The following is a 144,179-nucleotide window of genomic DNA, read 5'->3' on the forward strand; positions in this document are numbered from 1 at the left end:
TGATCCCAAATTCATTCAAAATGTCATCAGCTGACAATGCATTAAACAGTAGGTAGGAGGCTATACAATCTCTGCTGACTAGTGAAACTGCCCCCTTAGATTATAGATAGATAGAGTTAACAACCTTGCTGTGCAATTATGTTTTCAGAGGAGCATACCTGCAGACCTAATGTTACCTACGATGGATAATATAGAGCAAGGTTTAAATGTTCCAAAACGAATTGAGACACTGTCTGTCACCGTCTTTTTTTCTGGTTGTTTTTTTATGGTTGGAAATGTGCATTTTCAAGATGAATATGATATGTTTTAGAGGGATACTTTGCCGATTTTCAACCAGCTTTGTATCAAAACAATGTGGGTAGTATGTGTAAACAAACTGTAGTCGACCTCTTTCTAACCAATGCCTAGATATCCAAAAGTTTCACCATGAGGGCTGACCTTTTTTAAACAAAGTTTAAAAAATGAAATTACATTTGTCCTTGATCCTGCTACGTCGTTATAGTTGATTTGATTAAAATCAGCAGATACTATGAAAATTCCATCCAGTTGTTGGGCATGTTGCTGCTGATGGCATCATACAGTTTCTGCAGTGCATTTTTTGAATTTGCATCAGAGTTTTGTGTTCTGTCTGCTCTGAACAAAGTCCGTCCATCCAGTAAAACAGCTTCATCCAGGATGTTAGGGGTTAACCATGTCTCTGTGAAGATGTGTGCAGAGCAGTCCCTGATTTCCCGTTGCTGAGTGAGCCTCAATTACATCGCATCCACTCTATTCTCCTGTGACCAGACATTAGCCAGAAGAAGGCTTGGTAGAGGAACAGCTCTTGGTCCAAGCGGGACAGTCTTCAGCCTGATGCCGGCTCTCCTCTCTGTCTTTGTCCGGTGCTTTTGGTTTTGTTTCTCCCCTCTGGTCTGACTGGCCACACATCGGTGGCGATCCTCTTGCTGTCTGCTGCATTCAGTCCAAACCCGAAAAAGTTTCCCAGTGTAGATAAGTGTTTTGCTATCATGGAAAAGTTGTGTTTCAGCAGAAGGGGCCAGGAATTGAAAAACATAGAAAAATATAGCAAAAAATGTGGCAAAGGTTTGAGGAGCTGCTCTCTGCTGCATCTACATGCGCTGCCATCATCATAGCAATATGATGCTCTCTTGCAAAAATTTAGCCTAAATTTGGAGCACTATTTAGTTCCCTTACTAACAAGCTATGCTGACATGGACAAAGGGATGCCTTAGGTTGTTTCGTTTCACAAGATACCAATACCTCCACGCTACCATGAAAAATGAGTTGATGAGAACAGAGACTGTGATCCTCAAATCCAAAACCAAAAGCTAAATTAGGCTAAAATGTTTGGTTAAGCTGAGGAGAGCTTTTGTGTCAGGTCATTCTCTTTGGATTTGCCACTACAAGCTTTCACATTACATAGTCAAATAATACATCACAGTAAAACAAATTAGATTTATGCAGTTTTAGGGATCAAATGTTATCATATTTGTAAATCAGCCTCTTGAAACACAAAAAGAAAGATTGGCCCAACAGAATCTTTATCACAGTAAACAAAGTAGCCTTCAGAGCTAAGTGAGCCAGCTTGGTTTTATATGTTTGCTCATGACCAACATGGGAGACACTGAGGTCTAAATACTTAAGATCTTTATAAGGCTTTTCAGAGTAACAAGGGAGATTAAGACAGAATAAGTGGCCAGAGTTTAAAGACTGCGGCGACTCCTTTCTTCTGTTCTTCTGTCGCTATAAACGGTGCATTAAAGTAAACACAGCTTTCCTCAACAAGAGCCCCGGGCTGAAGAGGTCATAAATGTAAATACTGAACACAATGGCATGCAAGAGCCTTTCGATTCTGCACTGACAGTTTTTCCTCTGTGAAACTCCACTCAGACTTGGCGCTGTGTCCTGGTTCGCACCACACTGTTGCCCTATAAAACCACTGACAGGAGCTTATTTCTGCACATTCAGTACACATTAGGAGCTAGCGAGGAACGCTACCACTCAGGTTCAATGCCAGTTAACGTTGCCAGAGTGTTTTTCTCACCACTGTACAGTCAACACAACATCATTTTTCCATTAGGGCATATGTTTTACTGTGTGTGTTTGTATTCTTGGACATTGTTTCCTGTCCATGTATCTTATTCACCAGAAAAAACTGTTCGCATTGTAAGTTTCTTCAAACCATATGTACCAGTTGTATTTTAGTATATATGCTGAAACTTCACATTTAAACAACTCTGTGATTGATGTTTGGTTATTTTTAGGCACAAAATCAATTGGTTATGATTAGAAAAAGATCATATTTTGGCTTAAAACACCCACTTTTGGTGGCAAAATTGCTGCCTGAAACGTAGCTGATGTAAAAAAACAAACAAACAAAAAAACATCCAACTAGTATTTGTTGTTAGTTGGTCTTGAGTGGTGGTCTTCAGCTTGGCTGTCGTCACCCTTTGGAGTCACAAAATTCATCATGCCCACCACCTCCAGATGACAAAGTCAGCTCATATTTATAATGTATATTATAGATCAGCGAGTGGCAGGTCATAAGGCAGTATCAAAGGATATGATATTGTAACTCTAGTTCTATTAGCGCAGGCAGAGCCCTCTTTTGGACTCTTTGGGTAATACTCCATAGTGTGGGAAAGTGAGCTTGGGATTAGAGCAGTATTAGATGGCAAATGGTGAATGGACCTGCACTTACATAGCATTTTTTTAGTCATTCAGCCACTCCAAGGGCTTTGACACTACAAGTCACATCCACTCATTTACACATACACATTAATGCAATGTTGGCCGAGGCTGCTGTACAAGGCACCACCTGCTACTCAGTTTTTAATCATTCATACACACACTTCTGGAGAACTTTGGGGTTCAGTACCTTGTCCAAGGATACTTCCAACTTGTTATCAATCCGAACTTGTCAAATAGCGTCGCTCTGTCAGTGCTTTTGGTGTACAAGTGTGACATCAAAAGTTACACTCTGCGTCCACATGCAACGTGCATGGACGTGTCACATGATAACATGGTCAGACAGAACCACCACGTGCTTTTGTTGACATCACTGTAAGGGCATCCCGGAGCGTAAACAGCTGAGCACAAGGATGCCTAAAACATCATAGGTTGACGTGGAAGGACTTGACAGAGTGGCCCCATGTGTCGAGAATAGAGTGAGAACCTGCTGATATGCAGACATGAGGAGCCGATGATTGAAACGCCAACCTTCGCACCAGAGGATGATCTGTCCTACCACCTGATCAAGATATCCAAAAAAACTCATAGAAGTTGAAACTCTTCAACTACAATACTAAAAACCATACTGCTGTATGGATCGAAAACCTGGAGGACCACCACTAACCTCAACAAGCTGCAGACATTTAGAAATAAGGCCAAACACTATCATTCATTAAGCTGTTGGAATGCGCCAAACAAGAGGCAATAAAAGTGCAGCTGAAAAGGAGAAAGTGGAGCTGAATTGGTCACACACTGAGAAAAAGCAGAACAGCAATATCCAAGCAGACACTAACATGGTATCCACAGGGCAAACAAGGGAGAGGAAGACCCAAAAAATACCTGGAGAAGGAGTGCAGAGCAAGAGTCCAAAAAGAGGGGACTGACATAGCAACAGCTGGAGAGGATGGCACAGGACAGATGTAGGTGGAAAAAAATTAATCAATGGCCTGTGTTGCAAAAGGACTACAAAGGCCAAAGTAAGTAAGGCCTTGCATTGTCAGTTAACTCCATAACTTTATTTTGAGCCAAAACCTAGTACATATCACTCATGGCACTTTATTTTTTTTAATAAACCCTACTTTTACATTTTCATTCTAGCAGGGCAGCTGCCCCAGGTATGTTGGCAGCGAGATTTGCTTCTGCAGCAGCCCTCCCTAGTTCCCCCAGCACTTATAGCCATTAATTTCTATCTAACTGGAAATCATTTTACATTCTACAGTCATTCTTCTATCAAAGGTATGATGATATGATGGTATGATTTGATCCTTTTTCGAAAGGTGTATGACAGACAGCATATCCTCTATAGTGCCCCTCAGCTAAATTACATGCCTTTGCCCTTTATAACAGCTGTAATCTAATGGTGCATTAAAACAGAATGTGAACTAAATTTTACCTTCAGAATTTGACCTCTGGATTGTTTTTGCAGTCACATCATAAAGAGCGAATGTTCACTCATGCAGACACATGTTTTTGCCTCAACTTGCACCACCTTGAGCAAACCTACGTCTCTAAAAGTCTTTTTCTCTTTGTTTCATTGTTTTGTTTTCAAAATGAATTGGTAGAAATTGAGTCACTGGCGTCAGACCTGACTTTACTCATCACAAGACAGTGACCTTAACAATCTGACTTAAGTGTTTGAGCTCAAAAGTTCATTCTTGACTTTAAGGTCCTGTCCAGCAGCATTATTTACAAGTTTGGAATGTATATTGTATATAGCCTATATTGGCTGTGTGTAATCAGGAACAGGTGAACTGAGTGGCCTTGTTGAAGTGGGCGTGACTGATGCTGAGAATCTGGGTGACTGAGCAGGTGGAAGTGAGCAGGTGACCAGTGATACAGAACAGTGTCATGAAAGGTCCAAAAACCAAGGGACTGAGAATATCATGACTACAAGACATACAAGACTAATGTGTGTTTTGACCGAGTGTGTTTGTAAGTCTGAAAATCTGTTTCCCCAAACCAGAGATCATCTTGAAACGTGATCTGCTCAGATGCCTTAGAACTGATCACACCCCGAACAGTCAGACTACAGACAAAACAGGAGCCCTCATGCTGTGATCTGTGCCAGTTTGTATCCTTGTTATTTGAGGAATACAGTAGCACAAGGTGGAGGATGAATAATACATTGTGTTTTGAATGTCTCTCTTCACTCATCTTCAGTGCCCTGTATAATGCGAGTGCAGCGATTGAAATCTCCACACCTGATATTCACTTACAAGTCGAAGGTTGGCTTTTATCCCCCGCTGTTCTTTTCAACAGCTTTGAGAGATGTTACTGTAAAAAGTAATGAGATTATTTAACTCAGTCTGCGGTGTTATTCATTGTTTTGTAATGATCCACAGAAAAAAGGCACACTGAAACACATTCAAACGCTAAGCTTGCCTTTGTGTGCGCGGGATCGAGATTTTTCCTCGAGCACTTGAATTCTTCCCGCTGACAGAAATATGTGACAATTCTTCCCAGGGGTTTGTAGAGAAAGAGAAAGGAGAAGTGAGGATGAGGGGATGAAGTCATGCTCCGATTTCGAGTGCTGGTGTTTACTTTTCATCTTTGGTCCACAGGCTGGCATTGGTTCAGACCTCAGCCTGAAACAACAAGGGGAGAACAATAGCACAAAAATCCAGAGTGCTGAAGCCAGAGTGAATTAAGCACATCTTGCATGGCACCTCCCTGAAATATCTTAACTGTTACATTAATTGCTATGACGTATTGTAGTGACTTTCATGGTCCACAGAGTATAAACTTTAATTGAGGTTGGTGATTCTTTGATTTTTTATTGAGTGCCACTAGCAGGTCGACATTTTATTGATGGATTGATACAAAAGTTATCAACATTCATGGTCCCCAGATGATCGACCTACCCATGGCCTAACATTGGGTTAGTGTTTTACTTGCTCTATAGGCAAACTGACTTGACTAAAATTGAAAATTTCGGCCTATAAAATAAAATCAACAGGGATAGTACTTTGCCAGTTTAAGGTGGTTGCAGAGATTTATTGTTTTTATGCCTCTGCATCAGCAGTAGTCATAGCCAGAGTACAGATAATAACTGTTCCATTAGTCACTGAAGTAAATATTTGACCCATTTGTCACAACCTCCAAGCCCTCTAAACATTCTGGCACTGAAATGGCATTTTTTCCCAGACAGACAATTCAGGAAAAATGTAACTTTTTTGAGACACGTCTCTGTTTTTGAAACATACTCTCTTGAGATTTGGCAACAACTGACATCGACTGATATCAGAAATTAAGCTAGCAGATAAAAGCAAGTGGCAATAAGGAACAAACATTAAATTTGTACTTTATATGATGTTGTATTGTTTTGTATCATATTTCATCCATCCACACATTATTTACTACACTTCCAAACGAGACTGGGTATGCAGGGGGAGAAAGGACCATGCCCACCTAAGAAACTGGAAGTGAATACCATTTTGTAACACTGGCGCAGCTTACAATGAGGTTTCTACTTTTGTAGAATCTATTTGGCATTATCAGCGGTAATGACTGAGTGAGCAGTACTGATAGCTGGCTAGCTCCTTCAACACCCAGGTGGAGTGGAGGTAGTAAAGTAAAAAAAAAAAGAAAAAAAAAATTTGACCAGCTTAAGATAATTTTTGAACAATTTTGGTTGGTTGGATGGTTTAGCCAGTATTACCAGTTTGTGATGGTCACTCTAGCTGATTTATCCATTGAAATTTCTGTAAAACTGAAACCAAATCATTGTTCTTGACTATGGAGAAATAAGAGAGTCATGAAAGGGAAGTATGAAAAGCAAAGGGCATAAATCAGTTAAGTCTACTGTCAGGGCAAATGCAAAAAAGATAAATGTGCACACCTTGACGGGGTGGCCACACCAGCATGTCCGGCTGTCCAGCTAAACCATCAAAGACCAGCAGTAACTGGTCAAGATCATCTGAGATCATCTGAGATCAGCTAAAACCAACAAAAACTAGCTCCCAGTATAAGCTGGGTTTTAGATGTTTTATTTTTTTGTTTGTTTGTTTTTCAGCAGGTAGCAACATTAACCTATGGACTGGCATGTGTAACTGATTAAAAAATATTCTTGTGATCAACTGATTAATGGTTAACCATTGACATCCTAGCCAGTACTCATTGCCTTTGATGGTTGGATTGGTTTAGGTAAGAGGGGTAAGATTGGTTAGGGTTAGAGTAAGAGTGTCAGGGTACACCAATCAGAGGAAGAGCAATGCAAAGTAAGGCGGGACATTTCTTTGCTATCCTAGGCAATGCCGATATGCTTCCAGAGGGACACAGTGCCCTAAGCAGACGCTTAATTGGTTTATGCTTCAGGCTTTCTAGGTCTTTCTGGCTCTGGTTAAGAACAAACCTGGAGATGTAGGTAAATGAGAGTTCATGTTATGTTTCATCCCATATGTATCATAGTCGTGCTGGGCCCCCCCCCCCCGAAGGTTAATACCAGTATAATACCTTCCTTCAACACCTCTGATCTAACACAGCCACTGTGGATTATGCTTTTCTTACCTTGTCTTCTATCCTCTTTGCCTCCTCACTCATTCACAAATGATTTATATCCCATCTTACCAAAGGATATGTACAGCTTACTCATACAACTTTCTCCTTGCTGCCCTAAGGTGGCTTTCTTTCATCTGGAGAGCAATAGAAAAATGCTTTACAGTAAATAACAGTGCATTGCGTGTTTGCGAGCAGAACATAGCAGATAGTTTCCTGTGATTTTATTGATGTTTAATAATGCCATGAATCACAGCTGATGCATCTCTTTGACATTGAAAACACAGCTGAGGTTAACAGTAGTCCCAGTGCCAAAATAAAAGTCTGATATTGCATTAAGTGCACAGCAGAGGGTGAAGGAAATGAAGGGATACTGTGATGAGACTTCAGGGACTCATCACACTAATTACATTTTGCACGCTGACTGGAGGTTGGAGAGCTGCATTCCCAGATGACCCCCAATTTTTGCAGCTTTTAGTTTATGCAGATCTAGCTTATGTTGAATTATGTTAACTCTTTTAACCCGAGAGCCTTCAAGGAAAAACATAATACATATTATTATAACTTTCTTAGTTTAAGCCATCATTTCTAGCTGTAATAGTAATCTTGGAACCCAAGATTACTGAAAGCCATGGGGCCCACTGTGGGTCTTATGGTTAAATTGAAGCTGAAATCTGAGCAAATAGACTGATAAACAATGCAGACAAACTAATTTGCTAAAGGGAAAAATACTTGCTTAATCGAGGTGCATTCATGTAATTATGAGACCTGCAATAGCAATGTATCCTCTTAAAAAGGCTCATATGATATATGAATAAATGAAATTATGTCCTTAACATAAAGTTACATAATGACTGTTACAAAGGCTAGGTTTGGGCAAGTGAAGTTACTCAGCATGTTTTCATTGTAACTTAGTGCAAAATTTAAGTGATATTTGCAAAATGTTGATAAAACACAATGGTTAGATGTTTCCACTGAGTGATGTTATGTGTCTTCTCCTCTGGCGATAACATTCCAAGAAGCATAGCAATGCATTTTCAAAACATGAGCAGATTTATTTCTATTGCAGCCACTGCACTAGCTGTCATTATTTCCAATCAAAGGCAATGTAGTCGTGTTATGCGAGCGGTAATGGAAAGGAAAGCCCCTTATATGTGGGAGTGGCCACGAATGAGGGAGGTGATAGTCGATGATTTCACAGAAGAATTGTGGATTAAAAATTTCCGGATGATCAGTAAATGGGAGGTTTTTTTTCAAAATTGACAAGTTTCCATGGGACATATTTTATATTCACAATATCAGTTAGCACATGTTGAGGATTATTTGAAACGTGCCTGCTGTTGTTAGGATTAGGAAAAGACAGATTTTGAGGACATACCTTAAAGTGAATCAAAATTCACACATGAGCACCAATCTCTCAGGGAAAGTCCTGTGTTTTGTGACCCATTAAACATCCAATCTGGCCTCCTAACTAGATCACTCAGCACCAATTCCCTCACAACCTGCCTTGGTCATGTGATCGCAGAACTTCCAAAATACTTGGATACACAAATTAGTGGCTCTTGATTATGCGGAGAATGTACAGATTTTGGTGCATTACTCTTTGTAAGAAAATGTTCAAATAGTGCATGACAACAGCCTGCCAATACAGACTTATTATCATTCTTTTGTGTAGATATAGGATCTAAATGCAGACCCAGAAGCAGGTATGAAGAAGTTAACAAAAAGCGATTTATAATTCGGCAAGTGGTAAACAAGAAAAGTAATCCATAAAACGTACAAATAAAATCAGAGAACCCAACCAAAGTCCAAACTCACTTAAAGTTTCAAAATGCAAAAACCCAAAGCAACTGATGAACTCAGAAATTAACAGACAAAAGAAACAAACCTTGACCAAGAGGAATCCACATGAGAACAGAGAAAACACGGACGGAGAAATAGAAGAAGCAACGACTGAACACAGGGGATACACCGACGACGAACTGACGCAATACACAAAGAGCAAATGAATGACAAGACAAGAGTGAGTTAACAAGACACAGATGAGGCACATAAGGAAGAGGCCAGTGATCAAAGCCAAAGGAAAACTGAACAAAGGGAAGAAGTAAGAATAGCACAGACACAAGAGGAAACCCTGCAGATACAACAGGACCCTTCAAAATAAAACAGGAAATTCAACTATAGAACTAAACAAAACTAAGGTGGATCCATGACACCTATGACTTTCAGAAAGAAAGTGTAGTGACTTAGATATTATTGACATAATTTTAGTTGATAGTTGTACGCTGTGAATGAAGAAAAGCTCAGATTAATAATAAGTAGCAGAAAATTGCTGAGGTTCTTTTCACTGCACAGAGCAGGGACGGTTTTTGCTATGGGCAATGTGGGCGACCGCCCAGGGCGCAATCTATTTGAGGGCGCACGAGCACCCGCAAAATAAATAAATAAATAAATAAAAATCGCAAGTTTTCTACCGCTCATTTCCACGTCAAAAATTGCCAGTTTTCTAGACTAATAACGCGCATTTCCACATCACGTTAGTGGAGTAGGTGCTGGGGCGTCCCTACTATCATGTCGACTTGCTGCTGAGAGTCATGTATACAGGTTGTGTGTGTCAGAAGAAAAGGGGGGGAGACGGAGGGGGATCAACTCGCAGCTGCAGAGGTTGAGAACAGGTTGAGTCTCACTCTCAGAGGAAAAGTAAGGAGGGGGGCGAGGGATAGACTGACCTGTTATGATCCCAGGCCACACAACACAAACTTCTGCTCCCAAATACATTGTATTTCATTCATAAAATTAACATAGATATTATTAAATTTATTGGTTTTTGTGAAAATGTTAAAAAAAAAAAAAAAAAAAAGCCAGCACGAATCTGTGCCTGCATCAACGTGAATTTGTTTACATCACGTCAATCTTGACTCTGGGGGTTTGACGGACGGAGAAGTTGATAATGTTAAGTCGAGTCAAGGGGACATGGACAAAAGACCGAAGAAACCATCAGGTGCACAGTTTAGAAAGAGAAGGAAAGAAGAAGAGGAGAAACGGGCAAAAGATAAAGGTATGCAGGTCTCTATGAGTGACGTTAATTGTGCATGTAATGAAACAGTAGCCTATACGCTATTTATTATCCTCTTGCTAATATGGCTGCTACTTAGCCATAGAAGACGACTGTATTTGGTTTTTAGCTTTGAAATTTGAGGCACGAAGTTATGCAGTTAATTTCACCAATAGGCTAGTTTGTGTTTGCAACACAAGTGCAAGTACACCTGGGCCTATTAGTCTGGGAATTTGGTAAACAATAGTACGTCGTGACTGTGAGGAATTTTTCATGCTATAGGTGGGTCTATGCTAACTTAAATAACTTGTATAACATTCATGTCAATATACACTGACATGATATTTTGTAAGCTTTATGTGATATAGCTTTTGAATAATTTGTAGTAATAACGTAAATAAATGAAACTTTCATTTATTTACGTTATTGTGTTATCTATATTCTTGTAAACGTTTGTATTCAATAATATTGTTAATAAAGTAACATAAATGATATATTCTGTTGTTTGTATTGGGGGGGGGCACCGACAGGGTGGTTCGCCCAGGGCGCAAAACTAGCCAGGACCGCCAATGGCAATGGCAATGTGGCAAATGGACTATCTCTGTGCCACAGAGATAGTCCATTTGCCACTCTATTATCTAGTCAGTCAGTCATTTTCTATAACCGCTTGTCCTCGTAAGGGTCGCGGGGGGGCTGGAGCCAATCTCAGCTGTCATGGGGCGGAAGGCGGGGTACACCCTGGATAGGTCGCCAGACTATCGCAGGGCCGACACATATAGACAGACAACCATACACACTCACAGTCACACCTAAGGGCAATTTAGAGTCTTCTATTATCTAGAAAATTTTAAAAAGTAAAATTTCAAAATTTAAAAAATGTCAAGGCATACTTTTATGTGATGATAGAGTATCGACCAGTGGATATGTTTAAGGATAAATGTTTAACAGTGGAAAACATCAGTATAGCTACAGCTATGCTAACAGCTCTGTGGGTCTGTACTTCAGTACAGCGGTTCTTTGAGCTCAGTGCATCAGTGTGTTAATGCTAACATGCTGATTTAAAAGGAACTGTACCATGGTTAATATGCTGTGACCTGCTTGTTTTTATTTTACTGAATACAGCACGTAGAATATTACACCACCAGTTATTTGACATGATTTAGATGTATGGCATTTAAATGCTGAGCAGGGAGATCTGAGTGCTGGTGTTTACCACAGTTCTTTCACACAAACCACCCACAGTGAATTGAAAATCTGCAAATTGTTCCTTTAAACTTCCTTTAAATCATCATAATTGTGCTCTTACATACTGAATGACTGAGGGAGCCCTGATAAAGTTTGTCAATCCAAATGTTGATAGGTAATGGTTATTGCAGACCAGGATTTGAAATAATTTATGGAAGAAAAAATAAATAATTAATAATAATTTAGGTTTATTTTGAAAGCTGAAGAAAAGCTGAGAAATTTTAAATTACAAGCAGTGTAGCAAATTACTGCTGACATGGAGTAATAGGCAAAGCAATTTTACTTTCGAAAGAGTAATGAGTTATCATGGCTCATAGAGTACCAATGGGAACTATACCATAGTAAAATACAGTGGAATTCTCCTTTAACAGTTAACTTGCTCTGAACAATATTTTTATACCAGCTTGGCCAAAGCTAGGTAAGACCCAGCTCCTAATAAACCAGAACAATCTTTTTAAAAATTAGAATATTGGCTTAATTTCTTTCAAAATTATAGGAAAAAAGTAATGAGCAATCATAGACAAAAATACCTAAAAAAGCAAGAAATTAGTAAAAAGTATTTAAAAAATAGCTTGACCGAGGACCTGAAAAGGAGAAAAAAAAGAAAAAAAAAAAATTAGTTTAGTTTAAAAACAAAAAGGTAGGAGGCAAACAAGACTTGGAAAACGTGCTTAGAAATTAAAATAAATCTCTAATATAAATTTTAAAATGTAATTATGTCAATGAAATGTATAATTTTCCGCTAGATTTCTTTTTATTTTTCAAATAATTATTTATTACTGTTTGCAGAGAGTAAAGTAATAATATTACATTTAAAAGAGTAATGAGTAATAAATAACATTTTAGTGTATTGAGCCCAACACTGCTCATTTTCCTGAATATCTACACCAGTGGTGGCAAAGTAAGCATGACTCATACAGTAAAAATGGGAAATACACCTAGTTAAAATACACTGTAATTCTGCTTTAACAGTCAACTCACTGAGAACAATATTTTTAAACACCCAGCTCCTAATAATCCAGAACAATCTTTTAACAAATGGTGAAATCAGCCAGCACAACTGGGGGTGATGACATTCACGTACCTGGCAACACCATCTCTGCAGCCATTTTTAGCGTTGGAGGCTCTCGGGGAGTTGAACCTCAGAGGCTGGCAGCGTTCGACTGGGATTCTGATAGTTGCACAGTTAAATGACGTTCAGCAGCCAAGGTTGTCATCACACAAAACAGTCGGTTTCATTTGACCCAGATATGCTGTTCCCAGCTTGATAGAGAGGAACAGCATGTATATGTGACTCTAGGGCATGTTTTGTGGATATGGCAGCATGCTTTTAGCCACAGTTTTATTATCAAATCCAAATTGTTCTGTGTCTTGAGTTACCTTTATATGGTCATCTAGGATCTAACTACGCATTGTTGGCTTTTTAATCTTGTGCTGCCTCTTAATAAAACCTTGTGCCACTTCATTTTACCACAGATTCTTACTTAACATTTATTGTAGCATGTCATATTTGTTGAAAACGGTAATGATCAAATACATACACATCACTTCATAAATATAATTACAAAGAATGGACTGCTGAGGCCGCAGAGTGCAATTAGCACAATAGAAATATGCACATTTTCTTTCCTCACCTTTGATTTTCTGGCTCAGTGGAGGCTATAAAGTCATGACAAAAACCTGCTGCATGCTTAGTATTATCACATGGGAGTCGCTGGCTTGAGGTCTCCATTGACATTGCACATTGAATATGATTATAGCAAGGATAATGGCAAAATGTTAATGACTATGTTACATTGCACATTATGTTGTACTCATTGTCTGTAAAGCCATGCCCCTCTTGGAAAATATGAGTCACTAATGTTATTTCCCTGCACCAACACACATACCTACATATATTTCACACTTCCATTCACCATAAAGTGTAATTAGTCAATAATTACAGAGTGGTAAATACACTTGAGAGGAAACCCAGGGTCGTTTCGCAGTGAGAACGCTTCTGAAGAGACCTCCCGCCGCCACTTGCCTGCGCACGCAAAAATACACACAGACTTGCACACAGTAATGGAAACAAACAACAGACACACACCTACACGGTGTAGTGATTTATTCATACAAATGCGCCCCTATTACAAACATAATCACAAACCCAAACATATCATCTGCATGCACACCCCATTCTCCAGGGTCTGGATTCATTTATTTTGCTATCCCTGCACTAAATTTCCCTGAAGAAACAAATGCTGCAGTGGCAGTGGCTCAGGCTAATGCTTGGGTTTACAAGAGGTTACAATAAGTTCCTTGAAGACCAAAAGTCTGAGTTTTGTGCATCCTGCATTAAAGGGTAACTGTAGGATTTTTCAGTCTGGACCCTGTTTCCCCATGATTTTGCATTGCAGCTAGTAGTCCCAAATCAGGCTTCAATTTAGCCACATGGGGCATTTGTGCGCTGTCAGTTTACATCCACTGAGGTGCTCCTTTTTTTTCACTGCAAGCTCAAACATTATGGAAATAATCTCAACAGAGATAGACCTATCTGTAATAGAGAAATATCCTTTTTGTTTAACAAAAAACAGCTGTGTAATTGCTATCACCAAACCCAGCAAACTCCATCAAAATAAATAGTCATTTTTACCTGGTTGCAAAAAAGTCATTTTGAAGTCAGTTTTGAACATCTGTCTCCATGCTTCTTGGAATATTATCATGAGAGGAGAGGTGCATAACATCAATCAGTGGAAACACAGTCATCTCATAATTTAATAATTAATTTAAAAATTTATCGACATTTCAAAAATATAGCTAATTTTTGTGCAAATTTGTAATTGAAACCTGCCTAATGTTATCATATGAGCACAGATTTTTTTCTAAATCTGCAATGTATTTATTTATTATTTTTTTTTTTAAAGCAAAAGAAAAATCTTCTCCATTTTAAATAGGGCTGTTCTCATCTAGACATGGTCAAAATGCACTGAAGCATAGGAAGCTCAGTTTTTACACACAGACACTCTCTTCCTGTGCCCTGCATTGGAATCAGATTTAAACATACTTAAACATATGCACTCATGCCTCACCTTACCGAGGAGCAAACCACAACACAGACCCGAACACTATCCCCTCCCTCTCTGCTTTCTCATTTATCTGCAGGTATCACTCAGTCTATCACCACCTTCCATCCGACTTTACCCAACAGGCCGGGCCCTCTCACGCTCCGTGTTAAACACACACGTGTTATCCTCATCAGGCTGTGTGTTATAAACCAGAGTAATCTCACATCTCTGGCTGCTCTTGCACCTTTTCAATTTCCTGGTAACCTAATCCTTTCTGTTTCTCCATACCTCATCATAGCCTGGGAGAAAGACAGAGGGGAGGAGGGGGCGCGCAGGGAGAGAAGGGATAATAAATTGTGCCTTTTGATATAAGTTGGATTAGGGAAATGGCATACCCATGTGTATGCTGATGGGGCAGGGGTTGTGCGTGAGGCTTTAATCCATCATAAAGGCGAGTCAGTGGTGGATTGGTGCTAAAATAAACATCACACAATGCTGTTACTGTAGTTTACTTAGTACCTTCTTAAAATTGAACACATTCATTTTTTTTCTTGCTACTTGATACAATACAATATTTTTAATCTTGTTTTCTTTCTTGATTTAAAGAAAATGCATATAATCCCAAGAGCATTTCATTTTAATGCTTGGGATTAATGCAGCCAACATTCATGTGGATTATTAGACATAGGCATACATATTGTTCTGTTGTCTAACTGAAGGATGTCTGACAATTAGTAAAAAAAGTTTAGCAGCCTCTATATTGTGTTCTGTGATCCATGAAGTTGCTCAGTGACCTCGCACATCCTTTCTTTTTATCCCTTTATAATCTACTAATCTTTATATCTGCATATATAGTCTGTAAAGAAGAAACAGCATGTTTGTATCGTAAGCATTCTGGTTTCTATTTGTAGTCTGTTTATAATGAGTTGTATTGAGATGTTCTCATCCTAAATCATCAAATGTTGCCGCTTTGCAGTGGACTTCTGAGTCTACATATTACGCTTGAGGTATCCTTCTGCATCTGCTTTTGACGGTCTGGGATGGCGCTACTGTGATGTCAACAAATGTAGATGGTAGGGTGACGCTGCATGTGACCTTGTTTAACACCACACTGCAAACAAAGCTGGGATGTCAACAAACGCACATGCTGGCAAAGATGGTTAGGATTATGCAAATAAGGCACATGGTAAAGTGTAGAAAAAAAAAAAAACCATCACATTCAGACAGGAAGCAATCACCGCAAACCTGAAAGTCGGGGTTTTGTTCGATCAGCTCGTTCTCACTTGGAACTCTTCAAAAGCCACCTTTCGCGTCCAACCTGAATGCAGCTGGACGGGATCAGGTGAGAATGGGCTCAGACAGAACCGTTAGCATTGTTATTATTCGGTGGTGGACGGCCGTACAGCATCGGGCACGTTCACAGGCAACACGCACGGGCGGTGTCACTTGAGAATGCAGCCGGTTGAAACCAGTTGTGTGCACATGAAACGCTGAGGCACAGCGTCAGTTAATAACACTACTGGTAACCATGAAATATGAGGTGTGCTTGTAGGGTGGCAGGGTCCATCACAAATCTGACTTTTGTGCGGGAGTCCAGAGTTCCCTTCCCGTGTGGATGTGTGTGGGTTTTTTTCTCCACCTTACCATGTGCCTCTTTTGCCTAAACCTAAACATCTGTGACTTTATTGCCCAATCCTAACCATCTCGATAGTCCATGCTGCTGTGTAAACATATGGCCATGCTCTCAACTGACGCTGCTTGTTCGCATAACATGCTCTCATGACAGGAGTCGTCCAGCAGCATACAGGAAACACTGAGAACAGTTCTGTCCGGGCGCATGCTCAGTCTGAGCTGTCTGGTGGCAGATTATACAGCAGTGAAAGATGACTTCGGTTTCGGGATCTCATGCTGAAGTCATTGCAAAAGCGTCTGTTTTTGACGACTTCAGAATGAGTGCAGGCCAATGACGTTTGCTGCACAAATTGCAAAGCCCCTTGAGGCGAATTTGTGATCGCTGATAAAAGCCTATATACTGTATATGAAATGAACTTGTTTAACTTCTTCGGATGTGCAGGTTTGTGTGTATGAGGATACTTTTATGTGTGTTTCCACAGGAATAACAGCAGGAATAGCCCGAGGTCTTTGCTCCCATTTATCCCCACTGAGTTCCCCGCAGGTCTGCTTGCCGAAATCCTATTGATTTGTTTGTTAAATGGTGACACAGGTCAGAGCACAGCCACAACAAGGATAACTTGTGTTAGTATCTTTGCCTTTGAGGATAACTGAGGACAAGTTTATCCTCAGATATTTTGGCACACCTTAGATTTCTATATTGTGTGTTGTGTTATAACTTCAGCCCAGAGCAGCTGACTCAGGGGCTTTTAGATTAAGAAAAGCTGCCTCCATCAATCATTAACCCTTTGAAACATGAACAAAATAGCTTGATTTTTTTCAAAAACAGAGAATGCAATGAGCAACAAAAAAGATGACCCCCAAATTAGCAAGAAATTAATAAAACATATATATATATATATATAATCAATATATAATATTGATTAGGAAAAAAAAGACAAAGAGTAAAATAAATAAATAAAGGTGTTCAGCTCATAAATATTTAGAATAATAATTCTGTAACCTCATTTCAGATAAGTAACCATGAAATTTATATCTATGGAATTTATTTTTTCAGTAAATATTTTTATTTCCAGGCTTTTTAAAAAATAATTTTCTAAATGTACATTTACACTATTAATTAATACATAATAAGAAGAAGAAGAAGAAGAGGAAGAAGAAGAAGAAGAACTGCACCTTTATGCTTAAGGTTCAAAGGATGAAATACATATGAAAGGCTTCTAAAAGCAATTCTAAAAAAGTGATGTCGCTCCAGGTTTCAAAGGGTTAAAACAAAACAAACATATAAAGGTTATTTTTCATGGGCTTTCGATTGAAATTGAAGCCAGAGATTTTTTTATGACATGCCTTTATGGTCTGTGTCTATTTTTGTAACCTTTGTCAGTGGAGATATCCCGATCCTGGTTTGCAGTTGGTCATAGCACTCTTTTACAGCACAGTTTATCACATATTACGATGGAAAGCAAGATATTTCCATTTGGAGACGATTAGAGAGAATGAAAGCTTTAAGCCACGGCTGCCAGTCTGGCTTAGATTCTATTACAGTGCAGCGTGGGATATATTGTAAATGATTTTAAGGATGCCCTGTCTGCCCTAAAGAAGGCTTTTGGAAAGGCGATCCCTGTCCCTCTCACTTACGGCACTCCCTGAATAACCACTTCAAAACGCTCGTAAAGCAGCTAGCACGGACGGATCTGGGATCGATTGGAAACACATTGGCTCATAATCTGTGCCCCTCATAATATGAACGGATCCCACATCAGTTTCAAGGTCAAACACCAATAAAATCAAAGACGGCAATTTGTCATGAGTCTGAAGTGATTCCGTGCGCGGGCCCTGACATCATCTGCAGTCCGTCCGAAAACACGAGCGTCTACCGAGCCCAGGAATGCCGCTTGAAGCTCAGATGTAATTTTTCGTCATGCCAGATGTAAATCAAAGATATTTCCTGTCACAGATTAGCTTCTGATGTAGCTGAAGCTGCACATCCGGATGATTCCCGATCTGTCATCTTTGTGACGTGAACCGGTTACGAACGCGCATCATGGGAACCTGTCTCTCGCTGAGGGGGAACGTCCCTGGAAATAATGATTTGTTTAAAAGGGGGTATTCATCGAGGGGGCTGGGCAGGCAGGCATCTGTCAATGAGCATTCACAAGCACCCAATGCACGCACCCAATCCTCATTAACAGAGTGCTGCATGAGAGTGTGCTGATTTCATGGTGAAGTTATTGTAGTGAGGAGGAGTTCTTTTGGCTGCGCCGTGCCTCCAGGTGGCTTTCTCTGGCTTCCCGGGGGCTTGAGCTGAATTCCTGGGCCTGCTGCCTGAAAGCCTTTGTGCACTCTATCAGGTGCAAAGCGGGAGCTCGCCTTTCTTCTTGACGGGTTTGATGATGCCCAGCAACTGTCATCTGTCAGCAACATCTGTGGGAAGCAGCTTGTTTTCAATGACTGTGGATTTTCTGGCCGTACCTGTCAGTCTGACTCACAGAGGCTCATAACAGATGCTGTCTTACTTTTAAACTCATTAGCTGCCTCCCACACTGTGTTGCGGTTGCCTTTCATTCCGAGTGACGTTCAGGGGTTCTTGGTTAAATGTGGATGAATTAGATCCAACATTGTAAAATCTTACAAGTTGATCTTTCTTAAAATAATCTTGTTAACAGATTGCCTTGAAAAGGGAAAGTTAATAAACAATTAATCTCAGTTTATGTTTACTGTTTATCGACAGATATACAGCAGAGTAAACTTATTGAAGTTACTAAAACTTTGATTTAATCAAGTTTGTTATTAAGTTCTAACAACTTCACAAAATTAAGTAAATATCACTAAACTTTAACTAAACTTATCAATTGGAGATAATGTGCACATAAATTAAGACAAATAATTACATTTATTTACATTTTTTCAAGGCAATTGGTTGCCTAGATTTTCTTTTAGATTTTTTTTTAATAGTAAAATGAACTTGTCAGACTTTACAGTGGCAACAGATTCCCATGAAAAAGGAAATATAACTTTTCATAACAATATATGTTTACTTTATATGTAATTGTAAAGGAGATCTGCAAGTTCTGTTCTGTTAACATGTTTGGGAATATACAAATATGATTGACTAATTTGCAGCCATGAATAAAAATAGCACAGTAAACTTGCTTTACTGAAATTGCTAAAACTTGGACAGTTTGATTTAATCAAATTTGTTATATTAATGTTGCAACAACTTCACAAAATTAAGTAAATATAACTAAACTTAAGGTAAACTTACCAATTAGATATAAAGTTAACATGAATTAACATTTAACATTTTTTTTCAAGGAAATTGGTTTCTTAGATTTTTTTTTTTTAAGTAAAATGAACGTCAGATTTTACAGTGTGTGCGAGTTGTAAGAAATCATTCAGTGGACAGACATTTGTGCACTGGATTATCAAAACCTGCCGAATCAATGTTGTCAGTTTGGATTTCTACTTTAATAAACTATTTGACAAGTGAATTACTTAGATTTCAATTGGAGTAGCTTACATGGTCAATATTTGCAGTAGTGCTGCTGCCTCCAGTTAATCTACACAAAGTCAACAGCGGTGCCAAGCCGAATAGAACTCCATCTCAAATATTCATCCAAGGAAATCTTCACTGATTGCAAAAAAATATCCAAACCTCTCAAGGAGTTGGAATAGTTTCATGTTTAGCTTATGAATAAGTAGAGGCAGCTCATTCCAAATCCGGCAGAAAGGGATGATAGATATACATGATAAGTGTGTGTGACTCCCATACCAATAACTCGTGAGACGTGGAACAACCCCTGCAGACCTGTGTAATCCCTTTGACGAATGGCTACAGTGCAAATCTTAACTGCAGCCATTCCAGATCCAACGGCCCCGTTCCAGGACCAATTGGCAGGGGCCATTAGGGGCGTTCACATACATTTAAATGATCCCTCTGTTTGCATTACCCAGGCACAGATAATCTGTGTATACAGTTGGAAATTAGGGCAGAGCAGCCCTAGGCACTGTAGAAAGAGACCTCCACATGTTCACTTCAAAGAGGCTGCGGCTGAGTGGAAGCAGGTGTGTCTTGTCCGGAGTCAGGCTCAGGGTGGGCCAGGCTGGGTGGAGGAAGGAAGGCGGGATCCCTGCAGGCCAGTCTGTGTGTGGTGTAAAAGGGAGTCATTGAATGTGCGTCTGCAGGGTGAAAACAGGCCATCTTAACAGATCATTTGATTTAAAGTCAGTTATGATGCGGTCATGTGCAAATATGTTTCCATACTGTTTCACAGATACAACGTACTGTGGAGTGGACCTGATGTATTTGTGCTAGAAAAAGTCCTCTGGTTTCCATTAACCTTCAAACTGCGTGAATTGAAATTGTGAATACAAAATATGCCTAATGAAACAGGTCAATTTAGAGAAAAAAACTCCTGTCCATCACAAAAAGGTTTGTACAATCGCATGAGATGGTATTTCAGGTGATTCAAAAAAGCCACATTTTGCAAAACTGCAATGGAAATCTATTTTTTTGGCTTTTATAGATTGTATGATGTGCAACAGTGGGTGGAGGTAATGCAACTTTATGAATGCCACTTCTTAAAGTGGCATTCATAAAGTTGCCACTAAACCTAAAGAAGAAGAAAAAGTCCAACAAAGTCACATGACAATCTACAAAACATGATGCAGTATGTGTGGACAGAGAAAAAGAGTGAGATCTTCTTAACCCTTACAGGAGACAAAGAAATAATTATATTGTTATATTGTTTTTATCGAGAGGCTGCAATAGAAATAAACCTGCCAATGTTTTGAACATCCATCGCCGTGCTTCTTGGAATGTTATCGTGAGAGGAAAGTCGTGTAACATCGTGAGAGAAGTCGCGTAATATCACTCAATGGAAACACACTCACCTCGCAATTGTGTTTAATCAAATTTTTTAAATAGTGCAAGTTTTGTGCAAATCTGGAAACCTAGCTATTGTCAGAAGGCCATTTGAAGGGGGAAGCCATCCCCTTGTCACCCTGACATCCCTCTCCATTGCCCAGCGTCTGCACCCAGACACCATCCTATCCGAACCCAGACCTCTAACTGATTCGGAATTACAATGTTGACTATTGTATCAAGTGTTATGTTTTGAATGAGCTGACCAGGAAACTCACAGACCAACAGCAGCATACAATCATCTCATGTGATGCACTTCAGTCCATCATATGTGTGCTTATGACTTATTTGAGCGACAACTTGTTCTCTTGCAGCTCTGTTGGTACACTTTTATGTCTACATATATATGTATGTTACGTCTACATATCATATACGTTAGGTGTCCTTCTGCATTTGTTGTTGACCTCTACCTTGATGTCAACAAATACATATGGTGGCATGATGTGGCACGTGGTTATGTTTTGGCAACAACAACAGGGATGGGTAGGTTTAAGGTAAAGAGGCACATGGCTAAGTGTAGAAAGAAATATCACACTCAAACTGAAAGCGAACAGACGGCTCCTGCAGTTTTGTGGAAGCAGTCCACCTTCCGTGTATGTTCATATATCCCAACACAGAAAATAAGAAGACAGTGTGAAAATACAGGAGTGAGTGCAAGAGTCTCTACAGATAAATACGCTCCCTCACACTGAGAGTGTGTCATCAGTGATGTTTTAGATGAATTACTTTTGTTTGAGTCTTTACATTGTCTCTTTTGGCACCCTCATGCTCCTTGTATTAAGTTGTTGCCGGCAGTGTTTCATGTGTGCGAGACAGGTTCCATTCGGCCACATTCTCAATTAACAATGCCCGTGCACATTTTGGGTGGATGCAGCAGGTGCCATCCAGCTGTCCACCGGCACATGATAACACAGCGTTCTCACCTGACGCTCCATCCAATGCACGTGAAAGGTGACTTTTGGCATTGTGCATTTACACCAACAGCACTGACAGAGCGGAGCTATTTAACGAGTTCAAAATGAGAACAGGTTGGAGTGAGAAACACACAGAAGACGAGACAAAAGCCAACACTTGAACAAATAGAGAGTCAGAGAAGTATTTTCACATAGCATGTTTTATAGAAACAAGAGGAACAAGAAAAACAGAGCTTTTGATCAAGGCTAGTCGGACTCTTACATGCTATTTTCTTTCCAGTTGGGCAGTTTGAAACCACTATGTCCTATCATATGTTCTGACACGGTGGGATTTATTACTTGAGCAAACAAACCCACCCAAATCTGAAACAAGGGCACAAATAACAAGATAATTATATGGAACTAAATAAGGCTGGGTATCTGTACTCAATACCTACAAGATATCGATCAAAATGATCCAGTGCCAAGAAGTATCAAACTTCTCCAGTCAAACAATACCTCCTTCCCTTCCTGCACTGACCTCATGCAGGGCTTTTTTCTGCCCTGTGGTCCCTTGTGTGACTGCATTGTCTTCTGGGACCAGTAGATGTATGTTTATGCCACAGGTGCAGTATCAAACTGCTCCAGTCAAACAATACCTGCAGTTGATCTTTTTTGCAGAGTTCAGCTGTTTTATTCAGATGCCACCAAAATATTGGAAAGTATGGCTGTACAACATGACTGTGGGGTTTACACAACTAAATACATCAATTCACATTATGGGTATCAAATGAAGTACTATATTGGTATTAGTATCACTTTAAGGCTGCTGGTATTGGTACTGGTATTAGAATGAGTATTGTAATACAAGTTAGACATCATACATGGGGAACAAACACATCCTAACCCCAAGTCATCACATATTGCCGCTTTGTCAATGGACTCTACATAATATGTTGCAGGTATCCACCAGCGTCTGATGTTGATGTTCTAGGATGCTGCTACCAACACTGGGATGTCAACAAAATCACATGTTTAGGTTTAGGCAACAGAAGCATGCGGTTAGGTTTGGGGAAAACAACATCATGGTTTGGCTTTACATTCATACAGGAAGCACCAGGCTCCCAGATGAGAGTCGGGGGTTAGATCCTTATATTACATTGTGACCGGCAGCGTTTTAACTTTATGCTGTCTAGAGGCGTATCCTATAGCCACATCAGGTTCCGTCTGGCCTCGTTATCATCTGACGGCACCTGTCAGCGTATGGCCAACAAGCTGTGTTTCACATTGCCACGAAAGGTAGCTTTTGACATTGGTATCTCATACCAAAATCACTGACAAAGTGGCAGTACATGAAGACTTAAGAATGAGAACAAGCTGGGGGTACATATGCAATGTGTCATGTAGGCGGGGTGGAGCAGGGTTTTTCTTAGCTTGTGGTTGCTGCCAGCTTCGCTGTGTGCGTAATTATTTTTGCCAAGTGATAATGCATTTGGTTATGCAGGGTTTAGAAGCGAGGGCTATAACTGATCCTGACTTAATTAACTTAATTGTTTTAGCTACTGGATGCATTGATATGGTTTAATTTTATGTGAAATTTAGAATTGGCCACAAGATTGTTCTTCTGCTCTTGCCACTAATACAGCGAGGTATTTATTTTAAACACTGCTTGATATTATTACTTATTTTTTTACTCAGCCCTATACAGATTTTACCTATTGGAGGGCCATGTAGAGAAACAAATAAAAAGATCCCATTAAATATTAAAAATAACAGCCTACTGGTAACTGAAAATGCTTTAGGCTGCAGTAACTGCAATATGTTTAGGACAGCCAAAATAAGTGCTAGCAATAATAAACAATGTGTCTTACAATGTACAGTATTTAAATATACAACTCACTTGTGTAGGAAACATAATTGCTGCCTGAATTTTGTCTGCTGGCTTTTTTTTTCAACTCAGGAGCACATCCTAATTGTACACCACAGAGAAGTCAGATTTCCTGTCAGAGAATTAAAGGGAGTCGAAGAGTCCCACATCAGCCACACAGTTTGAGTGACATCTCATCTTTCCAACATATAAAGACACCCTGATAAATATCACTTAGGAGGAGACAAAGGCCCAGTGAAAAAATAAATCTGTTTAGCAAAAAACATCCACTTGGACTAAAGGTAGAACTGAGTAGATTTTGGTGGTCAAAGGTCAAGGTCACTGTGACATCATCTGTCTCATTCTCATGAAAGCCATATCTCAAGAAGGTCTTAAGGGGGGCTCTTCAAATTTGGCACAAACGTCCACTTGGACTCAAATATGAACTACTGGAATTTGGTTGTCGAAGGCCAAGGTTACTATGACCTTGCATCTGTCTCATTCTTGGTAATGCAATATCTCAAGAAGGACTTAAGAGGGTTTCCTCAAATTTGGCTCAAAATTTCAAGAATTTAGTGGTTGGAGATCAAAGGTCAAGGTCAATATGATCACACAAAACACATTTTTGGCCATAACTCTAAAGTTCATGAGATAATTATAATATTTTCTCACAAATGTGTAATAGGATATATGGATGAAGTGCTGATGTGTTATATGCAAAAGGTCAAAGGTTAACTTTGCTTCAATCCACCATGCCTTATACCTCGAGATATCAACTGATGCATTAGAAAGGCAAGAGATTTAATATTATAATGTATAGCAGCTCTGCTTTGTGAGATAAGACATAAAAATCTGCCATTCTGCTGCTGTGACACACCCTTAAAATTTTAAGATGCAGTACATGTCTAAATGGCCTCTTTGGAGGGATTTTTTTTGGTTTTGTGTGTGTGTGTGTGTGTTGTGTAGAATCTTGGACAGCGGTGTGTGCGTGTGTGTGTGTGTGTGTGTGTGTGTGTGTGTGTGTGTGCGTGTGTGCGTGAGTGTGTGTGTGTGTATGTGGCCAGACTTAAACACGCCACCTGTATTTGTGCAGGCCTGTGTGTGTTTGTGTGTTTTCCTTGAGGTCAAATGCTTTGTTTCCCCTCTAATGGCTCCCTCGTTTGGTCCAGCGGAAGAAGGGGAGAAGGGGTTATTGTGCGAGCGATTTGTCACTGCCTGTCTGAGTTGCTGGGTCCTCGCTGACACCATAAATACTTGATAATAGTTCATCTGGAGAAAAGCTGTTCCTCATACTCCTTCCCTTCCTGCACTGACCTCATGCAGGGCTTTTTTCTGCCCTGTGGTCCCTTGTGCGACTGCATTGTCTTCTGGGACCAGTAAATGTATGTTTATGCCACAACTGCAGCTGGGATCGGCATGTTGAGATATAGTGCTTAATATTTGAGCATTGCTTATGGGGATTTTGTACACAATGTTACTGGTATGGTCTTAACAGCTGATCTTGTTTTTTGTTATTTTTCCCTCTGCCTTCTTGAAACATATATGTTTTTTACAATATGTTTATCAAAGGAAACTGTATGTATATTTTTATTCAAACTTAGTGCATCTCTGAAGCAAATTTCTGGAAATTCTTCACAATAACATGTGATTTGTGTGTTTTCAAATACTGCTCAAAAAATGTGATTACATAATTAATGGATCATCAGTTGCTCTCATCCATCCATTTATAATAATACAGTATATTCAAAGTCCATCACAAATATTCAAGTTTTATTCAGTATAATCAAAGGTTATTACATATATTCAGTTTCTTTCTATGTAACCTCAAATTATATTTTATTCTATATACTCAAAATCAATCCAATGTATTCTAGTTTTATTCTATACAATCCTACTTTCAATTGATATATTTAAGGTTTATTTAATATATATTTAAATTTCATTCCATATTTTCATGTTTCATTCCATGTTGTCAAATTAAATTTCATATATTTAAAGTTGTATTCTATATATTCCAGCTTCCATTCTATATGTTCAAAATTCATTCCATATATTCATTCATTTATTTGGATACTCAAGTTTGATCCAATATATAAAAGTTTGATTCTATATATTCTGATTTTCATTCTATATGCTCAAGTTTTAATTTAAATATTCATTTTTTAATATATATATTCCGACTTTTACTTTTTTCTACAAATTCAAGTTTCATTATACATGTTTAAAATGTATTCTATATACTCAAGTTTCATTTCATTCTTTATATTCAGACTTTAATTCTACATATTCAAATTTAATTCTATATATTAAAAGTTCATTCCATAAACTCAAACTTCCCATTGTGTGTGTGTGTGTGTTGCAACCTTTTACTTATTAATTTAATAGGCAACAGATATTCAGAAATGATTACACGTAAGAAAGGTGCAAATGTAACATATCCTTGTTTTGCAAAAAAAAAACATGCCATGGCAACATTTTCTTCAAACTGTGCTGAGAAAAAGCTGCTGTGTGCTGCACTTTATCAGTCGTTAAAAAGTGAACTAAAAGTACAGTACATTTGCAAAACAAACCAGCTAGTCTAGGCATATCCTTAAGTCTTTTTTCTTGTGAAAACAAAAAAATACTTCTTTTTACAGTTATGATCAGGCACAAACCTCACCTTTATGTCTTTTGTAAAATTTTAGAACAATCATTACAACTGCAGTTCTCAGTAACCTTCACTGACCAGTGGATGTTCTCCGGCATCCGAGGATAGTAATGAGCTCATTACAGCTTAACGCACGCCATATTTGAGATCTTAGTTCGACACACTGGTGAGATCAGTGATTCTCCTTGAAATCTATTCTATTATTTTTTTTTCCTTTTAAACAAATTCATTTTTTTTAAATAATTAATTTGTGTCTTCATATTCATATGTACTATGTGGACTCTATGAGCCACTATGGTTATCAAGAGACATGTAACAGTGAGTGGCAGCATGACATGAATGTTTTATTTACTGTAGAAGAAGCAGTAGCAGCAACTGCAACATTAATGTGTTAAAAATCTCACACAGCCTGTATCTCAGCTTCTTTTTTCAAATTTCAAACTTTTCCACTGCAGCTGAGTACTGTAACTTTCTTTGCATTCTGAAACAGTTGTTTTAATGCAAACATAATGCACATTGATTGATGAGCTTCATGTAAAGGCTGCTGGATCCCCAATGGTTTTCATGTGTCTGCAAACAGGTGCTTCTTGCATTTGCAAACACATGCACGAAAGAGTACGCATTCATAATGCAGGACGAAAATGTTCACACACATTCCCTCATTGTCTCTTCTGTCAACAGAGCGGTGCAACTCTGAGCTGACGGCTTTCTGATTAGCAGGTGACCTTTTTACCAAGTGCTTGCAGAGGATGTTCACAATTTTGGGATAATATTGAGTTTCTTTGAGAGGCACGCAAACAAGACAGTTCTGCATCCAATGTTTTCTAAGACATTGCACGCAAAAAAACACACACTCTTTAAATACAAAGTATTAGTCTGCTGCAAAAACAGACCAGACAGGACCAAGCATGTTGTTATTGTACATCGCTGGGCAGCACATTTTGCGTGTACTTGATATCCCACAGCCTGTTGCTTCATCATGTGACCTATAAAAACTGGGAAATTGTATCCATGGCAGTTTTGCAGAATGACTTTCTCGAATCACCTGAAATACTGCCTCATAAAACTACAGAAAAAAAACTGCGATAAATGGGAGGAGTTTTTTTTTTTCATTCATGTGTTTCAATTAGGCTTATTCTATATTTGTAATTTCAATTTGTGCAATTTTAGGGTTAATGGAAACCTGTCTTATGTCATAAAATAACTGAAAACTGCTTGAGTCTGTGTTTATAGTGGTTTTAATCACCTGGTTTGTTTGTTTTGTAGAGGAAGAGACCTCTGTGGATAATTTGGCTCCTTTTTAAAACCTGAATAATTAAAACTTAAGGAGCTCTCACCAGAGGAAGCTTTAGATGGTTGCAATCAACAATTCAAGGCTACACGCCACCAAATCCCTCTAAATCTTATGTGCTTCACCTTTAAGGTTCTGTATAGAGCATTTCCACAACACTTGCCATAAAAAACTCCAGTCTTTCCTTATTGCTGTATGTCATGACCAATATTTGAAACTGTGGTGTTTCCACAAACCTCAGAGCTCTAAAAATATTCGGCTGCCAAACCTTTGTCTCATTTAATCACGTTTAGATTAAAGACACTCTGGTCTCCGCAGCTAACCTTGGTCAGTGGGTACCATTATCACACATCTGTGGAGACATATTGGGGCTTTTTTGAAGAGCAAAAACCACCTCTGTTCTAGCCGCCCTCTGGCTTGTCTGATAATCACAGCTAGAGCATCAAGAAACATGTTTTTTTATGGTCTGACAAAAGCTATAATATATATCCCTGTTGCGCTCTCTGCTCGCAAGGTTTGAACCCAGGGGCACTAAAGTACGGGGAAATATTTATATTCTCGTCAGCAGAGGGGCTGTAACTTACAGCGGGGAAGCTAATTTCACATGCTGAAAGTCCATTCTGAGCCCGGCCCGATCTCCCCACTGCCTCCCTGGCAGATTTCTCATTCCCTCCTCTGCCTCAGTAAGGGCAGCGCTCTCACTCAGGGGGTTGGGGTTATATATGCAAACTTTAATCATTTTTTTCAGCTGAGTGTGACATCCATGTTCTCTCCCTGTGACATGATTTAAGTCACCGCAGCCATTTTTTGCCCTTTTTTTCTGTTTGTGGATGAGTGTGAATGCATTATTCTGTTTCTGCATGTTTTTGTGCTTGAGTGTAGAGCCACTAGCCTGGTTCCACATCCCCTGTTTTATTTTTGGGGGGGGGGGTTTCCTTGGTTGTAAAAAGAAAACAACAGCAACTGAGCCAACAACACGATAACGCTGCATAATTTCCTTTTTTTCTTTAAACTGTGTACTTATTAAATTTTCAATTAACAAATCCTACACATAAAAGGGGATGCTGCTGCATTCAGTTTACAGCTTTTGATACATCAACTTCAGACCAGCTTACTGAACATCACCTCTTTTCTATTATAGTCTGTGCATTTATTCCAGTGTTATGCATGTGCTTTATGAGACTGACTGACATTTACTTGCCCACAATGTCTTCAGCAGTGTTTCTTGGCAATTTATATGTATTTTATATATGGTGTAATAAAAAAAAAATGGAATCTTCTATTTCCATTTTGTTTTACTTAATCCATTAAGTCTGACATTGTGTTCACGTAATGTGTTTGTTAGTGATCTTATTTATTTTTTATTTTACCTTATCTAAAAGCTTATGTTTGCAAGTGACTGATCCACCCTGCCGACATCCTTTTTAAGGAAGACTTGAGCCTGCAATAAAAGGCCCAGCTAGCAACAAATGTCACCCAGGAATGTATTATCAAGTGGCCACATGTGATAGACCAACTGACACAACAGGTTGTCAGTCAACAAAGCATTACTTTAATCTAGAATTATCACTTTGCATTTGTATGCCCCTGCAAACCAGACAAGTTGCACTTGTAGTTTACACCAATGTGTGTGAAAACATGGATGCTTCACACACATCACACAATCAGCACAGTTTCAAAATTAGTGTCACTAATTCAGTATCTGACCAAATGTCTCCCCTCCTATTCCTGAGATATGAGATTGAGTAATGTCCAGAAAAGTGTTTTTGAAGAACATGATGTCACAGTGAAATTGATCTTTGACCTTTTGGATATAAAATGTCAGCACTTTTGAATATTTGTGTGAAATCAAGTCAAAATTATCATTATTGAGTTATGGTTAAAAACATGTTTTGTGACGTCACAGGGACCTTCACTTTTGACTTTTGACCACCAAATTGCAATCAGTCCAAGTGAATGTTTGTGCCAAAAAAATTTCCATGAGGTGTTCTTAAGATCATACATACATTATATCACATTTGCAAGAATGTAACAGACACAAGGTCACGAGGACCTTGAACTTTGACCATCAAAATCTGACCAGTTCATTGTTGAGTCCCAGTGGACAATAAAAAGAAAGTGGCAGACTGGCAACAAATTGGTGGTACATTCAAAAAATGTTCTTTTAAAAAAAGTTTTAACATACAAACAAATCAAAACAAAATCAAAAAACAAATGAACAAATAAATGAGGAAATTAACTGGAAAGAGTGCTTAAAAATTATAAAAACTCTTTAGTTATGATAATTATAGATACAGTTTCCCTACTTTTAAAAACAATAATTTTCTCTACTAATTTCTTGCAATTTGTGCAACATTTCTTACCAAGGTGCTTGTTGCCTTTTTCCCTATGTTTTTTTGTTTGTTTTTGTTTAAATTTTTATTTATTTATTTATTTTAAATCACACCAATATGCTCAGGGTTCAAAGGTTTAAATACTTGTGAAAGGTGTCTCAAACCAGCACAGGAAAAGTGATGTTGCTCCAGATTTCAAAGGGTTAAGTTGCCGCCAGCAGCTTCTGTGCTTATTGAAAATAGCACTGATGGGATGGACTCATCAGGAACCACGAGGAAGCTCAGTTTATTAATCGTAGGATTGTTGGTTTTATCCCCGGCCCCTCCTGTCCAAGTATCACAGTGTCCTTCAGCAAGACATTAAACCCCAAATTGCTCCCAATGTATGTGTGTGAGAGAAAATGTAAGTCCCTTTAGACGGTGTCTGCCAAGTCTATGGAAAATAACCTCGCTTCCAAACCGAAATCAGCTAACACGAACACGATGTCAGACAGAATAATGGAGTGAGAAACAAAATCTGATTACCAGGCTTTGCAGCCACAGAGCACAGAGCAGAATATGTCACTGTGCATTTAACAGCTTTCCTGCATATATACTTCTGTAAACTGATGAAAAATTCAGGAGACAAAGGTAGGTCATCGTGTCACTGGGTGTCAAGGTAGATTCTGCGGTGCCTTCCGGGTGAACTACCTAGATGATTTGATGAGCAGAGGGAGCTCGCAGCCCCAGATGGGAGGGCTTTACCACATCTTTAAACCTGATTTTATTCAGTGTCACTACGATCGCAGCAAAAAATAGACTTTTAAATATCCTGATATTTGCACAACACAACCATTTGTTACTCAGAAGACATTAAATAGTTGAGTATTGTGTGCACGTAGCATTTGACCCCGGTCTGCAAGATAGATTTCTATGGCACCTGATGGAAAAGGCTGATCTTTATAAACTCCCCTGCTACACTGTGGCATTTACTCAGCATCAACACTTGATCTTCATAATGTGTCCATGATGAGGTCACAGCAACCTCTGGCAGATGTGTGTCTGCGCCGGCGCACACTGGGAGCTGAAGACGCCTGCTTGTCACAGCACATTGGAGTCTGAGACTGAACACAGTGTTGCTCTGCATTAATACATGACAGCTAAGGCCCCCTGACACAGCCCTGTACTCGACATAAACATGTGAATGTCCATAATCTGAAGTGACCTGCAAGCTCCTGTCCTCAGACTGTCTGCAGGATTTTTTAGATACAATAAATCTGGAGCAGTTTTCACTCAGGTGAAGTGTATAGAAAACTGTTATCTAACCTTTATTTTATCAGGTGGGTCTGTGGAGAATAAGAGTCTCTCATCCAGGGAGCAAAGTAAAATAGAGTTCACAGCTTTTTCTATGATGACAGATAGCAGGAACCACAGAGAATTAAAGAGTGGCTCTGTTTTGCTGTGTTTCCTGTTCTAATCATCTCTGATGGCATCAGATTATCAGACTCCTTGTAACTTTTTTGGCTAAAAGGCAATGAGCAACCTGGCAAGTAATGTCCCACAAAAAATGTGTAAGTTTTAGGGTTTTTTTAATGTTAGAGAAAAGTGTCCACAAAACTATATTTCTATTAATGTTGTTATTATAAACCACCGGATGGACGCAAGGCACCTGAGAGCATGGCATGATATGCAACAGAACATCGTCAGGTCAAAACGTTGCCAGTAATGAGGTAATATAAAGAGCATGAGGTTGCCTTTATGTAGTCTGAGAGCAGCGGTGGATAAATCCAACAGACCCTGGACTTGTGGGAGTCAATAGGCCTATGTGACAACTTGAGGTTAGAACATGTTGATCATACTCTGGCTTTATGTCACTTTATGCTATGCTTTATGCAAAAAAGTTATTGAGATGGTGCATTTGCTGGCAGTTACTTTAAATTCAACAGATCTGATTGCAGTGCATGGCATTGCAGTGCATTTTTAATTACTATTGACCCATATAACCAAACAGATGCCCACATGAGGAGTTATATAGTTATTAACAGTTATATCAATTAACACTCTTATCTTCTTACGACCATGTGACAATGCCTTATATACGCGCATCAATCTCCAAGGCTTAAAAAGTAATGTCAATGTGGAAGTGCCAAAAAATGCAGTTCCTCCAATGGCCACTTGAGGCTGGCTCCAAAACAGAATCAGTCCCCATAGGCCCTCATGCTGAAATTTCCAACTTTAAAACTCACCTGTTTAATTATTATTAAGCTTAAAGTTATGTACAGCTGAGGGTGAGGAACTTTGAGTGACAGGTGGATGCCTTCAGTTGACAAGTCGCTTCCACAATGTCAAAATTTGTTTGTAGCATAACTGTTGCATAAGCCAGGATTCAAAAGTTGTAGCTGTAGCTTTTATCAGTAAGTTTTCAGTTCATGAAAGGTAATTGTACCATTTTGGTCACCTAGTAAAGCCTTGCTTAGTATTTGGTTGTACTATAATAGCCTTGTCTGTTCAGTTTTTCCACTGAATACATTAAATTTAAATGGTTTTCAGTCTGTTTTCAAAAATTAATACTGCAATGTGCTAACCAAGCTAGCATTAGGGTTATTCCCACCCGCTTGTCCAAATCACCTCTGGCTCCAAAAATCCAAGATGGCGACGGAGGAGTTCACAAACTAATGGGTGACATCACAGTGGTTACACTGATTATTTTATACATTTTTAAGATATTTTTTTTCTTGTAATAAAAAGGAGCTGTGTTGTCTGAAAGTAAAGATCATTAGGTTATTTGTTATTGAAATATGGTCTAATCCAATACAGTGTACATTCAGGATGATAAATGTGAATATGGAACAGAGATCTGTGTTAGATCTAATTTCTCTAAGAAGTGAAGATGATTGGGTGCCCAGTTGAGATCTGGTATTTTTTATCAGTCAGGACAAAAGGTAGTGAGAAAATGACATGCGTATGTTCACTGCGGTTTTCAGTGACTTGCAGCAGAAATCTGCACATGTTCAGCGACTGATTTACTAAGACAGCAGCTCATTACGCAGTCAGCTCCTGCACTGCGGCTGGTACTGAACCTCCAGATGCACTGTGCCAGTGAAGCAGAGCTCATAAACCAAGTTCAGAGGTGGGCTTTCTGTGAGATCACTAACCTCAGAGAGAGGGAGAGGCGAGGGGGTGAGGGGTGGCAGCAGGTTCAGCACATCTGAGCGGAGCAGGTGGAGGTGGAGTATTGTGGAGCATGTTGATATGATGTTAATACTCAACTAAATGCAGCCAAACACACTGTTGCAGTCTGGAGTGATTTTACAGTTAACATTCAGGTCTGATGAACACAAACCACAATTCCCTTTCCACTGTTTGTTTGCATAACAGTAATCACAAGTTGTGTTCATTATAAAATGCGTAATTGCTTCTTGTTTCTAATTATCACTTTAAGTTATAAACAAGCCTATTTAACACACATTTCTCCTCCCTACAACCTTTCTATGGCTCATTGAACCTGGAGTTTTCCCTGTCAAACTGTCCCTGTGTGGTCAAACTCGACTATTTATTTCAGAAGAAAAGTTGATTCACATGTCTTTCGGCTTTCTCTGCTGTCTTTGTCCTTTTTACTTGGAACCACATGTTGATTAAAAAGATTAAATATTAAAAAAAAAAAGATTAAAAAGATTTAAAAAAAAAAAAAGAAATAGAGTTTTTTTGTGTGTGGCAGCTTGGTCAGTGGCTCTACATTTCAAACTGTGACGCATTGCCTACCCTCTAGCATCAGTTTAGGACATATCAGTTTCCGTGTCAAAATTAGCTCCTTACATGCCACAGGATCTTTAAAAAATGAGTTTGTGTTTCCACAGGAAACAAGTTTTGCTACCACAGCTACTTTAGGTTCAGGCAACAAAACTACTTGGTTATGTTTAGAAAAACAAATCTGGTTTGATTTAAATTAAATAGATGGATTTGAATTTGGGAGTTTAGCCAGAGGTGACAGTCAAGGGTTATGCAAGGTCATTTCAGTTTTTTATTTTTTGCTTTAATTATGGATTTATTCTATTATTATATTTGTTTAAACTGTCTTTGAGAATATAAAGAGCTGTGTTGTTAAATTTCAATAATAATCACAAATTTCAATGAAAATCTACTGAAAAAAAAACTGTATTTGCTTGTGTTACACAAGCAAACAAACGTAAATGTGAGCTGTTTTAAGACATTATAAGATGATTTAGAATTAGGCTGTGTTCATCTAACTGGCAGAACCTGTACATTTTCTGTGAAAACAGAAGTGCATTTTAAAAAGACTCAATTTATTTAACACGTGTAAACTGACAAGGGACATCAACAAATGCAGAAGGTGATACCTCACGTCACATATGTAGATGTTGAGCAGCAAGCTGCAATACTTGATGAGTTGTGATGAGAATGTGTGTTCAAATGTCCCGACACAGAAAATAAGAAGACAGTAGGATAATGCGGGCAGAGTGTAGAGTCTTTTTGGATAAATACGCCCCCACACACTGAGAGTGGGTCATCAGTAATGATTTAGATGTATTACTTTTGTTTCAGTATGCCTTTAACGTGATAATGGTGGAAACACCAGGAAAAATAATTGTATAGATACCAAATTAAAGCCATAAAATTCACACAATACTTCACAAAATCATGAGGAATAACAGCATCGGACTTTGCCAACTCCATTACGGCTCACTAAGAGGTGCATAAATAACAACAGATTGAGCTGCGTTTATGATTGCAATGATTGTTTATTCACACAACAAAACATCAAGACTTGAAAACCTCTCAACAGCTTTTGACCTACATGTAGTGTATTTCCCAGCCACTGGGATGAGGGGTAATTATTATATACTAATTAAACTACGCCAAAATATTGTCCTGAGTGAGCTCAAGTGCTGTTTGGAACGTGATGAGACTCAGAGTAAAAGGATAAACATGTTTTAGCTTTCCAAGGCTGCCCACAGGGCTGTAGTCCCAGTACGCACAACACACTCCTCAACTCTCCAAAAATTCTCACGACACATCTGCTTCCAAAGGAGGGTGTCTGTCATCTCTGGGGCTGAGGTTGCCGAGGTGGTCAAAAAGCTCCTCGGTGGCAGGGCCCTGGGGGTGGATGAGGTCCGCCCGGAGTTCCTTAGGGCCCTGGATGTTGTGGGGCTGTCATGGTTGACACGACTCTGCAACATTGCATGGACATGGGGGGCAGTGTCTCTGGACTGGTAGCCCAGGGTGGTGGTCCCTCTTTTTAAGAGGGGGGATCGGAGGGTGTGTTCCAACTATAGGGGGATCACACTCTTCAGCCTCCCTGATAAGGTCTATTCAGGGGTACTGGAGAGGAGGGTCCGCCGGACAGTCATACCCCGGATTCAGGAGGAGCATTGCCGTTTTCGTCCTGGTCGTGGAACTGTGGACCAGCTCTGGACCCTTGGCAGGATCCTTGAGGGTGCATGGGAGTTTGCCCAACCAGTCCACATGTGCTCTGTGGACTTGGAGATAGCATTCAACCGTGTCCCTCGGGAAGTCCTGTGGGGGGTACTCCGGGAATATGGGGTATTAGACCCCCTGATACGGGCTGTCCGTTCCCTGTATGACCGGTGCCGGAGCTTGGTCCGCATTGCCGGCAGTAAGTCAGAATCGTTTCCGGTGAGGGTTGGACTCCGCCAGTGCTGCCCTTTGTCACCGATTCTGTTCAAAACTTTTATGGACAGAATTTCTAGGCACAGCCAGAGTGTTGAGGGTGTCCGGTTTGGTGACCTCAGGATTAGGTCTCTGCTTTTTGCAGATGATGTGGTCCTGTTGGCTTCATCAGGCCGTGACCTCCAGCTCTCACTGGATCGGTTCGCAGCAGAGTTTGAAGCGGCCGGGATGAGAATCAGCACCTCCAAATCCAAGGCCATGGTTCTCAGCCAGAAAAGAGTGGAGGAGTTTACGTACCTCGGGGTCTTGCTCACGAGTGAGGGAAGAATGGAGCTTGAGATCAACAGGCGGATCGGTGCAGCGTCTGCAGTTATGCGGACTCTGCACCGATTTGTCGTGGTGAAGAGGAAGCTGAGCCGAATGTAAAGCTCTTGATTTACCGGTCGATCTTCGTTCCTACTCTCACAGAGTAGCTTTGGGTAATGACCGAAAGAACAAGATCGCGGGTACAAGCGGCTGAAATGAGCTTCCTCCGTAGGGTGGCTGGGCTCTTCCTTAGAGACAGGGTGTGAAGCTCGGTCATCCGGGAGGAGCTTGGAGTAGAGCCGCTGCTCCTCCACGTTGAGAAGAGCCAGATGAGGCGGCCTGAGCATTTCATTAGGATGCCTCCCGGACGCCTCCCTGGTGAGGTGTTCAGGGCACTTCCCCCCGGTAGGAGGCCCCATGGAAGACACAGGACATGATGGACATGTGTCTCAGCTGGCCTGGGAACGCCTCGGGATCCCCCGGGAAGAGCTGGACGAAGTGGCCGGGGAGAGGGAAGTCTGGGCTTCCCTACTTAGGCTGCCGACCCCACGACCCGACTCCAGATAAGAGGAAGAAAATGGATGGATGGGTTTAAAGTACATTATTTTTGGAGAAAACAAGTTATAAATCATATTTATTTTGTTATATGTCATATTTAACTCAGCAAACATTAGCAGCTGTGAATTAGGTGTAAACTCTCTGATTTCGTATTGTCCTTGAACGTGTCCTGCACTGTTTGTAGTTGTTAACAGGAGTAGACAGGTGTCAATCAAAAGGGAAAGTCCGTCACTCCATGTTCCTACCTATTGGTGGTTGCAGGGAGGGACAAGAGATAAATGGGAGAGAAGGAGGAGGCATGTGAACTGTTTTGGAGAGTTAACAGAGAGAGAGACTTGTTTTGAGCTACTACAAAGTGTGTTTTATCTGGTTTATGCTCCAGCTGGTAGTTTGCCTATCGTCACGCTCTGTTTAGCGTGTGTTTGGGACTGTTTTCTGCCGATGGAGCGGGTGTTTTCCAACTGAAGCAGGAGCTAGCTGGGTTTGCAAGGCCGCTGCCATTGTGGAAGAGACGTGGTCTGCCGACCCGCTTCCTGCACGGACAACAGAGGGCGGGCGCGGGGAGCTGCTGGACACCAGGGGTTGCAGAGACAGATGCCAAGAACGTTGTCTCTCCAGGTGTGTGTGTGTGTGGACCCAGCCGGTCATCTTTGCTGTGCTGCTTTGGACAGAGGAACACAGGAGGTATCCCTGCTCAGGAAGAGTTGTTTCCATTCAGCTTAAAGGAGGTACAGTGTATCTTCTCTGCTTCTTCTTTTGAGCTCCAACAAGCATGCCAACATTGGTACCAACAAACTAAACTATGGAATCTTGGGTATTATTATTATTTATCAAATATGAGTAAAAGGGTCAAACTTGATTTCTGTTGAAATATTCACTCATTGAATAAATGAGTTGTTATAAATGTTGAACTGTGTGATTTCATATTTGATGTATGTTTATTATGAATGAGGGGTTAAAGCGTGTTTAAGTGCTTGGGAGTTTCCGTGCCCACATTTACAGTTTAGCTAAATAGTCTGCTAACTGGGCCTCTCTCCACCTTAGGAAGAGTTAGTCTTCATTTGTCGCACTTATGCATTTATGCACTTTCCAAATATCAGTAGACTTCTTACCAACTCACCTCCCATGCTAAGCTATTTTACAGAGTCATCAGAGGTATTAGTACTTTGTAACCTAACTGAGAGTTGTGTACGCTACATCTATAACTGATTAAGTGGTGGTATTTGACATCTTAGGGATGAGAACAGGCTGGGAATTTAGGGGCCGTTTACTCTGGGGCCGTTTACTCTGCAGCAGTTCTCGCATGAAACAATAAACCTTTGTTGTAGTTTGGCCTTTTATTCACATGACAATTGCATTTTGGGGGGCTAAAGATGCAACCTTTTGAAATCTGATTCAAGAGTCCAATCTTTTGAAAATGCAGCCCCTTCTGTCACTGAGTGAACTGGCAATGATCTTGTCAGAACAATGATGTCACGGCCGCACTTTGCACATGTGCGTGGTGTTCTTCTGTTGTGTCTCATTACAAAGTAACACCGCCAACCAGTGTCCTGGTATGCATATTATAGCATTTTTTGTTGTTTTGGGAGATCTGTGTACATGATAATCATTTTCACAATGTTATCATATGAACGTGTTTTTTTTTTTTAAAATGCAAAGTAAAGACTTATTCAGTAGGGTCATTCTTGTTTAAATATGGCCTGAGTGTTATGTTGTGTTACATTACTACAACTTGTTTTTTGCATCTTATGCAAGTAGCCAACCCAGAATGATAAATGTAAATCATTTAATAATCAACCATAAAATGAATGCAGGTAAATTATTTATTTTTTATGGAGTTTTTATTGCCAACTGGATTGGCCACAGTGCTCACTTCCTGCGATAGCACACTTCCCTTATTTCTGTAGCCAAGCAAAGAAACTACAGCTGACAAAACATGTAAAGGTTTCGCTCATGCAGAATATATCAAAAACATGGTAAATTTATTTAAATTTTGTCACAATAACAGACAGAATAGTTTTATTTGTGCACACAGGGTGAATCTGTGGGCTTAATTAGCCTGGTTTTTATTTCTCTGTCTGTGTCCAACAATCTGTTCCTTCAGCCCAAAAGGTGAACAGATTGACTTTTTCACAGCCAGTAGTGATCATGTGGAGAGTGGGTGGTTAGAGCTCAGGCCTCGCTGTTCTGTTTCCTGGACTGTAAGGTCTATCCTCCTGTCTGGGCTGTGATGGCTAAATGACCCGTCTCTCCTCCTCTGTCTCTCCTCCTCTGCCTGTTTCTTTGTGAGGTCAGCAGTATCTGAAAGGTCAAAGAACAGACTTGTAACAACTGACAGTCAAAGCATAACAGCTGTCACATAACTATAGTTTCAAAAAAATGTTATTGTTTAAAAAATGTAGTGACAGATGATATTTTCAACAATAATAATATTACCTAAACATCTATTACCTCAAATGTTTCCTTTAAATGTTTGACATATTATTCCTCTGTTTGGAGTTTTCAAAATAAAATTGAGAGCAGCGTTTTCAAGCTGCAGGTTGCCTCAGGGTTCATACACAGCCAAACACACTGATGGCAGAGCCATTGGGAGCAATTTGGGGTTTAATATCTTGACCAAGAACACTTTGACATGTACACTACAGGGGCCAGAGCCGAACCACCAACAACTGCCCTACCTCCTGACCCACAAAATAAAAAAAAAGATGCATCTATGTTACTTTGGGCTAATGACAAATCACAAATACAAGGTTTGAATCTAAAAAAATGAAAACAGAAATATTGATGGGGTACAAAGGAGTTATTACACTTAACAATATTCAGTTTTATCCTCATGATGAATGAATAGGTGACATTTATTCACATAAAAAAGTTGCAGAATATTAAAAACCTGCATGTTTTCCTGCCTTCAGGATATCTCATCTTCCACCTCTTTGTGTTTTCTCTCGTCTGTTGTGCAGACGTCTCTTTTCGGCAGGGCAGCGTGAGCCCCAGCATCTGCCCTGCACGTGCCTGATTGTCTCATTGTCTTTACAAGAGATCTGAGTCTCATCTCCAGACAGGGCGGAGTGGAGACTGAGAGGTTTGTTCTGGCAGAAAAATGAGGGGTTGTGGGTTTGCGTGAGAGATGTCAGTAGGATATGCTGTACGTGTACACACCATACCACAGAAATGATACATTACATTTACTCTCGCTATAACAAAGCATTTTGTTTGTCTGTAATTCTTATTTCTTAGCATTTGTTTTTAACTTGTTCAGGTCCCAGTTATGTTCAAAACACACACAAACACACACACACATGCACACACACAAACACACACACACACACACACACACAAAACACAGTAATGATGGATTTAATCTCTAAATTAATCTCTAAATGCTTTTTTTAGGATACTTTTTAACGTGTCTTTCATTTGTTAGTTTTTGTTTTCCTGTCCATTCCAATGGACAGAGAATCTTAATGCAGAATACTTAAAAGTGAATATGACAGTAAATGGTCTTAACAGAACGTTTTTGGACAAAAAAGTGTTAGATTATTTCTTTCTCATGAATAATCAACTCATATCAATGCATAAGTGATGGTTTGAAAAGAGATCAGTAGAGATTTTCATATTTGTCATTGTGACTCAATATATTCTTAATCCCTGAAGTATCTCCTAAAAATAGTTTATGCAAAACCTCCAGAGATGAATATTCGGTAAACATAATTTATATGATGCAGTGAAAGCTTTGTTATATATTTTAACAACATGATTTATGGACTGAAACGTGCTTTGTGCTTCCTCCTTTCCTCACGGTAGACTAAAAAGGGGCGTGGCTCCACTACAGTCCACTTTAGATGAGGCGGAACACTGTGATTATCTTATAGACATCATAAAATAAGCATTTGGCTGGAGGCTAGAGTAATTGTGGATCTAGATATCCTAGAAAAGTTGTCCATTGTAAATGACAGGGGATCTGAACAGATTCAGTGTTGAAACTAAAATTATTTCCATCACTGGTATCACCATTAATGATAACAGATAACCATCTGGACAGTAAGCTCAGTTGTTTTAAGTACCCTAGCATATATTGTGACCCTCAACACAGTGCATTGTGATACCAACAACCTCTAAGAGTTCTCAAACTGCAGTATGTAAATTTCCACCTTTCTGTAGCAAAACCCTACACAGGAAATTTACAGGTTTTTGGCAGCGTCTAAATGCTAATCCTAAATGCCATAAGTGTCAGACAATGCTCTGACTGATAGAATGGGCCTGATTGTGAACAGTATGAGTCTGATTGCACAAGTAAACAGTCATGGGATCCCCCACCAGCAATTTCAGCGAGTCGAGCCCCAATGTGATGTTTCCAGCCCAAATTACCATGTGAATAGTCTGTAATGGTGATCTATTTTGTTTCATGACTAATACCAAACTCAATTGCTCTTGATTTGCAGTGGTTACGATGATGCTGAAGGTCAGAGATGACGATATCGGAGAGACTTTCGACAAAAGCAGCGCAACAATAGACCTGTGTAAGTATACTTACTTTTTAATGACTCATGACATGTATCACTGTGGGTCACATCATTTTTGGTGTAGGAAAAAAGGGTACTTCTTTTTTACCAAACCACTGAAAGTATCATGTGAAATCTGAACAATGAGAGGAAGAAATTAAGATGCCCATATTCCCATATCCAGGAGATGCAAGGGTTTCATTTCCTTTTCTTGTCCTAGTCACTTTTTCCATACATGCTTTTTTTTTAAATCTTTCTTACTTTCTGATTGTCATCCTACTGTTGTAGAATGCTTAGAATAATCTAGTGAACCAGACTCTTGCCATTCTGAACTCATAAAATGTTGCTGCTCTGACGATGCTTTTGGAATAAGAATGAAAGCAGCCTTTTGTGTGTGCACTAAATGCAGCTGGATGGCGTCAGTAAAAACACAGGCGGACAGAACCGCTGGATGACTGAATGACATCTGACATGTCTGAATGAAGCGTGTAAAGATGGCGTCAGGTTGATACACTGCCTGTAATGACGTGATACAAGGAGCGTGAGGGCACCTGTAGGGCTGACAGGAAGGTTGATGGATGGGTCAAGCAAACTTTCATGCAGTAGTGCTTGAATTGTGTAGTGTAGTGGGTTTGCCTTCGGTCTGAATGTGATGTTTTTTGTTTTTTTTTACAATGTGCCTCCTTCCCCTAATCTCAAACATCTGTGCCAGTATGTGCATTTGTTTACGTTCCGGTGTTGGCGGTGGTTATGTTGTCTAGAAGGTTACCTAAAACATGTATGTAGACAGAAAAGGCCACTGTAAATCAGCAACACATGACGACTTCCTATAGATAACAAAAGCAACAGCAGCGGCCAAACCAATGCCGGAACATCAACAACCACGTATGCTCGTGTGGATATTTAGGATTAGCGTAAGTAGGCACGTGGTAAGGTGAAGAAAAATCAAATTCAGACAGGAAGTGAACACTGGACTCCCACCTGCGCTATAGGGACCTCAGTGCTCCTTACATTGTGTCGTTACTGGCAGCATTTCAACCTGACTCTGCGTATGATGCGAATGCAACAGGTTCCACACGGCCACCTTCTCCACTGATGCCAACCGTCCATGTATCATGCCGCCATGGCAGGTGTTCCTCCCTTGGGCAGCATATAATAACACCACAGTCGGTTCAGCTGTGTTCTCAGCTGATGCTTTCCAGCAGGGTATGATGTGGACACGAAGGCTGTCCGTCAATTTGAACCTGTTTCCTCCAGGTCATTAGTTCAAATCTACCCTTCTTCTTGTTCTGTTCTGATATTTGGAGGACAACAACATCAACTCAAGCAACTCTGTTCTCAAATTGCTTATAGTGAAGATGCTTTAACAAGATAGTTCCTCATCTGACCTCACATGGCTGGTGCAACACCTTTCAGAAAAGCTCACATCGGTAATAAGGGGCTCCTACCCGTTTGTGGTGTAATGCGGAATGTTACCGCATACGGGCACAATATCCTGAGGGCAGGGCTAACACTCTGGATGTGTTTGATAATGACAGGAAGAAAAGAGACAGCTAGGTGTGTGAGAGGATTTGTTTTTGGCTCCTGTCTAGCACCTCTGCTAATCCCAAGGCTCTAATGTTAGCAGAAGCTGCAGGGGGAGTGCAGCTAAGAGCCAAATGCTATTGCTAGGTGAGGATTTAAAAAAGACAAAATAGAGACATGACGGAAGTGTGGCACTTGGGTGTTGTCTACCTCACAGCCTGCCAGACGATGTCTGATCTCTGCGGTGGATGGAGTATGAATATAGACCTTATTTCCATGGTGACTATGATGTGTTACCATACTTGATTATAAAGTAAATGCAGAAGAGAGCCACATTCAGATCACTGGTACTAAAAGGATCATACATGGGTGGTTATTTTAGTGGCAAATGGCAGGAGGAGAAGTGGTGAGCTGAAGAACATCAAAAACAATAAGAATGCTTGAGTATATGTGCATCATATAGTAACATGGATCATCCTCTATACTGTTCTGATTATGATATTTCTAAGAACGCGGACCAATCAAGAGCATTGTCTGAGCAAAAAGCAGTCCCTCCACTTTATCTTTTAAAAAAACCTCATTCCACTTTAACTTGTTCCTTTTTCCCTGCACATTTTGCTCCATTACTAATCACAAAGAGTGCAGGGACGCTGTGTGTTTTGTTGGTTGCCAAGGGAACCTCATTGTCATCCGAGCTGTTTGGTTTCCTCACCAAAGGTCAATGACTTGTCTGATTGAATAACACTTTTCATGCAAATAATCGGCTCAAACGAGTTTCCCCCCTTGCCTGGGTTTTCAGCAAGATTTTGCCACTTTTGCAGCACACTGTGCCACATGAAAGTGACATGCATTGAAAATTTCAACTGTTGATGATGGGAACATTATATTTATGCCTGTGCTCTTGCTTGAGACAGAGCAGCACACGAATATTTCCTGAATATTAACAATGGATCACATGTCACTTGTATGTGACTAAAAACTTTAAGAACCTCCTGCTGCCTTACAAACAAAGCTAAAACTAGAATTACTGCATCGCATTGCATGTTACAGTTTTCATCCATGTCTGTAAAAATACGTATGCTTCAGCACATAAGATCTCTACAGTAAGCACAGTCTCAAGATTAGGGTCACCAATTCAGTATCTGACCAAATGTCTCCCCTTCTGTTCCTGAGATATGACACAGCGTTAACACAGAGTGTTTTTTGCAGAACATGATGATGTCATGGTGAAGTCAACCTTTGATGTCTGAATATTAAGTGCCATCACTTCATCACTTTATCCTATTAGACATTTGTATGAAATTTTGTCAAGTAGTAATACCCTGTCTTTTATATGGCATGTCGTTGGATTGTTGTACATACTGTATGTCTTAGTCATCTACTTACCTACTTACGTAGATTGATGACCGAGTGCTGCCTAGACAGGGACGGACAGTATTTTTGGATGTCCTGTCATTACACCGTGCCTGCAAATCAGTGACAATTGTAGCTGGAGCTGTAAAAATACCCATGACTACTGCAGAGTTGTTTGACCCCAGAATAAATGACAATCGAAACCTTTCCCATTACAGAACAAAGCCAGATGTTAGTGGGTATTTTATGCCATGGGAAACAGGCTTTAGTGATGTAGAGTAAGGCCCCCAGGAAGTCAGCAGGGTTTTGAAGCTAATTTTCATAGTGACCAAACAGAGAAATTATATCTGTTGCATGATGCCAAGTGACACATAAACACTTCTTTTTCCATTGACTTACACGGCAAAAGAGATGTCTGTAAATCATTGGATACATTTTTTTGAGCATCACAACCCTCCCAAGAAAAGACTCTTTTGATCCATTTGGTGCGATAGCACTTGGAAAGTCTGGAAGAGCTGCACAATTGAATGATTTTATCCCCATTCGAGTTAGCTGAGCACTAAAACCGTAGTGGCAGCAAGTCACTGCGGAAACCATGCCATTCGTCCAGATAATTTTATATGCGGCACTTGAACTTTTTGGTTTCATGCACCAATCAGCAACTTTCATTGGAATGAATGTGGCCGTACCTCCGACACTGTATTTTAATTCTTTTTATACACCCTACACATTTATGTAGCTTGCTGGGTTTGTTTGAGACTCAGATTTTAGGAAGGTGCACGGACATCACCCCTCTCAGTAGAGTAATGTAAAAACACTCTTCAAGTAACAAATTTTGTACAGATGCAGTTCAGTCAAGATCATACATTTTAGGGGACATAAACAGTAGAAAAACACATTTTTGATTGGGAGGGGAATTTACATATTAAAACATCAGTGTTTACAGCTTGTTTAAGCTTCCATTGAATGGCCCAAAAATAATTTTTAGGTTGAAATACTTCAATCATCTCCGCCTATTTCTTAATTTTGCTACTGTTTTGATGCATTGCTCACAAATGTTAGTAGATTTCTGTTTATTTTCTGCTAAGCAAACAAGCATTACGTGGTCTACACCTTTGTGTTCTGGAGGGGAAATAGAGCACAGGCTGCTTTCCTTGCACTCAGTATCATCCCTGCTCTCTTGTGGCCTAAAAGGTGCACTGCCTGAATACTCAAAAACTCAAAAGTTAAATATATCTAGAGGCCCAGACCTGTGAATGTTGATTTACCAGATCCAGCACTTGGAAAGGATCAGTCTGAAGTAGCAAAATAGGGGATTTGATTTAAGCCAACGGCCTCCAGGAAGCAGCATTAGCCAGCTAATATATAAATCTGTTTCATGATGACGCATTAGTTTAAAAAACAATGAGGTACAGATAGTGTATGCGCATTCACATAATGATGTTTACCCACGTGTGAATGGTTATGTCTGCATGCTTTGCTTTGTGCCTCTATCAAAGTGTGTGCATGTGTGTGATGTTTGTGACTCTGTGTCCATCATGTTTGTTGCATACCTTTGCAGGCAGAGGATTTGAAACATCTGTGTGCGTACAGGGAGGGACAAGCACACATCCCTCCACCCTCCAGGCCACAAACACCATGTTCCCTTTGATCTGCGATGCCAGCACAGTTTTACCAAAGTCAGGACAAAATGGTGCAAACCAAGCACACACTGCAGGGCAATGAAACAGCAACCAGCAGAAGATCTCTGCTCTACCTACTGCAATATGGTTCACTGCTTTATTCCAAAATTAGATAGTTGGGCTTTATTCCAAAATGAGATAGTTATCATTAAAAAAAGAACAGAAGAAAGAGTCTATATTTGACATTATTAATATTGAAAAGGTGGTGCCTCTGCCAAAATACAGACATGGCTATAATGGGAGTTTGATTGGGATCAATACCAGTTATTCACTGATTTCTTCCCAGGTTCTGAAAGCAAAAGGAACGATTCTTCTTTCATTGGAGGTATAAATAATCTCATTATTGAAAACTAGGTAGTTTTGGGCCATTAGACTCTGATACACAGCTAACTTATTAAGGAGACAGTTCACCTCAAAATCAAAAAATACATGTAGTTAATTTCTGTTTAAACTGTTGTGGTCTGAGTTGGTCTTGGTGTTGAGTGTTGAAGAAAGAGATGTCTGCCTTCTCTTCAGTATATATATATATAATATATATATATATATATATAATATTATATATATATATATATATATATATATTTTTTTTTTTTTTTTTTTACATTTAAAAAGCTCAACAGCAATGTCTCTTTCCAGAAACTATGACCTGGTTACTCAAGATAATCCACAGACCTTGTTGTGAGCAGTAAGTATGTATGCAGGAACTATTTTCTTTCTACCAGACTACACCAGCCAACCATCCCGTTCTCATTTCCAAGTCATCTAACACCGCTACTTTGACAGTGCTTTTGGCGTACGACCCCAATGGCAAACGCCACCTTTTGCATTTACATTATACACCTCTGGACAGCATCAGCTAAGAATGCTGCTGGGCAGAACCGGTTGCAGTGTTATTGTACCCTGGCGAAAAAAGCTGGACGGCACCTGCTGCATCTGATTGATATGCACACAGGCAGGGCCAGCCCGTGACATAGGCCATGTAGGCAGTCGCCAAGAGCACCACGTGCTGTAGAGGAACCGTTTTTTTTTTCCAAAAAAAAAAAGAAAAAAAGGAAAAAGAAATAATAATAATTTGCTGCGCTCGTTACCGCCCTTTCCTCATGTTCTGCTTTAAAAATATCAAATTACAGGTACAGTCTCACATGAGCACTGATGGTGCTGCGTGTTGAAAGTCTTGGATGAGTTACTGATGTTCATCTCAGGTCAGAGAGAGATATGCTTGCCTGGCACGTCAACACAGGCAGGTATCAGGTTATCTAATTTTAATTTTTTTCCATAATGAAAAGGTCCGAACCTTCAGGTGTGTAATTTAGAAAATAGAGAAAAAGGGGAGGAAAAGAAACCCACGTATAAAGGTATGTCCTCATTCGTAATATATCAAAAATGCTGTTATTTGCGAGGACGTTTCATTTGTACTAGCTAGCTAAGTTGAAATAAAGCTAGATAATATGTCTAGATGCTATGTTACCTGCTAAGAATTGAAGTTATGAATCTTCTGAATGTCAAACCAGTAACTTCTCTAGTTTGCTGCTGCTGTTGGCTGTTTAATGCTGCTCTTTCTACCCACTACAGTAGACACTGCGCTGAAAATTATCCGATCAACGTGGACAAATAATTACTCATATTACTTGCTACAGCTGGCCCTGCACACTGGTGCCGTCACTTGAGAATGTGGTTGGATGATACCCATTGTGTGCACAGGATTGCATCAGGTTGCAACATTGCTGGTAACAATGTAATATAGGGCACATGAAGATGCCCACAGGTGGATGGGTCCAACAAACCATGACTTTCTAAACATCCCTACCAGCATGTGCATTTGTTGACACCCAGGTGTTGGATGTGATTGGCTTTTTTTGTCCAAAAAAAACCACATGCAGCACCATCACACCATGTGCTTGTGTTGACATCATGGAGTGTCAAGAGCAGGAGGTGAAGATACCTGAGCCTAATATGTAAATGCAGAAGTCCACTGCAAAGCAGCAACATGTGACGACTTGGGATGAGAACACGTGGGGATGAGATGCAAACATTAATGGAGTCCTCCTCGGTTTAACTGTAATGTCAGCTAATCTTAGTGGTGCTATGTTAGCTAGCAGTAGATGCACGCTACCTTCTGTATGATGATTCAGTTGGTGGATGTAACAGAAAGTAGTTCCTACATGAAACGTCTTGCTTTTGAGTTTTTCAAATTTCTTTGTTTTTGGTGCTTTGACCACCACAAGACGAGTGCCATCTTCCATTATATTAGAGAGAAGGCAGACATCTCTATGGCCGAAATCTCTAACACTTGGTAACTCACACCAAAATAATCAAGGCTGATAAATAGCACTACAGTTATGAGAGTAAACATGCCATTTTTGATTTTGATTTGATCTGCCACTTTAAAGTCATCAAGGCAAATGTGTCAGCAATCAAATGTTCATCAGATGGAATGCTCATGTTGCTCTGTGTCTGCTAGACATGTATGTTCATAACATTGTGGCTATTATGCTGCCTCTCGCACTTTCCTCTTCTCGTCATGTGCACAACAATTCCAGTGAAGCAGTCAATGGCAGTGGTCAATATGAAATAAAAGAAAATCACCCAAGTTAAAATAAGAATGTCAGACTATACATGAAATAGTGCAGAAGTTTAAATGTAGGAATACATATAATACATGAAATAGAACATAAAAAAAAACAAAAAAAAAAAACTGTGGTAGACTTTGCTCTGCAGGATTCTGAAAGGGAGTGTGTGTGTGTGTGGGAGCCAAGTTAATAGCAACTGGTAATTTCAAAATTAGTTTTATGCTATTTTTAAATTTTTAACCTATCACGATCTCTTCTGAATATTGGAGAAAATGAGTTTTGCAGAGACTTACAGTACAGAGCACGGTGTGACTGATGCCACTTTAGGTAGTGGGTGGTCTGACAGTACCCTGTGGTATCAAGCTTTATTTAACCCTTTTTAGTTTGAACACATACAAACCCAGACACTGACCCACACCACTCCCGAGCCTCTCCCAGTCTCCCACTGTAACTGAAGGCCACCTTGGTTCAGAACCAGACTTTTTGACTGGTGGCGTTGTTATGATGTGCTGGCGGATGGCTGGACTGCACTGGATGAATCCATACACAACACGCAAGGGCGACATCCCTTGAGAACGTGGCCGGACAGAAGCAGTTGCATGACATTCTGAAAGACAGCGTGACATAACAATGCTGCTAGTAACAACGTAATATAAACCCCTCATCTTAGGATAGAAAGGACAGAACTTTTCATGGTGTCATGATACACTACGGGATGTCACCTGTTGTGGCAGCATAATATGCAGACATGCTGTGTCAGTTGAAAACCTAACCTAACCATCCGTGCCTTTGTTACCTATCAGGATTTGCTTTTGTTGAAGTCCCAGTGTTAGCTGCCATGTCCTTGTGTTGTCTAAATATAACCACATGCAGCATCATCCCACTGTGCTTTTGTTGACATCATGGTAGCAGCATCCCAGAAAGTCAACGGCAGACGAAGAAGGACACCTGGAATGTAATATGCAGATGTGGAAATTCACTGCAAAACGGCAACATGTGACGACTTGAGATGTGAACGTGTTGTTACATCATACCCCTACACACCAGCACAGGACTGTAACTAGACCTCACATGGCATAAATGGAAACAGAGGAAATACAGAAAAAGATCTTCTGTTTTTCCATGATAATATGAATCTTTAGTTCAGCGGAAGTTCCATTATCTTTGCCATGCACTGGTTATTTTTGTCTCTTTGCTATTTTGTATCAGGTAGTTATTATTATTATTCAGTTTTTTTGTTGGAAGCAGCAGCTAAATTACGGGGTATTGAGACACATCTTACAATATATGTGCAGACCCTGTGCCCTGTATGAAAGCATGTGCATTTGTTGTGTCTTCGTTCACTTGTTCACATTTTTCTTCTAATTTGTTACTTGTAGGTACATAATGCAGGCAGTCATGCACACACACAATCCTACATTATCATCTTTTTCTTTTTTTTTCTTCTTTCTTCTTCTTTCTTTTCTTAGTGTTTTTGCAGCTACCAGATTCACTCTGTATCCTTCATCATCTCTGTCTTATTATGCTTTTTGTTTCATATATTTTTTTTTGTCAAGCTCAAGAGGAAACAAAGTGACACTACACCGAGATAGCGTTATTTGTTTTGCCCTTCCCTGCTCCATGTAGTCATTTTAAAACACTTTCTTAATATTTTATTGTCATTTTATCTTGTTTTCACCCTGTCTGTTTCATGTTGGTGTAAGCGGTCATCCTGCTGCTGGAGTTTGTTATGAGGTCCCTCCTGGGGAGCAAACCATTTCAGAGCTCTCCTGTGCTCTGCATGGCCACTGGACCAACCCATTTATCCAAGCAGGGGGAGCAGATCACGCAGATTCAGCTGAGAGGCTGACGTTTTTCTGTTCTGTTTTCACAGCCTTAACAATTAGCTGAACTAAAAATAAAAAATAATAATAATAAAAAATCCCAGACTATAATTTTCAGTGAATGATCAGTGTTATTATTTCAGAATTGCATGTAAGCAGATCTTTTTTTCTTTTTCTTTTAATATTCAATTCATATGAATAAATCATTTTTCATTAATCATCGAACATTTACCAATGAATAAGTATAATTTTAGTGTCTTGCAGTCCTTGACCGCACGCCACTGTCAGGACTCGTTCTGTGAACATTTATCCCATGTGGCATTTTTGTGCCCTTTTGTCATGTTAAATTACACAGTCCAGAGACAGCAGAGTAGGAAGACAGATGCTGTCATAAATACAGCGGCCATAATTCACTCTTGCTGAGCTGCAGAGAGCAGAAAACAGTGACAGGATGACAAAGAAGAAGGCAGACAGCTTTGGCATGGCTGTTCTTAAACAGCTTGTGACTGCAGAGAGAGGATGACTGCGGGGTTCAGATTGCATGCTCTGGGAAAGAATGTAGCTTTAACTCTCTACAAGGGTTAGACTGATGATGTGATGCACCGATATTGTCCACTGATAAACATCAGACATCGCTGACTAATAGTGAAGTGTATGGTGTGTGTCAGTTTGTACATTCAGCAGTGGAAAGACTGACTGTCACATGATGGTTTCAATGCTGTTTAAGGGGAGTTTACACCCTAAGAGCACTACAGTTTTGGGGAAAATGCTAAGAAATATTTAACAAGACAGTAGTGTAGCACAAGTGATGCAGATTTACGGCAAGTTCCAGCAGGTTGTCATACTAATGCTTTGTAATGCACCTCAAAGTCTGATAGCGACACACAGGGCACCCTTTGGCGTCTCCATGTGACAGAACACATTGTAACATAAGGTTAATGTTGTGGAACGGTTGTGGTTGTGTTTAGGAAAAAAAAAAAACTGCTTGGTTTGGTTTTGGGTTAAAATACGTATGTTTGTTTGTCAATGTTACGGCCAGCTCACACACCGCAACAAATAACAAGGAAGTGCGCAGATGTAAAGCAAACAACTAATATTTATTAATTTCACATGGGATGCAAACTGAGGTCTCCTGGGGGAAAGTTTGGTTTTGTTTGACCAATTCACCCCCCTCCGTAACACTCCCCAAGTTGTCACATATTGGCATGTTTTTCAGTGGACTTCTGGGTCAACATATTACACTTTAGGTATCTTGCGTAATCTGTTAACATTCCAGGATGCCGCTACCAAGGCTGCAATGTCAACAAAAGCACATGGTTAGGATTAGGCTACAAAGGCATGGGTGGTTAGCTTAAGGCAACAGAGGCATGTGGTTATGTTTAGGAAAAAAAAACATCATATCTTGGCTCTACATTCAGATGGGAAGTGGCTGCCAGGTAAAAGTCCGTGGTTTGTTGGACCCATTCACCATATTACATTGTTACCGGCAGTGTTTTAACCTATCATACGGCCCAAACAAGGACCGTCCCTCCAACTGGCAGCATATCATAACACCATGAAAGGTTCCGTCAGGCCGCCTTACAAACTGACACCATGGAGGGTGGCTTTCTATCAAAAATCAAAATCACTGACAAAGCAGCAGGATATGATGACTCTGGACTGCTCCGCATATCAACGGTAGTGAAAGCTGTGGAAATACACTGTTCATTCACATTTCTGTTTTATTTGTGTCTCATTTAAACAGCTGTACACACAGTCCTGTCCAACTTCTTTCTGTGGACATGTTGCTACAGCGTTTGTATGCGTAAGGCTTTATTATCTGGTATTGCTAATGATGACTAACCTGGCTAAAACTGGTTTTGCTAACAAGATCTTGGTTTTCTGATTTTATGTATTGGCATGTGATCAAATCTGGTGTGACGTTATTCCCAGCTCCGACCTCCAGCTTCAGGGGGTAAATGGAGAACAGCAAAAGCGTCAGTTGTGGTTGGTTGACAGCTTCTTGACTGCTGACTGACCTCCAGGATCATTCTGTGGGTAAAGGAGAGCTCTGTGGATGCAGCTCAATAGTGGGAGTTTTTTTGAGATCACTAAGTTCAGAACAAAAATGATAATGTGGGAAATTTTGATTTCCCATTAACTCAAGTACATTTTACCTCCCTCACTACCTGAGAAACACTAGTGCTCATTAAAGTAATATTTATGGGAAATTAAAGGCTTCTTCAGTTCTGAAGAAGTGCTCCTGTGAGTTGAGTTGCTCGAGGACAGCTTCTTCATTTCTTCTCCAAATTGAGAGGTTTTGAGTTTCATGTTCTTATCAACCTTTAAGTGAGTCAAGTTGTCCTTGACTTAGCTCTTCTGGATGATGCTGTCTCTGGTTTTGTGTGAAATATATCAGACTGGTTGTTTGTTTTGTTCTGTCTAAGAAATTGTGTTTAGAAGCATTTTGGTACCTGGTGGGTAGAGCTCATAGCACATGACTGCAGACTGCTGGTTTGGTTCCAGGGACGTTAGCTGTAGCCTGTGTTATGCCCTATTTCCTGTTTATCTTTTGACAATTAAAACAGTTAATTGAAGGGACAAACTTGCTTTGCTTGGAGGCCACTTATCCAAAATGACAGGGGGCCAGGAACCAGGCACAGCAGCCCCATACATGTTTCCAGGATTTTATGACATTTCTAGGATTTTTTTTAATGTTTCTAGGATTTTGGACATTTCTAGGATTTTAGGACATTCCTAGGATTTTTTGATGCCATTATGATTTTAGGACATTTCAAGGATTTTATAATATTTCTAATTATTTTTTAGATGTTTCCAGGATTTTAGGATATTTCTCAGATTTAAGCACATTTCTAGGATTAGGGACATTTCTCATATTTAAGAACATGTCTAGGATTTTAAGAAAATTCAAGAGTTTTAGGGCATTTCTAGGATTTCAGGCCATTTCAGGCCATCATTTCTTGTATTTCTTGATGTTTCGAATAATTAAGTACATTTCTTGTATTTCAGAATCAGAATTAGAAATACTTTATTGATCCCTGAGGGGAAATTGTGATTTTAGGATGTCACCCACACCCTAGTCAATGCCCAGGTATCCTGATAACCCCTCCTGGCCCCACCCTAATTGGACTCATCCACTGCAGAGGGGTAAGGTAAACCAGGAGAGGAAAATAACTATCAAACTCATCCTAGAGGTCAACATTAGTATTTAGCTGGCAAGACTTACCAGAGGTACACCAGAATCACTTCATTGCTATCCCTAGGATAAGCCACACTCCCCAAATCCTCTATTTGTCATCAGGGCCTGATCACAGCCACAGCCAGAGGAACTCAGGCTGCCGAGCCCTCACCCTCTCTCCCCAGCCTAGGCTTCAACAATCACAATGGTCCTGGTAAACAAAGAAGAAAACATACTTATTATGTATAAACCAGGTGACAAGAAAAGTACAAAAACAAACACAAAAGCTGGTTTATGAAAACCTAATTTTGGCAAGTCATTTCAGTAGGAAAAATAGAGAGAAAACACTTCATTGACAGCTTCAGTCTGACTGACAGGACACAGGTGTTCTAATCAAGCCTGAAGTCAGTGACTGCTATTGGGGATCAGGGCATGGGGAAGAGTATAGAGAGAACCCTTTCACAAGGGGCTTAGCTAAGTACTCTGTCAGGGGTGTGGGGGATCCTCCACTGACACCTTTTTGATAAACAAGCTCTATTTTGATGCTGTTTCATGCACTCTGACACCTCATGTATACTAAAAGAGCAAAACAAACCCTTGCACTGTGAATCATTTTATTTTTTATTGTGAATTAGAAAATGATTTGGGGAGATGAGCACCTTATTGGGGGACAGATTTCTCCTGTTTCTTGGTGCCAGCTCTGTGTCCACTGTCAGTACGATTTTTTTTCTTCAGATATTTATTTTCCCACACAATCATTCCTGTGGTTTATGCAAACTCTATTCCTCTTCAGAGGATGAGAATTTTCCATGCACAGCTGACCTTTGCTAATGTGTGACCTTAGTATATCCAAGGGAATACATGATCAAACTGAAAATATCTCGACTTAATATTTGCACAGTCTTCCCTTAAACTCAAATGCAGTAAGTAGGAATATACAAATTGCTGTGTGGTTTCAGTCTGGACCCACTGTTGGATAAATATACCGCACGTCGGGGGCAGAATGTGTCACATATGTGCTGCATAGTAATTGGTAAGAAATACTGTAATGTTTCTCTTCTGTGTTTATGATATTGTGAGCGATTTTATATTGTTGTTCACGGGAATCCATTGATTTCTACTACAGCTAAAGACCAAAAAATGTTACTTCCTGCAGTGTATAGCCAATGCAAAGCTGCTGCTGGTACGAGATGAGAAAGGATATGGCTCAGCATTCTTCGGGAAACCACTCTCTGTATATAAAGCCCTATTATGTGGAAGTGGCTGTTATTATTGCCATTATTCACATACAATTGAGGAAAACTGAGTGTAGCACAGAAGTTCTTTTTGTCAGAGCTGCAGCCCGGGCGCTCAGAACAATGTAGCCGTGTCAGGAGCGAAAAGGGAAACATCACTGATGTTTACCTTTGCCTGCTATGCCAGCTTCCTGCTTTTATGCCACTGCCATGTTTGTCAAGAATTGTTCACACACAGTGTTGCTGTTCATTGTATCCTCTGTCTTGAATCGGTCTGAAGTTTCTGTCAGGTCTCTCAGAATGGGACACTTCAGATAAGAGAACAAGCAAGATGTGCTGATGTTTTGTGCACGTATGTGTAGATAATATATCCAACAAAAGACCCAGAATACAGACAGACACAAAAAAGGAGTTTAACGCATTATATCTGTCCTACTGCACACGGTTTGAAAATTAAAGGGTAATTTCAGTATTTTCAACACATTCTCATAGTGAGAGAATTTTTCTGAGATCTCTAAGTTCAGAACAAAAATGATAATGTGGGAAATTTTGATTTCCCATTAACTCTGGTTAATGTGCTGCACAGTAACTGGTAAGAAATACTGTAATGTTTCTCTTATGTGTTTATGATATTGTGAGTGACTTTATATTGTTGTTCACTGGAATCCACTTGTTGATATCATGTTAACAGCATCCTGAATTGTTAACAGCTGACGCAGAAGGAAACGTGCTAAGTAGATGCAGAGGGTCACTGACAGAGCGGTACCATGTGACCAGTCCGGGTGAGAACGTGTTTGTTATTTTCAGTGTCTACCAACTCGAGGGAAAATATCCCTACAGAGAAAGAGCTTTGTTTTTAAGAGTAAGATCTGTTTTATCTAATCAAAAAAAGCCCTAAAATTACTATGGCCAAAACAAGCACAATCTCCCCAAGTGGTTACATTGCAGCCCCTGGTGCACATTGTTGCTGCAGCAGTATCAATAATCAGTACTCAAGAAAGTCTCTATACTGGACCGATTTCAGAAAGTGGTTGTCTTCATTCGTTCCTTAGACACAAAAACGTGGTAAAATAGGGTCAGGGCTGAAAAACGTTTCTCGGAGAGTAAAAGTTACCCTTTTACTCTAGAGATGGAAACAACTGCATGACTAATTTCATTCATTCTTCACCACAATGCTTAGACATTTTGTTGAGGGTTTCACCTCTCCAGAGGAAATCAGAAGTGAATGCATCTCTCTCTGAATTGTAAAACAACCATTGCTCATAAACTGTTCAGACAGGGTCAGAACAGTGCTGTGCAAGGTGCCAGTGAGTCAGCATGAATATTATTGCAGTCAGTTTGACACTGATGCCTCTCAAGAGGCAGGAATAAGCATCACGGCATATTTAGTTGACTTCAAAGATAATAAAAAATCCGGCAGAAAGCTCTGGAGATTTTGTGACACATAATGACAATACTTCAAAGTTAGATTTGTTCTAAATGTGTTGTGCATCCAGAACACAAGATAAAAAAAAACAAAAAAAAAAAAACAAATCTCAGATATAAAAGCTTTTCAGACTTAAATTGGCAAGAACAAAACTGTCAGATTAGCAGCTGATATTTTTGACTGTAAAATCCATAACTCGATTATCTCCAGGGTTTAAAAGACCATTGATACACTGCCTGCCTGCTTCATGTTGAAAGTGGATGTCATAAGTCACTCAGAGAAACAGGTTCCAGCCAGGTGAAAGGTCTGCAGGGCATCTTAGTCAAAAGTGGAGCAAATGACCCCAACATTGGGAACGTTTGTCAGTTTATGAATATATTGACATTATAAGTGATATTTCCTAACAATTACTGATGGATTTGTCTCTAAAACAATACTGATGGCACTAAATCCTAAACACCAGTCCTTTGAATGTTCCACATATTGCACTAATAAAGAGAGAGAGTTACAAACAAAACTCTAACCTGAACACTTTTACATCTATAAGTGGTGGATGGGGAATTCAGGGCATTATTGAGAGAAGAAGTTTTGTATTTTTAGAACAAATATTTTCAGGATAGGGAATTGAAGGCATGATGAAATCAAATATCAACTTCATCTTTATTTTTTTTTTTTTTTTAGCAGGAATTTGATCACATTTTAAATCCTTAATTTGATATCTGTTCAGAAGAAAAGATTGAGAGATTAACAGGAAGTGCTGTTCTCACTCTGTGGATGCTTGTTTGCAACAGTTAGGTGCACAATAGTGTTTAGAAGTACCAACAGAGCAGTGCATTTCATAGTTTATTTGAAACTTGCATAGATGGAATATTGCAGCCTGATAAACAATGTGATCTGTACGATTGAGGATATTTAAGCCTGCAACATGTTTAGCTGCAAAATCCTCAACACACAGACTTTAAAGTGGAACTTCAGCCATCTTCAGGATTATTCCATGTTATTCCTGTGGTCTAAGACTGTCCAAAAATATTAGCTGAAATGAACAACTGTCTCCAAATTCCAAAACAGTGCTTAAACTCAAACTCTCATTCACTGTCCATGGAGCAGCTCCAGATCCTAATACCCTTTGACGTTACAAGTTTTAGACTTCTTTGGTTTTCGGCTTTTGAGAGAGGGTAGTTCATGGTTACATAGGTCTATTACATTTCACTAGGCCACGTATATTGGAATTATATATGTAGGTGGTGTTCCCCTTTCACATACATGGGCTGATTACCACTTACTTTGAGGTGTTTAATCAATCATCTTTAATTAATCATCTCTGTGCAAATTATCAACCCACTGCATGTTACAACTTACCATATTTATCGTAGACTGTTTGGATGCAGAGGACATAACGTCAGACATTAGTCTAAGGAACTCATTCAGCTCACTCAGCTTTCAGAGCTAAGTTTTGTGATATTAGAGCCTATCATGAAGATCATTTTAAAGAGGAAGACACACTTCAGATAGTCAAAAAATGGATAAGCAACCATTAAGAAGTAAACAGTGTTGGACTTGGACGCCGTTAACAAAATCAAAATGTATATATTGCCATTGCCTCACATGAGAACATATCTATATTCCATCAGTTGAACAGTTAAGCACAAGCTGTCCACTCGAGTGTGAAAAGTCTTTGGAAAATGCATATTTTTCTTAAAGACAATTAACTTAATTTTTTTTTTTTTTTATGACGTTGTGTCACTCGGTTATTACGTCATTTGCTGTGTCATGGGACTGTTTAGGTCACATGCAGACCGGAGAAGCCGGTGTTTTGAAGAGGCATGTTGGACGCAGAATGTTTTGTATGAAAACCTCAGAAGTTTGGGAGCACTTCACGTTCTGCAAAATAAAGAAGAGCTAGCTACATCATATGCAAAAGTGACACAGCGTGGCACAGGAGCATGACTTGCAGCATCTAGCGCATGTCAGAAGTGTGAGATGTCAGCCTTGCCCAGCACCAGCATGTTTCATGCTTGTGGTGTTCACACATGCAGCATTGTTGCAATGTCGCTGCTGCTCTGTCTGTTTTGTTATTATTTGTTGTATTGTTTGTGGATATTATGTTTTAATGTTAAGTTATGTTTTGTAATGGTCGCTAACGGGTAGCCCCTCTTCGAGGATTTAAGCATTTATTTCTTTTACAATTGTTACAATCCCTTAAACCTTAACTGGTGTTTTGTTAAAGGCCAAATTGTCAGACAAAACACTAGTTACGGTTTAAGGGATTGTAACAATTATAAAATGAAATCAATTATTTTATTTTTTTTTATAATGTTATGACTGATTGTTAAGCGGTTGGGGTAAGATTAGCCTCTGAATGCTAGGACCTGTTGCCACAGCAGGTCAGGACCTAGGCATGAGAGGAGAGGGAAGGAAGTTGTTTTATTGTAAATACAAAGTTAATACATTGTATTTAGCATAACAATAGGCTTTACAGAGTAAAGGGAACCTGTAGGAAATTATTACTTTAATTTGTAGCATGTACAGTTTAGTTTAACATAATCCTCGAATTACTTTAATGATCTGTAAATGCCATGTATAATTATAATTGAGTGCAGTCTTTGAAAGAATTGAATGGTTTTGTAAATGTACCAATCATTAGAATTTTAAAAGAATGTGTAAATATGTTCAACAGCGAGATTGAACAACTGAAGAATAGCCAGTGATTGTTTTTTTTTTTTTTATATACATATTTCAGAATAAATATTTGATGCTTGGATATATGTCTACCATAAGTCTGAAGTGATTCTTGGGTGCACAATACCATGATGCTCAGCAGAGGACATTGTGTCTGGGATCTCATGGTCGATCCTTCCCCATTTGCCTCAGAGTCTCCTCCAATGGTGAGATGGAGGCAGAGTTGATTTTGCCTGTCCATGCAGTGGGGATAGTAGCTGAAGCTTATCTTTTTCCACTTTTTCCTTGATCTTTATTCTGATGGTTACAGGGTCAGCAGGAAGAGAGTTCACAAAGCGTTGAGTCGATTTCCTCATCCAGATGAGTCAATCAAAGTTGTATGTTCTCATCATTATCCAACATTACTCGCAAAAATGATAGCTGACACTAAGTAACTTAACGAGCATAGGTTAGCATACATTTTGCAGAGCTGACAGAGAGGCATCTGGAGCCAGCCTGTTCTCACTCAGAACTTGTCAAATATGTCCACTCTGTCAGTGCTATGGTATACGAGCTTCATTCCAAAAGCCACCTTCAATGTACAACTGCAACACGGCTGGACGGCTTCAGATGAAAACGCGCTCTGATAGAACTGGTGGAATTGTTGGTGGGTGGCCAGAGGGCACTGGAAGGGTCCACATGCAATGCACACGAGCAGCACCACTTGACGGATGGTCGCAGGCACATGAAATGCTGAAGGATAGCGCCACGTAATAACGCTGCCAGTAATCAGGTCATATAGGGAGCACGAGTGCAGTTTTATGGCAGGTGAGTGGGGAGGTGGATAGGTGCAGTAAACAACTGACATTCATGCAGGCATCCAGAGTTTTTTTGCTATTTTCTTCACCTTACCATGTGTCTCTTTTGCCTAAACCCAACGATCAAGGCAGTCCATGCTGTTCTGTAAACATAACAACCTTGCCGCTTCCTCCCAACATGTGCATTTGTTGACATCACAAAAAAATAGAGGTCCACACACCGTGAAGCTCCCCTTTAAGGATTTTATTCAAAAGGGGAGCTCCCCGGTGTGCAGGCCTCAGTTTTTTCACATTTTGGTTTATCTTGGATCCAGCACCCACTATGGGATGTGTGTTTCTTTTTCTTTTAAATCTTTGTTTCTACACCTTAACATGCGCCCGTTTTGCCTAAACCCAGCCATCTGTACCCTTGATAGCTACTCCTAAGCATGCGTTTTTGTTGATGTCACAGCATTGGTTGCGCTGGGATTTTGCAACATGTTCTCCCTCTCAACTTGTAACATGGTGCCATTCTGTCAGGACCTTCCGTGTTAACCTATAATGTTTAAGGTATCCTTGTGCATCAGCTGTTTATGCTCTAGGATGCCGTTACCATGAAGCAGCGCAATCCCTATGTTTAAACAATATCGTAGACTGTCATGATGGTACGAATAAGGCAATAATGTCACAGGCAAAAAGGCACGCAGTAGGTTGTGGTGAAAAAAGAAGAAAAAGACAAAAATAAACACTCACACTCATCCACATGAGAAGTAAACCTCCATCTCACCCATCTGCCCTGTGAGCGCACTTGCAGTCCTTATATTATATTTGCTTACTCTCAGCATTTTTACCTGACACTGTCCTTCAGCATAGGTGCACACAATTAGCTCTATTCAGCCACGTTGTGAAGTGATGCTGCCCGTGCATACGAGGCCCCTACTGCTATCCAGCTGTCCACCAGTGTATGATAACACCACCTCTTCTGTCTGACAGCATTATTATCTGATGCATTTGTGTGCGTTGCATGTGGACCCATAAGGTGGCGTTTAGCATCACACTTGGTTGCCAGAAACACTGTTAGAGAGCGGCACTATTTGAGTTTAGAATGAGAATATGTTTAGGCAATGGGTTGCCTAAACATAACCAGGTGCTTTTATTGCATAATCCCACTGTGTGCTTTTGTTGACATTCAGTCAAAGACAGGGGCATCCCAGAATAACAACAGCAGATGCAGAAGGATACCTAGAGTGTAATATGTAGACATAAAAGTCCACTGACAAAGTGGCAACATGTGACGACTCGGGATGGACTAACCAAAAACTGGCTCTAGAAATGCTTTTTTGCACTCAAGCATTGGACACCATAGTTTCCCATCTCTGACAAATGAGAAATGTTGCAGTTGGTTGTAATCTGCAGTCTAGCCTAAAAAATCCCACACATTAGTCCTTTAAATGTTCCACATCCTGCACTAAGAATGACTGGCTAGGAAAAATATACATATGACACTTAATAATGTTTGACCTTTAAGCAGTAAGACTTGTAATAACAATCTCTCACCTAAACGTGCTGGATGGCGAATTCATATCATTATTGAGAAAAGAAGGAATTTCGAGGGGCTTTTAGAATTTTTAGGAAGGGTAGATGGAGAAACTATGAAAGCAAATATAAACTTCATCACTAAAACAGGAAATGCACAACATTTTACAGCCACAATTTGATATCTGTTAGAGTAAAAGAGCTAGAGAATAACAGGAAGTGCTGTGCTGGCATTACTCACTCTGTGGATGCATCTGTGAAATGTTTTAAATGCACTCGCCTATTAATGTTTAGAATTAACTACTATCAGCAGTACATTTCATAGCTAAATCTGAAACCTGCATGAATAAAATAGTCTGATAAACACAACAGAGGACATTCAAACCTGCAACGAACTCAGCTGCTGTTGAGTCATCAAAACTGCAAAATCTGGAACATACAGACTTTAAAATGGAACTTCAGACATTTTCAGAATTCATTAATGTTATCCATGACAGTCCAAAAATATTGGTAAATTAACTGTCTCCCAAATCTGAAACACAAGCTGCTAAAACTCAGACCTGATGTCATAGGGTATAAAATCCGGAGCTGCTCCACAGACAGTAAATGGTGAAAGATGTTCTAGGTAACAGTGAGTGCACCCATGGGAATGTTCTGAGTATTTAGTTATGTTTTCTGTTTTGGAGCTGAGAACCCAACCATGTACTAAAGCTCATTTGTATATAAAAAAGAAAACAGACATTCCATGAGTCCACAGAATCAGGCTCCTATTTACTTTCTATGGACTTTGACACTACAAAGATTACATTACAAAGTGATGACTTCCTCAGGACTACATTCAGCTTGGTCTTCTCAACAGACTGAAATGTTATATTTTTTTTAGATTTAAACAAGTATATACCCAGGTAAAAGCCCATGCTGTTTGTCTTGCTGTGTGAGCTTCATTTTTGCTCTTCTGTGATTTGTCGAGGTCAGCTGATGTCACAGCAGTCTTTACTGTAAACCTTCCTTCTCTCTCATCTGATGACCATTTATAGTTTAGATCAAATGGGATTTTTTGGAATTATGTCCATGTTTGGAATGCTAAGGTTGTAACAATGTATGGTAATGGTCGATAATTATCATGACCATTAATGTACGCCCAGTTTATGATGTATGATGTTGGACTGCATGTCAGCACTCATGAAATGACCAAATGGCTTGGTTGGAACTAACTGTTGTACAATAAACCATATGCTCCCTTTTCATAACCTGATCTCTTCAACAAACAGGTTTAATGCTGAAGAATGGAAGATTTCAACAATGACACCTCCTCACAGAACCAACGTTTGGATTTCAACACATCTGATGATTTTAGTGATATCAACTCTGACTACAAAACTTATGGTCATACTCCCTTCGGCCACTACAATTATGATGAAAAAGCTTGAATCATCATGAATATGGTGTTGTGCGTGATAATCTGTGTCGGCCTTCCTTTGGCCCTCATGGCCATTTATGATCTTTGCTCTCTGGTATGTACCTAATGACTTATGATTTATTTATTTCCTTTATGTGCTTAGGATCTGAATCTGGGTTGGGGGTCAGGGCACTATTTACTGTTGTTTAATGTTACATCTACGTTATTGCACATGTTATGTTCAGTAACTTCCATAACACTGTTTGTAACCAGTGTTATGGGAGTCTGTTCAAAACCATGCTTTGTTTTTAATGTACAAATAATAAAATTAACTTCATACACTTTGTATACAACTGTTTTATATATATATATATCATTTTTTAGTAGTAGGCCTGTGTAGTGTTAGTGCATTAATTAATTATAAATTAATTGTAAATAATCGTGATACTTTATACCAAAATATTTAATGGTAATTAATACATTGACACATAGAACAGTTTCCTTGCACTCAGCTATCAGAAACAGTTTATTTTTATATTGAAAACTGAGCCACCACATCTTAAACTAACCATCTTTTGTTTAGTGTATAATCTTCTGAAAATAAGAAAAGTTTTCATGACCTTAAAATGAACTGCCGTGTTGTTTCTACAGTAACCCAAATGGACAAACTAAACACCAGCTCTGAGGGATATCACCCTTATTATAAGTTTCGTTGTAATCTGCAGCCTTACCTCAAAATGTCAGATTAGATTTTTGTTTTTAACTAACTCTAAACTGGACAATAATAGATCTATAAGTGTTGGATGGCAAAGTTTTGTATTTTCAGGACAAATATTTTTAGGGCAGGAAGATGAAGACATGGTGAAACCAAATTTCAGCTTCATTATTAAAACATGAAATTCACAACATTTTAAAAACCACAGTTTGATATCTGTTCAGAGGAAAAGGTTAGAGATGAACAGGAAGTGCTGTGGTGTCATTACTCACTGTGTGGATACATACATGTGTGCAACAGTTTGCATGCACTCAACTTTTTAATGTCTAAAATAAGCAACAGTCATTGGTACATTTTTTTTTACAATTAAATTTGAAACTTGTGAAAACAATGAGAAAACATAAATTTGAGTGCATAACTTTTCATGAAGTCCTCAGTATATTGATCTTAAAAAATAAATAAAAATTTAAAAAGCGCAATTTCGTTTTCCCAGGTCAGTTGTACTTTGCTCAAGGTGGACTACAGAGCTAAACAGTCATGACGAAACTTAACTCCAAGCAAACTTGAATTGTGGAAGTGTCACACAGTGTACCGTATGTTGAGAAAATAGAGCTGAAATGGTTTCAGACTTACATTTGTAAACTGTACTCAGTGTCTTCTCAAAAACAAACAGGTTGTCCTGTCATTTTTATTCTCTTCACAATAGGGGTGTATAGGTTCACCGTTTTTTTTCTTTAAACATATCCTATTTGTCATTTACCTGAAAATTTTATTTTCATGTATTCTTATCTCCTGTATCAAGCAAACCTGTGATTTTCTGGCAAGTAACATCTATCTTCCTCATTAGTGTATCTGACAATCACTTGGGGCTGTTATCATGCTGTGCAGCCAATATAACAATTCATCACAGTGACCTATAGAGCAGCTTGGGAATCTTTCCCCTCACCACACTAACATATTAAATACACCGAGATGCGGAGGAAGAGAGGAACGGAAAGACGGAAGAAAAAAAAATAATTGAAATGTGATTACGGTCCCTCTAGAGGTTGCAGTTTATTAATGTGTCACTTCCAATAAAGCCCTCGCCATTCAGATTCCGGTCGTCATGGAGATCTCAGTCACTCTCGAGATGGTGGCAAAGGTTAGAGACGCGGTGCATGATTCCCGCTGTAGAGACAGATTGTAACTGCATTGCTGTCACTCATTCAGAGAGGGAGAGAGAGCAGTCTAATGATGGGAATCTGTTTTTTTCTGTCACCTCTCAGAAACAGATCTGGTGGCATCTGTGAGGAAAATGATCCTCCTTGCTGGCATTTATTATATTGTAAGGTAATGTTTTTCTTTTGTTTGTTTGTTTCTTTTGGGTTGTAATAGTACTTGTCTTTTTTTTAATTGTCAAAACATACGCTTGGAGGACAAACTTCAGCGTTATTTCTTGACATAATCACAGTATTACAAGGAAATTGTAATGTGTAAAGGTGGGGGCTTCTTTTCATTCACACACAAAACCCTAAATGGTAAATCGAAGCATCTCAAAGCAGATTTTCACAGCTGGCTTCTAAAGATGGCTCTTTGTGTTGTCGGGTTCCTGCATCAATAGCGGACTGATACTAGCTGTCATGGAGGCAGTCGACGGTGAGAGTGTGCCCGAGTTCATTTCACATGGATCACGAGAGGTTTAGTTTTCATTGAGAACACTTGCGCTTGTGGCCTTACTGCACCTCATCCTCATTTATGACACCATTTTTATCAAAGGCCACATAATAATTCACTAAAGAGCCTTGTTCGCACAAAGCCAATCAATCTGAACGCTGTTAACATCAAAGGAGACTGTTTGTGAAGAGGCTGAGAGAGAGCGAGAAAGGTAGCTCTGATTCAGTCATACTTCAGAGAAGATTTAAATATTCCTTCTTGTTTATTTGACACTCAAGGTTATGTATAAAGACAGCATCAAACGGTATCACAGTTACTGTAAATTTGCAATAGATCTAAGTTTTATTGCTTACCGACATTTTACCAATCAAATTTTAAAATGATAATAGTTATATTGAACTTATTGCTTCAACTTCCCTTTAAAATACTAAAATCAAAAGTGTGTTTGTGCATTTTGGTGGGATTTTTTTTATTAATATGCATTTGAATTATCATGGTAAAGTTTTTAGTTAGTACATTTTTAAAATGTGTCCAACATAAACAGAATAAATCAAGCAAAACTCAAGACTGTTAAAACAAAGCAGTGCTAAAATTTCTTTTTTTTTTTTTAAAGGATCAAAAACAAAAAAAATAGGAATAGAGTGCCCCTGGGATGACATTTTTCTGTAGGCTGGTGGTTGGTTCCCTCGTCAAAATATAAATTTTCCCATTGGATTTTGGATTATTATCAGATGTCATTAAAAAAGAAGCATCTGTGGTTTAAAACTTAAGAACTTTAAGTTGGCACGCAAATGGTACTTTTCAATTAATCATAACCTTGTTTGGCAACATTGTTTCATCAAATTCCCCTTTTATCCTCTTAAAATGACCTCAAATACCAGCACCCTATCTGATCAAAACACCCCACCCCGGATGCCCAAAACAGACATTACAACATGGTCTATTCTTGGAGCATAAGCAGGGATAATCCAGGGCTGATGTATGACAAACTGGCATGCATGGAAGTATGTTATCAACCCCGCTTCAAGGGTGAAGTCACTTCCTGCTTTCGCTTCCAGCCCGGCCAGATAAGAGCACTCGCTCCGAGCCCAATGGGGGTTTTTCTCACCAGGAAGCGGCAAAACGGGCAAACCCATTAGCTGTAACACTGGACCACGCCAACCTGTCAGACGGTCCAAAATAAGCATCCATTACATTTCCCCGTCGCAGATCATTTTTGGCTTGTTCATTGTGGCATTTTTCTTCGGCAGTCAGCGGTGCCCGCTGATGACGAACACGCTGGAAAAGTCATCAGTGGCTTTTTGTTCCGCCACCACCTGTGTGTGTGGGGTCATCAGGGCTGGTTATTCAGTGTGTGTAGGAAGGAAGTGGACTTGCTCTGTGTAAATCGTTGGTGCTGCAGTTTGATGACAGACAGGAATGCTTTTAGGACAAAGTTTGGGATGACCATGCTGTCCAGAGGTATCATAATTTTGCATTGTATTGTTTTTTAACTTTATTTTATTTAGTTTTTGTTTTTTGTTTTTGTTTCCATCTATATTCAGTTAATTTACTGAGTAGGTTTTATAGATTAAGAGTTCAGTCATAGTTAAGTTTCTATTCATTTTACTTTTTTAACTTGTAATATTGGGAGAAATTGTCAGGAGCAACATTTATAAAGTTCAGAAAGAATTCCCAATGCCTCCTAATTGTTGACAGATTTGACCAAATTACAAGTACCTCATATTTTTACTTAATTAAAGTACTTGAGTATAAAAACGTATTTGTACGGGTCAGCAAAGGGAAGACATAAGTGTTAAATCAAATATATCATATGTATCCTCTGTGTAAGACCTGGATGGCCAAAGCATCTAAGAAGTATGGAAGTCATTCAAAAGCTGATTGCGGGCAATATCATCCGAGAGTTTTTATTTAATTGGGATCGGTGGATTGATAGTATATCTTTAGCCCAAAGATTTTATAATCAAATCATTATAATTACTTCAAAATGATATAACGTTAGATGAGTGCAGTCTTTCTAAAAAAAACTATGAAGATTGGTAAAACACCTCACATTTATTTTCTTGTGCAACAAAAGCAGATGGTTAAGTTTAGAAAAAAAATATTATGGTTTGGATCAACATTTCAGCCCATTCTTATCCAAACTTGTCAAATAGCACTGCTCTGTCAGTGCTTTAAGGATGCAAGTGTGAGACCAAAAGCCACCTTCTGTGTTCAACCAAACTGTATATCGATGCTGTCAGATGAGAATGTGGTCGGTTAGAACCAGTGGGGTCATTATTGTAAGCTAGCGAATGGCTGGAAGTTACCGGGTACAGCCACATGCAACACACATGGGCACCATCGTGTGAGAATTTGGCTGGATGGAATGGGTTATGTGCGCATGAAACGCGGAAGAACGTCAGGTAGTAACACTGCCAGTAACCATGTATAATAAGGCCAGTGCGCTTAGAACACGGGCAGATGGGTGGGTAAGATGGATGTGTCCCATTATTACTTTCGTGCGGGAGTCCGGATTTCACTTTGTAGGGATGTGTGTGTGTGGATGGGTTTATTTTTTATAATTTTTATCTTAAGCATCCTGACAGTCCGCGCTGTGGTGTAAACATAAGGACCATGCTGCTTTCTGCATGCTGTGACATTAGGGTAGAGGGCTGTGTCATCCCATCATGTGCATTTGTTGACATCACCGTGAAGGCATTGCAAAGCGTAAATAGCTGATGCAGGAGGATACCTAAAATGTCATAGGTAGACGTGGAAGGGCACTGACAGAGCATCATCATGTGACGAGTTCAGAGTGAGAACTTTTTGGGATATTTTGTTGCTGACTATGGAACAGCTATCTGTCCAGCTATCTGTCTATCTGACATCATCATCACTGGTATGTTTAACAGAAAGTCAGACATTTGATCTCATAACATACACTTTTATGGAAGAAAAAATTGAAATCTGGATTAAGGAGGAAAAATTGCAATCCCTAAATTAATCAGTCACTAGGGAGCTGGTGTCTGTTCCTGGTTGCAGTATTAATCATTTATTCAGCAGCCTGTCAGTCAAAAACACAAAGTGGCTAATGTATTTACCATTTTGTTATGTCTACACTGAATTATGAGATACAACAAAAAGAGGATTTTTTTTTTCTAGAAGAATCGGGTCCAAAGGAAAAGAGGAGGGCCTACCTTTAATACAAAATAAATTAAACATTCAGTAATTTCTCTACAATCCCTAAGAAGATTTCCTCTCCTCTTTTTTTGCATCTTTGGTGCAATAAGTCAGAAAACGTGACAACATGATCCACTGAATTAATTAGAGTGCACATGCCCTTTGAAGCCATCCTTGCAACGTGTCTGCTCGATTTGTAATTTCAACTGATTTCATCTGATTCTTTCCTACATGTGCCCACATACCGACCTGCACTTTTGAGGCTAAAATAAAAAGTACTTTATGCTGCACACTAATCCCCTGTGTTTTGCTCTGTAGATCTACATATAATGCAACATACAGCACACCCATTTATAGCTTGCTCACAATGGCTGTGGCGAGCAGCTTTACTTCCGTGCTCTGGAGTTTATCGATGATCAAGGCTGTGTTTTAGGACCGGTGACAGGCACATCACTCATCCTACACAAACTGTCTCATGAATATGTATACTCAGCTAAGCTTGTTAACATTGGCATCTAATCCTGACCAGACAGGTGAAGTGCACATGTGGAGCCTTTTACGACCCAGCTAGCTACCCCACGGAATAATCAAACGGGGCCGAAGTAAGGTCACATGCATGGAAGATTGACACCTTCAGTCGCCCTGTCATTCCTTCGCCTCAATTGCTCCGATGAAGAATATACAGCTCCTGAAGGGCTGCTTTGATAATTCCCTGTCGACACAATGCAAATAAGCACTCAGCAGGCAACAAGCTCTTTATGACCGTCTTGTTTGCCAAGAGATTTATTCCGCATCAATTTAGAACGAAACATTTATCACAGCATCTGTCACGGGCAGCTCGAAATTGGAGGCTTGTTATGATGTCAATACTTTAACAGTCTTATTAGCGAGTCAAAGGCGTAATTGTAAATCCCGTATAAGGCAGAGTTAAATTTAGAGCCATCAACATGATTTCTCTGCAGGACGTTTTGTATATCTCAGCTGGTGGATGATGCACAGGAATAAAATGGGCTTCTTTTATCTGCCATGCAAATTGAATAATGTTTTTTTTTTTTTTTTTAGCATGTATGAGTACGCTGTGTGACTGATCCACTTTGTGCAGAGCTTGTCTTAATTGCCTCTAACTATAAATTAAGCCAGGCTAAATGTGAAGGGGTTTGAGACAAGTGGGGAGTCATCCGTCTTGTTTATCCTATTGATCGTAAATTCATTTTTTCTGTACGACTTGGACAGTCATGCCCAGCTGTGCGGTGAAGAATGTTAATTAAACCATGATCATGAAATGTAAAAGACGCTGTTAGTCTTTCAAAAATGCTGGTTCTTCTAGATGCTGAATGTATGTTTTATTACAGGGGTGTCAAAAACATAAGGCCTTCAAACTGTGCAAAGGCAGTCATATTTTTTTTTTTAAAGTGTGGTATGTGTCTGCAAACTACTGATACATAACATTTTCACATTATGAGGCAGATGCATTAAATTTTGCATCTCAAAAACACTTGACATGTGTTTAGGCACAAAAACATTTAGTTATGGTCAGGAAAAGAACATGTTTGGGCTCAGACGGTTTTAGGGGGCACAATCCAAGCTGGAAATGCAGCAATGTCTTAGCAATTTTATTTATTTATTTATTTTTTTGTGCCAAAAACATGGCAGGAAACACGAACACACTTGAGTGACTCCACTTTTGAGGCACAATCCCAGCTGGAAAAGCAGCAATTACTCATCAAAAGACAGCCACATTTGGGGGCCAAAATGCCACAGGAAACACAATGACAGGTCTCTAAAAATCACCCACATTGGGTGTCTTAAAAGCTACTAGAAACACAGTTATTAATTGTTAAATAACAAAGTACTTTTTAGGGGACACAATGCCAGCAGAAAAGCAGCAATGTCTTGGCAAGAAAACAGCTGCTTTACCTGCCACTATCCCAACAGAAAACTCAGCAATGATTCATGAAAAACACCTACGCTTGGTGCCCAAAACCCACTTTTTGGGCACAATTCCACCTAGAAAACCAGTAAAAGGTTGCTAAAAAATGGCCATGTTTGGTACCAAAAAAAAGCCCCTGGAAACATGGTAATGACTTGTTAACTTGCAGACAAGTTTTCGGGCCAAAATCTTCTCTTGAAAAGCAGCAAGGAATAAAAACCCTCAGGAAACACAGTGACAGGCCCCTAAAAAAATCAACATTTAGTGCATGAAAAGCTTTCAGAAACACAGTAATGACCTGCTTAATTGCAACCTACTTTTGGGTGCAAAATCCCAGCTGGAAAAGCGATATCTTGGTAAAAAGGAAAAACATCCACATATCTGAAATGTAAAAAACTGTCTTAAAATACCAGGTTTTGGAGCCACAATCCCTGCCAGAAAAGCAGTGCTGCCTCAGTTTAAAAAAATGGAGCAATGACTCTCTTCAAACAAACAAACAATAAAAAAAGAATGTCAAGAGAAAACAATGTTTTGTCACTTGTTGGCCTTCAACAGTTGTTTGTGGCTTGGATTAGGTGTCACACAATGTCTCCCAATGCAAAAGTCAGCTCATGTACTACGTCCTTTCAGAAATGTCTATATGTTACATATGAAACTGAAAAGTTAACAAATATGTGGCTTAATGAAACATACAATACAAACATTGTCTTAACTTGGATTACACTGCATGCGTTGTGTGAGAGTTTGTAAAGTGATGTTTGGGTAGTCTTGCTTTTGTTAAACGCATCTCCAGTTTAGTGCAATTCATGAAGAATATCTGTCTTTTTTTAGTTCTCCTTTCACTGTTGGAGGCATGCAAGAAAATCAAAGTCTTCTTCAAGAATTCAAGGTAACATGCAGTGAGTAATTCCTACTCAAATTAGCATTTTGCGGGTAAAGTTTTCTTTTCAGCGGAGGAGATGCAAGACCATAAATTTATCCTTTCAGATTACACTTTAACAAAGCTGCAAGAGTAAACAAAACCGATCTGCTAATCATAATTAAGTTGCACAGGGGCAATTATTGTAAGCAGATACAAGTGTGTATCTGGCAGTGAACAGATCTATTATGATGCTAAAAATAACAGGCAGCAATTTCTAGCAAAACATTTTTGCTAATGCAGATAACCTGGGTTGAGCGGGAGAATGGGTTACACATTGACCCATACACTTAAATACAGCTACAATCTCACTCTCCAACTAATTTAACCAGTAAGTGATCACCACAAGTCCCTGCAGCTTCAATCCGTGCCCACGTTCAGGCTTTATTGTACACTTTGCTTCAGCTCAGTGTGTTGGGAGAAAAGGTCAAGGTACCCCCTTTAAAAAATAACCAAAAAAGATCCAAAACATCTTAAATGCAAGCATTTCTTGTTCTGACATCTTTTTGGACTTCTTTCTAGAACAATCTGCCTAACACAGAGATGTATGTCACTTCAGAGTATCTGTTGACGAGTCTTTGTGGGTTCTCATCTTTGTTGAGCTTTGGCAGGTCTTTTGCTGATATGTAAAAATCCTGCTGCTGACTGCAGGTTGAATACACTCAAAGACACCCACTAGCCTTCAATCTACTAACCTTAGACATAACCTCTGCTAACCTTATCTCAGCTCTATGTGACGCTGCCAAAAACACAAAAAAAGCATTGATTTTTCCTGACCTGGAGTCTTAGGAATCAAGTGTTCATTAAAGCCATGCTTCACCGCTGCAAGCCTTAAAATTAGCTTCATATAGCACCGATCTGCTTAATTACATAAGTCTTGAAGCTTTGGCAGTTCTTGACCTTCTGTCACACCACATGTACTTAATAGTTAGATCCACTAACAGTTTGCCTGCTGTCTGGTCCCTCTGGGTTTTGAGCTATAAAACTCATTTCTGAGACTGTGCATATATGTGTGTGTGTGTGTGTGTGTGTGTGTGTGTGTGTGTGTATGACTATGTGATTGTCAAGGGAATGAAGGAGAGTTTTTCACACTCATCCTCATGTGTGTGACCTCTCTGTGTTTGTTCCACACAGTGAGCCCTGGCGCTTTGTGGGGAGATCATCATCAATCATGGATGAAAAATTGCCCCCCTCCACCCCCCAACCCCAACCCGTCCTCCCTCTCCGGCACTTGACCTTTCCCAGACTTTTTCTGCTGGATTTCTTCCTGCTGTGATATCTTAATAAAAGATAAAGAGATCTTCTTGGTACTGAGGTAGAAATACCCTCGAGAGAGCACATCTATATACCAACACTGACTCTTTGCTTCCAGGGATAGAACGGCAGCCTGTTTACATGTTAATTTGTCGCTCCCAGGAGGATCATACGATGGCTCTCGGCTGCACCGCCATGTGTTCTCTACTAACAGACACTAACCTGCACTGGTCAGCAGGGAGAAATGAGTCTGATTAATGTACAAAAATCGAATTAATGATCCTGTTAAAAATATGATACAGCTCAGCCACGGTGGTACACTTACATCATATCAAGAATACTAATTCTGCTTAATAAACATCTGGTTTTGCCAAAATATAACTGAAGCTGTAAGACCAACAGGTTCTCATCCCAAGTTGTCACATACCAGTGAACTTCCACGTCTACAAATTACGCTCTGCATCTGTTGATGAAGTTCTGGGATGCTTCAACCAACCCTAGATTGAAAGCACACGATTAGGTTTAGGCTACAAAGGCATGGGTGGTTAGGCAACAGAACCATGTGGTTTGTTTTAGGAAAAAAAAACGAGTAGTTTGGCTCTACATTTAGATGGAAAGGGAACACCAACCACCCGGGTGAAAGTCAGGGGTTTGTCAGACCCAACCACCACCACCACCCACCCCTTAGGCACACTTGCACTCCTCATATTGTGTTGTTACAGACAGTGTTTCAACCTCACGTCATCCAGTGGCATATCATACAGTCGCAACAGGTTCTATCGGGCCACGTTACCAGCTGAAGCTATCCATCTGCTTATCTTACAGCCAGGTGCTTTTCGGCTGACCAGCAGCATATCATAACACCACAAAAGGTGGCTTATGGCAATGACATCTTACACCTTACCGCCACCTCTTATGCCCGCCCCATAGACACCCTTGCACTCCTCATATTATGTTGTTACCAACAGCGTTTCAATCTAACGCCGTCCAACTGCATATCATACGGCCGCAACAGGTTCCATCCAACCACGTTATCAGCTGAAGCCGCCCATCCACGTATCACTCAACTGCACCAGGTGCTGTTCAGCCACCATGAAAGGTGACTTTTGCCTTTTGATATCATATGGCAAATTCACTGACAACTTCAGAATAAGAATGGACTGGTTTGACACATGGCAACACTTTTTCTGATAAAATATGTTTATATACTGCTGTTTTTTTCCAGACACATTTTGGAGGAAAACACTGACATTCGAATGGTTGAAATACATTGGGTATGAACAAGATGCAACATGACTGCTGCAGCATGCTAGCAGCAGAGCACATCTACTTTTATACAGCTGGTCTTCTTTTTTTCCAAGTCTCATTCAACCAGAAATTCTCACCTGCAGTTTCATTAAAACATTACAATTTACACACTTAAATCTTAAAGTAGTGTGCCATGCACGTTAGCTCTGCTGGTGAGTGTTTGTGTTTCAAATTGTAATATTAAGCACTGAGCATATGGCTGTTTAAATAAGCCTTGGATCAGCCTGAAAGAGTTGTGTGTGAGTTTGTAAACTGATGTTTTGATATTAAGCATGGCTCCAGTTCAGTGCAATTCATGAAGAATGTTTATCTTTTTTTGGGTGTGTTGGAGGCATGTGAGAAAATCCTCATGAATTCAAGGTAAGCAGTTTATTCACAACTTCTCATTTTGCGGGTGACGTTTTCTTTTAAGCGGAGGAGATGCAATTCTATGAATTAATTCTTTCAGATTACAAGCTGTAAAAAGAGTAAACAAAACCGCTCTGCTAATCATAATTTAGTTGCACTGGGGCAATTATTTTTAAACAGATGCATGTGTGTATTTTGCACCGGCAGTGAACAGATCTATTATGATATTATGATGCTAAAAAAACAGGGAGCAATTACTAGCAAAGCATATTTGCTAATGCAGATAACCGGGGTTGAACGGGGGAATGGGTTGTACATTGACAGTGAGGTATCTGCATCGGCTCTAGTGGGCTTATTATTTTTACTAAAATGACCTGAACATAACCTGAAGAAGCCACCTTGGCTTCCTCCTTCTCCAGTAGCCCTTCCCTGTGGAGACACTGCTCCGTTTGGCCCGTCCTGCTGCGAACTGGCCTGTTGTGGCCTTTTTCCTGTGGAGGAGTAGCGCCTGAGAAGCTGGCGGGACTTCCAATCTCCTGCACACCGCGGCCAGACAGTAACTCTCCCCCCTCGGAGAAACCTCTCAGCATGTGAGGAGAACCTGCTGAGCTACCTCTCCTCCTTCACTTCAGCTGCTTCTTTCCCCTTATGGGAATAATCCTGTCTTGGCATAGCACTAAAGGCTAAACTTGTTTTTTAATGTTTAGAGGACGGGGATTAATCTGTACCTCTGCAGCTCCTCTGGGGGGAGGGGGGTAGACACAAAAGACAATGAGAAAAAAAGAGACAGCAGAGTGATGGACAGTGAGCACAAATTGAAACAGAACAAATCCCAGAAATGTGTAATAAGATGGGCTTCTGCTGTAACGAGCATATTTCACTTACACATCAACTGAGGGTCAGCAAGTTACTGTTGATGAACTAAATCTCTCGGACTCTAATCTAAAAAGCCCAGTATATTAGCCAAGTTTCACACAGAGAGCTCAAACTCCCACAATGGATGTTAAAGGACAGCAGCAGAGAATACAAAGGCCTTCAAACCTTTATGTAACCACGGCTGGCATGTGGTCTATTTTAAATCTCCATGGTAATATCAAGAGGATAAGACGGACACAAGAGACAATGCTTCTTTAATGTGCTCTGCTGAGGCACAGAGCATTTTTCAAGATTCAAGATTCGATTTTAATGTCATTTCTCCGAGTGAAACAAAACGCCGCTTCTAACCAGCTCCGTTAAGTGCATTTTAAAAAAGGCAGTAATAAAAATTATAAAAACAATTTTCACTACAATTAAACCAACAATATCAATAAAAAAACAAACAATATAAAATTCCTAAGATAAAAACTAAACAGACATATCAGACAGGCAACTTAGCAGCTGAGCCAACAAAACTTCTGTCATAGAAAGTTGTTCCGGTGCAGCCTTTTTATTCAGTTATTACACATTATACAATAAAAGTACAAAAAAATGCAAACTGTAGTAACAAAATCAATAGTCTATGTATTAAGTAGTGACTAAAAGTCTCAGAGAGAAGCAAAGGTTTATTTATGCCTGTCCTACATTCTCATCAATTTAAACTCCCCTTCTAAGAGATAATTTAGAGTTTTAACCACCCAAAATAATTTTGTTAAACATTCATTGGGGGGAGGCTGGTGGGTGGCTTATTTGATTAAACTGGATACCTTAATTTGACAAGACAAATCTTATTTTTAATTTTTTTGTATCATCTGTAAAAAACACTATTTTAACAAATCAGAAACGTTGTAAATATTGTGTATGTAAAGTATGAAGAGTTTTGGCTTGATAACTTCCTTCCCTAATCATGAAACAGTATCGTCAATTTGTATTCACTGTTGTCTACTTTATTAAGGTCTTTTTAGATAGATAGATAGATAAATAGATACTTTATTAACCCCTAGGGAAATTTGGGAGTAACACAAAAACAACACAACTCAGCACAAGCACGCACAGCACAGCAGACAGGCAGCCCTCTTGCGCAGGCACTGATGATTTCAATTTTTAGTCAAGAATAAACTTTACCTCTTATCCCATATTTCTCTTTTTTTCCCAATAACTTACTGCGATGTATAGTATCACAGGCTTTCTGTAGGTCTATATAAATATATACAGAACTCTCATCATCATATCAGAGTCCTACTTTTACTGTTTTGTAATCATTCAGACAGTATGGTTGGCATGCAAGCATCCAGTGAGGATGGTGGGGGGGGGGGCAGGGTCAGGGTGACTGCCTCCCCATAAATCCATGTAATGAAATAGACCAGTACAGTGGAGCCTCGGACGTCCCTCCCTGATTGGTCAAGCAGCCAAAAAGAGGGCAGGCTGCTGATTCTAATCTCTTCCTAACCTAACATTCTCTGTCCACCACTATTAGATCACTTACTAAATCCTATCAAATATATTGCCGTCTGTGAGGCGCAGCAGCCAGGAGCAGGAGATGCCACCTGCAGTCAGTCATCATTAAAGCTCGGGGTGTTTGTGTGAGTGTTGCTGAGGGGAGGAGTCAGCGCTGAGCCAGGATTAGGGCTGCTGCGGGATTGTGGGAAACATCTACAGGAATGTTACAACAGAGATTTCCCAAGACTGTAAAAGTCTCCAGTTTTAAGCACAGACAATATAACTGTGCATGCTTCGATATCAGTATCCATAGGAGAGAGAGAGGTCGAGATGGTGTAACAAAAATCTGAAGCAAACTTCTAAGGTGGCATCAAATCAGAAGGGTTTGAGGATTTGCCTCCCCCACACAGTTTATAGATTGTAGCAACAGGGCAAGTTATGACATTTTGATCAAATTTCAGAAAGCTCAGCAGTCTGATAATTCAGCCCGATCTCATTCCAAAGTCTTTAAATACCACCACTTTTGCAGTGATTTCAGCCTGACGCCAAAAGTCACTTTTCACAGCTGTATGATACCGGTTGGTGTCAGCTGAGAACACGGCCAGACGGAACCGTTCATGGTGTTATAAAAAGCTGCTGGACGCTGGATGTGATATATGAGCTAGAAGGTCCCTATAGGGCGGGCGACAGGGGTGGTGGATGGATTGAATAAACCCTGGACTTTCATACCAGAGTCCAGTGTTTGCTTCCCTTTTTTTCTACGCCTTACCATGTGTCCTTGTTGCATAAACCTGACTATATGTGCCAGCATGTGTGTTTGTTGACACTGGTTGCCATGTGCTAGTGTTGTCTAAACATTACCACATGCTGTGTCATCCCACCATGTGTGTTTGTTGACATCACAGTGGCATCATCTCGTAATGTCAACAGCAGATGCAGAAGGAAAACATAGCATGTAGATGTGGAAGTCCACTGCAAAGCGGCAACATGTGACAATTTGGGACAAAAATGTATTGGAAATACAAGCATTATTACCGTGAAATACCACATTGGTACAACGCGTAAGATAAGGTCAGATACAGTAATTATGTGAGGACTGGGAGACAGAGGCCTTATCTTTCTGCTGTAAAATGAATGAACGTTCAAACTATTATGGTGATTATTTTAGATCTCCTCAAGACATCATCACGCAAACAATTTTCCATGGCAGTCTGCAAGATGACTGTTTCAAAGGGTTAATAGATTGTGAAACAGACTTGGATTTATTGAATTCTTAGTTTCCACATTTAATACTACCTTTTTTGGTAAAGAATAAAAGCTAAAGTTATTATCTTACTTTTTGTGGTTTTCTCAAAAGGATAAAAAGATATGTTCAAAAAGTCTCTGAATCCAAACAGACAAAAAATTGACTGAGTTGAGTTAATTAAAGCGAGTTGTTTTGTCATTTGTATTTTTCTCAGTTTGTTCTTCAGTTGTTGTTGTTTTTTGTTTTTGTTTTTTTTTTTACAGTGAAATCACTCAGCAAGATTATCAAATTTAGAATTTGAATGCCAAATTTGCATTCTTTGTGTGTGTCACTTTATGTTGTTTTTTCTTCTGTTTTGTCTGATGCTTTCTCTCTTTTATATCCTCCTCTTGAGATAAACAATCAGTATATTTTCTTTTTTTTAAATAGGTGGGATAAAGACTCAAAGAAATGAAGTCTTGATGGAATCAAGACTCCTCTTTGTCATGGCAATGTCCTTTTAGCTTCCCTGATTGCCATTAATGGTAACTCTCTTCACTCTCTGGTTGTAAAAGTCTTTGACTCTGTTTAAACTTATTAGTTTTATTGTAAAGAGTGTTCTTTAGCTCCAGTCTGCAATTACAGAATTGTTTATGTCAGTCTGATTTTTTTTTCCTTTGCTAAAGGAAAAAAAAAAAATATTGCAATTCATTGTTTGACTTACATAACTATTGTAAGCACATTGTACCAACATTGTGTTTGGAGAATTGTTTTACTTTTATGAAACCTTCAAACTGCAAACACAGAGACTGAGATGTGTTATATCATCTCTTGGTGCAAACCTGCAGCATGTTAATCATCCCTGCACCTGTGCCAAGTTATTACAGTGGGAAGAGCCGCAAATACAATTATGATAATGGGCGGCAGATCGTACAGAGAGGATAATTGCATAGTTTTGGGATGAACATGACTTGACATCAGCAATGGAGTCCTGCTTCACATCTGCTGTTCATCACCCGTGTGGATGTTTCCAGCTGGAGCGCGACAACTCTTGACGAGGGAAACCATGAAAACTCCAGCATCAACTCTCAGCTGAAGGACAGCATTAGTCAATAAAAGACGAGCCGTCTGCCATCTCCTGTCTTAATGACATTGGGACTTGTTTGTCTGTCTCCGTAATGTCGAGTCAACAACAGTGGATGAAATATACTACAATAACAACAAATCAGGAATAGGATGGAGTGGGAGTCAACGCAGGATGAGAGGGAAAAATTTGGCTCGGCTGTGGCTGGCAGAAAGCCATCTCCGGCTCGTTTGCACCCCCAGTTTGTTTCCTTTGATTCAGCATTCAAGGAAAAAGCCATTAGTCAATCCCCAAGAGGCAGGACGCCATGGGGCTGAGTTATGTCCTGCATCATTTTCCACGGAAGCAGGATAGATTGGTTTGATACACCAGTCACTGGTGGCAGACTGACACGCTAAAATATGTGGTGAGTCTCCTTGTTTGACTCAGCAAAGTGAGGAGGTTGTCTGAAGCAGATAAGGATGAATTAGTTGTCATCCGCTAATCATGTTAGCGCTGCTTTTATGAGCCTTTGAATGGCTTGGCAGAGGAACATGATTTAATTGTTGCTAATAAAAAAAATAGAATGTTCTGTATTTCTGGATTCGATATTGTAACAGGCCCCGGGCACAAGGCCGAGAGACAGATTATACTGTGGAAATAATACCAGGTGACAGGTCCTGACTTCAGCATGTGGCTTTCAGACCAAATTAGAATTTACATCGACACTTATTTTCACCATGTGTGATTTTAGGAGCTACTAACCTGGAAACAACAGGGAAATGTTGAGTCAACAGCAATAATGAGCATTTCTCACATCTGTCTCAAATTGATAATTTCACTAAATGTAAACCGTGTAATAAGCAGGATAATTCCCCATGTCGGGATCAATTTCTCCATATCAACCTTCTCACTCCTTCCCTGTTATCACTAAGTTATTGGTTAATGTTAACTCATCCCAAATGTGGCATGGTTGTTAATGCTGTGGTGATGAACATATAGGGACAGTGCATTATGTCTTAGGTAATGGTATATGTTTCATATCATGCAGTTCAGTGCTAACTAACTAAAATAATTTAGCACTTTCCAACTTCTAATCCCAGTAACGATATCACTAAGATAGCATCATCGGCATGTAAATGTCTTTAGCTTGCAAGTTAAAGCAATAAGTTTGTGACTCCAAGAAATGTTTATTATACATAATGGTTTGATTTTATGAAATAAGCAATGGCTATGCAATGCACGTTATGATTGACATGATGTGACTGTGATGTTTCTCCGCAGCTGCTACTACTTGGTACACTGTTGCCCTCCATGTTTGCCTGGGGCATGCGCATACGCAATTGGAGGAGTTGGACCTGACTGTGACCTCAGTGACGTCATTTCAGCACTTTTCGATTCGTACCACTAAACTCGGATTCGTGCCCACAGTGAAGACTTCGTAGTCGTAGAAACGTGAGTTGTATTTATAAGACTTTGCACTCACAGATTTTACATTCATATAAAAACAATCCAAACTCGAACCCAATTTCACAGACTCACGTATATTACAGCAGAATTTTGTGTAAAACAACTTTTTTGACATAGAAATTGTTAAAATTACAAATTAAAATGATTAATTATGGATACATTGTTTTGACAGCTATCTTACACCATACACATCCACCTTCCCACTTGCCCGTCCCTCAAGCACATTTGCGAACCTTAACTTACTTTGTTACTGGCAGCGTTATTACCTGACCCTGTCCTTCAGCATTTCATGCACACGCGACCTGTTCCTTCCAGCTGTCCACCAACCTGTGGTGGTGTTGTCCATAACAACTCCAGTGGTTCTGTCTGAGTGTGTTCTGATGTCATCCAGCCGCATTCCTGTTTAATGCGGAAGGTGGCTTTCTGCGTTTCGATGCCAAACACAGAAAACAGGCACATTTGATGAGTTAAGAGTGAGAACTGGCTGGGCATTCTAACTGGATTTTCCACTATAATGAAAAAATGGTGACAGTGATTAATAAAGGTGATATAACCTTTATTAATCTCTGTCACCATTTTCTTATTATAGAGAAAAATCCCGCCTTTGTGACCTTGTGTCTGGCTTTAGTGGTTACTAACCTCTCAAGAACAGACAGAATGTTTGCTGTCTTTTCCCGCCAGTCTGAAAAAAGACCTTGCTGTTGGTCGCAGCGAGCCCTCATCCCCCTTATGGCAAAAATGAGAGCTCAACTGTAATATGAATGTAAACAAGATGAACAAGCAAAGCACTTGTTCAAACAATACTTACAATAATAATACCATCACATAATGTGTATCACAATATAAAGGCATGAGAAAATGATGGTAATAATATTACAGACATTTTATGAAGCCAACTTTTGTTTCCATTCTGTATTTCCTTAAACATTACAAGAGCTGAAGAGCCTTTACAGGGACGTTGGAGATGTAACAGAGGGATAATTATGAGGGCAAATAAACAAACTTGGGTACATTTTCTGCAAGACTATAAATGCCATGGCAATAGCACACACGAGGTGATTGTTTTCTTCTCAGAAACTAGGCTGAGATCAGTCCTCGGCTGCATTCACGACTCCAACCAATCTGAATAACACTTCAGCACGCTAAAAAAAATAAGAAAAAAACAAAACCCCAAACCACTTCACTTCACTCTGCGATCTGAGGCAGTAACATGGAGCATGAAAGCATCAAACAGCACTCTCTTTTTGTTGTGCTTGTTGAGAAAAATCTCAGGCCCCCTGGCGATTATATTGCCACTGTATCACTTTCGGTGCCACACTCCTGACAGCGGAGGGGGCTGGCTTTTTGTTCTGAGAGCTGCTGCAGCTTTGTCTTGCAGGTGAGGAATATGGGCGCCGACTTTCTGAGACAATTCCAACTTGCGTCTGAATAAAGGCCAGGCATCTCTGCTGGGTCCCGTTTGAGCGCTTTACTTGAAATATTGAGATGCTCTTTGCCAGAGTGTAAAAGGAAAAACACTCAGGAGGGATTAGAAGAAAAAATGGGGGCATGGCCATGACTACAAAGTTGAATCATTCCCTGCTGAGTTTATCTCTGCCAAATGCAATATTTTACCGCGTTGAAATAAGCTTAGAAGAAAACAGGGTGATGGGACAAAAGGAACAACACCTGCATGTGTGATTGTACATTAACACATTTGAGTTATGGCAGTGTACTCTCAATGGCCGCTGTTAGTGACTGAGCAACTCAATAAAAGCGAGGCATCATAAAGCAACACACACACAAGCTAACAGAGAAAGTCCATCACAAAAAGCTGAGTTTCTGAAAGACTGAATCTTTGAAACCCAGAGTGACATCGCTTTACTTTATTTCTTTTCTTTTAACTGAAAATTGGTGCAATTTCTTTCTAAAACATGGTAAAAAAAAAAAAAAAAAGCCAATGAGCACCTTTGTAAGAAATCTTCTAGTAAAAAAAAAAAAAAAAAACTTTAGAAAACTTTAAAAAAGGAAGAAAAAAAAGTTGGAGAAAAATGTCTTGGGGTGGAAAAAAGAAAAAAAATCTAGGCTTCACAATCATAATTACATATATCGAATTATGTTAGAGAGTTATTACATTTTTCAAAGCAGTTTTCACAAGTCTTGTTCGCCTCTATTTTTGTTTTGGGGTAACAAGCAACTTGGTAATAAATGTTTCACAAATACCAATAAACTAGTGGATTAAGACAATTATTAAAAGCTTAAAAATTGCTTCAAAAAATTATTTGGAAGTAATTCTTCTTTTTTTTTAATGTTTAACTTTTTGGACCATCTTTTTGAAATTCTACACTATAAAGGTCTTCAACATCTGGAAAGAGGACTTTTGACCGTTTTTACCACATGCTACAGCATGACTTTTTTTAAACATTTTAATTGGTGACTTTTTGCACCGTTTCTTCCACATTCTATATTGTAGTGTTCTTCAAAATGCTATACTATGACTTTTTTTTGACATTTGGAACAATTCATTTTTCGACTATTTTTTCCACATACTTTAGTATTACTTTTTTCAACATTTTAATTTTCTTTCTCTCTCTTTTTTGCTGTTGTTGTTGTTGTGTTTGATGTTGTTGTTGTTGTTGTTTGTTGTCTCTGGAGTGCTTTGCTCAGCCTGCTGACTCCGCGACCGGGCCTCGGATAAGTAGATGACAATGGATGGATGGACTGTTGTTTTGTCACAAATTTTCAGGTAATTTTCTTGGACTTTTTACTAATTTCTCATTAAATTTTAGGTCATTTCTTCCTTCATAGCTCATTGCCTTCATCCCATGATTTTGTAAGAATTTAAAGCAACTTGCTCAGGTTTCAAAGGTGAAACTTGTGAACCCTGAGCACATTGGTGCAATTTCTTTCAAAAACATGAAAAAGGCAATAAGCAACTTGGTGATGAATGTTTCAGAAATAGCAAATCTTTGAGATGTCTAACTGCTCCCCCTTTTAGACCAATATTATATATATATTATATATATCATAATATTCGATGATACATTGTCACCTCTTAATAGATGGATTAGATAGATAGAACTGGTGTTATAAATAGCAACACTTATGAGAAATGGTGAAAAAGTTGTTTAACTGAACAAACAAGAGCAGATTGTTGCTATGGTAACATGAAAGCTACCACTTGGTAGCTTGCCATGTCATAACACAGGGAACATCACTGGAAACAGCAGAATAAAGTAACCAGAGATCCAAACTCAGTGATCAAGTCATAGGCACATTATACCCCAAACTTAAATGTTTAGCCCACTGTCTGGTATACATTTATTTAGGAATATGCACTTTTTAAACAATACTGGATTTTTGAGGCTAAGACAAAATTTGATATTTGACAGTATTGATAACAACTTGATTGGAAGACATTCTTTTTTCATCTTTGTTTTTTTTTTCTTATCTTCCTTGCATTTTGACTGAGCTATGTGCTGAGCAGGGGATGTTACAAGGTAAAACCAGTCTATGGTCATGCTGTCTGCTCCACAAGACTGTACTTAGCTTTGTGCTCTATGCTTCTGTCAGCATGCAAACTTACTCACAGTGACAACTTTTAACGTACTGATGTTAAGCATGTGTAATATTTATCATGTTCACAATTTAGTTTAGCATGTGAGTAATTTGTGGCTAGTGCTCATCACTAGCCACAAAATACAGCTCAGGATGATAGAAGAGTTTTGTTTGTTTGTTTGTTTGTTTTGCAGATAGCATGATAAAGTTATGATATAAAATGTTGTCCAAAATAGGATAAAAGCATAATAATATTGCATGTTTTGCCAAATAGCACAAAGTTATAGTATAGTATATCGTCCAAAAAAACATAAAAACATCATAGCATAGTATGTTGTCTAAAACAGCTTCACAAAGTCATAGTATAGTATGTCATCCAATATAGTACAAAAACATCATCATATTGTATATTTTGAAAAATAGCTTGAAAAAAGTCCAAGTATAGTACATCATCCAAAATAACAAAATACAAAATACCATAAAAAAGTCATAATATTGTATGTCATCCAAAAAAGCACAAGAAATCATAGTATAGTATGTCATCTAAAACTGCTTTACAAAAATCATATTAAATCAAATCAAATCAAATCAAATCAAATTGCTCGGCACCAGTAGCTACCATAAAAAAGTCATAATATTGTATGTCATCCAAAAAAGCACAAGAAATCATAGTATAGTATGTCATCTAAAACTGCTTTACAAAAATCATATTAAATCAATACTAAAGTGTTTGGTCCAACACATCATAACAATGTAATTCCATAGTATGTCGACCAAAACAGCATAAAAATGTCATACAATAATATGCTGTCAAAAACAGCAAAAACATTTCAACTATAGTATTTTGTCCAAAATGGCATATAAATGTTATTGTGCACAGAGAACAACCTACTGCTCAATGTCAGTAAAACCAAAGACAAAGGCAAAGACACACACCCCTGTCTACATCAGTGGGGCTGAGGTGGAGCAGGTGAACAGCTATAGGTTCTGTGGAATTACTGTCACTGAGAACCTATATTGGTCATCACACATCATCACCCAGGTTAAAAAAAAAAAAACACAGAAAAGGCTCTACTTCCTAAGGAAACTTAGGAAGGCTAAATTCCAGAGCAAGATCCTGGTTAACTTTTACAGGGGAGAAATAGAAGCATACTGACTAGAAATATCATGAACTAGCATGGTTCGTGCTCTGCCAAAGACAGGAAGACTCTACAGTGGGTGATTAAAACTGCCCAGAATATCACTGGTTCCCATTTACAGAGCATTGCTGACCTCAGTGAAGTGAGGTGTCTGCACAGAGCCCAAAGGATACTGAAAGACAGCAGCCACCCCAGCCACAGTCTGTTCACAAGTATCGGTACACAAGTATCCGCTTCAGAACCACCAGACTACAGAGCAGCTTCTTTCCCCAGGCTGATACTCCTCATCTCCTCCTTCGATGCTTAAAAGATGTAGCAGGATTTAGGATCAATTTAAAATTTATTTCTTCTTAAACTAAGTTTAAAAAGTTTTTTTTTTCAAAAATGACAATAAATCTACCTTGCACCTTGTGCCTTGAATGATCTTGTACGGCTGTCGTGCCATGACTGTCTGTTATGCTTCTATATTTTTTAGCTTGAATCAATATTGATACAATAACATATTTTTAATTATTAATCCCTCAATGGGGAAATTCAGTTTTCACTCTTGTAATCCTTACATACACTGATACACCAAAAATACACACATTGACATACAGGACCTGTAGGCATGTCAATAATTGTGATAATGTCAGAGAGGTGGAGCTGCTACATAGTGAGCGCTTCAAGCAATTAGGGCTTCGGTTCTTTTTGGTTTTCACCATAAGCTGTCTGTGCGTTCCAATACCCATACTACCATGACAAGCTGATGCACCCCTAAAAGTATGAATTTTACACATTATTTCTGACAGTGTAAAGATATGATCCGTCAAAGCAGTACATATTCATCTGGATGTTGTCCGCATCCCTGACAAATACAAACCGTCCTCTGATAGCTCAGTTTTCCGTATGTCTGATATATTAAACAGGATACGTCAAAGATGCATTTGATATATAAAGCTCATTAACAGACGTCTTTCAGGATATCAGAAATTCATTATACATATGAAATCAGATCCGTCGGGTATCAGGTCCATTTATATCTGATATCTTAAAGAGAACACATCAAAGATGCAGTTAATATATGAAAAATGCGACAAAGAGCTTTAGCACATTTGAATTTAGGATATAGGCATATTTAAGGATATCAGAGATGCATTAAATATATGGAATCATATCTGTCGGGTATCAGGTACATTTATTTCTGATATCTGAAACAGGATACGTCAAAGATGCTGGTAATATATGAGAAGATCTGACACATAGATCTTAAACATATTTCTTGGATGGGTATCCTGATTCCAGATTTTTCAGGGTCCAATTTTATCCTTTTACAGAGACACAGTATGTCAAGATAGGATCCATCAAAGATGCAGTGTGTATTCTTGTGGATATTATCTGCATCTCTGGCATATACAAACATATCTGACCTTGGATAGCTCTGAATTTTCTGGTCGTTTGTCTAGTGTCAGTCTTGTGATCCGTTGACTCTTTCACATTCCCTACCCTGATTCATTCTAATACCAGGCATCAGGTTACAAGTCCTTGACTATGTAGAACTTAAAACCTGTACTTTTTCAGCTGAGTTAAGAGATTTGCTTTAATGGTGCATATTCCCAACCAAATTTGCAATTAATCAAATTACAAACCAACAGGCGCATAGTATATACTGGGCCCTAAGACCTGCAGGGACCCTGGGGCAGTTGGACTGTTAGGCTCTGCAGTATTCCTCTTCTTAATGTAGCCCATATATTATAATTTGATTTGAGGAGTGAAGTGGGGTCAGTGTTGAAGTGAAAGGAGATGCAAATTTCAAAGCTCCACATACTCCATCCACAGGTGGGGTGCTTTCATGAGTTTTAAAAATTTATTTCACAACAGACATAACTTATCCTAGAAGTGATAACAATTGGACACTTTTCTTTAGTAAGTGTGTGTGTGTTTGTATGTAATTATGACAATATTTCCCCATAATGGTTATTGTTGGAGATGACTTTTTCAAGTATATATCAATCTAAAATAAAAACCATAATTATAAGAAAATGTATTATTTTTACAGCAGAAAGCTAAGGCACCTCTTCTGTCTTTACACGTTATTACCTTATGTTACCTTATAAGATACAAATGTAGTATTTTGCTGTAATTGCTCCATGGTTAGGAGAGATTGCTGTTTGTATAACTATATTTATCAATCTTAAAATAAAAGAAATTCTTCTATTCTTTTTGTATGGGAAAGCTATGGGTTCTGTCCTGTTTCATCACATTGTAAACTTGCAATGATCATTGCATTACAGTGCCCGTAATGCAAAAAATGCATGGTTGCATGAGAGGAAAGAAGGATGAATCCATCACAGTGCCTTTACACTCTGCTCATAAAAAATAAAACTATATAAAACTCATAAAAATGATCCTCAAAAACTAAATAATGTATATAGTTAAAATAACTCTGGCATGCTAGGAAATATTTAGTTTATGTTTCTACATTAAGTCTTTTGGAGTAAAATGTTTTGTATTTTTATTCTGTAAATGAATGAAAAAAGTGATTAAAAAACATGCCACATTTTTGGAATTCTGATTGACAAGTTTTCAGTTCTTTCATCAATTATTACAGTTAACTGATTTACATACTGTTTTAACTTAGGTTGTTCAAATTTCAGGGATTTGAAGCATTTGAAGATGCTCCAGGAAATAACATCACAATAACAATAACATCACAATTTTTCCTTTAAAAGAAAATAATATTAATAATAATTTTATCATTTTTATTTCTTCAAAATTTCACTTTTAAGCTGACATATTACACATATTGCTTTTTGAGTTGAATTTGTGTCTTTATATCACACTCCAGGTATCCTTCTGCACCTGCTATTGCAGTGTTGGGATACCGCTACTAATGCAGCAATGTTAACAAAAGCACATGGTTACATTTAGGTGACAAGAGCACATGGCAACCAATGCTAGGACATAGGACACGGCTGGGTTTAAGCAACAGAAGCATGTGGTTATGTTTAGAAAAACAAAAACAAAAACAAAAAAAACAAACATTATAGTTTGGCTCTCTATTCAGACAGAAAGCAAACAGAAAGCTCCTGGGTAAAAGTCCAGGGTTTGTTGGACCCATCCTCTGCCCCTTCCACCTACCTTATAGGCATCTTTGCACTCTTTAAATCATGTTGTCACTGGTAGCCTTTCAACCTGATGCTGTCTGGCTTGCATTATCAGTTGAGCGGCTGCATATGGCCAGGTAATGTTTGGCTAACAGACGGCATGTCATAGCACAGCTAAAGGTAGCTTTTTGCTGCGGTATCTTATGCTGAATTCATTGACAAGGCGGTTATATATGACAACTTTGGAATGTTAACAGGCTGGCTGATCTATTTCTCCTGGTACTAGTTCTGCTCGTAAATGCAAAAGTAACAATAAAGTCTAGGAACAAAGAAATCCGAAGTAAGACGGGATGACCAGAAGGAGCAGCCCATATTCCACTCAGCCAGTACTGCTTATGGTATTGGCTGGCAGTTTGCAGTGGGGTGTCGTCAGGGCAGAAGTGGAGGTATAAGCAATATTCAGGATCTTTATCACTCTTAGTGACCGTGACAAGCTAACATTTATTAAAGCCGGCCTAGAGGCACTTCACTTCTGCAATAATGTCTTGTAAATGACACTTAATGCCACCCCAGATGATCTTGTTAAAAGCTTTTTAATCAGCAGAGCAATTACTGTAGGGAAAAAAAGGCACATGTATTAATGTCTCTGCCCTTCCCAAGATTTGAATCCCTGCTAATCAAAAATTGATTTTGAGTCGAATGCCTGCATATGATTAGCTATCCGGATTGTGAAATTGGATTTCCTCTTACCTGTCTTACGGCTGCAGATGAACTGAAAATCTGGCAACCCTGTATTCAGGTCAGGAGAATAATGATTCATTTTTGCACATTGAATTCCCTCTTACAGTCCGCCAGTGTTACCTTCATTGCCTTTTGTCATCCTCCTTCTGCCTGGCAGACACTTGTCATGGCCCTGACTCTGAGTCCCCTCTCAGACTAACACACCGGGCTGCTTTGTCACAGTGTCATTCAACAGGCAAGAGAGAGAGAGAGAGAGAGAGAGAGAGAGAGAGAGAGAGAGAGAGAGAGAGAGAGAGAGAGAGAGAGAGAGGCAAGGGAAATCGCTCCTGTGCTTCCATGCACTCTTTCTATTTGACTAGTCTTTGGTGTGAAACCGCTCAATATTCTGGGTCCGGGGCAGCTGCTTTCCCAGATCAGTGGAGACTGAATACATTGAGTAGAGGTCCGTGTTCAGGCATGGTTGAAATGCAAATCTTTCATGCCCCTGAAATCAAATCATTTCAGTACCTGCTGAACCCAAAAAGAGAACGTATTTTTTCTAACCATTGCACAGGTACCTGCCTGGAGCAATGAAAAGGAGCGCTGAGCAGATCCCCAATGTATGTTCCGCACGGCTCTGTATATGCAGAGTCACTCAAGTGGATATTCACACTTTGAAAACTTTGTCTATTTCGTGCCGACTCACCCAATTAACCCTGATATCAATGCGAAAGTAGGGACTAAAAAAAATTAGAAACACTATAACATAAAGATAAACCTCTGGTCACATTTCTTTGTTATTTTATATTTATTCAATTTTACAGTGTTTTAATGCCTGGATGTCTGGAGCTATGTAGTGCATGAACAAAGTATTTAGTATGACAACTGCAGCACATGTTGGAGGTCAGGATAAAGTCATGGATGAATGTCAGTCAGCTATGCTATTAATGTGCAGTGTCCATGAAAGAGCACTCAGTTTACTGGTAATAAGAAGCACTTGATGTCAGCGATGTCGTCAGGGTTGGCTCAGCTTGGCTCAGACAGACAGCCTGTGTGTGACAGACTGCAGACTCAGAAAGATGTGGACACTGACCAGGTAGAGAGGCTCTAATGACAGATGTTATAGTTTCATTATGGTTAACATAGGATCTGGTGTTGTGAAGCTTTTAGGGACTAAAAGTCAGGATAGCTCAGCATGTGTTGCTTCAGCTCAGACCATTTTTTTTAAATCTGTCTCTCACAAGTTCCTCAACTTTATGAAAGAAGTGTAGTAATCTTTTAGGGTTTCATTTTAATGTCTAGTCTTAAACTATGTCCTTGATAAATGAAACATGATCATGGCCAACCTGTGGCTCACCAGCACGTTCTCATCCCAACTTGTCACATGGTGCCGCTCTGTCAGTGACTGTCCACATCTATGTGTCATGTTTAAGATATCCATCAGCTGTTTATGTTCTGGTGATGTCAACAAATGCACATCGTGGGATTAAACAGCATGGTCCTTATGTTGACAAAATAAGGTAGATTGTCATGATGGTTTGGATTGGGCAACAAAGTCATGAAGGTTATGTTTAGGCAAGAGAGGCATATGGTAAAAACAGTCAGTCAGTCATTTTCTGTAACTGCTTGTCCTCGTAAGGGTCGCGGGGGGGCTGGAGCCAATCCCAGCTGTCATCAGGCAGAAGGCAGGGTACACCCTGGACAGTTCGCCAGACCATCGCAGGGCCGACACATATAGACAGACAACCATACACGCTCACAGTCACACCTAAGGGCAATTTAGAGTCACTAATCAAACTGAGCTGCATGTCTTTGGACTGTGGGAGGAAGCCGGAGACCCCGCAGAGAACCCACACAGACATGGAGAGAACATGTAAACGGGGTTTGAACCCGTGCTAACCACAAAGCCACCGTGCTGCCCCATGGTAAAAACAAAAAAAACAAAAAACAAAAAAGAGACATCCACACAGGAAGCAAACTACAGATTCCTGCATGAAAGTCAGTTGTTTGTGGGACCCAAACACCTCCCCTCTAGGCACACTTGTGCTCTTTATATTATGTGGTAGCATTGTGGCAGCATTATTACCTGACACTTCAGCATTTCTTGCGCACAGGACCGGTTCCATCCGGCAGCGTTCTCAAGTGACACCGCCCATGTATGTTACATGTGGATGCACCCGGTGCTATCCAGCCTTCCACCAGCATATGATAACAACGCCACTGGTTCTGTCTGAGTGTGTTCTCAACTGAAGGCGTCCAGCTGTAGTTGGATGTGGGAAGTGGTTTTAGGCATCACTCTCATATGCAGAAAGCACTGACAGAATGGCATTATTTGATAAATTCAGAGAGACAACGAGCTGGGCTCACCAACACTTTCTCATCCCAAGTCTCCACATATTACTGATTTGCAGTGGACGTTTGGATATACATATTATGTTTTACGTATCCCTCTGCATCTGCTGTTGATGTTCTTGGATGCTGCTACCTTGATATCAACACATGATGTCAACAAATGCACATGCTGGCACAAATGGTTAGGATTAGGCAAAAGAGGCACATGATTGGTAAGAAAAAATACATCACAGACGAGAAGTGAAAAACGGGACTCCTGCATGAAAGTTCAGGGTTTGTTGGATGCAGCCACCGCCTTGTCTGCTTGCCCTACACGGACCTTTGTGCTTCTTATTGCATTGTTACCGGGATCGTATGCTGAAAGCACTGCAAAAGCGGCGGTATTGGATGACTTCTCAATGAGGATGGGCTATCTATTTCACCTTGGGAACGGTATATTTGAGAAAGCAATTCAAAAATCAACAACCATCTCATGGTCTTCTTTAGACACTGGAGGTGGCTTAGTTATCATAATATGAATGACCTCTTTAGTCACATTATGACAGGTGGTTGTATGAAAGGGCCTCACTTACTACAAGTAGTTTTTGTAACTCACAGAAATAGACAATCGGACAGTCATGCACAGTCGAGTTCATGACGATCTGCACAATCTGAACACAACCACTATTTGAGTGTAGCTGTTAAAAACAGCTATTAACACCTTGCTTTCATTGCTGTTATAAACAAGTCAGTCTCAATGAGTTCATGGAACAAACTCTCCCACCTCACAGAGCACCAATACTGAAACAAAAGTCTGTTGCCATGGTATTTTACAATGCACCCTCTTGTAGTTTTACTGACTGACATCACTTAAACATCATGGCAGACAGATAAGTGTAAAGCTGGCAATGTGCACATTACATTTTTAACACAACGAGGGAACTTTCATTTCTTGTTGAACACTGTGGGAAACCTTCGTACCTGATTCGGCAGACTCTGCTGTCTCTGTCAGGATGTCTAATCTCTGGGGCCATTTCTCTTCACTTTATGCTAATGTGAACCAGGAGTTCCCCAGAGGTCCTCTGTTCTGCAAGCAGCAGCTAAGGACGTTAAAACATTGGCGAAAAGAGTGGAGCCAGTAGTTCTAAAAATTGAAAAGCACTATGAAACAGTAACACTTGCATTACATCAGCTGGCTTGGAACGTCGTCCTGAAAAATACTCATGAAGATGATGTGCTGGAATTTGGTGTTTTCCATCAAGGAGTTACCTTAAGGCTTTGGGAATAATGGGATACATGCAACTGGATAACATAATCAGGATACAAATAAAATGTAATTTTATTCCATTACAGTTACAGAAAAAAAAGTTAGATTACTAAGAAGGAGGATTACTTAGAGGATTACTTTTTTTTAACAAAAATGATAGAGCTTAGTCTGTAACCATTAATATGATGATCATATCATGATCATTTTAAAGTGTGCAACAAGCACATCTTCTTACCTGTTTTATCAATATTTTTTTTTTTTTGTTTTGTTTTGAGGTGCCGACAATGATTGTAATTGTTAGCTTCCCTTAACTCTTTAAAACCTGGATCATCTTCAGTTTTTTTGTGTTGCGTTCTTTGAACCCTGAGCAAATTGGGTTGATTTCTTTCAGAAAGATTCGGAAAAAGGCAATGAGCAAAAATCTACAAAAGGCAAGAAATTTGTAAATTTAGAAAATTATTTTTAAAAGCTAAGGGAAAAATGAATTGAAAACTATATTTGTAATTACTTACATACTTTACATACATAAGTTGCACATTTCCTTCCTTCCATGTTTTTGAGAGAAGCAAAGCCAATTTGGTCCATTTTTCCAAAAGTTTCAAAGGCTTTGTAAGTAATAAGCCATTTACATGAGATATATATGGTAAAAAAAAAAAAAAAAAAAAAAAACACGTTCCATGCCACACATTTATATACTCCTTGTCGTATTCTGTACAGATTCCATGTATTTTTGTGCACATATAAACAGACATTTCTTTGCAGTGTGTGCTGGTAAGTTCTGTGTCACCTACCTTCCTCAGGGTTAAAAAGCAAAACTTAAACAACCTCTCAGGCAAGCTGACATGACGACATCTTGGCGAGGCGGTGAATTGAGGCGGAAACACACAAACGCACAGACACACACACAAACAGCGGTAATCAGCCACCACTGATGACTTGCCTGCCACTCCTCCCCTCAGGTTCCTGACATCATGAAAATTAATGTCCCGGCATCCATTTCTGTGGCTCAGACTGGGGCTCAGAGGTGGAATCAGGGCACTTCTGCGTTTTGATTCCGATTTTATTTCATTATTTATATATGTATTTCTTCATGGTTCGTCTGTGTGTCTGTGTGCTGTCACTGAGACAGGGGCAGGGTGAAAATCAAGGCTATGGATGTGTGTGGAAGAGGGAAGGAGTAATCTCTCAAGATGTCAGTGAGGTAATTTCATTTTTCTCTGAGCCATCAAAAGTTTGTCATTTGGCAATCACACCGTGTCAGGCTTTCTTCACCTCCTGAGGACTGCTCTATTTTACCACGCCTCACAAATATTCACAGGGAATGCAAGAGCTCGGGAATAGTAATGGGGTGCCATAAGATGATAGGATTGCACTTACTGTAAATGTGTGTGTGTGTGCGTGTGAGGGTGTGTGTGTATGTATACTTGTACTCACTACATTGGGAGGTGTGAATCACATTTTTAACCGACATAGGGAGGACACTCTTTGAAAGTGAAGACATTTTGGCTGGTCCTCACTTCTTCGAAGGTCAATTTAAGGGTAAAGACTTGGTTTTAAGGTTAAGGTTAGAATTAGATTTAGGTTAGCTTAAAGGATGGGTAAGGCATTTAGTTGTGATGGTTAAGATTACAATTACACTAAATGCAACAGTGTCTAATATTTATTCCAAGTACTTTGGATGTTGCAAAAATATCAAATGCAGCTCTTTTTTTCCCCCTCAAGTTAGCTTATTTACATTATTTTTCCAGACACAAGAAGACCTAAATCAATGTGGTTAGCTTAGCATGAAGACTGACAGATAGCCTCATGCTGTCCCAAGTGCAAACACAAAAACAAACACCTGTAACATAAAAAATAAATAAACATAAATAATAATTCTAATTATCATAGAACAGTTTTTATGCCTAAGAAAATGCACACGCAACAGTTCATGCTTCAAGTAAAGATACATAATTATTATTAAGATACTGATGTTATTGTTAGTAAAAGAAACACGGTAAGGATGTACCTAAAATAACTGAAAGTTGACTCAAAGTTCATACAGTTCTGAACACATGTCTCATGGGGGGAATGAAAGTGAACTATCCAACAACGTTACCTGCCTACTTACAAGACCGCTAGCAACAAACATGGACATTCAAAGTGTCAAACAACAAATTGGTTTTAAGGAACTATGTCTTGATGACATACTGTCCACCATATCTTGTCAGCCCACTGAGATTACCAGGTTTGATATCATTATGTATGTAAATACCAAAGCAAAACAGCACTCAGCTGCATCAAGCAACCTGCACAGTAGCACGAGATGTTGCCTGTTCTTACATTTCTGTTTATGTCGACAGTGGTGAGATGTCCCTACTAGGCTGTTGTAGGGCTAGATAGACCTTTGCATCTCCTACATCCATGTTTCCAGATTGTTCAGCCTACCTTGCCTTTTATTGTGACCAGCCCAAGGCTTATGTGAGTAACTATCATTCTGTTCAATCAGCACCTTGATGTGCCTTACCTGTCAGGGGGATGGATCATCCTGGCAAAGGTGCAAGTACTCACTGAAACCGATTTTAACAAATTTCTGAATAATATATTTAAGAGGGGTAAGCCTATTGTGTGCAAAGAAAAAAAGGTTGCTTATTTTAACTCATTTAAAAAATAGGGCACAACCAAACTTGTGCATTTTGTTCAGTGTATACATGCAATGAGCCCTCTGAATGCTGCCAGTCCTCTCTGATCCCTGGTGCGACAGGTTGAATGGACTAGTGAATGTGCGATATTCTGATAGTTGTTAATTTTAGCTTTCAAGTTGAGGCATAGCTGCTGTTTGATACACTCTACACAAGGTTCTTCAAGGTCCATAGCGACCTCTGTTTCCACTTGATGAGCTTTTGGTATGGATATTATTAATAGTCAGACACGAGAGGTAAATGGCAACATTATGCGTTGTTTGGCAGCATGTTAATTAGTTTGTCTGTGGTGCTGTTTTGTTTTATAATTGATACAGTTGCTTTGTGTTTGCCTCATTTCTGTTCCATTCTCTTCTGCATTAATTAGCCTTCATTTTCATTAGGTGGTTTCTGTCAGTTTCTTTTGTTACATGCTGACAACCCTTTATGGTGCTCTTTGCTTTTTTACCACAGTCAGCAATATACACGTGAGGCCAATTAAAGTATACATTTTCTCCTCTCGCTGGCTAGTTTTACATGCACACTAATATTCCCACTAATATACAGATTATGATAATATTCTGAATTTGATGGGGGTCATGTGAACAGCATTTTCTATTGAGATATTCGGTTCTAAACATGCTTCTCCAGCAGAAAGTCTCAGGTGAAAGTCCTGTGTTTTATGACGAATCCACCACACTAACCAGCCTTGTTGCAGCTCAGGAACACTTCCTTGCTTATTCCTGTGAGGCGCACTAGTCATGTGAGCCAAACCTTTCAAATTACAAGGGATATGCATTCATTTTCTGTAGGAAAATGCATGACCCCTTTGTGAGAATAGCCTGTTAGTTTACCATGTATATCTGCTTAACTACAGTGTTTACAAAAATGCAACCTCACAGAATCTAACGCTAGTTGTTGATTCTTTTAATCAATACTTTTTATCCATTTACATTTGAAAAAAAGGTGTCAGTTTTTAAGTTAAAGAAAAACAATGTTTTCATTCCCCAAAAGGTTACTGTGAACTGTCACATGAATGTTTTACACCACAACCAGTCCGAATGTCATTAAAACAAAACACTAAAACTGATATATATTTGTTTATAAATGTTAGTGATGATTGTAATAATAATGTATGATTAATGAACACACTGGTGTGAAAAACTTTTTGCTGCACATTTATCACTCTGTTATAGTCTGCTTTTTTGTGTGTCAGTCTCTTTGTCTTAGATGGGAAAAAATGATGAGATGTTAGTATGGGTATACATTTTTCTGGACTACAAGATGAGAACTGTGATTTCAATGATCATTTCCAATCATTTTGGATTATATTAAATAGGAAAGTCCATCATAACGTCATGACAGGGTCATCACTGTCCCTCTGAGATACCATTCTATTTTTACATGTACATTACTCTGCGTAGGTGATATTCTTTCATACGAACTTATCTCATATTTTTTTCACAGCCCTTCTGCTATTTGGCAATGCATGGTTAGTTTGTACGCTTATGATTCCCAGAGTGAAACAATCCATATTTACTATTCATCCCATGTGTGATACTTAAATGGTTGTTATGAGTTCTCTTTGACTAAGCAGAACATCCTATGAGAGTAACAGGGATCATCCTTTATCCTTAATATTGCTGTATTAAATCCTTGGATTACATCTGGCATTTGCCCTGTACTTTATCATGTTCTGATTATGTCACTGTGTGTTACAGTTTCACCATGTCTACTGAAACACATTTAAAAATAATTCAATCTTTTGTGTCTTTTCTCTTTTCCTCCTTTTCCTGTTTTATTCACCACTATACATTACTACTGTATTGTACTGACACTTACTGCAAATGTAAGACTCTTCTTCTTCTTCTTCTTCTTCTTCTTCTACAATTAAATGATTAAGTGATTAAATATCCTAATGACTTTAGTGATATCCTTACTATTGTTCTAGCAACAGCAGTAGGTTAACAATTTTGGGTCAGGTCTAAATGTCTTTCTCAGGCATTCATCTTCCTTGCAGGATCTTTTTAAATGATGTTCATGTCTTCCATTGACTATAATTCTGTAATATGAGAACAATTTCCTAATACTCTCCAACATAGAGGGTATTAAAATTTAAAGTAAAAGACAAATGACTTTCCATGCATAATAATGATGAATTATAATTTAGCATTTACCATGAAGTTTAGATTGAGCTTTTCTCCCTTTTGTGTCCTCACCAAAAAGCAAACAAACAAACAAAAAATAAATGGATACAATTTCCTTTGCATTTTATTTCTTTTTTTTTTTAAATTTCTTTCTTTAGGCTACAATATCATATATAATATATCAATGCTAATTCTTCTTCCTTTTTTAAACAGACCCATCAGTTTTCTTTGTTTTTCTTTGTTTATTTGTATGTATGTTTGTTTGTTTGTTAACATAGGCCTCTACCAAATAGTTGAGATGTTCCTTAATGTTACCAGTCAAACAACAAGAAAAATGCACAATTAAAAAACTGCTATAATGCTTGTATTGTGTAAAAAAAATATCAAAATTGAAATAAAAGTTATTATTGTATTACCAGTACCAGTATTATTTCCATGTATGTATTGTAGATATTTACTATTACAGTACTTTGACAACATCACAGAAATTGTGAAAAATTATACTGAAACGCTGTTTGTCATCACATATATCATGGAATAACATTAAATATATGGTATTTACAACAGTGAATATACTTTTTTTCCCATAAAACATGTAAATTCATTACCCCAGCATCACTACATTTACCATGGAGGTCACTTAGAACAAAAATGGGGTTAGCTAGAACATTAATTCTTTTTGCTGTAGAAGCTTGAGGTATCCGCCTTCACTTTCATCACATCGTACACTCGTAATGACATAATTTCCCTATGTTGCCTGGGTTGCACGAGCAGTGGCACCAGAGGAATAAATTATGAATCCATCACAACACCTTTGCACTTTTGCACACTTTAATTTACTTATGAATATGTTTTGTGTTTTTATTTTGAATAAAAAAAAAGATGATTTGTTTTGTTTGCTTTTTGAAAGTCGACTCAAAGTTCACACAGTTCACATTTCACTACTTTTACATATTATGCTTTATTACTTACCTATGAAATATTTAGTTTAGTTTGGTTTATTGACACATATTACCTTTTCGCTTAGGTTATACAGATTTTAGAGATATAAAGCATTAGATGATACTCCAAGAAATTACATCACGATAAGCAAAATTAGCAATGTAGGCACTGGCTGACTGTTTCATTTAACATTTAAAGGTTAAATTATCACAGGAAAGTTGAGTACATTATAGAAATGTTCCCATAAGGACTGCACACAAGCATCCCATGTTACGAGCCGATCAGAAAGGGGCCGCGCCTGTTTGATGCTATCACCCTGTGACAACCTGTGTGCGCTGTGTCGACAGTGTTAATCTGCTCTAACAAATACATCACGTTCACTCCCTTTGACCTCTGCTGTATTATACTGAGGTGCTGAGAGCCGCACAAAGCAGCGCCCACACACACATACATACATGCCTCTTGTGTACACACCTATTCACACCCTCACACATGCAGCCTTCCACACATGCTCACACACTGCTGGGATTGCTGCATCCTGCTAATTGGCAAAAGAGCTCAAGAGTTCAAATGTGCATCTAGCACACTGAGAATCGCTCGGTACAACTGTTTCATCTCCCCCCACCTGTTCTAATCCAAGGAAAAAAAACTGGGGGAAAAATTATGAATAAAGCCCAAGTAAGATGTAGCCCTGCAAGAAAAATAAAAGGGGAAAAGAACAACAACATAAGGGTACAGATGGGAAAGAGAATGAAAAAGCAGATTCAGTCATTGTGCCTCCACACTGGAATAAAATAACAAATACAAGAGGGATACAAATCAGATGAAAGAGTCTGTGGCATATGGTAACCAAGACGGCCTTCTCTCAATTTGGCAGAATAGCACAAACACACATACGAGGTGAACCATATCGAATTGAGTAAAGTAAAGGTCAAAGTCTGCAGCATGCAGTTGGCAGAAAAGCCCACCTTCAACCTGCTTTCCAGCTTGTTATGCATCAATTTTTATCGGGCAAACATTCCCTTCGTGACAGTTGACCTTATCTCGGCACCCTGAAATATGGCCGTCAGAGCACCTGATCGAAAGCAAATTCATTTTATGAGCCGTACTGTAATATGTTGAGTTAATTCACAGCTAAATGTCAGGCGGTATGCTGGTCAGAGGTTTATTCTTCGCGGGTGTTCTAAACAATGTGTTCAAACTCAACGGGCCAGAATCCATATCACTGATTTTGATAACCCGTATCTTTTTTCTTTTTTTTTTTTCGACACCACTTGGGCTGATTTGTTGCTTGTAAAATGTCACTCATTCTATAGGACCTTCCTAAATTCTATATGATGATTAAGATGTGAACATGCAGTAAAAGCCTAATTCAAATGTTACATGTGCACAAACACCTGTCACTATTCCAGCAGTGTATCTGTGGAGCACAGGCTTTCACATTGCTCAGAATGCAGTTAGATAATGGAATATTTATGATTAAAGGCCCATTCTGTTTGACTTAGTGGAATATTTTGGCAGACATGAAATATAATATAATAAGTATGTTCTCTTTTGTGTATAATCATCTAAAAATAAGACTAGTGTTTTTGTTAGAGTGCTGTACATGTTTTTTTTTTGTTTGTTTTTTTTTAAACACAGACCTCTACCAACAGTTGACGTGGCTGTTCATGGTCATGGTAAAAAGAAATAATTTACTGCTAGAATGTTCGTAATAAGAGTTTTCCAACAATTATCAATTTATGACCATAGAATTAGTAGTATTACCAACGTATGTATTCTAAATAGTTAACATTACACTACTTTGAAAACATCCCAGATGTGGTGAAAAAAATCATGCAGATGTATGCAACTTTGTGAAACAAGTAAACGTAAAAAAACACCTGAAAAATTACCTGAAAATTAGCAAAAAGAAAACGAAATAACAAAACAAAGTGACAAACAAAAACAAAATGACAAACAAAAGGAAAGAAAGGTAATGAGGTAAAAAAGGAAATGACCTGAAAAAAAAAAACAACTGAATAAAAGTCATTATTATTCTATGAAATACATTTTAAATATGTAATTATAATAATTTTAGATATAGTTCTCTATGAATTGTCCCCTAGCTTTTTAAAGTGTAATTTTCTTAAATATTAATTTCTTGCAATTTGGAGGACATTTCTTGACAAGTTGCTCATTGCTGTTTAAATACCTATGAAAACTGTCTGAATGCTACAATTAATATTATTATTATTATTTCTTGACTTAAAAGAAATTAAAAAAAAAAAAAAAATTAGCATCGCTACCTTTAGTAAAGGAAAACGGGGCTGTCAAACAATTAATTTTTAAATTATGATTAATCACATAATTTCAATAATTTATACATAATAAATCAATAATATTGGCGTTATAAAAAAAAAAGAAAAAAAGGAAAAACAAAATCCAGGATTCATCAGGCTGTAACATAGAGTCTGGAAATCATCCTGAAGAAGTAGAAGATGAGGACAATAACAAAATCCATGTCCAAGATTAATCTCTACAATCCCACAGAATCAGACAGTTGAATGCACCCAAAAATCAGAACACACACAATGAATTTTTTTCTCGTGTTATCGTTGGAGCCCATCACACTTTCTGCCTCGGCCAGGAGAATAAAGTGGAATTTTGGCATTTGTTCATCCCAAACAGAGCAGGGCAAGCGTGTGTAATCGATGCTCGGCAAACAATGCATGTGAGTGGGGGCATGGGCCCGGGAGCATGGGGATGGTTTCCAGATGAGAGACATTTGCTTTTATCATCTTGTGTTGTCAGCGAATTAGCCGTATCTTTGATGGCGCACGGCGCTGTCCAATATCTGGAGCAAGTTAACAAGCTGCTCCACTTGACTTGAGATCTAAGTTGAGACAGATGCGTCCAGATGTGTTGTGTTCAGGGTGGGTAACTCTTCATTCACAGGCAGAGGTGGTGGTTTATTGTAAGGCTCGCTGAGTTATACGTCAAAAGGAAGCATGTAGGATTTATCCGAGTAAACAGGGATTTAATAAATCCCACTTCTGCCTCCAGGCAGTCATTTCAATTTATAGTTCAACCCATTCATAATTCAGACACATTGTGCATTTAATTATAAAATAACTGAAGGTTAACTTCATGAGGATGCATGTGCTCACTGGCATTTAGCAGAATCAAATGCTTATTTTATCTTCTTTATTAAAGCAGGTAATTGAATAATAGCTTTTTCTTTCGAGCTCCGCATGAGTTGACCTCCATCACCTCAGCCACTGGTAGGAGGAGAACGACACCCACCGGTTACCGCTCCCATCCGTGCTGAATAAGCCGGAGCTCAAGCAGTGATGGCTCCGTCTTAATTACTGCTGAAGTGCGAGGAGGAGAGGAAGCGGTTTCTCTGTGCGAGATATCTTTATTCATTGGGGCTTAGCTGTGACTGGCATGGCCTCAAGTCATCCCGACCGCTCTCCTCAGGAAGACCGCCAGATGTTATTGATATTCACAAATGGCGAATTTGCATCTTGATCTTGAAAAAAAGAGAGAGGAGGAGGAGACTGGGTGGGCAGGCTGACTTGTGTTGAATAAACAAAATTAGTCTGTAGATAGAGATCTGTGTGCTGCATGTGTCTTTTTTCAACCCCTTTAAAATGTCCACATGTTTGCACGGTTCTGTTTAAATGGATCTAAAATACACAAACCATCATAGCTAGAGCATTCATTCTTCTTGAAGCAAATAGGTTAAGGCTTTTGTCTTTGCTGTCATCATGTCATCACCTTATGTAACCTTATTCTATGTGCTGTGCAAATGCAGTATTCAATCTGTTCACATCCCAGCTTGTCACATGGTGCCGCTTTATCAGGACTTTCCTCTGCTACTTATGACATTTTAGGTATCCTTCTGCTTCAGCTGTTTACGTTCCGGGATACTGTTACTGTGATGTCAACTAATGCACATGTTGGGATAAAGCAGCATGGTTGTTATGTTGACACAACAAATGTTACATGACAATGGTCAGGATTAGGCAACAAAGTCACAGCTGGTTAGGTTTGGCCAAAAGAGGCACATGGTGAGGGGGTAACAAAAAAACACACGCACACATCCAAACAAGAAGCAACCTCCTAAGTCCCGCACCTCACACAGACCCATCCACCTCCCCTCCCCATTGCCCTACAAGCACATACCCGCTCCTTACATCATGTGGTTACTGGCAGTGTTATACCCTGACACTGCCCTTCAGTGTTCCACACGCAAGCGACCAGTTTCATCCAGCTGCATTCTTAAGTGATGCCGCCCGCATGCATTGCATGTGGGCATGCCTGATGCCCTCTGGCCATCCACCAGCTTATAATAATGACATCACTGGTTCTGTCTGAGGGTGCGATCACACCACGTTCCAGTTGGACATGAAAGGTGAATTTTGGCGTTCATATGCTGAAAGCACTGACAGAATGACAGAATAGCACTATTTGATGCGTTTGGAGTGAGAACGGACTGCAGTATTTCACAGGGAGATCACTGTTTGTATATTGTATTAACCTAAAACAAAAAACATAATAGCAAGAGCATTTATTCTTCTTGCAACAGGGAGTTAAAGCTTCTGTCTCTCCAGCCTGGTCTCATATCAAAATCATCAAATACTGCCAATTTTGCAGTGATTTCAGTTCAGGATCCCAATGCCAAAAGCCATTTTTTGCAGCTGTATGATACGCAAAACAGTGGCAACTTGAGAGGGCAGCCAGACAGAACTGGTTGCGGTGATATGATAAACCGCTGGATGGCACCAGCCGAGGCTGCATGATACGCAGATGGGCAGGGACAGTTGATAACGCAGTCAGACAGAATCTGTTGCATCCACATAAAACACAGCTGGATGTCGTCAGGATTGTTTATTGTGGTTTGGGATTTTTTTTTTTCAGATTTTTTTTTGCTGTTTGTTTTTTCTTTTCTCTCCGGAACAAATTCTGAAATCACACAAAGCAAAACACTGGAAACACACAAAGGTCAGCGCAGGAAAAACAGTACAGGAAGGGGACACCGAGAAGCACCATCGAACAAGACGAGACAAGACAAAACTATCTGGCAGAGTAGAGGAGTAAAGAGCAGCTTATTTGTGTGTTGTGTGTTAATATAATTAATATAATTCTAACTGTATTTACCTTATTTACACATTATTATTATGTTACAGAAAATCAGTTTAATTGAATCACACTTTTTTTACAGCTAATTGCCTTGCTTATCTGTCATCACCAATTTCCGCATCTTTTTTTTTTTTTTTTACTAATTTCTTGTTCATCTTTGGATCACTGTAGGTCATGGACCAGCTACACAAACCAACTCTGTGTATTTTCGTGAATGTGTTTATGTTGCAACAGACATTAAAGACATTTTAGTCCAGCTCATGCTACCTCAGCACGGCCCGGTCCCTCCAAGGTCTTGTCTTGTCTTGTTGCCAGCCTGTGATTTCACCAGAACCTTATCTCCAAGAACAGACCGGCCATTTGTGCTGTTCCTGCCGTGGCTGTCGTTCTGGCTGTCGTTCCTGGAAAACATGGATGACACCCACGTTTAGCCCCCTGGTTAGGGACCGGAACAAATGTGGGGAAGTGCACACTGACTTAAGCAAGCACTTAGTGGAAAAAAAAACATACCCCACACAGATATGTCGACATCAAAGACACACAGACAATTTGTACACACACACAAGCCTGCAGGTAAACACACACACACACACACACACACGCACGCACGCACGCACGCACACACACACACACACACACACACACACACACACACACAGAACACAGCCTTCTTCTTGCTTCTTGATAACCTTGGGGTTTGTGTCTCTTTGCTCCTGATTCCCCTGAACAGTCCCACTTTGCACTCAACCAACTGATTTTTTTTGCTGTTAAGCTGTCAAACCTTTCAGTTTTAAAACATACAATTTATTAATTTCATTATTGATCAGTCTGCTAATTTTCTTATTCGACTGAGAAATGAAATGTTTGGTCCACATAATGTCATATAATGGGGAAAATGTTTCCTTAAATGGCTTAAAGCTCAAGTTGACATGTTGAAAATTGCATTTCTCTTTTGACCAACAATCAAAAAAACCCAAATCAGAAAATTTAAAAAGCTGAATCCAGTTAAATATTTTGGAATTCAGCTTAAAAATCTATTCCAAGCTGTCTATGAAAGCATCAAAGTTTTTGTGGATTAATCATTATTCCCCTCAAGTATAATAAAGTATAATAATTAGTCGTTACTGGTGGAAGAGGCAGTAGAGCTGAAAGACCCTCCAAAAAAAGTCATTTTACTTTCCATCAACCACATATGTGACTATAAAAGCTGGCTTCCATGGAGAAGGCTCTAATCAAAACAGGTGGGGGAAAAATATTGGTGGTGTAATAGACCAACACGTTCTCATTCCAACTCATCACATGGTGCCACTCTGTCAGTGACCTTCCATGTCTACTTATGACATTTTAGGTATTCTCCTGCATCAGCTGTTTAAACTCTGGGGTGCTGTCACATGATGTCAACAAATGCACATGATGAGATGACACTGCATGGTCCTTATGTTTACACAACAGCATATGGCAACCAACAGACCGTCACAGTGGTTAGGACTATTTCCATATGAAGTGAACTCCGGACTGAAGTCATGCCGTCTGTGTGCATTGCATGTGGATGTGCCTGGTGCCATCAGGCCGCCGGCTTATAGTAACAAGGCCACCGGCTCTGTCCCAGTGTGTTCTCATCTGATGCCATCCAACCATGTTCCAGCTGGATGCAGAAGGTGGCTTTTGGCATTGCGCCCGTACGCCAAAAGCACTGACAGAGCGGACGTATCTGACAAGTTTGGAGTGAGACAGGGCTGATTAGACCCGGTGTGATTCCTGTTGTATCCACATCTGCAGCGTCACACAACCAGAACAATCCAGGAGGCTGTGAACACCTAGGCTCCATCAGCTCCAAAAAGCCCCATGTGGCTCAAACCAAAATTTATGAATGAGGCACTTATAGATTATTATTCATATCCTCTAGAGCTGGGGTGATTTATGACCATGAAAATTAAACTTCCTCTTAGAGTCTCTCCTCACTAGTCCCCATCTTACAAAACATTTCTCAAGAGTTTTGTGCTTTTTGGCATCCAGAAATTGAAGTAAAAGGACTCAGACGTGGTCGGTACTCTCGTCTTTAAGCTCTCAATCAATAGCAATTAGCACAGCTTACTTTTTCTGTGGGTACAGTAGTGTTGGAACATGTGGTTTCTAACTCTAGGCATGTGTAGGAGTGGGGTTTGTGTTTGAGTATTTCCCTCGACATCCAGATGGTGTGTATATCAAAGGAAGTCATGTAGAACCAAGAAAATAAGGAGGGAAAATACATTCCTGGGCTGCAATGAGGTGAACTCCGCCAAGCCCGGCTTGAAAACCTCCATACAATTTTCAGGCTCTTGTGTTTTGATTAAAAGTTGTTTACTCAATGAAAGGCCATGTTCAGTGATTCCACCATGCCAGCTGCCAGGGTACAACAGTATGCCTTCTTGTTTAATCAGTTTGCTTGGAGCTTAAAGATGCAATTTAAGCGCTGAATTCTTTTTTGGGCTCTTTACAAATTATAGACATTTGCCCAATTCCAGTGTTTCATGTATTCTGTCATTCTTATTTTTTAAGTCCTTTCCACTGGGAAATGACAGATCCCGCCATCCTCTCTTGCAGTTTATTTTTCCTTGTTGATTAGCTCGAGTGGTTGACGCGAACGGCGAAGGGAAACGCAGACTGTAAGCTGATCGATAGACCTCGACATGCTGCTGCACCAAGCACTGTGAATTATGACGTACTGATGTGCCGCATACACAAACTGCACACATAATGTGCGCAGACTTGTGTCAGTTTTTGCTGAATCCTGGGCCGAGTGGAGAAAAGTCTGACTGGGGGAAAGAAAAGCAAGTAATGAAAGCCCTGGTTCTAAATTAAACAATGAACTGTACATTATTAATGGTAGAGTCATTGGTTGAGTGTAATAAAAACCTTTACATATTTTGATGTTAAACAGCAATATCAATAAATCACTACCACTGGAGAATGCAAGAGGGAAGAAGCAAAAAAAAGGTTGATTTCTCATTTTAGTGAAACTATTTTAGATGTAATTCAGCAAGTCTGTGTTGAAGCTTTCATATAAAGACCCTGATATATATTTTTTGCTTTTATTCCTAAGTATTTCTCTATAAAAATAAATATTTATGACAAAAAAAAGCAACACTCAAAGTTTAGGTTTGGAGCAGCTTCACTAGAAAACGTGACTGGATGGAACAGGTCATGTGCACCTGAAAGGCTGAGGGACAGTGTCAGGTAATAACACTGCTGGTAATGACTTAATATAAAGTGCATGGGTGCTCTTATATGGTGTGTGAGTAAGGAAGTGGATGGGTCACAGGAGGTGGATGCATATCTCATCATATGCATTTGTTGACATCACTGTAACGGCATCCCAGAGCAAAAACAGCTGACGTGGAGGGTCACTGACGGAGTTGCACCATGTGACGAGGTGGGATGGGTATGTAGTGGAACTGACTGGACTCTCACACTCCTATCACACAAAACATGTTTTGACAGCCTGGGGCAGCTTTGTGTAATAGTTTTCAGTGAGAGTTAAGTGTTTTGCTTGCTAACTTTGCTGAGCACCTGAGCATTGTTTCACTCTATGTGGCTCTAAATTTTGCAGATATTTATTCTTTATTAACACTGAAAACTGTAAAAACATTCCATTTAGATGGGAAGTGAATGCCGGACTCCTGCATGAAAGTCCAGGGTATGTTGGACCAATCCACCACCCCTTCCACCCACCAGACCTTTAAGAACTATCGTGCTCCTTAGATTACATAGTAATTACTGGCAGCTTTTCAGCCTGATGCTGTCATATCATTTCGTCGCAGAGGGTGGCTTTTTAACATATCTTATTCCCCAAAGCTGCGGTATATGACAACTAAATTTCTTTGCTACTTGAACCACAACAGAATAATGCATCCACAAGCACTATAAGAAAACATGTTCAGATACATTTTAAGTGATGTACAGTATATATGTAGGTGGTGATTTTTTTTTTATTTTATTTTTTTGTCTTTTGTTTTGTTTTAGGTGTAATTATTTTTTCTGAAGGGGCAAACAGTACCACACTTCACCACCCAACCTTATTATTTATCCCATTGATTAAACCCCTAAAATTAACATTACAGTAGAGAATAAAAATGTTCATTAATTCGCATTTTCCTCTTTTTGTTTTTTAGAAAATTTGGTCAAAATTTGCACTGCATTTCAATAAAACCCAACTGTTCCGTCTCATGTTCTGTATCCCTGTCTCAGTGTGTGCGTCTCTAGCAGGGGCGGTTACATCTGATCACTATCATTAATAGCTCATACAGACTGCGGGCCTCCATGTTTTGTCTACGATTCCCGCCTTATGACGACAACCGCGTTCATTAGTGCTCACATTTTCACGTGCTTAGCATCTGAGAGTTTAGCAAACGACTTGAACGAGAGCGGTCACAGTGACAGCCATTCGTTTGAGCGTAACAGGGCTCTCTGCTGTGGCTTGGGGATATAGTGGGTGCTGGTAGGCAGGGCAGCAGTGGAAAAAGCAGGGGAGGGGGCGGCAGTGATAATGCAGAACGGATGCCCAGGCTGCCACGGCAAGTCCTGCTTTTGCTCTCCAGGGCAACTGATGAGCCCCAGATGGACGGCCAGCTGCTTTGGGTTTCGGAGCTGAGGGAGGTGGGCGTCACAGAGCGGAGATGTGTGTGTTTTGAGGAGTTGGTATGCAGGTCAAGGGGGCACCTCTGCGTGAAGGTAGAGACTCAAGGCCGTATTTTCATATTTACGCTCCCTTTATTCCACTTTAAGCAGGATGGGTGTTAGCCAGAGGGGCTCTCAAGGTGCTCTGGATCACTAGACCCTGATAAGTGAAGTCAAAGCATCCATCTGCCATTTGTGTCCACTGCTTGGCTCCCCCACCAGAGGAGTAATTAAAAGACCACCTGATATCCTGCCTTGGCCTGGATTTCAACTCAACACCACAAACACACACGCCATCACCAGACTGTGGCTCCTCCTGATGGCCTGGCCTCATGCTGAGCCACCCATGTGAATAAGCATATCATGAAGAACTACATGGAAGCAATCCTCCAGCCAAACCTCTCTCATATTAACAAAAAATATTCATATCCCTCCCGCTCATATTTGAAGGTGAGCTCTTTCTTTCCAGACTGCTGATTAGGATGACATTACAGCATCCGCACAGAGCCGCTTGTCAATCCGTCGCTCATTAATTTGGATGATTGCCCCCCGATTGGCTGGGAGTTTAGCTTATTAGACATCCTGTGTGTTCCTCTGCCTCTCATCATTTCCATCAAGACGATCACTCGGCGAAACCTCTGTGTACAGTTTGGTGGATCATTATTTGTCATCCATATAACCACAGTCCGCAGCTGCATACACTGCGGATTTTCTGCCCGACCAAGAGAGACAACAAAAACAAACAGAGCTAAGAGAAAGCAAATGTGACTATCAAAGCATGGCGCGGGACATGGCAGATATCCCTCATGCACGATTCCAGCCCGCACCAGCCGAGAAGGCTCTTTCCCCTTAAAGAAATTTCAAAAAAATGTTGTCGTTTAAAAAACTTAAAATGTATTTTTTTTTAAAGATTATTTTAAAAAAAGACAGCTGTAGAATGACAGGAAATGTGGGAGATAGAGGGGGAATGACATGCAGCAAAGGGCAACAGGCCGGAATTGAACCCGGGCCACTGCAAAAGCCTCAGCATATGGGGCACATACTCTTGCAGTTGAGCTAGAGCCCGCCCCTATTTTTTTAAATTTTCCAAAAGAGTCGGTCTCGAGGACAAGTGGCACAGCAGCATATTGGTGGGAATTGTGTTTCTGGAAGGTCAAGAGTTAACCTTTTAAAGAGTGGCTCAACATCTTGAGCTGTGTTCAGATGCCTTTTAGCAGCTACCATCCCTTTGAAATCCAATTGGTTTGGCTTTCAAAAATGTCAAGAAAAAGAAAAAAAAAGGCAATGACTAACTTGGCAACAACTGTCCCACAAATTGCAAGAAATCATACAACAGTGAAAATGAAATTTAAAAAATGTGCCTATATATATATATATATACATATATAATTTTCTGCACTTTTTGCAGGTCATTTTCTGTCTTTTCTTTTTTTTGTTTTACTGTTCTTATTTTGCTTATTTTCAGGTTATTTTCTTGTACCTTCTTTTTTTCTCATTTCTTGCTTATTTTGGGGCAATGTGTTGTTTAGCTGCTCATTTCAGTTTGATAAAGTTTCATGAGGTTAAAATCCTAAATCAGCCATCTGTGACATCAGAGTAAAGACACTGAACTCCTCCTGCCATGGTACTAAGCTAAATGTAATAAGACAAAATACCTTAAAACATACACTTTATTGCCAAAAATACATCTCCTGTCCACATACTTTTGTGTACTTTTGCTATTTCCTTGTTCAACATGACATTTTTTCCGTGCACAATGCCAGTTCAATAAAGACATCCTAAACACCTTTGAGATGAGCTGGAATGCCGACTGTGAGCCAGGCCTTATCGCTTCTGAATTGGAGCAAATCCCAGCAGCCAGACTCCAACATCTGGTGGAAAGCCTTCCCAGAAGAGTGGAGGCTGTTAAGGCAGGAGATAAAACCTGGGGTTTTGAAAGCACATGGACAACAGTCACATGAAGGCTGTCACCTACTGGTTGGTTTGTTGATACATTTTTGTCCGACCAAATTGTCATTGGTTTGGACAGTCATTGGTGTTACTTTGTTAAGTCCTTGTGTCAAAAAAGGTATTTAAGTTCCCAGTTGTGTGTTGGAAGTTGTTTATGTTTAACACTTTCAACCCCCCCATTTTTAATCACAAAATAGACAGATACTCACAGAAGACAGTCAACATCAGATTTTTTTGAGTCTCTGTAGTCCAAAACACTGTAGTTCAAGGCTGGATATCAAAGCTTCTGAGATGGAAATGATCAAACCAGAGCGCTTTTTGGAGCAACGGGATGGCTAACATTAGCTTCTAGGCTTCAAACAGGGAGTGTCTCTCTCTCAGAGATAATTTACTGTTGTACTGTTGTGCTGTATAGACATTGTCTCCCCCAAGGTAACTTCTATAGTTGCTCTCTGTATGTTCGATTTTTCTCATCAGTCCTGATCAACACTACCACATATTTTGAGTGAAAATCTCAAAGAAAATGATCCAGCTTACACCACGGCCTCTTGCAAACAGCATCACATTAGTAATGTGTTAGTCAGACTTTGTTTTAAAACATCATTTCCTGATTTGTCTTGTTTTTATTGATTACACAAACCAAATGTGTAGACCACAACATAGACCCCCAGCTCTTTAGCTGAGTCAGCGAAGCCTAGCATGATAATCAGAGTGAACTGCCTTGCTGTTTCACTTCATTTATTCACAGTTTATTTCCTTTATTTAGGTTTATGTAAGCTGATTTCTTGTTGTTAGGAGGAGGCACTTATGTCATTTGTTTAGCTCTCACCAATCAGTAATATATCCATCTTTGCTATATAGGAAATAAGCCTTGCTGTTTCACTTCATTTATTCACAGTTTATTTCCTTTATTTAGGTTTATGTAAGCTGATTTCTTGTTGTTAGGAGGAGGCACTTATGTCATTTGTTTAGCTCTCACCAATCAGTAATATATCCGTGTGTGCGTGTGTGTGTGTGTGTGTGTGTGTGTTAGGTAACACAACTTCCAAAATTGTGTGTGTGTAGAATTCACAATCAATTGGTATGGATATAGCTAAGTAGCTAACTAGGTAAGAGGGCAGGCAATGTTTGGTTTTGTTTTTTTAAATTATTTTATTTATTTATTTTTGGGCAAATGAGGGAAATAGCTGTTAATTACCACAACTCATTTTATTTAAAAAAAAAATCATGAACATGAATAAATAAATAAATAAAACAGGGATCAGAATAAGCATGAGGATTTGTATGAAATTTGTAGTTCATTCCACCATTGTGGGTCTAGACTGCAATATTTCAACAATTACTGGGTGGATTGCCATGACATTTGGGAAAGACATTTTATGTCCACAAGGAGTTCATTGTTATCACTTTGAGGATCATCTGACTTCTCATCTAGTATCACAAAATTTCGAAAATTTCAAGATGTCCAATACTTTGGTCTGTGACAAAATGCCTGCAAAACTCCTATCGGCCTTTGCTTATGTTTTTTACTACTCAATATCGTGCATATTGTCATTGTAATTATATCAGCAGGCTAAAATGGACATTTAGTTCATAGCTTCACAGTGCCGCTGATATGGCCACAGATTTGTAGTCCTATTGTCTCGACCAGCCGAGGTGACTCCTGTATGTCTGCCTGAGTGTGATATGGTTTATTTTTTCCTCTCACGTTTGTGTATTTGGTGTGTGCCTGTTGTGTTTTGTCTCTCTCCTTGTCTCACTCATCACTCTACACACCTGTTGACACTCACCACTCTACACACCTGCCTGCAATCAAGCCAGCTGCCTACGAGAGAGCCAGCTCCACAATCATTTCCCTCCAGATTGTTGCCACGCACGCTTTGTTGCGTGACATGTCCAGCTTTATTCAGATCTTGTCCATTTTTACCCGCTTGCCAGTTTGTTTCTCACTAAGACCTGTTTTTGTGATCTCTGCCAGGATTCCCTGCCAGCCATCCTGTCCACACCTGTCTGCTTCTGGGTCCTGAGTCCCAAGCATGACACTTGATGGTATCAAGCCACAATAATAAGGCTGAAAAATGAAACCAGTGTGGAACACTGCAGTTCCTCTAAAGTCCACTTGAGGCTGGCTCCAAAATTGAGTCAATACCCATAGACCGTCGATGTAAAATGTCCAACTTTACAGCAGAAAAAAAAAGTAACACTCGCAGCCTGGTATGTAACAAAAAAGAAAACAAAACTCTAAAGCTTATTTCAATAAGTCGACTGTACCAGGTGATTTTTGTTTTTTATTTTTTTATAAATTCACTTATTATGTTATTAATGCTTAAAAGTTCCTGCGATAGTCTGGTGACCTGTCCAGGTGTACCCCGCCTTCCGCTCGATGACAGCTGGGATTGGCTCTAGCCCCCCCGCGACTCTTACGAGGACAAACGGTTATAGAACATAGCTGACTAACTGACTGAATGCTTAAAGTTATGTAAATTTAAGGGTGTGGCAGTGCTGAGTGACAGCCTAGGGCGTCACAACAGTCGGTGAGTCACATCCACTGTTCCTCCACAGCTCCAACCTCTTGTCCAAATATGGTCACCTCTGGCTCGCATATAGAGAAGTTGGCCAAAAGGCCAATCTGTAGACTTTAATACCACCTATGTCTATGCCTGAACATGGTCAGAAACGTCCCAAAGAATTTGTAAAGGTGACATTGTAATAATCCGAACATTAGCTGGGGGAATTATTAGACATTAATTACATTTTTAATTACATCAAAAAACAAGTGAAAAAGAAATCATCTAAACTAATTTTTCCCCTTAATTAAATATTTTAAATTATGTTATATTTAAAAGTACCTTTTTTTTTAAAAAAAAACAAACTTTCTTTTCCTTTTTTTCTTGTAACTTTTTACTAAATTCCTGTTTTTTTTGTTGTTTTTGTTGGTTTTTTTTTTTACCATTTCTTGTCAAGTTGCTTTTTTCCCTCTTGCAGTGTTTTTGAAAGAAATTGAGCCAATTTGCTTTTCCAAGTTTCAAAGGGTTATTTAGAAGCCCGGTCTGGATGCTGTGCAGTTCATCTTCATAATGATGTATAAAACCAGATTAGCTGGCTGCTTAGATCAGGCATACATATAGCTGTATAAATGTTTAAATTTTCATCAATACCAATGTGCTGAAATTATTCACTTTATTTTACTGAACCCATGAGAACCAAAGAAGAAGTAATACTGTCGACTAAAAAAGAGAGATGCATAAAAGAGGTCGAAATACATTGATTGTATTTCCATCTTTGCAGAGCAACAGTTTTATGTGAAAGGAAAATAAAAGCCTGTCTTAAAAAGATGCCTGTCCCAAATTTAAGCCAGTTGAGTTCAGTGATTTAAGCAAATGCTATTAAAGGAAGTTTTACGGTAATAAAAACCTGCCTATTGTATTGTGGCTCCGTCCATTATTTCACACAGCCTGTTTATGCTTTATGTGTTGCATTTTTGACTGTTCCTTTAACTTCACTGCACCTCAGTTGGGTATAAGCTCAAAGAAAAAGATGATTGCTTACACATGTGAAAAAGATATGAAAGAAAGTTCCACAGCCGCAGCATCTGACGAGCACACAAAAGTATGTCTGTGGAGAGATTCTATGCATAACCTCTGTAGGTCGACAACAATACCAGCCGCTTTTCTGTGTCCCCTCCGTGAAATCACCAAAAGAGTCGCTGTGATATTGAAGTGAACCCACCGCGCTCCTCTCCGTCACTCTGCCTCCAATGCAAAGTGTGTCCCTTGTTATAGCTCAGCAACACAAATAAACTCTCTGGCTCCCAGGCCCGATTCATCTTTCACACAAGAGTGCTTGTTTTGTGGTTTCTCCAGCTCCGGCCACGCACAATTTGCGCTCTACACCGCTGTGGGTGAAAAAACTCAAGACAAGGCAGTGTAATAACAGCAGCCTTCTCTTCTTTTTCACTTTTCCTGTCTCGCTCTTTCTTCTTCTCTCTCTGTGTTGTTTGAAGAGAGTGCTCGGGCTGGCACAGCTGTTTATTTGCTCACTGTGGATGAAAAGGCCTGCACGGATTTGTAAAAGGATGGATATGATTGGTGTTTATGAAAGTAAAAGATTTTAACATTTACACAAAAACAGCAAAACCTGAACACTGTAGCAGAGAAACAAGAGGGTGCTGGAATAAAAGGACATTGGATGAATTAACCCTTTGTAATCTGGAATGACATCAGTTTTCCTGTGCTGCGTACAGATGCCTTTCCCCAGTATTTAACCCATTGAAACATGAGGAGATTGGTTTGATTTTGTTTGTTTGTTTGTGTTTGTTTTAAAACATGGGAAAAGATAATCAGCAACATGGCATGAAATCGTCTGCAAACTGGAAACTGAAAAATGTTACAGAAAAAAAAATTCTGATTTTTTAAAATAATTAAAATAATTTTTATTTAAGCACTTTTTTCATGGTTTTCTTTCAATTCTTTATTTTAATTTTGGAGGTAACTTTCTTGGGTTAATGAGAAAAAGAGCACTGAAGTATTTAAAAGAGTATTTAAAAGAGTATCTTGATTTATTTCAAAAACATTGGAAGAAGGCAAAAAAGAGCTAAACTAGCAGGAAATTACTACAAAGGCAAAAAGGTAAAAAAAAAAAAAAAAAAGGGTTCAGAATAGCAGGCAATTACTGCAAAGTAAAAGAAAATTACCTGAAATTTGTAAATGGAATTAATTAATTAAATAAATAAATACCGTTTTAAAAGTTTTTTTAAAAAACATGCTTAAAAATGATAGTTTTGTAACACAATTTTAATTAACATAATTATGATAATTATAAATATATATTTTACCTGACATCTTTACCTAGCATTTTTTTATTTCATTATTTTCCCTAGCTTAAAAAAAACCCTCTAAATCTACTTATCTCTTGCAATTTGTGGAATATTTATTACCTAAGCCCTCATTGCCTTTTCCCCATATATTTCCCAATATGAAAGAAAATGCATACATTTGCTCAGTGTTCAAAAGGTTTAAATACTTGTGAAAGACATCTGAAAGCATCAAGAGAAAAGTGACGTCTCTCCAGGTTTCAAAGGGTTAAGAAGGAAGAGGGCCGTCTGTTTTGCTGACAGGCCGATGATGGCACCCTGCACTGCAACTCGCTAATGGATTTTGCAGCTTTTGACAACAATTTTCCCTCGCTGAAAAGAATTTGGCTCACAGCAATGCATCAGGAAACTGTCTCCGTCACATCTCAGTGAGGAATAAATAGTGAATATAATGTGCTTCACACCACCATTACCATTAGCTGGTAAACTGAATTCATGAGTTTTGGCTTCTTTTTATTGGTAAACAACAAACATGACATAATGTGCGAGTGACTGTGAGCTTATTGTGGCATTAACGTGCAGTGGAAAACAGGCCGGTTAGTATTGGCACAGATGATACGCTTGCAGGGACAGAACGCCTCCGCAGGATGAAGAATTGAGAAAGACGTCCTGCTAACACGAGGTAGTGCTTGAGTTGTATATGTGGGATATTAAAAATGATTTTGGTGCGCAGCGCTGACTCTGTGTAATCACTTAATCATCCACCATGTTCTCAGTGAAGAGTTCACCGAGGAGAAAAAGTCCCAGAGTAAATAGATTTCAACGAGGGAACAGAGGGAGGGGTAGAGAGGGGTTTGGCAGGAGACGAGTGCGGTTTGGAGCACAACCTTACCGCACTCCTCTCTCACTAACCCCCCCCCATCTCCTCCCATCTCTTTTGTTCCATTCTCGCTCCACTCATACTCTTTCTTTCTCTCTCCATTCACCTGCCTCTGGTTCAGCATTTGATTTATGACTGCATGCATCGTGCTTCCTTCTCTGAAATTGGCTGGATATGTATGTCACACTGCGCAATTATAAGAGCGTGACCTCAACTGTCTGTGACCTGAACGTCCCAAACTTTTCAGCTGCGTTCCATCTGACCGGCCTCCAGATCATATTCAGGATGGGTGTTGAGATTGCTACGAGGACGTGTAACTTGAGAATCTATCTGTCTTGGAAATCACTCATTTGTGCATTTCTTAAATTCCTCTTCTTGTAGCAGGTGGTGCTCTGACAAAAGTCATGTTGAAATTCTGTTTCTCAACAATATGCTCTGTGTGTATCACGGGGGTCTGAAAAACGTGTTGCATGTATTTCCTCCTCATAAAACATTTGGAAAGCTGATCCTTGGGGGGATGTTAGAGAGCAGACAGTGTTTACATTAATGTTTCTCTGACAGCAGTTCTCTTCTTCACTGACTTCAGGCTTATGAAAACATTGCTTCATTGTGCTGCTGGTGGTCAGAAACTCCCCAGGTTTCCTTTAAGTTTTTTACTGCATAATACTCAGAGTCTATAGCCATCAGAGGTGGAAATCACTAATTACTTTCTGATTGATTCAAATGTGCTTCAGTAAGTGGATGCATCACTGTTCAAATGTACTGCAGTAAATACACCAGTTAATGCATTTCAGTTCAGTTCAGTTCAGAGCTTTTATTGTTCCTCAAGGGAAAATCTAGTCTGCAGTTGGCGGGACAAACAATTAAAAAATACAATAAACAGGCACACAGAGCACCGTAGCAGCATGCAAGCAAACTTTTTTAAAAGCAGTCCTGATCGACACTAAAATTTTGACAAAAGTCATCCAAAAGTGTCAATTAAAAGAAGCAAGCTCAGTCAACTACCTAATACAGAAATCAAAACATGGAAATATCAGTTATAGGAGCGATCACAGTCATTTCCAACAATTAAAAGTCTTAAAGTACCACATAAACAGTGTGCATGTTCATTAAGTTGATTGAAACAAAGGAAAATTTAAACCTATTTGCTCTCGTTCTCAGGAGCCTATATCTTCTACCAGAGGGAAGAGGGATTAATTCCACTGAGTGGGTGGTCAGACCTGGGCAAGGCTGACCGTGCCTTCTGCAAAACTTGTCTGTCAATGATCTTTGTAAGAGAGGAGCTGCTGCATGCCAATTATCTTACTGGCTTCTGTGACAATTTTGGACAGATGATTTTTGTTTTTTATTGAGCTGTTCTCATAAAATGATATTAAACAAAATGTTAAAATTGACTTGACAAAAAGTTTCAGTAGCCTTTGTAATAAATCAGCAGGTTCTCATCCCAGCTTGTCACATGGTGCCACTCTGTCAGTGACCTTCCGCATCCACTTATGATGTTTTAGGTATGATGTTACGGTGATGTCAACAAATGCACATGGTGGGATGAAGCAGCACGGCCCCTATGTTTACACAACAGCACAGACTGTCACAATGTTTAGAGTAGGGAACAAACTCACAGACCTCTGGGAAGAGGCATGGTGAAGAAAAAAACAAACAAACAAGCAAACAAACAAACAAACAAACAAAAAAACAAAGCACACACACATCCACACAAGAAGTGAACTCCTGACTCCCAGAAGCCAGCTGCTTGAAGGACTCCATCCTAGAAGTGCTCTCATGGTCATTACATTACATTATGTTGTTAGCAGCAGCGTTTTTACCTGACACTGTCCTTCAACGTTTCATGCACACGTGACTGGTTCCGTCCAGCTGCGTTCTCAAGTTACGCCGCCCATGTGGACGCGCCTGGTGCCATTCGGCTGTCCACCAGCGTATAACATCAACGCCTGCGGTTCTGTCCGATCGTGTTTTCATCTGACACTGTTCTGGTTGGATGTGGAAGTTGGCTTTTGGCATCATGCTCATATGCCGAAAGCACTGACAGAGCTGCGCTATTTGAAGAGTAAGGAGTCAGAACTGTATCTCCTGAGTTGGCAACAAGGCACACCTGCTCTTCATCATCAGCGATCAACACCTCCATAAAAGCTGCTCTTCACTCCACCACTCTGCCACATTATTCTATCTAGTTTGGTAGTGCCGGTGTTCCAAACTGCAGTTTTTCCTGTGCTAACTTTCATGTATTTCCAGTGCCTTCTGCCACCAATTTTATATTAAAACTCAATTCTGCTCCTTGTGTCTGTCTCAGTCATGTTGGGTCCGGAACACAAAAACCAATACATCACACATACTTTAGTAAATAAGTGAGTGCATCATAATTCAAATGTACCTTAGTGTGTGCAACTGTAAGTTTATGCTCCACCGCTCAAATGTACTTCAGTATGTACAACAGTAAGTGAATGCATCTGCATTCAAATTTACTTTAATATGTACAACAGTAAGTGAATGCATCACAGTTCAAATATACTTCTGCATGTATACCATTAAGTATACACAAAACACATTCAGATGAACATCAATAGCCTATTCACAAATGTAAAATAGTAAGTGAAACATCACTGTTTACACATACTTCAGTATTTTCATCAGTAAGCAAATGTATCACAGTTGACTGCTGATAGTGACTGTCTTCAGTTCACCACTCCGTTTGGTTGGTTTTTGGTTCACTGTCACATTCAGATCAGTCTAAAACTATACAACACAACAGTATATATACTGTCTTTATTTTGCTTGAAGACAGATAAATGATTGTACAGTCAAACATCATGCGTGTGCTCTGCTATGGGGATATCCCTCATCTTCATGCTTCTCACTTTTAACATCTTGATGCAGTCCATCACTGTGCTTTGCATTTTATTTTAGGAAATAAATATTGTCCTCATCACTATGGAAATGTAGGCTGGTCTTCACTGGCAACAAAAACTGAACTATATTCTATCATTGTAGTTTATAAAAGTCTTCTGCAGCAGGTGTGTCAGCAATCACTTCTCTTGTTAAGTTTCAAAGCACTGCTCACCACAGCAGATCTGTGTTTAAATGGAGTTTAACCAGTTCCCCCTCGGGTAAAGTGAGCTTGGGAAGACTGCCTTCCACTCCTTTGCCCTTTATAAATGGAATGAATTACAGAGGTTCTTCAGACCTTAATGTCTCATCCCGCTGGCTGATGTTAACTCCCAAACTATTTGTGTTTCTCCTCTGTCTGAATCTGTTCTCTCTCTCTGTGCACTTATTATGTTAGTTTTGTGTATTTGTCCTTTTGTTTGTTGGGTTTGATTTTCATTCTCCCTGCTGCTTTTGCAGTCCTGTCAGTTTGATCACCTGATTGATTAAGGATACATATATTTATATGCACGTGTGTGTGTGTGTGTGTGTGTGATTTTAGACAGCATTCAGGCATCACAGAAGTGTGACATGTAACATAAGCTTCAGCAGTGGTTTCCAAACAATAACAGTGGCATCACATGGCAATAACAATCACTAGATAGCGGCTGATCTTGTCCTCTGCTCCGAGGGTAAGGAGTTCCAGAATCTCATTGTTTTCCAGTTCATGGACATTTGCTGTTGTTGTTCTTCTTTGAGTTAGCCAATAACTGTACTTTTTAAATCACCAGCGGTGGGTTGCATGCATAACGTTGTCAAAACATCACACCCATGTCTGTGGCAGCTAAAGGCAAGACAACTCTGTCCCTCCATCCCGTGACTGTACCTTTTACACAGAGTGACGAGGGAGCATAATGCCACAGTTCTTGCACTGAAAAAAGCAGCATAAAAGAGAAAGAAAGAGGGGGAGAGAAAGTGGAAGGTGGACTATTGTGCAGTGTTTCTGTACATCATAAGAACTAACTCAGAATACTGCTTTTGTCACTGCCCAACTTGCAGGTTCTTGATATCATAGTCTAGTCTTTAGTCTGTAGGGTGACAGATACACAGTTTACTAAACCCAGTAGTTACATATTGTGAGTGGAAACAGTTTTTGAGTTTGTGAGACGTTTGATGGTTTACAAGAAAGAAAAATAGAGAGCAAATTCTTTAGAATAACATTCTTTTGAACTCTTTTTAAAGAAGATGGGATTCATATTGTGCATCTAACTTGACATAAGTTCAAATAGAGGTGAATGGTTAGAGGGTGGAGGGAGCGGGGGAAGGCACCTTACCGAGCATTTCCTGTCTCCACACACAGCACGCCACAGAGTCACCGGAGGAGCGGCAGAGCAGATTAGAAGATGGAGAATATGAGAAAACAACAAGGCAGAAGACAAAGAAAATAGCATTATGCTAATACAGTGTGATAGGGAATAGAAACACTGTTGGACGTGTTTGCTTTACTTTGGTGGAGAAAACAGAGTGTCGGCTCAAATGAGGGAGCACAGGAACACATGAAACACTGATAATGTATCTTATTACATGCAGGTGGAATTATGCTGTTAAAAAGTCTGTGAGCAGACTTTGAGTCTGACTCACTGTTATTACTCACTAACACTAGATTTCTGTCACGCTGTTGTATGCCTCCATGCACCAGTTAAGTTAGTTAAAGTTTACATCCGTGTGTGAAAACAAGGATGCTTCACATCTCCCCCCCGGCAGCACAAAAGATCTCTACAATCAGTACAGTTTCAAGGTGGACATCCAAGATAAGTGTCAACAATACAGTATCAGACCGATTGTCTCTTGTTCTGGATTATGCCGTTGACTAAGTAGGCAACAGAAGTGTTTTTGCAGAACATTATGATGTCACAGTTAACTTTTGACTTCTTGGATATAAAATGTTAGCACTTCATCGTTATATCAAATTAGATATTTATGTGAAATTTTATCTCATGACTTCTTGAGTTATGGCGAAAAACATTTTATTTTTTATTTTTTAATTTTTTTAAACATTTTTTTCAAAAAACAGTTGTTTTTTGAGGTCACGGTGATGTTGACCTTTGTCCTTCAACCACCATATTCTGAGTGGCAGTGGATGTTTGTGCTAAATTTGAAGAAACTCCCACAAGGCCTTCTTCAGATATTATTTTATGGGAATAAGATGGATGCAGGGTGCATTGACTGTGACCTTATACCACCAAATTCATGTTGGTGGATGTTTGTGCCAAATTTGAAAAGATTCCCTCAAAGTGTACTTGAGATATTGCATTCATGAAAACGAGGTGGATGCATGGTTGCAGTGACTTTAAACACCAAATACGAATTTGTTCATTCATGAGTCTAAGTGGATGTCTGTGCCAAATTTCAGGAAACTCCTAAAAAGCCTTTCTCAGAAATTGCATTTACAAGAATGAGGGGATGCAAGGTTTCAGTGAGCTGTGACCTTTTACCACCAATTTCTAATCGTTTCATTGTTAAAACCAAGTGGATGTTTATATCAAATATATAGAATTTCTCTCAAAACATTTTTTGATATTTAATATTGCATTCACGAGAATGAGAATGCTGCAAGGTAGCAGTTATCTTGACTTTTCACCTATGACCACCAATATTTAATCAGCTCAAACAACCCAAAAACATGAAGCTTCAGGCCACGGCTATCACCAGACATGTAAAATACCTGACAGCTAAATACTGTTTTTCAGTTTAATTCTTACATAAAAATATACTCTAATATAACAAATTCTTTTTTTTCCTTTATAAATAAATGCTTGTGTCTGGCATATAGAATTGTGGGAAAAAAGAGGGGGAGAGGATAAAAAGCTTGACCAACTGACTCTAGAAAGCAGATTCAGTCCTTGCTTAGGATCACGTCAAACTTACCTTAGCTATGAGTTGTTACTTTATAAGGTTAAAAAAGATTTTAAATGCTGTTTGTCGAAATCAGAAAACAGCATTTTAAGACTCCTTCCACCCTACCTGACTAACATTGTATCTGTTCTGACTACATTTTGTGAACTGAGTAGTTATGGGAGCTGGACGGCTTTCCATTGGCTCCATGTGCTGGCAGGACTGCAGGCACATTCAGCACAATAAATTATACATTGCTTCATGCAAACACACTTAATAGTAAAAGAGCTCCATTGGCAGTTTTTGCAAATAAAACTATGGGACAAAAATGTTCTAGATTTTAAAAATCTCAGCTGGAAGGCTGTTTGTAGCCACCTTTATTCCCGGATCTGTGTTCCAGCCCATTTCCAGTCCTGTTGGTGAGAGTGCAGGCCTACGATACTGGAGTATAGTTGCACACACACACACACACACACACACACACACACACACACACACACACAAAGCCTTCCCCAGAGAGTATTTCATTAAGGATTAAGATGTGTGTAGCCTTAGGTGATGACAAACAGAAATAAATACCTGTAGAGGCTTTGCATATATTTTTGTTAGGTTAAATGGGAAACAGGACAGGAGAGCAGGGTTAGCTGTGTATAGTTTTGAATATATATTAAAGTTAGTCACATATTCTATAATGACAAACCAAGAGCAGTCTTTTTTGAAAATGGATGAAACAAAGACAGAAATGTTGGCAGAGTCTAACATGTAAATACACACTTGTATGTTCCAATAAACTTAGAGATAAGGTTAAAGCTTTACCTGCCATGACAAAGGAACATACAGGATTGAAACATTGTTATGTTGCAAGAGATTTTAAGTGTAGTCACTCATTCTACATCAATACTGTTGTTTTTGTCATCAAAAAGATTCTCTAGTATATTGCAACAGTGCAACCATAAACAAAAAATCAACCAATTCACTCTTCAATTCTGCACAACCATGCAAATTTCTCTAACAACTGCAACTTGTCTGCAAATTTGGCCAACTGTGTTAGCTTCAGTTGAGTTTCACCAAACATAGCAGTCCTCCACACAACCTTACCACACTCACTTCCTTGTTTCTGGTTGTGAACATGCAGTCATGTGCAACATAAAGGTCTCACACTTACCAACAAAAATACAGCCAAAACCTGCACAAGGCAATTCTGCACTAAACTGTTTTGCACCACATGCAATTCCTGTGCTGAAACTGAAATGGTGGGAAGATGCAACACATCTTAAGTTGACCCAACTTGAGCACATGGCAACCAGTGTGGACCGTCACAATATGGGCCAGCTCTCGCCATTTTGGTGCCCTAGGCAAGTTTAGGATTGGATTGGAATCGCAAGTGCCGATCACAACAAGTAACAAGGTAACACTAATTATGACAACATTGCAGTGTATCAGAGACACTGGGATTTACACTATAAAATTGGCTGGATGTGGTGATGCTGGTGGTGTCTGCTGTCTGACCTGCAGCTGGATTCAAACATTAAATAAGTAAATCCATACTGTTACACCACTGCATTAAGTCTGTTTGTTTCATTCTACTTCATGGAAAGCAGGCACTGAACAAAGTAATTTTATTTAATTTGACTAAGACTTGCATTTAGTTTGTAACAAGATTTTTGTGTTATTGACTAATTAAATAAAGATTAATCAAAGAAAACATTGCTACCATTGTGAGTGTCTATTCAATTTTATTTTGAAAGTTTTCCATGCATTTATTTTGTACTTTTTGTGTTATTTCCTGTTCTGCCAGTGGAGGTTACTTGAGAGCAGAGCCTGCACCAGAAGTGTACTCACACGGGAGGCCTGCAGACAGACCTCTCAAGTACTGGTTTGACATTCAGATGATTGATAAACATTCTTCAATTCTCAACAGCTATCATAGCATCATCACCAAGCATTATTATCTAGCTCTGCTTGATTTTAACTGAGATAGCACATACAAATGAAACGTCTTCACACAAAACAGCCTTTTAAATGTTTTAAAAGAAGACATACCTCTGTATTTGGATCTCTTTTCCTCCTCCGCTATTCTTAGTTTTATAAATTGCACACCTGAAGGTTTAGACCTGTTTTTATGAAAAGGGAAATATAAACATAGATAACTTTTAACCTGGCTGTTGACATGTGTCAGTCAGGCTTCTCTCCCTCTCCTATCTGAGGTGCACATACGCAGCGCCGCCAGTCCTCACAGTGCCCGCTGGTCAGTGACAGATCAAATGATGAGAAACAACAGGGGCGCTGAGTTTATTATTATTTCTTTCTTTATGTGTTCATTTGTAAATGTCAAGGCACTTCGTAAGGATTGACGTAAGGGCACTAACGAGCAAAGTAAATTGTTATCGTTTTTTTTTTTTTTTTTTTTTTTAGTGCGACCAACGGCGCCCCTCCAGCGTGTGGCAACAACATTTTCACAAAAAACTTAACATCCACACAGGAAGCGAGCACCATGCTCCCACATGAAAGTCAGCTGTTTGTGTGACCCAGTCACCTCTCCTCCCGACCGCCTCATAAGCCCTCTTGGGCTCCTTTATATTACATTTTTACTGGCAGCGTTATTACCCGGCGCCGTCCTTCATGGTTTCATGCAACCGGTTTTGTGCGGCTGCATTCTCAAGTGGTGCCACCCGTGTGCGTATCATGAAGATGTGTCTGGTGCTGTCTGGCCATCCACCTGCATATAATAACGCCACCAGTTCTGTCCAGTCACATTCTCAGCTGACACCTTCTCCAGGCAGATGAAGAAAGTGGCTTTTGGTGTCACGCTCGTACACCAAAAGCACTGACAAAGCAGACATACTTGATGAGTTCGGAAAGAGAACGGGCTGTCCATCCACCATGTGCTTGTGTTGACATCACGGTAGCGACATCCTGGATCTGTGATCCAGCCCTTGTAGTTACTACAAAGACAAACTTAGTAACTGATTTATATAAAGCTGGAACAACCCAGTCATGGTATTTAACATACTTTTAAACAGCTTAAAGTTGTCCTCCTGCCTCAACATGAGTCTCTAACCTCTTAACTCCTGGATCTGTTTCATCCCCATCACAATAAGCCCTGCCTCTTAGTTTTGGGAGGAAAATTGACGATTTTTTTCAAACCTTACTGTAAATTACACAGCTGAAATATGAGCAGAGGGATGGAAGGAACGAGTGTGAATTTCTACAGTGGGGCCAGAATCCCAGAAATGATGCCACTTGTCAGTCGAGGCTCTGCATTTTTGTCTAGAAAATAGCCAGTTTCAGATATCCCTGAAAAACCACGACTTCCAAATATGTTCTGCCGCAGAGTAATTCCTGTCGGCGGCCTGTGCACTGAGAGGAAAAAAATTATGATTATGTTTTAGTCTCACTAACTGATGTCATGTTTGGACATTTGCTGTGCATAAGCTGTCCATAGAGAATACCGTGGGGATGATCCTACAAAGTGGCAGGCATGTAAAATGTCCACTAATTCTTTACATACAGATCACTCGTCTTAACATTTATTCCAGCCATAGTAACAAGCTATTACCTTGGGAATATAGCAGCAAAAGCTAGACGGTATTAGACATTACTCTCCTGCCTGGCCATTTCCTGTCCTGCCCCTAGCCGTTGCCCCCTCCTTCCTCAGACATATACAGAGAGGGGAAAATAGATTCCAGTTTGGAGTGGGTTCTGGCCAAAACCACCATGCCACTCAAAGCCAGGGCCGCTTGTGTCATTTTTCCACTGGGTTTCCGTGGTATATTTTGACAGGCCATTTAAGCTAAGCTTCGATGAATAGGGGGACGGCTATTTTTTCCTCTTCCTTTTCTTTCGTTTCCATCTTGATTCTGTAACATTAAAGAGGAACTCATGCTGATTTATGTGGCTGGCTAAAGTCTTGGATAATGCATTTGGTCAAACCGCCGAAATCAAAATGGCTTTAATTATTTCTCCCGTCTGGCTGATTGCTTTGTGCCATATTATTGCTGCAATTCACCTCTTGCTACATTAGTAATTGATGCTCAGTGTTTGGCTCAGAGTGTCTTTATATTGCCATTGGCCATAGAATGATGAGCAAATAAGTCTTGATCGAGATGGATGTTTCTCCCTTTTAAGCATCTGAATACACTTTTTTAAGTGGCGGTTGTCTGAAGGACTTGTAAAAAGAGCCTAAGTGCTACAATGTTTCAAGGGTAAACAATCCTTCCCATAGGCGCTCTGGCACAAACTAAACACTTTAACACATTTTCTGCTTGATAAAACCTTGTTCAATTTCCTGTGCTTTGTAGCCTTTCGATAGGCCTGACATGCCAGCTTTTTCCCCATATTCTCCTGGACATGAATTACAAAGGGGAGCGGCGCGGGCAGTCGATCAGGCGCCTGCTCTCCCTCGTGAATGAATTTACTTCAATTAGAGGCTGCAGTCAAGCACAAGAGGACAGAGCGTGTCGTCTTTTATGAACATTTATTGTTACACAGTGTAATGACTATGCGCGCCGTGACCCGGGCTAATGACACCATAGATTAACTCCAGTGGGTAGCCTTTGGGAAAGTCCAAAACTATTCCAAAGGTATTGATTTCGAGGCTTGCTGCGAAATTGAACTGTCAGGTGTTCCACTGGGCCCTGATATGATATTGATCCCTCCTGCTTAGCGACCAACAAAGAGTCTGGTTACCTGAAACAGCCCGGTGCAGCACGACGACCGGGGATCCCTCCACTCCCCTTTAGAACTGCTTATTGGAATTTTAAATAGAAATTTGATAAACTCGGGCTCTCTGGAGAATATCAGTGTTGCCGTCCTGCCTCAAGACAGTTTCTCCCTGCTCTCGCTCAGACCATTAGCCATGCTTAGTGATGTGGAGCCACTTTTCCACTGCCATTGACATTGTGAATATGGCTTTGCAGGTGAACTCAGGTTAAAGGGAACATTTGCAGCTTTAGGAATCCTCCTTGAGCATCATCTTTAAACAACAGTGGTGTAACAGTCAATGCAAGGTCACTCCTCGACAGTGAGAAAAGAAACAACAAAGACCAAGATGTGCAGACATGAGAAAAAAACAATACAAAACCAGATATGTCATGGACTTTGCAATTGAAATTTTTGAGGCCTGTCTGAAATTTTAAAATTCATCAATAATATCTGTTTTTACTTTTTCTGGATGTGATAAATTGTATGATTTTTGGTGATTTTTAGAGATCATTGAGTTTGGCATGTTTTCTTCAAAAATCACCAAAAATATTTTCTGTAAAAATCAACAAAAAAAGGTGCCTCAAATGTTTTGCCTTCCAAACCTGTCTGTGACTTTCTTTAAAATTTACCAAAAATTTTAATTCAATGGAAAAAAAGGCTTATTTTAAAAAAAAAAAGAAAATATGCCAAACCAAAAATCAGCAGTAAAATAAATAATAATACAAATACAGATATTTAAAGTTGTGTGCTCCTCCCTTAAAGCCAAAAGAAAAAAAAAAAAAAACATATGATCCTCCCCATTGTTTAAAATATCATTTCACATGCCTCCCCTTTTGTGAACCACCTCCTTCCCTCTCATATAAAACGAACAGTCTCATATCAAAATATTTAGATCTAATCCTGTTCTGAATTCTTTCTTTTTTTCAATTATATACACTTAAAAAACTATTACATAGTAATGAAAAAGAACCAATAAGAAGTACCGATGGTGTTTTCAGGGAATGTATTGTCTTTAAAATTTGCCTCAAATTCATGTAAATGTATTAGTAAATATGTGTATGAACCCAGAGAGACAAAAGGAGGGATGGTGAGCAAAGAGACAAAGAGCAGTTTTATTTCTCTCTCCATTTTAATTAGAGTGTCTTCCGCCAAGCCGAGTGGTGTCAGCGAGTGCATGGAAGCAATCAGCACCCCGCGTGGCAGGAGTCACATGCCTTTGATCAGCTCATGGAGACTGATCCACAGCGACTGGGAGAGGTGTGGGTGATCCCACTGGCCTCCGCATGCCAGCCGGGATGGCTGCGGCGGCGGTGGCAACCTCCGCCCCTCCTTGAGGCGCTCACGCTGGGAAAATGTTAATGGCAGAAGACTGTCCTAATGTGACACTGTCACTGCACTGTTTTATCTGTCTCTGTGTGTTATTTGAGAGGCTGCAATTCATTTGACTCCATGTGGAGCCCTAATCAGTCACACTGAGAGTGCTGTGATCAATGTTAGAGTGAGCCTCCCCTGCATGGGGCTGAGCAGTAAGAAAGGAAATGATGGAGGAAAAAACAACACATAATTTAAGGATTTTCTGAGTTGAACTGTTATTGTGAGCTGGTTGCGTTTATTTTGCTTTTCCTCTTTGATGGTTCAGTAACTGTTCTTACTTTGTGTAATTTCAGGAAGCAGGGTGCAACTAAGTGACGTATTTTGCCACCAGGAATTTTGTGCTTCACTTGACGGATCAGTTCAGTAGGCAAGTTTCCGTTACAGATTTGCACAAAACTTCAGTAATATTTTCAAAATGTCAATAAAACAGAATTGCAAGATGACTGCGTTTCCATTGAGTGATGTTCTGCGACTTCTCCTCTCACGATAACATTCCAAGAAGCATGACAAAGGATGTTTAAAACATTAGCAGGTTTATTTCTACTGCAGCCACCGCACCAGCCATCATTATTTCTAATCGAAGGCGTCGTAGGCATCTTATGCGAGCCAAAATAGAAAGGCAAGCCCCTCATACGTGGGAATGGCCACATGAAGGGCTTATTCAGTACCGTTCACATCTATATATGATGCACTAGGTATCCACAACATGTTCTCGTCCTAAGTCGTCACATATTGTCGTCTTGCAGTGGACTTCTATATCTACGTTTTGTCTTTCCTTGCTCTCGAGAGATGCCATCCAATGGCATTCCATACTCACGTGAAAGGTACCTTTTGGCGTCACAGTTTTAAGTGGTGCACTTTTACAAGTTCATAATGAGGATGGGCTTACTTTGTGAACATGTGCTTAAAAATGCTTGAACATGACTGCAAAATAAACGGTTTAAGGAGGCCAAAAAATGTATTTAAGTTGACTGTCAACCTGTCAGTCCTTTTTTGATGTAGCTGTTATTTAGGTAAGCCAGCATGTTCACACAAATGACAAGACATTTTCCTGGGAGGATTCCCAAACTCCTCTGTCTCATGCAAGAAGTGATAAGATGCACAACCACACACAAAACAAGAGTTCTTTAATCCAAAAGTGGATGTCAGCTAGACGCAATGCATGTTATTTGTGTGACAAACCAATGAAGGAATGGAAATACACTGTAACAAATTGCAGTAAAAATACAACCACATTCTAACATTAATGTATCGTTTTTCCAAACTACACTAAAACAAATACAAAACAATAAATCTTGACAAGGGACAGAAGCTTCATGCAACCATCATCCATCATCATATAACCCACAGGTTGGCCACAGTATTACACAGTAAACATCAAATTCTACTGTAGGATACTGTAATAAAAATAACAATAAAATACTTTTGAAGTAAATTACAGTTGTGACAACACAAAATGCTGGCAATCAGTAGTTTACCATAATTTTACAGGAAATTTTGAAATACCATGTTTTGATTAATAATCAATGTTTTGTGCCGACATGTATGCTAATCCAGGTTGAACGAGCAGGAGCGGGATAAGAAAACAGTCCCGTGCAGGACTTTTAATTATTATTGCTACAAATGTCTCGACCATCATCAGGTAGTTCATTTGTTTTTCATGAGAAATATGGAATGTACTCAGTTGTTACTATAGTTTAGCTATTGATTACAGTCTCCAACAGTTTTATGAACTTTTGGCTGTGACTTACAGCTGCTTTATGAAATAATTCTCTAAGTAATTGTCATTCCAGTGAGCCTCCTGAGTGTATCAGATTCATCTAAACAGAATACACACTAGCTTAATTGAGTTTACATCATAACATAAATCTTATAAATACTTTATTTTTTTCAATTAAAACTTCATTCAGAAGAGCCTCTTCTAATCCCTTTAAAGTAAATTCCCTGGCGACCTACTCTAAGAATACACATACAGATGCATACAGCAGCTCAGCCCCACCGCAGAGCTTTACAGGAAGGCTTGTCGGTGTAGAAACATGAGTCAGAGGGAAGGGATGAATGCTCTATAAACAAACCTCGGGAACTAAACCTTGGATATAACAAGCAGCTGAGGACAGTAAAACTCGAGAGGTGGAATATGGGGCTTCTTTTCTCTGGACTGCGCTGCAGGAAAAATATGGTCTTATGAAGAATGAATGGCCTCCAATTAGGACAATGTTTAGTCTGAGGGAGATATTTTTAGCAATATATTTCTCTTATAGTCATACACAAAAATGGTACCACTACTTTTTTACAACAATCCCTTAAAGCACTGATACTCAATTTACAGCCTGCAGACCAAATCTGGCCCCCAACAGGGTGCTGGGTGGCTCAAACCATTTTCTAATTCACAGTAAAAATAAAATGATTCACAGTGCAAATTGTTATGGTATGCTTAGTTGCATAAAGTGCCAGAGTGCATAAAACAGCATCAAAATAGAGCAAAAAAAGGGCCAGTGGAGGATCCCCCACACACCCCACAGAGGTCCTAAAGTAAAACTCCAATGTCCTTAAATCTGAGAAATGTCCCAAAATCCCAGAAATGTCCTTAAATCTGAGAAATTTCCTAAAATGCAAGACATTTCCTAAATCACAGGAATGTCCTTATATCTGAGAAATGTCATGAAATCCTAGAAATGTCCTAAAACCAAAAGCATGTCCTAGAGTCCTAGAAACATCTTAAAATCTTAGAAATGCCCTGTAATCCTAGAAATGTCCTGAAATCCTTGAAACATCCCACAGTCCTAAAACATCCTAAAGTCCTAGAAACATTTTAAAATCCTAGAAACATCCTAAAAGTCTATAAACATCTTAAAGTCTTAGAAACCAAAATCCAAAAAAATGAATGGGGCTGCTGCATGAGGCCCCTGGCCTCCTGTCATTTTTCAGAAGTGGCCCCCTAAGCAAAGCACACTGAGTATCCCTAACTTAAACAATGACCAATGTAAATCATATTTCAATCATGTTAAATGTAAGCTAAAAAGAAATGCTTTTGTTTGTTTTGTTTGTGGTCCCAAAAAATGTTCTGGAAATAAAGGACCGCAAGCAACTATGCATATAAGAAAGCACAAGAAATCTAGAACTTTTTGTGTAACTTGCCCTGCACTGGCTCAGATTGACTTTTTACTTTAATTTTTTTTTTCTCTGCTGTGCAGAGAGTTTTAGGGAGTATCCTTATTAAAGGAGACAGGGGATGCTTCCTTCCCTGGATCAGACCAGTTAATGTTTACATCAGACGTCCCTCGGCTGCTGTAAGGCTGTTAAGTCCAGGAGAGTGATCCGCCACAGGGGGACAGAGATCCAGGAAGTGACCAGAGAGCACAGCTATCAGATGTTTAACTGTGCAGGCTCTGGGTAGCTGCTGCAGTGCCAAGGTGCTGATGGAGTCGACATTTGTTTCTTACCCCGGAAACCTAATTTTTTTACTGAATACACAATAAAAATAATTTCTTTTTTTATTATTATTACAGACAGATAAATAAAAATCTACATTTTCTGCCTAACTAAGTAAACTGAAGTCAGTGAGGTCTCATGAAAGTCTAAGAATGTTTTCAATAGAATCATTTCCATGACCATGAAAAATATATTAAAGTTGGTGTGCATAAATAAAGCTCTGTTTCCATGGAACTGCTGTCTACTCCTAAGTAAATATAGTTCCAGTATAGCTCTAGTCTGAATGGACAGTCAAGCATTAAAAATACACTGAGGATGTTGTGTTCTCTGATGGACAGGTTTTGCAAGGCCTGTCTGTTTTTTTTGGGGTTTTTTTTTTGCAATACTTTATTTTAGTTTACTGACTCCATTTCTGCTGTTTACTTTGGTCTGACAAACTGTCAACTTATTGCTTTATCCCACATCCTCAATAAATCCGCCCTAATTCACACAATAATGATTACATGCAACTAATAAATATGTTCTAATTTCTTCCAGAACACATTATGCAATGCTGTCTGGGTTATAAATTCGTGGCCATTACAAGGAAAACAGTCACAAAATCTCCAGACTGTATCTACAAAACATTAGAAGTTTCAATATAATTTTAATTAAAGGCAAGGCAGCTTTATTTGTATAGCACATTTCATACAACAGGGCAATTAAAAAGTGCTTTACGGAGCAATAACATATAAAACATGATAAAGGATACAGATTAACAATAAATGCGTAAAAAAGTAAAATTAATTACTACATTATTTAGAAAATTTAAATAAAAATCACAGTGCAGATAAGAGGTGCAAAGATAAAAAACAATTATTCAAAATGACTTAAAATCAAGTTTAAAATGAGTTTGCAGTCATTAGTGGGTGGAGTAAAAAAGGCTGTGTAAAAAAAGGAACATTTTTAGCTTTGTCTTTAAAGTGCTCAGAGTCGGGGCTTGTCGAACATCATCTGGAAGGCTATTCCCCAGTCTTTGCTGCATGATAACAAACATGCTACACCATATTTTGCTCTAACTTTAGGGACGGTCAATAGGCAGCCAAAAAGTTATCTTTGTTTTCACCATTTGACATGCAACCTGTTTGTCTCTTGCTAACTTGTTTGGTATGTGCCATTATAGATTAACTGGAATAAGATCCAATAGCAACTAGCTGAAAGGTGGCATATCGTCACCTACCATGGCGGAGTCGGACATACTTCCATCAATAAATCAATTCTCCCCCAGTGTTTGTATACTGGGACAAAGACAGTAGTCCGGTTAAATAACCTAATTAAGCTATAAGTGTCGCTTTACTTAACTTTGCATGTAAGCATACTGACTGTTTTCTGTGGATTATCAAGAGTTCTGCCAAAGAACAAAACTCTGCTCTTATTGCGAACCACCTAGTCGGGTACTCTTATTTGCATATAATCAGACCCATGATGGACCCTTCAAAAGATCAAATTGGGGGAGGAGAGCTTGTCTGATGGACCAAAGGTGTGATCTTGCACTCAGGAAATACTGTAGGCAGAATCACTGGCACAGGCCTCTAAAGCAACGATGACTTAATGAACACTGACATTTAACAAGCTGGAAACAATACATTTATTGTATCGAGGAGCCACGCAGCATCCCCCATATTCTGCTGTTTTCATGTTTTCTTTCAGTATGCAGTTACACAAACAAGGATGACCTGAAAAGGCAACAATCAATAACTCCTCAACAAAAGGTCAATCCCACCCCGTCTCTCACATTAGGCGAGTATTGATGCTATGTGCTGTAGTGAGTCCAAATTAGAGTGCATCTTTTCTTCTCTTATTTTGAAAATAATAGGGGCTGAGTTTGTTCTTCACCCACGTTTGGCACCTTGACACCCGTGCGCTGGTTTAGTAAAATCCTTACTTCCATTACATCAACAGTGGGAAACACTTAATGCCAGTAAATCAGTCAGAGCTCAGCTCGCTCCAACTCTGCTCTCACAGCTTACAGGAATGTTCAAGTTGGCAATTATTTTGCAGTTCTGGAGCGAAAGAAGCAGATGGGCTGAGTGTACAGTTTTAGCTGTCGAAGAAATCCCTTTACATGCATTTACTCTGAATCTGTACTGCATTAACACTGCTGAAGTTCCATAATTACATGCTGTATCATAGGATCAAATTCACACTTTGTTAGACAGCTAGCTCCAGTCACCAAACCTTTTCTTGTGCTGTGGCGTAGTGGCTCTATATTTCCTCTGTCTTTGTTGTAGGGCAGGGATACTCAACCTGCTTTGCTTGGGAGCCATATTTGTAAAATGACAGAAGGCCAGGGGCCAGTTGCAGGAGCCCCAGACATGTGTCTGGGATTTTGGGACATTTCTAGGATTTTGAGGACATCTCTAGAACTTTAGGTTATTTCTGAAATTTTAGGATGTTTCTCAGATTTTAGGGCATTCCTATGATTTTAAAATGTTCTTTGGATTTTAGAATGTTTCTCATATTTTTGGACATTCTTAAGATTTTAGGACAATTTTAGGATTTTAATGCATATCTAGGATATTTGGACAAGGGATCGTTTGACATTTCCCTGGATTTAAGGATGTTTCTCAGATCTTAGGACATTTCTAGAATTTTAGGCCATCTCTAGGATTTTAAGGCTGTAGTATGTGAGGATCTTTTCTAGGATTTTAGGATATCTAAGACTGTAGGACATTCCTGAAACTTTAGGAAATACCTAAGATTTTAAAATATTTCTAGGATTTTAGAATGTTTCTAATATTTTTGGACATTTGTAGGATTTAAGGACATTTGTGAGATTTAAGAGCATTTCTAGGATTTTGGGACATTTCTAGAATTTTAGGACCTTTCTCAGGTGTTAGAATGTTTTATGGCCTGCTGGTTTTTTTGTTTGAGTTTTAGGACAGTTTTAGGATTTAGGAAATTAGGGGCTTAGCTACGATCTGTGGGGTGTGGGGGATCCTCCACTGGCATTTTTTTTTCATAAACAAGATCTATTTTACGCACTCTGGCATCTTATATACATACTAAATGTAAAAAAATAAAAACAAACAATTCTGAATGTGAATCACTTTATTCAGTGTGGATTTGGGGGGCACTCATCTCGGGCCTTGATTCGGCCTTTGGACCATAGGTTGAGTATCACTGTCATAAGGGATAGAGAAAAATAAAGAGAGGGGCTTCCACATTGGTTCCACTTGCACTGCGTGTCACAGCTGGTTTGGCTCAGTGGACACTTCATGCTTAGCTCAACTCACAGTGTCCTGTCACTTCAGTCCACATCCAGCAGGCCGTGGGGTCAGGCTGGGTCTGTCCTCCTCTTTAATGAACCAGCACATAATGGCCTATGGGGGCCCTGGAGAGACATGACACAAATTGCCATGTCCTCTGACTGGGATTAGTGGTAATTACTGTTCGCCTTGGCAGATCAATGGGATAGCAGCGCAACACGTAGAGGCCACCTTATGTCACACGCTAGCTTGATACCAGCACATAAGGGCACAGTCGAAGGCAGACAGTTCTCAGCTGACTTGTATTGTGTTAACATTTAGGCAGTATTGTTCTGAAAATCAGTGCATCTGGAGTCTTAGATCTGCAAACATTTATGTGCAGCACAGCTGCTCTTGAGGCAGCAGTAATCTCTATGGTTGGGTCAAACCTCATTTAAAGAGGAAGAACCACAGTATCAGTGTTGCCAGTTTTTCATGCGAGCCAAGCTTCAGTCAACTTATAAGCAGTGCTATGACCATACGTTAAATCTGAGTGTTAAACAGCATACTTCTAGTGCATTAAAGCTATGCTACTTGTTACAAAGACGTGTCACCACTGAAACAGCCTTTTTATGTGATCTTATGAGGTGAAGCTCAGACTCTCAAATACAAAAAAATCCACTTTAGAAACTTAGAAAGACAACCAAAAGATTCTCGAAGTGATGGAGCACCCAAATTGTATTCCTATTATTTTCCTGTATTATCATATTTTTTTATATTTTATTATGCCTCAACACTAGTGACAACCATGGCCAGAGGCATCATATATTTACGTTGTCCGCCCGTCCATCCCATTCTCGTGAATATGATATTTCAAGAGATCCTACTCCTGCTGCTTCTTCATTTCAGCTGGCTAGCTAGCTGATAACAAGTGGTCCCTTTGATTACTAAGGGACCTGTTTGCTTGAATGGGTTTTTATATTGTATATTGTGTTTGGTTGAACATAAAAGGGGGATAACTGTCCATTTCCTAGCTGTCTGTATATACAATTTGGGAAGTAATTTATGTAGAATGTGCATGTATAGAAGAAGGAATAAATAAGTGTGTACCTCTTCCTATTCTTTTTCAAACACGTGATTTATGTTTAAGTAGCATGAATATCTGTTTACTGAAACTGATGTATACGTTTTGTATTGCCCTTATTTTTTTTATCTTATTTTATTTTGTTCAATGCACTAGGCCATTTGGCTTGTTTGCTATTTTTTTTATGTTTTAAATAATGATTCAGTTCAATTAAATTCAATTTCTGCATTTCAGGACTCATTCGCAGAGGACTCTATTATATAAGTCTGGGGAGACATGGATGTACACTGGAACCGGACTGGTTGGCAGAGGCATACAAGGCAGTCACTCAAAAATCCTTTAAAGTGTTTTGGGTGCACAACTGAAAATCACAATTGTAAAAAGCTGTTGTGCATTAATAAACTGTATTAAACACTTCTCAGTAATTCTTGTTTAACGTGAAGTTTTTGTCATTTACCTAACCTTAGTGTGGATGCGGCACTGGTTTGTTGGCGGACTGTAAAATAGAGGGCTACTCTTGAAATTTTTCCATCCCGTTCTCACTCCGAACTCGTGAATATTGACTGCTCTGTCAGTGTTTTTGCATACGAGCAAGATGCAAAAAGCCACTCTGCATCCAACCGGAGTGTGGCTGGGTGATGTCAGATGAGAATGCGCTCACACAGAAGCGGAGGCCTTGTTATTATTTGCAGGCAGCAGGCCAGCTGCCACTTGGCGCTGTCATGTGCAACACGCACAGGCAGCGTCACTTGAGAAAGCAGCTTGACTGAACTTGTGGAGTGAAATGGTAAAGGACAGCATAAGGTGATAATACAATTGGTAACAACATAATATAAGGTGCACAAGATTCCCAGAAGTCACTTCCTGTGGGAGGTTTCTTTTTTCTTTCTACACTTTACCATGTGCTTCTTTTGTCTAAATCTCACCATCTGAGACTTCGTGGCCTTTACCATCATGACAGTCTGCGCTGGTTGCCCTGTAACTGTTGTGTAAACATCAGGGCCACCATGTGCATTTGTTGACATCAAGGTAACGGCATCTTGGAGACACAAAAGGATACCTTAAACATCATAGGTAGACGCAGAAGGTGGCCAGCAACGAGTGACATGTTGGGCTGAGAACATGTTGTCTTAGCACAGTCATCATTTCCTCACCAAGAAAACAAACTTACTCACCAGTCTCATCCAGGTGGAGTTTTAGGTAATGGTCTTATTATGAGTAAAAGACAATGTCCAAAGCTGTTCAGATGAGATGGATGTTAATAAAAAAGCAGAATTATTAACATGTGGGCACTTCAAACCTCTTACGATTACAGTGTAAAATGTGTGAATATCCTGTGATCTATAATAGCTTTTCTGCTTCTAGTATCAAGCGGCAGCAACACATTCCTGATGAGTAATGTGAGAGTCGTGCCGTGTAACCTCAATAAGTACTGTCATACGAGTCAAATGAATATTGTGCCTCGCAACCTCTGTGTCGTCTTTTATCTCCCTGTGCCGTTGTTTTTTTTTTTGACCCCACTCCCTCATCAGAAACTCCTTACTGATGTCACCCGGTGTTGCTGCAGCAACATCCGCACACGGCTCCCCTCACCTCTGCAGCCCAGGGACTAACCTCTGATTAATGGCTATGGCTCTCCTCTCATGGGTTTTTAATTAAAGCACCCAAACACATACATAGACATACAAGCATACACATAAATGTAAACCCTATACACACACACACACAACACACAGCTTGTGGCACCACACAAGAGAGAGAAGAATGGGATTTAATTGAGACAGTGTAATTTAAGGGGGGGGGATACAAACAGAGTGCTCCTGTGTGGTGGGACAACATTTGTCTATGACCCCATTCTCGTCTCAGTCATCTCCTCCCACTGTGTGAGAATGTGTTGGTTAGTTCATTACAGCAGCATAAATCTAGATGCAGATTTCACTGGAAGGTGCAGGTTGAGTTGGTATTTTAAGGCCATAGAGAGGTCAGAGATTTCACTTCAACTGATTTTAACCCCTTACCCTGGTTTTCAGTTGCCCCCTTTCTCCCCCGAACCATAGATTCTTTAAACTTTTGGGGCAAACTGGCTTGATTTCTTTCAAAAAAAGGGAAGGGATTAAGCAAGGAAAGAAGAAATGACCCCAAAATTAGCTAGAAATCGGTAAAAAGTATAAGACAATAGCCTAGAAATGAGTTTTTAAAACGTGCTTCAGAGTTATAATGATTTATAGATATGGAATTATGATGCTAACAATATAATTTTTTTTTTGCTTGTTTTTTTTTTATATACATTTCTTAACTTTTCTGTGTGGCTCACAGACCTTTTCCCATCTTTTTGAAAAAAGTAAGCAAATAAAATATGCACCAATTTACTCAGGTTTCAAAGGACTGAATATGGTAAAAAAAATCTACGATGTGTATATATAAATATATGTGTGTGTGTGTGTGTGTGTGTGTGTGTGTGTGTGTTAGAAGCTGTCAATTCATATACTTTAAAAAAGAAACTTTCAATAGGTAATCAGGTGTTGTTTTTTCCCCTTGTCTTTTTTTCCTGTTTATTTATTTTTTTCCCCACTCTTCCTTGTGTGTGTGTCCATCGTGTCCATTGTCCTGTTCCTCTCCTGTCTGTGTGTTTTTAGCCTGCAGCTGGGCGGAGTCATGGAGTTTTGCACACTGACTATCCACACACCTGCAGTTCTTCACTCACCTGCTGCTGATCAAACAATCAAGCCGCCTCTACTGCTGCAGGATAAAAGGAGTGGCTCATTCCTCCTGTCTGTTACCATCCAGTGCTACACTGTCAGTCTCTCCTTTTGCTCTTAATAAACTGTATTAAACACTTCTCAGTAATTCTTGTTTAACATGAAGTTTTTGTCATTTACCTAACCTTAGTGTGGATGCGGCACTGGTTTGTTGGCGGACTGTAAAATAGAGGGCTACTCTTGAAATTTTTCCATCCTGTTCTCACTCCGAACTCGTGAATACTGACTGTTCTGTCAGTGTTTTTGCATACAAGCAAGACGCAAAAAGCCACTCTGCATCCAACTGGAATGTGGCTGGGTGATGTCAGATGAGAATGCGCTCAGACAGAAGTGGAGGCCTTGTCATTGATGCTCCTGTTCTGTTGGTTTAATTAACCAGTATTCACTGGAATCCTGTCAGCAGCTCACCTTCAACCTTACCTGTTCACCATTGTCTCTGTTTACTTCCTCCTGTCTGTCCTCTATCTATCTATCTATCTATCCAGTATATATATAGATGTATAGAGAAAGTTGGCATTGAATCAAATAAACTCATCAACCATCAAAACATAACCATGTATCATATGTCTCTTTCCGATAAAGATCTGGTTGTCTGTGCAGTTTAGGTAAACATATGCTGCTGCCAGTTTTTGAGAATTCACCGTGCATGCATCATTTTCCTTAAAAGAACAAGTGCACTCTCCTTGTCACACTATCGTGTCTCTCATTTGTTAAAGCTGTCATCCCGATGCCTGTCAGTCACGTTGATGAGCTATGTACCTTGACACTGTGTGTACCCAGAGGCAGAGTGACCAGCATCTCTAAATAATTTTAATGAGAAAAAGTTGCACAGCAAAGCATGTTTTGCTCCTGTAAAAAAAAAAAAGGAAAACAAAATATCTCGATTGTTATGGAGAAGTTTGTGGACGACGCAGACAGCTGGACTCGGTAACCTGACGGATGCAGATGGAGTCTGCTCCTGGACCATAAGGAGGACCCGATTAAACAAGCCGCCTCCTGCAGACAGGCACCGACAGGGAGAGCAGGCAGAGCTGTTTTCATCTTATTTCATTCAATTGGGCAGTGGCAGCAAAAACACATCTTTGTGCTTTTAAGAGTTCAACATGTCAGTGAGGAAGAGGAGAGAGGGAGACTCAAACACACGGTGAGGTTCTGGTGTCAGCCTTTATGGGACCATTCTCCAGTGATTGGGATTAAAGGCTTTATTGGTGCTGCTCGCTCACTGGAGGCTTCATTGTGTTTGCTTTAATTGGCAGCAAGCGTGTATCCGCTGGGGTGCTTTATTATTTTAAACAGTGTAATGAGGTTTCTGTATCACCAAGGGACAAGAAGAAGCCAACTTTCTGATCTCTCATCAGTGTGACAGGCTTTCTTTACATGATTTATGGAGGTGCATTTTGTCTTTCCTCTGCTAAAAGCCATGTCATGAAGAGGAGGACATTAGTTAATGTGTATTTTTCTTACCAATAGAGGAATAAATACATAAAAAATATACAAATACTCGCTGTCTTTAAGCCCAGTATACACTTTGTGATTTTGGGCTGTCTCAGACAGAAGTTAACCATTGTGACAGAAATGTATTGATGTCTTTGGTTGTTTTTGATGTCACTTTTCAGGTTAATATGTAGGATTCATGTTATTTTATATTATGAGACATTTTACCACATCTTTTCTGGCTTCAGGTCCATACTTAGGTGTTCAGTTTAAACAAATCTAAAATAATAATAATAATAATAATAATTATCAAACAGTAATTTGAAGGATAATACCACTAAGTGTAATATTTTTGATTTGTTTAAACTGAACACCACAGAGAAAAAATGTATTTATGCAATTTGAGGTTTTAGGCAGTTGTGTGAAGGACTTTTTTTTGCAACAGCCTCTAACAAACCTATAAGTATCCCTTCTTCCAGTAAGCTGGTGCAAACCACATCTTTCCTGGCTTCAGGTCCATATTTAACCCGTCGAAACCTGAGCTAAATGGCATGATTTCTTTCAAAAACATTGGAAGATGGAAATGAGCAACAAAAAAAGGAATGACTTAATAGTAAGCAAGAAGTTAGTAAAAATCACAAGACATGTTCATAACCCAAAAATGAGGAAAAAACAAAACAAAAAAACCCCAGAATGAAACAAACAAAACAAAACAAAAAAACAAAAAAAAAACAAAAAAGAAAGAAATGAAAAAATACATGAAAAAAAAGGCTTCCAGGATTTAGAAAAGGTTATTTAAAAATTGACAACATAATTAACATAACATAATTTGAAATATGTAATTATGATAACTATTTTGTTTGTATTTATTTTTAGGGTTTATTCCTTTTCTTGTTTTCTTTTTTTTCTGTTTGTTGTTTTTATCTGCTGCTTGGCCCTTCAATTTCTTTTGGGATTACTAAAGTTAATATAATTCAATTCAATCTAACTATAAATATATATATTTTCCTCCAGCTATTTTCTTTTTTCCTCGACATTTTTCCCTCGCTTTTAAAAAAAAATCTGAATCTACTAATTTCTTGCAATTTGTGCAGCATTTCCTACCAAATTGCTCATTGCCTTGTTTTTGCATGTTTTGGGGAAAAAAAAAAAAAAAAACATTGTATTGCTCTTGACTTTTTTAGTGATTACATCATCATTTATATTATACATACTGTATATTCCTTTAAATGACATTTTTAGAAGGAATATTTTAAAGCAATACTCTTCAAGTTACGTTCTCTTGCTGATCCAACGTCCAGCAGCGACTGTTTTATTTTGAAAGGCAGAAAGTTATTGTGTGGTTGCAGCAGGGGCTACCTGTTGCGACGGTGGAAGAAATTGGCTGAAAGCTGTTCTGGTGATGGGCAATGGCGTATCTAAAAACAAAGTACCCCTGAGTCGCTAGCATGTGTCAGGCCGGACACTCAGTAAAATAAGAAAGGTGATTGGATTGTGTGGCAGCACAGCTTGTACCAATTTTCTCAGTTAATGGGAAATTTCTACTTCCTGCCTTGTCGTGTTTCCGAAGGGCTGTATCAGGCTCCGACCGTCGTCCCGGACGGCACGGGGGTCTTTGCGGCCACGGCGGCAGAGGTAAACAACAACCCCATCCTGACCTCATGCCACCTCACTGCTGTCCGTAAATATCTCAGCAAACATGTGTTGTTTTTCACGGCGCGGCGTCAGTGGAGGAAGGGACAAAATTGGCTCAGACACATTTTGGGAAAGCTACAAGGCCGGGGCGGCTCGCCAAGCAGTCCGTTTGTAAGCGTGACTGGACAAACATGGCCGTCCTCCTCCTGAGGTAGAGCCAACACCACCAGCCATCACCGCATCCACTATGATACCCGAAATCAACAACCCATAGAGAAATAAATACTGGCATGAGTTATCGGTGAGCCCAGTGGAGCATGAATTATGGTGCAGTCCCAGAGAGATTTTTCAGACTTTCATCCGCTCTCTGTGTCTTTCTTTCTTTTGACATCTGTTGGGATGTCTCTCTTTCTCTCTCCCAGGAATGTTGTGTTGCAGCATGTGAGGCACAATGGTATGATCAAACAAACCCTGTGCTGCTCTTAATGACTGCAGATAAAGCCATAGATGAGACAGATGGGGCTTGGCAGTGCGGCGATGTCTCTCTTCAACAAACAGATTATCCTGCTAATGATGTTTCATTACTGATCTTTTTGATTTCTGACAAACAACCAAAAGCATTTCTGTCTGTATTTAACTTCAGAATGCAAACTGCCTTTATCATGCCTCTGTGCCGGTGAAAGCTGTAGCCGGAAGTGTTAAGTTTCAGATTTTTACAATTTGTCCCATTCTCATGAATGAGATAGCTCAGATTTGGCACTAAAGACCCCTTGTATTCAACGATAAACTGAATAGATTTTGGTAGTCATAGGTCAAACTTCAAGGTCACTGTGACCTTGTCTGTGTCATATGGCCAATATGGTCATACATTCATCTCATTCTCATGAACACAATAGCTCAAGAATACTTTGAGGGAATTTGGTCAAATTTTACACAAACATCCACTTGAACCATAATATAAACAGAATTTTATGGTTGAAGGTCAAATGTCAAGGTCAGTGTGACTGCATCCATCTTATTTTCATGAACACAATATCTCAAAAACACCTTGAACAAATTTCTTCAATTCTGACACAAATGTCCACTTACACTGAATAATGAACTGGTTAGAATTTGGTGTTCGAAGGTCAAAGGTCATGGTCAATGTGACCTTGCAACTTTTGAAATTGCCTCTCTCATTCTTGTGAAAGAGATATCTCGGGGGATTTGGCACAAACATTGTTTAGCTGTGTGGGAAGCATTTATTTTTTCACAGGCATAGATGTAAACTATAACAGAATCTTTGCTGGTGTTTGAAGGCATACAACTGTGGGACAGTTATATTTTTCTTTTTTTGCAGGTTGTATGCATTTTTGCATCATCTCATTCCATAGCATCTCCCACTGTGACCTTTTAAGGTCTTCTTAAAGCAGCGGTAGGAGAAGACATGCCCGCAGCTCCATATTATCGGACGAAGCAGCTGACAAATGTGGCAGTGTTCATGCGTGAGCTTCTATTAATCTCCCAAACGATGCAAGGCCTAATGGGCAGAGGACTTAAGAGAGGACACAGACACTTTCTGCTTTTCCTCCAGGACACGGGCAGAGAGTAATGTCCTATTGCAATCAGATTACTCCTTTCTCCCTCTGACTGTTTCCTGACACCAGCCGCGACACTCCCACTTCGATTTATTTCACTGGCCACTGTTAATTCCCACTTGTGGTTATCCATCTTTTTCCCCCCTTTTAGCTTAGCAGAATTTAATCTCTTCCCATCTTTACAAATCATTCTCTCTCCCTGTTCTCAGATTACACTGAGAAATCATCCAGAAAAGATTAAATATACAGAAGCTGCACACCCTTTGTCTTCCAAGGTCATCGAACATGGGTGGTCAGACGTTTTGTAATAAATGGCAAACTGAGAAAAAAAAAAAAAAAACACACACACACAAGACAAAATCCTAAAATCGATAAAGTGTAATGTCATGGCTGTGGTTTATGCCTGTAGTAGTTTCTCAGGATTTGAAATCAATTCTTAAGCTAAAAATGTAAACTTGATGTCCCAGTGTTTTGCTCCTATCCTCCAATAATATCAAAGTGAAGGAGACTTTGACCGGAGGTTGTGTGCAGTGCACGTGGTCAGCCCATCCAAGAGCTTCAGTAGAATGCTGAAGAAAGACATCTGCTCCTCTCGCCCTGTTGCTGCTGGTACTTTAACCTGCATAGGAGTAACTGGTGTCCGTAAACAAAAAAGTACTGGTGGGCAAAAGCATCATTCTCAAAAAAAGTAGAGCTGCGGGTGGTTGTGGCAAGATGTCAGGTCGCACAGATCGATACAAATGAACTGCTCAACAAAAGGGTGATCAACTCATACTCTGAGAAGACGACACGTAGATGCTTGTGGGTGAAACACAGTCAGCGCCAATGGTGATGCTATTTAAACCTGGTCAGTAACGTTCAGCATGAAAGTACAGGCTAAAAACTGCTGTGTAAAGGAAGAAGTGGACACCACTTCTGTTATCTGAGCATAACATTTGCCATATACATTTCACAGGACCCCCCTAAAAATATGGGATGTCACCCAAACGGATGTGGTTTTGCAGGATGTAATGGTGCACCCTTGAGTGAGGTTGGTGACCTTCTGCAGATTCATACTTTATATGATAACCTACATTTACCTTTGTAAGAATGCAGAACACACATCCTGAATTATTTGTGGTTTAATTAAAACAAGAAGTTGGACTGAGTAGCAAAGTATGGTCTAGTTTTGTTTCTGAAGCTTGGAAAATAGTCAAATATGCAGAAAAAAAAGTATGATGGCATACAGAATACAATATTCATGTTTTCCTATAATTTGTTTATTTGGGCATACACCTGTGCATGGAGACCGATGGTTTGCCTTGTAAATCTGTTTAGACTGGACATGATGCCAGAATTGGTATCAGAACACAGACCCAAATTTTCACTCTAATGACCACTTGTATGTGGATTATTTAGGATTCCTCTGCTTATCTGAAATGACACTTGTACCACAAATTCACAGCTGTTATCCACCTGTGTCTCCTCTCATGGTGCTGTTCCAATGCAACACTGGTACTCCTGTCACCTCTCTGACTGGACACTGTATGATCACATAATATTACACCATTGTTTGGGTGATAGCCTTGTATTTTCTTGTGTCAACCAGATTTAAACAGTGTCTTTGGCGCTTCCGTTGTTTTTTCCAACAGCAACTATATGTCATCACTCAGTGACGTCAGATCAGTTAACTCCCAAAAGGTGCTGACATGGCAGGCACCGTCCAGCTGTCTGGCGGCATATATAAACAATGTGATCACTTCTGTGGTGCTGCGTTCTCAACTGATGATGTCCAGGGGTGTATCACACGGACGCGATAGTTGCCTTTTTGGGATTATTCGCGGAGAACACTTTTAAAGTGGAAGCATTTGACAAGTTTGGAATGAGAATGGGCTTAAGAATTCAACTGTGTTTTCATGCATTTATTCAATTATTTTATTTCCCCACCCACGGCAGCAAGTGAGGGGAATCTGCCTACGGAGAAACAGGCGAGCTCACAGACAAACTATAAACCTTGATCAGTTAATATAGGCTATGTGGATAATAAGTTCAAAACACATACAGTGTGCAGACTATGCACAAACTCAGACTCAGAATTTGTCAGTAAGGAGGAAAGAGTTGATAGCAGAATATTTTATACAGTAAAATGTACCTGGATAATGACTTTAATTATTTGTATTACCCTTACACATTGTTTTTGGAATATATT

This window comes from Plectropomus leopardus, chromosome 10, assembly GCF_008729295.1.
Source record: "Plectropomus leopardus isolate mb chromosome 10, YSFRI_Pleo_2.0, whole genome shotgun sequence".
Lineage (NCBI taxonomy): Eukaryota > Metazoa > Chordata > Actinopteri > Perciformes > Serranidae > Plectropomus > Plectropomus leopardus.